The sequence below is a fragment of the Strix uralensis genome, chromosome 27 (genome assembly GCF_047716275.1).
Source record: "Strix uralensis isolate ZFMK-TIS-50842 chromosome 27, bStrUra1, whole genome shotgun sequence".
NCBI lineage: Eukaryota > Metazoa > Chordata > Aves > Strigiformes > Strigidae > Strix > Strix uralensis.
In genome coordinates, this window is record NC_133998.1 from 5,846,066 (window position 1) to 5,963,648 (window position 117,583).

At 65.6% G+C, this 117,583-nt stretch overlaps 13 protein-coding genes across 25 annotated transcripts; 5 read left to right on the forward strand and 8 right to left on the reverse strand.

The window, feature by feature from the left end:
- Positions 1-13,513: 13,513 nt before the first annotated feature.
- On the forward strand, positions 13,514-16,176 carry PLVAP (plasmalemma vesicle associated protein). The gene is made up of 6 exons (XM_074851807.1): positions 13,514-13,891; positions 14,307-14,391; positions 14,625-15,214; positions 15,457-15,574; positions 15,694-15,772; positions 15,880-16,176. The coding sequence occupies exons 1-6, from the start codon at positions 13,514-13,516 to the stop codon at positions 15,884-15,886; spliced, it is 1,257 nt and encodes a 418-aa protein (XP_074707908.1). The 3' UTR covers positions 15,887-16,176.
- Positions 16,177-17,294: 1,118 nt separating this feature from the next.
- GTPBP3 (GTP binding protein 3, mitochondrial) lies at positions 17,295-20,673 on the reverse strand. Its single transcript, XM_074851800.1, has 9 exons — positions 20,605-20,673; positions 19,788-20,023; positions 19,140-19,226; positions 18,821-19,023; positions 18,663-18,735; positions 18,431-18,574; positions 18,115-18,280; positions 17,723-18,001; positions 17,295-17,623 (listed from the first exon to the last, which is right to left on the reverse strand). Exons 1-9 carry the CDS (start codon positions 20,640-20,642, stop codon positions 17,392-17,394), a joined length of 1,458 nt encoding a protein of 485 aa, XP_074707901.1. The 5' UTR covers positions 20,643-20,673; the 3' UTR covers positions 17,295-17,391.
- A 2,678-nt stretch (positions 20,674-23,351) lies between these two features.
- On the forward strand, positions 23,352-33,622 carry ANO8 (anoctamin 8). Of its 4 annotated transcripts, XM_074851749.1 has the most exons (19): positions 23,352-23,638; positions 26,372-26,482; positions 26,734-26,866; positions 26,942-27,080; positions 27,794-27,890; positions 28,168-28,284; positions 28,368-28,495; positions 28,726-28,887; positions 29,068-29,220; positions 29,294-29,420; positions 29,517-29,572; positions 29,658-29,732; positions 29,994-30,137; positions 30,521-30,829; positions 30,956-31,192; positions 31,280-31,471; positions 31,565-31,696; positions 31,951-32,061; positions 32,147-33,622. In XM_074851749.1, exons 1-19 carry the CDS (start codon positions 23,539-23,541, stop codon positions 32,822-32,824), a joined length of 3,201 nt encoding a protein of 1,066 aa, XP_074707850.1. In that variant the 5' UTR covers positions 23,352-23,538; the 3' UTR covers positions 32,825-33,622. The 4 variants fall into 4 exon arrangements, with proteins under 4 accessions (XP_074707850.1, XP_074707849.1, XP_074707848.1 ...); XM_074851748.1 differs by having other exon boundaries at positions 30,099-30,137; positions 30,521-31,192; XM_074851747.1 differs by having other exon boundaries at positions 23,353-23,638; positions 30,521-31,192.
- A 2,014-nt stretch (positions 33,623-35,636) lies between these two features.
- Positions 35,637-48,712, reverse strand: DDA1 (DET1 and DDB1 associated 1). The gene is made up of 5 exons (XM_074851863.1): positions 48,655-48,712; positions 44,216-44,296; positions 43,707-43,758; positions 43,328-43,389; positions 35,637-42,375 (listed from the first exon to the last, which is right to left on the reverse strand). Exons 1-5 carry the CDS (start codon positions 48,655-48,657, stop codon positions 42,265-42,267), a joined length of 309 nt encoding a protein of 102 aa, XP_074707964.1. The 5' UTR covers positions 48,658-48,712; the 3' UTR covers positions 35,637-42,264.
- Positions 48,713-49,913: 1,201 nt separating this feature from the next.
- On the reverse strand, positions 49,914-50,819 carry MRPL34 (mitochondrial ribosomal protein L34). The gene is made up of 2 exons (XM_074851862.1): positions 50,731-50,819; positions 49,914-50,503 (listed from the first exon to the last, which is right to left on the reverse strand). Exons 1-2 carry the CDS (start codon positions 50,772-50,774, stop codon positions 50,200-50,202), a joined length of 348 nt encoding a protein of 115 aa, XP_074707963.1. The 5' UTR covers positions 50,775-50,819; the 3' UTR covers positions 49,914-50,199.
- A 1,332-nt stretch (positions 50,820-52,151) lies between these two features.
- ABHD8 (abhydrolase domain containing 8) lies at positions 52,152-62,711 on the forward strand. Its single transcript, XM_074851805.1, has 5 exons — positions 52,152-52,464; positions 58,200-58,977; positions 59,580-59,750; positions 60,206-60,422; positions 60,520-62,711. Exons 2-5 carry the CDS (start codon positions 58,208-58,210, stop codon positions 60,667-60,669), a joined length of 1,308 nt encoding a protein of 435 aa, XP_074707906.1. The 5' UTR covers positions 52,152-52,464; positions 58,200-58,207; the 3' UTR covers positions 60,670-62,711.
- On the reverse strand, positions 62,586-67,537 carry ANKLE1 (ankyrin repeat and LEM domain containing 1). Its single transcript, XM_074851514.1, has 9 exons — positions 67,527-67,537; positions 67,065-67,190; positions 66,807-66,905; positions 66,512-66,594; positions 64,386-66,407; positions 64,130-64,292; positions 63,867-64,026; positions 63,652-63,781; positions 62,586-63,198 (listed from the first exon to the last, which is right to left on the reverse strand). Exons 1-9 carry the CDS (start codon positions 67,535-67,537, stop codon positions 63,038-63,040), a joined length of 2,955 nt encoding a protein of 984 aa, XP_074707615.1. The 3' UTR covers positions 62,586-63,037.
- Positions 67,538-68,622: 1,085 nt separating this feature from the next.
- On the reverse strand, positions 68,623-71,627 carry BABAM1 (BRISC and BRCA1 A complex member 1). 2 transcript variants are annotated; one of them, XM_074851844.1, is made up of 9 exons: positions 71,592-71,627; positions 70,624-70,952; positions 70,461-70,519; positions 70,220-70,340; positions 70,056-70,134; positions 69,622-69,646; positions 69,213-69,342; positions 69,034-69,117; positions 68,623-68,940 (listed from the first exon to the last, which is right to left on the reverse strand). In XM_074851844.1, exons 2-9 carry the CDS (start codon positions 70,897-70,899, stop codon positions 68,740-68,742), a joined length of 975 nt encoding a protein of 324 aa, XP_074707945.1. In that variant the 5' UTR covers positions 70,900-70,952; positions 71,592-71,627; the 3' UTR covers positions 68,623-68,739. The 2 variants fall into 2 exon arrangements, with proteins under 2 accessions (XP_074707945.1, XP_074707944.1); XM_074851843.1 differs by having other exon boundaries at positions 69,034-69,120.
- An 801-nt stretch (positions 71,628-72,428) lies between these two features.
- On the forward strand, positions 72,429-77,368 carry USHBP1 (USH1 protein network component harmonin binding protein 1). Of its 4 annotated transcripts, XM_074851772.1 has the most exons (14): positions 72,429-72,891; positions 72,973-73,073; positions 73,414-73,541; positions 73,616-73,834; positions 73,899-74,015; positions 74,636-74,742; positions 74,845-74,985; positions 75,059-75,138; positions 75,531-75,666; positions 75,755-75,992; positions 76,157-76,348; positions 76,437-76,522; positions 76,626-76,748; positions 77,107-77,368. In XM_074851772.1, exons 1-14 carry the CDS (start codon positions 72,572-72,574, stop codon positions 77,276-77,278), a joined length of 2,160 nt encoding a protein of 719 aa, XP_074707873.1. In that variant the 5' UTR covers positions 72,429-72,571; the 3' UTR covers positions 77,279-77,368. The 4 variants fall into 4 exon arrangements, 3 of the variants coding, with proteins under 3 accessions (XP_074707873.1, XP_074707871.1, XP_074707872.1); XR_012626567.1 differs by lacking the exon at positions 77,107-77,368 and having other exon boundaries at positions 75,482-75,666; positions 76,626-76,677; XM_074851770.1 differs by lacking the exon at positions 77,107-77,368 and having other exon boundaries at positions 76,626-77,092.
- A 5,346-nt stretch (positions 77,369-82,714) lies between these two features.
- NR2F6 (nuclear receptor subfamily 2 group F member 6) lies at positions 82,715-91,199 on the forward strand. The gene is made up of 4 exons (XM_074851818.1): positions 82,715-83,523; positions 87,140-87,234; positions 88,515-89,039; positions 89,545-91,199. The coding sequence occupies exons 1-4, from the start codon at positions 83,276-83,278 to the stop codon at positions 89,817-89,819; spliced, it is 1,143 nt and encodes a 380-aa protein (XP_074707919.1). The 5' UTR covers positions 82,715-83,275; the 3' UTR covers positions 89,820-91,199.
- A 728-nt stretch (positions 91,200-91,927) lies between these two features.
- On the reverse strand, positions 91,928-100,181 carry OCLN (occludin). The gene is made up of 9 exons (XM_074851833.1): positions 100,102-100,181; positions 98,805-98,850; positions 97,750-98,461; positions 96,462-96,620; positions 94,112-94,275; positions 93,806-93,994; positions 93,543-93,714; positions 92,718-92,759; positions 91,928-92,571 (listed from the first exon to the last, which is right to left on the reverse strand). Exons 3-9 carry the CDS (start codon positions 98,437-98,439, stop codon positions 92,470-92,472), a joined length of 1,518 nt encoding a protein of 505 aa, XP_074707934.1. The 5' UTR covers positions 98,440-98,461; positions 98,805-98,850; positions 100,102-100,181; the 3' UTR covers positions 91,928-92,469.
- Positions 100,182-100,602: 421 nt separating this feature from the next.
- OCEL1 (occludin/ELL domain containing 1) lies at positions 100,603-103,280 on the reverse strand. 2 transcript variants are annotated; one of them, XM_074851851.1, is made up of 6 exons: positions 103,043-103,280; positions 102,511-102,629; positions 102,014-102,177; positions 101,691-101,862; positions 101,254-101,304; positions 100,603-101,118 (listed from the first exon to the last, which is right to left on the reverse strand). In XM_074851851.1, the coding sequence occupies exons 1-6, from the start codon at positions 103,053-103,055 to the stop codon at positions 100,999-101,001; spliced, it is 639 nt and encodes a 212-aa protein (XP_074707952.1). In that variant the 5' UTR covers positions 103,056-103,280; the 3' UTR covers positions 100,603-100,998. The 2 variants fall into 2 exon arrangements, with proteins under 2 accessions (XP_074707952.1, XP_074707951.1); XM_074851850.1 differs by having other exon boundaries at positions 101,655-101,862.
- A 1,158-nt stretch (positions 103,281-104,438) lies between these two features.
- Positions 104,439-117,248, reverse strand: KCNN1 (potassium calcium-activated channel subfamily N member 1). 5 transcript variants are annotated; one of them, XM_074851794.1, is made up of 10 exons: positions 117,068-117,248; positions 111,596-111,711; positions 110,007-110,444; positions 109,788-109,883; positions 109,260-109,678; positions 107,005-107,146; positions 106,778-106,888; positions 105,627-105,754; positions 104,923-104,992; positions 104,439-104,813 (listed from the first exon to the last, which is right to left on the reverse strand). In XM_074851794.1, the coding sequence occupies exons 3-10, from the start codon at positions 110,385-110,387 to the stop codon at positions 104,559-104,561; spliced, it is 1,602 nt and encodes a 533-aa protein (XP_074707895.1). In that variant the 5' UTR covers positions 110,388-110,444; positions 111,596-111,711; positions 117,068-117,248; the 3' UTR covers positions 104,439-104,558. The 5 variants fall into 5 exon arrangements, with proteins under 5 accessions (XP_074707895.1, XP_074707892.1, XP_074707894.1 ...); XM_074851791.1 differs by lacking the exon at positions 117,068-117,248 and adding an exon at positions 116,327-116,483; XM_074851793.1 differs by lacking the exon at positions 117,068-117,248 and adding an exon at positions 115,631-115,711.
- Positions 117,249-117,583: the final 335 nt, after the last annotated feature.

The window sequence follows — 117,583 nt, forward strand, 5'->3', positions numbered from 1 at the left end:
CTGGGTGGGTTTTGCAGGCGTGTCCCCCCCCCCGCGCCCCCTCCCGCCCGCGGCTCCTGGCGGATGCTGTAATGGAACAGGCTGCGTTTATGGGGCCACCCCCCCGCCCCGCTCCCGGCACAACGTTTCCCTTTTACAACATGGTTTGGCCACGCCGCGGCATTTTTTCACCCTTATACTGGATGCAGCCGCTCGCGAGATCAAAGGGGACACGAGGCACGCGGGGGGGGGGGGGGGGGGGGGGGCAGGGGGGGCTGTTTGCCAAACCAGTGGCCAAATCCCAGCCCCTCTTCCCATCCCGCCTGGACGGGAACCCACCACGGCCGGACACCGGCCCGTCGGGTGGGCGACGCCACGACACAGCGCGGGATGAGGCACCTGAAACGCCAGGACCCCATCGCAAGGCTCCCACCCCCCCAAAAATGGGGTGCTGCCTGCCCGCGGGTGCTGCTTGTCCATGGATGATGTCTGTCCCTGCGTGCTGCCTGACCTTGGGGTGCTGCTTGCTCATGGGTGCTGCCTGTCCTTGGGGTGCTGCCGGTCCCTGGGTCCTGCCTGTCGCTGGGTGCTGCCTGCCCCTGGCTGCTGCCTGTCCTTGGGGTGCTGCCTGTCCCTGGGTGCTGCCTGTCCCTGGGTGCCCCCGCCATGGGGGAAGGCCGGCGGATGGTCCCCCGTGGGCACCGCTGGCAGCACCGGGGGTCGGGGGGGGTCGGGGGGGGAGCGCCAGCAGGCAGGATTGTTTTCCACCATCTGGTTGCAGGCAGCTGCGCAGGCAGGGCAGATGGAAGCAGCTCCTGCAGTTCTGCTGCTATTTATGGCGTCGGGAAGAAAAACGGGGTGAAAAAAGACAAAAAGCAGCCACGCAAAGGGGCTAGTTGGACGCCCCTGTTTGTAGCCCCTTGCGCTCCCAGCTGCGCCCCGCTCCAGCGGGACATCATGCCATAGGGTGCTCCGGGCGCTGGGGAGAGCCAAGGGGGGGGGGGGGGGGCAGGAGCTCCCCCCAATCCCAGGACACCCAGAAGGAGCCAGGGGCAGGGACGGGGTTGCGGGAGGTCCGTGCTGGGTGTCCGGCCCAGCCCCGCATTCCCGAGGGCTGGAAACCCGCCCGGGGTCAGGGGCTGGGCTGGGGGGGCTGCAGCCAAAATCCTCCTGTTGCTCGCCCCCACCCCGGCTGTGGGACTCTCGGCTCAGGAGCTGAAGCCACAGTCCCTGTCCCGAGGGTCCCGCATCCTCCAGCCCTGGGGACAAGGAGCCCCTTTGTCCCCACCCCAGCCCCAAAATACCCTCCCACGTTGGCCGGGGCCGTCCAGCCCCCACACCCCACCCGTGTGCTGCGGAGCATCTTTGGGTACCAAAACAGCCCCCTTGGCCCCTCCCGGCTGCCCGGCGGTGCTGGGCCTCACAGCCCAGCGCTGGTGACACCGCGGAGTGGCCCAGGCTGCCAGCTGCGACGCTTTTGTCTCTAATTCTCATTAATAATCGTTAGCAGAAACCACCAGCACGCGGCTCCGCGTGACCCACGGCAGCTCCAGGAGGGAGGTACTGGGGGAGGGGTGGAAGAGCCTCACAGGGACCCCACATCAGACCCACAGGCTGCGGGATGGACAACCCAGAGGGGTTTTCTGCAACATAACAGCTTTGGGGTGAAAAAACGCTCTTTTTTTTGTCTTCTTAGCCCCTTGGCATGGGCAACGCTCCCGACTCAGCTCCCTGCTAGTGGGAGGCTGGAGCGAGGGTCCCCAAGGGTCCCCCCCTGGGCGTTGGGCAGGTGATGGGGTGCGGTGGGGGCCCGGCTGTGGGTTTTGGGGTGGGTAACACTGGTGGGTCCATCCAGCTCCGGTGATGCCTGGCGGGGGGGGGCAGAGACAGGGATGGAAACATCCCGGGAGAGCTCCTGGATGGCCGGGTGGTGGGATGCGGGCGAGGGGTGAGAAAGGCAGGTGGGGGCGGCCGGCAGGGCCGGGCTCAGCTGCTTCTTGTTACCCCCAGACCTCGGCCAAAAAGGGGGGGGGGACAAGAAAAGGAGCCCAGGAGCCGGCAGCTCCCGTCCTGCCCCGCCAGCAATTAGGGATGGCTGGAACCCAACGTAAATGAGAGGACGGTGTGCCGCTGCATCGGTGCTGCCAGGGCCCCGCAGCGGGGAGGGGGCTGCTGTTTGCTCAGCGCCCCCCCCCTCCGACAGCATCGCAGCATTGGGGTGCATCCCCCAAACCCCCCTCTGGCCCCTCAGGGAGGGGGAAGCCACGGGCAGCGGGGAGGGGGTGCTGCACCCCACGAGCACGTCCCGGTGCTGGCCGGGAACAAAAGCTGCTCTGAGAGGCAGCCGGGAGCTGGAAAGAGCCTTGGGAAGCTGCTCGTTTTCTTTCTTTTTTTTTTTTTAAATAATGGAAAATATAATGACAGTGCCTAAATTAAAATAATAAAAGAAAGCAGCGGAAAAGCCAACCCAAAATAGGAGAGAAACCCACGTTTCAGGCTGAAAGGGAACAGGCAAGGGATGAAAGGGAAAAGCAGAGGCGCTGCGCCTGCCCAGGACCCTCCTCTCAGCCCCCCAGAAGGGCACGGGGGGGACTGCGCTGCCCCACCACCTCCCCGGGGCCAAGCCGTGGGGTGAGGGCTGAGCAGGGTGCGGAGCATCGCCCCGGTGTGCTGCCCCCGGCAGCCCAAAATGTGCCCCCGCGTGCCCCCTCCCCGCTGGCTTCGCTCCTTTGCACCACACCCAGCACTGCTGCTTCAGGGGCCGCATCCTGCCCAGGGTTCCAGCCCCGGGGGGAGCGGAGGTGTCTCCTCTGTCCCCTGCCCTGAACTGGATCATCCATGGGGACCCCAAATTGGAGCATCCCTGGGGACCCCAAACTGGAGCATCCCTGGGCATCCAGAGCACCCCCAGGGACCCCAAATCAGGGCATTCCTGGGGACCCCAAACTAGAGGATCCTCAAGGACCCCAAACCGGAGCACCCCTGGGCATCCAGAATATCTCTGGGAACCCCAAACTGGAGGATCCTCAGGGACCCCAAACCGGAGCACCCCTGGGCATCCAGAACATCCCTGGGAACCCCAAACTGGAGCATCCCCGGGCATCCAGAACATCCCCAGTGACCCCAAACTGCAGCATCGCTGGGGACCCCAAACCAGAGCATCCCTGGGCATCCAGAGTATCCCAGGGACCCTAATCCAGAACATCCCTGGGGACCCAAACCGGAGCATCCCTGGGAACCCCAAACCGGAGCCTCTCTGAGCATCCGGATCATCCCTGGGGACTCCAGACTGGAGCATCCCTGGGGACCCCAAACCGGAGCATCCCAGGGCATCCAGAGCATCCCCAGGGACCCCAAACCGGAGCATCCCCTGGCACCCAGCCGCAAGGGGACACGGGAGGTGCCAGCTCCCCGTCTGTGCCGCGATGGCGGGGCCAGGCAGGATCCAGCTGCCGAATTCCAGGCCGTCTGGCCAAGAGACGCCGCTCGGCTCCCGGCGCTCCCTCCGGACAACCTGCCGGAGGAGGAAAACAAACGCTCCTCAAACACGGGCAAGCCGGAGAGCAGAGACCCCAATCCCTCCCCAGGCAGGGGCACTGGGCGGGGGGTCACTGCGTGTCCCCCAGGAAAGGGGCTGTTGGAAGCCAAGATTTGGGGGAAAACAGTGGGAAAAGGGAGAGGGGCTGCTGGGAGCACTAACACTTGTTTTCCGAAGCGAGCGCAAGCCGGGACACCACGGGGACGGCCGAGCTCCGTTGCGCCGGGGCGGCTTCGGAGCAGCCCTCAGTGATGCACATTCCTCTCCCAGTTGCTTTTTAGATACATTTTTTTTTTTTTTTTTTAAGCGTTGCATCTCAATATCTCGCAGTTCAAAGCGAGCTGGTTCTGGAAAAAACATCCATTCCCGTTTTTTCAAGCTATTTTTGAAACCTTTGGCCTTCGTTCCTCTTCAGGCTCCAGACCATAAATAATAATAACAACATATTTAAAGCCTTTACGCTGACAGCTCACCGAATCTGCCAGAGCCTTTTAATTCTCCAGATGTTGAAAATCTGCCACAAAAACTTGAAGTTTGGTAAATATTTTGTGTGTTTTTAATTTCACAGCCATTGCTTTTTCTATCACATGAAGCAGCGAGAATAAAAATACTAAAAGTGGAACAGCTATTTCTGGAGCTGGGGGGAGGAAAGGTGAGGCGGTAGCCACCGTCTCTGCGTGCCAGGACGCGGCCGGAGCATCCCTGGGGCGGGGTTGCCGGTGCCACGGCTCTGTGCCGGGGGGCTCGGCTCCCTGGCACACACAGGGACAGTGACACCAGCAGCTGGCTGCGGCACCACGGTGACTGCAGGACCCCCACCCCCAGCCCCCTCAGCCCCCCAGCTCCAGCCCGGCCTGGGCTGCTCCTGGTAGGCGTCACCTTGGCCAGACTGGGATTTCTTTGGGTGACCAGCTCTGGTGTGAGGCACAGTGACATCCCCAGCTGCAGCGTGTCACCCCCATCCTGCACCCCACACTCTGCAGCCCACATCTCATAGCCCACAGTCCATATCCTGCATCCCATGTTCCCTATCCCATATCCCATATCCTGCATCCCATACCCTATATTCCGTATCCCATATCCCGCATCCTGCATCCCACATCTCATAGCCTGCAGTCCATATCCTGCATCCCATGTTCCATACCCCATATCCTACATCCCACACCCTGCATCCCGTATTCCATATCCCGTATCCTGCATCCCACACCCTGCATCCCATATTCCCACCCTGCATCCCATGTTCCATATCCCATATCCTACATCCCACACCCTGCATCCCGTATTCCATATCCCGTATCCTGCATCCCACATCCCATAGCCCATATTCCATATCCTGCATCCCACTCTCCATCCCATATTCCGTGTCCCACATCCCATATCCTGCATCCCGTATCCCATATCTGGCATCCCCTATCCCACATCCCTCATCCCTCATCCCACATCCCACATCCCACATCCCGCATCCCGCATCCCGTGCCCCCCATCTCCTCCCAGCCTCACACCTGGGAAGGTGCCTCCCCCCGCCCCCCCAAGTGCTTCGGGGTCCTTCGGGGCCCTCATGAACCGGCCAGTGCTGCTTTTGCTTGGGGGATGTTTCCCTGCTGAGAAACACCTGCAGGAAAAGCATTAAAAACCCCAAGATTTTAGCACAACTCTGGGAAAAGAACATTTCGAATTTCTCCCCAGGCAGGAGCTGACTTGGCCTCACTCCTGGCCTCCTGAAAACCAGGGGGGGCCACCCCAGGGCCAAGCACTTGCCAGATGCCAGGGCCCGATCCTGGCCCCAACAGAGCCCCTGTGCCCAGCCAGAGCCAGGGCAGCTGCACTGGGCAGCACTGGGCTGGTGGAAGGTTTACAAACTGGTACCACTGACCCCAGTAACCCCACACCCAGTAACCCCACACCCCGAGTACCCCTGTACCCCAGGTACCCCCTAACCTGGTTACCCCACACTCCAGTTACGCTGTACCCAAGGTAGCCCCGAGCCCAGACACCCCAAACCCCAGTTACTTTATACCTGGGGTACCCCACACCCAGGTACCCCACACCCTGGGCACCCCACATCGCAGATACCCCATACCCACTGTTCTCCATACCCCAGGTACCCCATACCCCAGGCACCCCATACCCCCTGTACCCCTAATCCCCCATGCTCCGAGTACCCCATTTCCACCCCCCCACACCCCCATTACCCCTTGCCCTGGGGGATGTTTTCCCCTGTGTCCCCCCCACTGTGGGCACTGGCCCCACTGGCAGCTCCATGGGGCTGCACGTGCACCTGCAGCCCCCCCCAAATCTGCCTCCCCACTCCCTGGGACATGGGGCTGGGATCCCCCCCTGCATTGCGGGGGGGTCCCCTGCAGCATCTGCCCGAGTCCTGCCTGTACCAGCCCCGGTGCAGGCAGGGACACAGCACCGGCCCGGCGAGTGACCCTGGTAGCCCAGCAGCCATTGAACCCCGCCGAGGGCTGCGCGCTCACAAACCACATGATTTCCTGGAAAGTCCCACTCGTGCAGAAACACAACTGCTTGATTTTGGAGCAAATCTCGAGCTCCCTCTGAGCCCCGGGGGGTTTTGGGGTTTTTTTTTTGCCCAGAAAGGGCAGGATGGAGGGCTGCAAGCCACATCAGCCGCCCCTGGGCAAGCGACCTTGGAAGACGTACGTGGCCATGGCCGTGGCCTTCGGGGTGGTCATGGTGGTGCTGGCAGCAGCCCTCCCCGCCGTGCTCTGCCGGGGGGCTGTGGGCTCTGCGATGGCGGGGAATGGCTCGGCGGAGCTGGCACAGCTGGAGGAGGTGCTGGCCATCACCAACCAGTCCCTCGCCGAAGCCCACGGGCAGTGGGAAGGCTGCAGGAAGCAGCTGGTAGGTGCTGGGGGGGGGCGGGGGCGGGAAGCGGGACCTCACGGGGAAATCTGCGGCCTCGAACTGGGGGTATTTGGCTGGTGGGAGGGAGCGCCCGAGCCGGAGCCTCCAGCCCCTTCCCTCTGCTCCTGCTCAGGGAGCGCTGGAGGAGAAAGTCTCGGAGCTGGAGCCAGCGCTCGCCAGGGTCACGCAGCTGCAAGGTGAGTCCCGGGCAGGGTCAGGGGTGGGGGGGGGTGTGGGCAGGGGCAAAGGTCCCCAGGTCACCCTGATCCCCAACCCTGGGTCACCCTCACCCCTGTCCCCTGGGTCACCCTGATCCCCAACCCTGGGTCACCCTCACCCCTGTCCCCTGGGTCACCCTGATCCCCAACCCTGGGTCACCCTCACCCCTGTCCCCCGGGTCACCCTGATCCCCATCCCCTCCGGTCACCCTCATTCTGCTCCCCTGAGACACCCTGACCCCCGCCTGCCATCCCCCCCTCCCCGCAGAGGAGAACATGGCGCTCCGGGCAGAGGTGGCCCAGCAGCAGCAGGAGCTGGAGGACCTGCAGAGCAGCAGGTGAGCCCCACACCCCCCCTCGCTGCCCCCAGCCCCACGCTTTGTCACTGACTCTCCTTGTGTGTATGTCCCCCCCTCCAGGGACAAGCTCCAGCAGGAGAACCAGATCCTGGAGAAGCAGCTCCAGGACATGAGGAGCCAGCACTCAGGTGGGAACAGGCTCCTGGTCACGTCCTTCAGCCTCCTGGCTCTCCTCCTCGCCGGGGTGCTCCTCCTGTGAGACCGAAGCAGCAGAAGGGTCCCTCTCCCCCCGTGTCAGCTGAGGAGGGCCTGTCCCCATCCAGCCTGGCGGGGACTGGGGGTGGCAGTGGGCAGCCCGGGGCTGCCTGCGCTGTCCTATACCTCCCTGCACGCTCTGCTCGCCAAATTCACCGTGGGAACATGCCGGGGAGATGATTTCCCTCCAGCCACCAAGGGCTGTGCCCAGGCCAAGGGAGGGGACAGGGGCACAGGCTGGAGGGGACAGGGACACGGCAGTGCTGCCCTGAGTTGAGGGACCCACGGGCACTCCATGGTGAGGTGTTTTTTATCCAATTTCCAATAAAACCTTATGAAAATCCAGCGCTTTGTTGCTCCAAGGTCTCCTGAGGATCCTGACCCTGCTGCAGGACGGGGGCAAGGGGCTGCTGCAGAAACTCCTCCCTCAGGCATCCCTGACACCCCCCAGACCCCAACCGTGTCCCTGTTCGTCCCTGCGGCTGTGACCCACGGCCGGGCACAGGGGCAGAGCATCCTCCCACCTCCAGCACAAACAAAATCTATTCTGGGTTGTGACCGGCCAGAAACCGCAGCCCAAAGCGGCGTTTGGTGAGAAAAACCCACAGGCAGCAATTACAGCAACCCAGGGAGCGACCTGCCCCGGGAACGCTGCCACATCCCGGGCGGCCGCCGGCGGAGCGGGCGAGCGGGTCCCGTGTCCCCCCTCCGGCATGGACCCCGCGGTGCCCAAAGCCACCCTGAAGGTGCTGGGTCTGTGCGCGGCGCTGCTGGTGCTGGTGGCGGCGGTGACGGTCTCGGTGGCGGTGATGGTTTGGCGCTCGGAGGCGGTGGGGAAGCTGCGAAGCTGCCAGGAACGGGCGGCCAACGAGAGCCGGGAGCTGGGGAATCGCTTGGCCGAGCTGGAGCGGGAGCGGACCCGGCTGCAGCGGGCGGCGGCGGCGGGCGCGCGGGAGGAGGGTGCTCTGCGGCGGGAGCTCGCCCAGGCCCGCGGTGATGGCAAGAAGTTCAATGTCAGCCTGGTGGCCTGCCGGGAGCGGGCGGTAGGTGCTGGCGGGGATGGGGACACGGCGGGTCCTCGGCCACGGGGCGAGTGACGCTGGGGCCGAGAAAGGGGGTTTCAGGGAGGGGAGCTCAGTAGCTAAAAACCAGGGTGATGCTTCAGCCCTGGCGGGATTTCAGCCGGGCTTGTGGAAAACCCCAGATCTGCTGGGAGGATGCTGCAGACACGCAACGCCCGGAGAGGAACGGCTGGATGGGAAGATGGGACTGGAAAAGGGAGAGGCAGTGCTGGGATGGGGGGACCGGCAGCACCCCAGGGGGGGCCCGGCCACCTTCCTGCATGGGTCACCCCAAAAGGGGAGCCCTGGCTGCTCCCGGTCCCTCAGCACAGCCCCAGTCCTGCCGTCCCCCTGCCCGGCCGGGGTCAGCTATTCTTAGCCGTGCCCAAGATGCTCCACACATGTATAATTACCCCATCCCAAAGCAGCAGCGGAGGCCGGAGCCGGTGCGGAGCTGCCGTTTCTCAGCTGCTGTTTCTCTCCTCCCAGGTATTTTTAGCTGCAGCCCCGGCTGGGAAAGGGCCTGGCCCCAGCGCTGCGGCCACAGCCCGGAGGAAGAGCTGGGTCCTGCCGCTCCTTTGGGTTCATCCGGTGGAACAATGGCCCGGAGAGGCTGGAAGAGTGCTCTGGCTTCCCAGGGCTGGCGCCGGGAGCGGGGCTGGGCTGTGCAGCCTCTCGGGGACCCGCCTGTGGGGAGCTCTGTCCCTTCCCAGGCCCCAAGGGTGCCACCCGTGGGGTGCTTGGGTGGCCTGGGGCTCCCATGACATCCCTGGGGCACCAGCATCGTCACCAAGCTCAGGCTGAGCCATCCCTCCAGGAAAGAGGGATTTTTCCCCAAAATCCACGTCCCTATCCCTTCGAGAATATGCCAGGGGGGACCTAAGGCCACCAGGAGCATGGGGACAGCTTGGGGACATGGGGTGGTGGTGGAGGGGCGGGGGTCTGGCAGCAGATGGACAGATGGGAGGGCACTGTCAACCCCTGTCCCCACGCCGCCTGTCCCCTCTCCCCAGGCCAGGCTGGAAGTCAAGGTGACAGCGCTGGGGGACGAGGCGCTGGCCCTGCGGCGTGAGCGGGCTGAGCTGGCCCGCGACAAGGCGGCTCTGCAAGGTGAGCTCCGTCCCCCCGGGGAGCCACAGCCTGGCCGGGGGGGGACGGTGTCCCCAAAGCCACAACGCCCTTTGTGGGCAATGCCCGGCAGGGTTTGGGGTGCCGGGGTGCATGGGTGACCCCGCTGTCCCCTTGGTCCCGCAGAGGAGCTGGCGCGGGGCGAGGAGCAGGCGCTGGGGCTGCGGCAGCGGCTGGAGGAGGCAGCGGAGCAGCGGCGAGTGCTGCGGGCGCGCGGGGAGCAGTGCGAGGCCCGGCAGAGAGAGCTCGAGGCCACCCTGTAAGGCCCTTGGCCCCCCTCTGTGGGCACCCCAGAGCACCCCCAGCCCCTCCACCACCCTGCCCTCCCCATGGGGACCCTCCATCCCCCCACCCCGGGGCAGGGATCCCCCTCACGCGGCTCCGCTCTCCCGACAGGCGGGATTACGCGGCCGAGGTGGACGCGCTGCGGCGGCGGGCGAGGGACCGACCGACCAGGCGCAGGTGCCCCCCATCCCGGTACTTTCTGGGGGTGCTGCCCTGCCTGCACGGCTTGGGCGGGGGGGGACACCCCTGGCATTGGTCTGGGGAGGGGGTTTCGCCGGTGCAGCCAGTCGGGGGCTCACGGACACGTGGCCCGGCATGTGCCATCGTCACCGGTGTCCCCAGGGGAGCAGGACCCGGGGGCCGCGCGGGGACTCACTCCCTGCCCTCCCCTCTTTTGCAGGAAGGGCTGAAGCCCCGCAGCGCCCCCCCCCCCCGACCCCCTCCTTGCCGGGGGCTGGGGGCCGGGCCGCCCCCCCTCCCCTTGCCTCGCTGAGCCCATCATTCCCAGTCCCACAGCGCCCCTTAGCACTGGGACCCAGCAGCGGCTCAGCCCCCGCCTGAGCCAGCGCGGCCGGATGAACCCTGATGGTGGGCACCGCGTGTCTCCATCCCAGCGCGTGTCCTCGTCCCACCGCGTGTCTCCATCCCAGCGCGTGTCCTCGTCCCACCGCGTGTCTCCATCCCACCGCGTGTCCTCGTCCCACCGCGTGTCTCCATCCCACCGTGTGTCCTTGTCCCACCGCGTGTCTCCATCCCACCGCGTGTCCTGATCCCACCACGTCCTGATCCTATCCCGTGTCCTGATCCCACCGTGTCTCCATCCCACTGCGTGTCCTCGTCCCACCACGTGTCCTGATCCCACTGAATGTCCTTGTCCCACCCCATGACCTCATCCCACTGTGGATCTTCATCCCACTGCATGTCCTGGTCCTACCACGTGTCCTCATCCCACATGTCCTGATCCCACCACACGTCTCCATCCCACCGCGTGTCCTTGTCCCACCACGTGTCTCCATCCCACCATGTGTCCTCATCCCACCATGTGTCGTGACGCTGCCGTGTCCCCCGATGCCACCGCCACAGCAGGACGGCAGGACCGGAGGGGTCGGTCATTCAGCTTTTGGACGGAGTTTTAGCTCAACCAAGGGACGTTTTCTCCCCCCAGCTGCTTGGAGCTGCTCTTCCCTCAGCTCCAGGATTTAATGCCACGTTCCCAACGCTCTGGAAACTGGGAAGACTGGGCAGGGGTTTGGGCAATAAAGGCTGCTCAGCTCACCGGGACGTCTCCCAGTGCCACCAGCCCGGCTGTCCCCCTGTTCCCTCTGAGCCCAGCTGTCCCCCCACCAAGCCCAGCTCTGTCCCCCCCCGCCAAGCCCAGCTCTGTGCCCGCCCCAAGCCCTGCTCAGGCACCACACACCCACCCAGCATCTGCCAGGACAGGACCCAGCTCTGCCAGGGACACCAAAAACACCCCAGGGGGGCCCAACCGGGGATGCGGGACTGAGGCGGGGAGGGAGCATTCAGGGATCAACAGCTGCTGCTGTTTTGCAGTCGCTTCCCAGCATCTTTGATCCACTTTGAAGAAGGTTTCCAGGAAAGTTGCAGATTTTCCTGCCGTGGCTGCCGCAGTATCCTGTGCAGAGGGCAGGCAGGCCGCACGCAGGCATCCGGCCTCCTCCTGCCTGCCCTGCCCATGGGAGATCACCCCCCCATGCCCCCCCGCTGCCCCCTGCCTCCGTGGGGGCTGAGGAAGGTGCTGGCAGGGGGTTTTCCAGGTGAAAATGCCTCTGTGAGGTGGCCCCTGGTTGTGTCGGGGCTCCCCAGGCTGCAGAGCCTGGGTGGGGGGACACAAGCAGCCCCGCACCCCAAACCTGGTGGTCCCAAAGTGGAGACCCCCAGCCCCAACATCAGCCTGGGACAGGGAGGGGAACTGGGCAGAGCCGCTCCCACGGCCCGACCTCAACCCAGCGCCAGCCCTCGGCCCAGGAAGGATTAATTATAACCGGGAGGTTAATTGGAAAATGGGGCAGAGGCAGGGTCTGCAGCACCGGGGGGGGGGGGGGGGGGGGGGGGGCAAGATGCCCCATTGGGATCCCCCAGGAGGCTGTGGGGGGCCCTTGGGGTGGGGGTGCCAGAGGGAGCATCCAACCAGCAAAGCCACCAGTGGGGTCCGGGGGTCAGGGGTCCGGCAGAGCCCCGGCAGCAGGACGGGGGGGGGCCCAGGGGGTGACTCACTGGTATTTGCAGCTCAGGAAGGAAACGGCGGTAGCTGAGAATGGATTCGGGACCGACACCATCGCCACCACCGCAGACACTTCCCGCTCCCCAGGGACCGCGGCGCAGCCAGAAGGCAGGAAACAGCGAGCGGCTCGGGGTCAGCACCCGGAGGGGCCCCACACCTCGGCCAGCCCCCCCGCCAGCCCAGGCTGGGCATCCTGCAGAGCTGGAGGGGGGGTCCCAGGCGCTGCAGACCCCCCCACCGCAGCCCAGGGCTCCTGTGGGATGGGGACGGGGTGGCGATGGCCATGACCGGGATCTGACCGTGGTCCGGCTCAGCCAGCCCTCACCCCCAGGCTCCCCGCCTCACCCCCAGGAGACCCCAGACCCAGAGCGGGATGGGGGATATGGCTGAAAACTCGTGGCTCTTTCCATCCATGTCTGGCGGGGCTGAGCCACCGTGGCAGCGATGCTGGCACTGGTGACAGTCCTTGCACAGGCCCAGGGCCACCCATGCTCCACGTGCTCCGCTGGGGGCTTCCTCCACAGCCTGGGGACACACGGAGAGCTCTGCATTTGCCCCTTGCTCCCTCCACCAGCTGCTCTCTGCCCAGCAGAGGTGTCCCCAGCGAGGGACAGAGACCAGGAGCGGCTCCCTGGGCCCCGTCCCAGGATGGTGGCTCCACAGGGGTGACAGCACCCACGGGCGCTGCAGCCGCAGGTTCCCACCGGTGGCTTCATCCCGTGTCACCCGTCCCAGCCCGCTGCCACCCTACCTGCAAGCCAGAGCCCGGCCACATCCTTCCCCTGACCGTGAGCTGCCTGCAAGGTGCAGGAGAGCCGTCGCAGAGCATCAGTCCCCACGTGCCACCGCCCTGGCACGCAGCGGGCTCCGGCGGTGCCACCAGCCCACCACGAGGACACAGCGCCAGGACCAACCCGGGGTGCCCGGTGCAGGTGCTGGGATCCTCCTCCGTCACCCCACCAGCAGCCGTGGCGCCCACCCTGCCTGTCCCTGGGGCACCCCCGGTGCCCACCGTGCCGGGAGCTATTTTGGGGTGACAGCCAGGCCCTGGGGAGGGGAGGAGCAGGGTCACAGGCTTCACCCCCATCCATTAGCAACCGGGAACAATAGTCCTCCCGCAAACAGAAGCTGCGTCGTGATAACCTGGCGGGTCTGAGGCATCCGGAGAGGCAGGAAGGAGCCCAGCAGAAGGAAATATTAGACAGAGCAATATAAACATGTCGCTGTAGGGACGGACAAAGCAACACACACACACACTCACACGGGTGCACAAGCGGCTATCTTTTTTTATTACTAAAAGCAGGCATTTTTATATATTTCAGGTGCCAGAGCGCTACAATATAATTGATCAAAAAGTTGTTTTTAACATCCTCACTGGATAAACATGATCAGCTTCCTCCCCGCTCGCTTCATCCTGCTATGGAGTCAGCAGCTCCTTGAAAGTTATTTGCTTTAAGCAAAGCTTCCTTATCTCAAGGGTACACCAGAACCTTGTCAAAGTCAAACTCTTCTTCAGTCAGGTTATCGGCAGAGCAGCTGCCTTCCCCAACACAAACACGGCAGCGAGAGCGAGCTCCACCCCGGCGCGACCTCGTTGAAAGGGGCTGCGGCGGGGCGGGGACACGCAGAGCATCGGCGGGATGGAGAAGAGCAGCTACACCATGGCCAAGTTCGGTCTGGAAGCCAAGGAGGCCATCCCCAAGCGGGACTGCGGGTTTTACATGAAGTACATCTTCCTCTTCACCTCCCTCATCCAATTCCTCATCATCCTGGGGCTGGTGCTGTTCATGGTGTACGGCAACGCGCAGGCGGGCACCGACACGCACCTCCGGCTGCTGGAGGAGCAGCTCCAGGATCGCTACAACAAGATCATCACCCTCAGCGGGAGGAACCTCAACCTGACGCGCACCCTCAACGCCACCCTCAAGGAGAAGCAGGGCCTGCAGGTCCTCGCCCAGAAGGTCCAACGGGACCTGGATAAGTGCAACAGCACCCAGGGTGCCAACCTCATCTACAAGGTGAGCCCCCACCCCTCCCCTGGGAGGGAAAGCAAAGCCCCCCCCCTTCCTGAGTGCTGGGTGACCCACCCATGGGTGCTGGTGGCTGCAAGGAGCCAGGACCTCACTTCAGCCCTGCAAGGGATGGACGAGATGGTGCGGGGGGAGTGGGGGGGGGTGCAGAGCCCGCTGGTGATGCGACATCACCCCCCCAAATCTCCCAGCCCCGGGGCAGGGGGGGGGTCTCAGCCCTGGCATCCCAGAGGCAGCCGCTGGCTGAGGGGGTTCCAATCTCACAGTCCCCCCTTCTCATCCACTGGCCCCACCAGTCCCCCATGCTCTCACCAGTGCCCGGGGGGCGAGCGAGGCGATGCCGGGGGGGTCCTTGTGGGATGTTCTGACCCCCCTCCTCTTCCTCCCCCCACTTCATCTGCAGGAGATGATGAACATCATCTTATACCAGTGGATAAAGCTGGAAGAGTGCCACATGACCACCAGCCACGTGAACACCAGCTGCAGCGGTAAGGGACACCCCCCCCCCGCCACAGCTGCCCCTACCCTGGGCACCCCCCTCCCAGCCTTCTGGGGACCCCCAGCACCCCTCAGGGACCCACCACAGACTTTGCAGGGGGCCTGCGCCCTCCCCGGGCCAGGCAGGGGCATCACCCCAAAATGCAGGGTGAAAGTTGGGAGTGGGGGGGGGGACACACACACATCACGCACCCCAACCCTGTGCCCCCCCACCCCTTCGCAGGTGAGAAGGCGACGCTGCAGAGCCAGCTGGACCAGGCAGCCCTGGCCAAGAAAGAGCTGGAGGAAAAAGGCCACAAAGTGGATGCCATGCTCGCCAAAGCCACCCAGGAGCAGGAGAGCTGCCAGCGGGACCTGCTGACCACCCGCACCGTCTGCGAGTCGAGCAAAACCAACCTGGACCTGCTGAAACACGAGTGCGGGGCCTTGAGGTCGGACATCAGTTACCCCCTGCAGCACATCAAGGAGACGCTGGGGCCGTACAGCTGCAGCGCCGTCCACGAGCAGCTCAGCCGCCTGATGCAGCGGACGGAGGGGCTTTTCCTCTGGCAGCAGGAACGGGAGAGCATGTACCGGGGCAAGAGCGTCTACGAGATGAACCTGCTCCACTGTCACCTCAACTGCAGCCGGGGAAAGCAGGAGTTGGAGAAACGGCTGCAGGAGGTCGAGAAGCAAGTCAAGGGCAGCCAGGAGGAGAAGAAGAAGCTGCTGGTGGAGAAGGAGCAGCTCGGGAAGGAGTTGGAGGACAAGAGCAAAGCCGCTGCGCAGGCTGGGTACTTCAAGGAGCAGCTCAACATCTGCATGGGCTCCAAGGTGAGGGAGCTGCCGCGGCACCGGGACGGCACTGGGCACCCTCCACGGCCACGCCGGGGGCACCCACGAGGCCGGGCGCGTCCGTCTTCATTTTGCAAAGGCGGTTTTGCACGCGCGGCTTTCTTTTGCAAACACGGTTCTGCACGGCCGCGGGTGCTCCCCGGGGCAGGGACAAGCGGCGGCAGCACCCTCGGGCCCCTCTTTGGCCAGAGGTGACCGCCACCGCCCGCTCTCCTCCACAGACAGACGCCTTCTTCGATATCGTGGGCTCGCGGGTGCCAGGGAGCGGCAGGCGGCTGGGACCCTCCACCAGCACCTACACGGATGCTCTGAGGAACCAGGGCATCTTCAGGAACATGGGTGAGTCCTTGAAGGGGAGGGGGCTTGCTGTGGGACCCGTCCCCTTGTCACGCTGGGGGCCACCGTGTCCCCCCGCTGGTGCCCAGCCCGGCTCAGGCCCCACGGCTCCATCCCACCAGGTAAAATCAACTCGGAGGAGATGCAGTGGATGGTGCAGAAGATCATGGATCAGTACAGGTCCACCCTGCAGAACCCCAGGTGAGGGGGGGCCGGTATGGGAGCCCACCCTTTGGATGGGGTGAGGGTGTGCAGAGGTGGCTGGGGGCATGAGCAGTGCAGGGGGCCTGATCCTGCCCTCTCCGCAGCGGCTAACGGCTGAGCAGCGCATGGAAAACGGCGGCGAGGGGCTCAAGGACAAGCCCAGGAGGTGCTTCCCGCGGCACGGACGGCAAACCCTGACCAGGAGCGAGCGGCCGGCACCAGCGCCGTCCTCCCCCCAGCCCCAGAGGGGCCACCAGCGCGGCGGGAGCCGGGCCCACCCCTCCCTGAGCCGCCGTCCTCATCCCCTCCCGCACGCTTGCCCCCCTCCCCGCGCATGTACCCGTACGCTTGGACACGGGGCGGTTGGCAGCTGGAAATACAGCCGGCCCTGAGCACCGACACAGCTCACCGCACGTCTGCCTGGATGCCTACGGCGGGACGGGGAGCGGGAACATCCCGTCCCGGCTTCACGTGCCCCTTTGGGGAAGGAAGCGCGCAAGGCCAAGCCCCAGCAGACCCATCCGGCCACCGAGCCCCCTCGGCACGCCGGGGCGGGGGGCCGGGGCACTGGGGCGGGGGGCCGGGGCGCCGCGGCGGGCGCAGGACGCGCCGAGCGCGGTGATTTATCGCCGGCTGCCACTCGCTGATGTACGGCCGCGCTCCCCGCGCCTTCCTGTTGAAAGAACCTTTCCTGCCTGCTGGGCTGCCAGCACGCCATCCCCTGCCAGAGCCTCAGCAGTGGCGGGTGGCGCTCCCAGCGCACCCCCAGGTCCCCCAAGTTCCATTTGGGTCCCCCCAAGCCGCATCCCTCCCAGGACACAGGCAGCCACATGCTCCCGCCACCCTCTGCTGCCCGAGGATGGGGATGCCGCCGGGTCCCCCTGACCCTGTGCAGCCCCTGGAAGAGCACGATGCCAGCGTGGGATGGGGGTGATGGAGGGGGTCCCCCACTGTCCCAGCTGCCCCCGCACAGCCTGGCTGGGGGACCGAGGGGACCCGCTCGCTGCCAGAGGATTTCCTGGAGCTCCACTATAAATAATCACAGAGCACCAGGCGCTTCCGGAGCCTGGGAGCTGCAGCTGGGGGGGAGTGAGAGAGCTGGGAAACCCTGGGGAGCCCCAATACTGGGGCTTCCAGAGCCCAAAGCTGCGAGGTGGGTGCAAAAGCTGTGGGGACCCCAGGGCTCCCCAGGCTGGGGCTGTGCCAAGACCCCCCTACGCTGCATCCCCAGGGCTGGGGCTGCACTTGGGGCGCAAGTATGGACCCCACTGGGATGCTGAGCCCCACGTCCCCCATGGCACGGGGGATCCCCCAAAGGGGAAGCCCGGGGTGGCTTTTCCCTCTCAGCCACTCCAGCTTCTTGTTTGTCTTCCTGGCCAGGAAACGGGGCCTCTCCCAGTGGGTTTTTCCATGCTTGGGGCTTGGGACATGCTCCCCCCAGCCAGGAAAACACCGTGGCCTGGCACGGGGACACGGAGCCCCACGGCACCGGGGACCAGGGAGGGGGAAGGACGCCAGAGCCACCGAAGGCACCACGGTTTAATACCAGCACGGAACCAAAAGCTCCCCTGCTCACAGTCCTCAACGCTGGGGGGACCCCCCCTCGCCGCGCCCCTTCACTTGCCGATGCAGAAGTCCCTGAAGATGATGTCGAGGACGTCCTCGGCGCCCACATGGCCGGTGATCCGGCCCAAATGCCGCCGGGCCAAGCGCAGCCGCTCGGCCGCCAGCCCCAGGTCCCGCCGGCACTCCCGGCCGTACTGTGCCAACGCAGCCGCGCAGTCGCCCAGGTGGAGGCTGTGCCGGCTCTGCGTCAGGCTGGGCGAGCCTGCCAGAGGGTCTCCACATCTGGGGGGGGGGCAGAAAAAACAGCCTGGAGCCCCTCCCCAGGCCGGGATGGCTGGGGTGTCCCCCGCCCTGTCCCGCCGCGGTGTCGCCCACACTCACAGTCGCGCCAGCTGCCGCGCCAGCAGCTCCAGGAGGTGGTCGAGGCCGTCGCCCGTCTTGCAGGAGAGGAGGGTGGTGGGGGGCAAGGGGTCTCCCCGGGCGCAGGCGTCACGCAGGGGCCCCCCTTCCTCTTGCAGCAGATCGGCCTTGTTGAGCACCAGGATGCAGGGGGGCGCGGGGGGGGGCAGCAGGGACCCCAGGGCAGCCCCCAGCCCGGCCGGCTCGGGGGGCACCGCCGCGGCGTCCAGCACGGCCAGCACCAGGTCTGCGTGCTGCAGCCTGGAGGGACGCGGGGGGCAGCATAAGGCAAGGGGCCGCATCCTGCCACCTCCCAGCCATCCCAGCCCCTGCAGTGGGGGGGTACCCCCCCCCCCGCCCCGCCCCAGCCTCACCGGTCCCGCGCGCGGCTGACCCCCTCCCGCTCGACGGGGTCGGTGGCATCGCGGAGCCCGGCCGTGTCGCTCAGCACCAGGGGGTAACCGCCGACATTCAAGGCCACCTCCACCACGTCCCGCGTCGTCCCCGCCACCGGTGACACGATGGCTGCCGGACGCTGGCCTGGGGACACACACACACACACACCACAGGGCTCAGGGGACGACCCCAGGGACCCCCCCAATTCTCTTGGCATTCGGGATGGTGGCTGCCGTTGCCAGGGAGGGGAAACCTGGTCCAGCGCCGCCCCCCCCCCCCACACCCCCCACTCACACAGCAGGTTGAGCAGGCTGCTCTTGCCCACGTTGGGGGGGCCGGCGATGACGGCGTGGACCCCCCCGCGAAGCAGCTCCCCACGGCGCCCGTCCCGCAGGTGGGCACCGATCTCCTGCTCCAGCGCCCGCACGATGGCATCCACTGTGGGGACAGAGAGGCGGGGTGGGGGGGTGTGGGGGGACAGCAGGAATGGGGTGTCCCACCCCCCCACCACCCTGCCAGCCCTCACCTTGGGACAAGACCTCTTCCTCCACGTTGTCATCCTCGCTGAAGTCGATGTAGGCTTCAAGGTGGGCGAGAGCCTGGGGGGGCCGGGGAGGGGATGGGGGGGGTCAGCAGGGTCCCCAAGATGCCAGGCACCCTGGATCCGCGCCCCGACACCCGTACCCGGGTGAGGGTCTCGCTCCAGCGCTGGTAGAGCCGGCCCAGCTCGCCGTCCATCTGCCGCAGCGCCTGCCGCCGCTGCGCCTCCGTCTCCGCCCGGATCAGGTCCCCCAGCCCCTCGGCCGCCGTCAGGTCCAGCTTCCCGCGGCGGAACGCTCGGCGCGTGAACTCCCCGGGCTCGGCGGGACGTAGCCCGGGCAAGCGGCCTGCAAGCCACGGGGTGAGCTCCCCATTCCCTGAGCTGGGAGTACCCTCCGGCAGCACCCCAAGGGGAAGGACCCGAGGGGAAAAAAAAGGGAGGAAGGATGGGGGGGAGCCTCACCCAGCGCCCGCAGCACCCCACTCAGCACCGCCGGCCCGCCGTGCACGTGCAGCTCGGCACAGTCCTCCCCGGTGAAGCTCCGGGGACCTGCAAAGCCGGGACACGGCTGTGAGCTCCCCCCCGGCCAGAGCCGGCACATCCCACCCCCATACACACGCCTGCTTCAACCCCATAGGGGCTTTTGGGGGGCTTAGGAGAGACCCCCCCCACCGCCATGAGCAGCTATTTAGGATCAGTGCAAAGGGGTCGGTGTTGACCCAGCACCATCCGCACCCGCATCCGCGCTCAGCCGGCTTCACGGTGCTGGGGAAGCTGAGAGGGGCTGTGCCAGGCACTGAGACCCCCTCAGTGGGCACTGAGACCCCCCCACCGGGCACCGAAACACCCTCAGTGGGCACTGAGACCCCCCACCGGGCACCAAGACCCCCTCAGCGGGCACCAAGACCCTCTCACCAGGCACTGAGACCCCCCACCGGGCACCAAGACCCCCTCAGCGGGCACTGAGACCCCCTGAGCGGGCACCAAGACCCCCCACCGGGCACCGAGACCCCCTCAGCGGGCACCGACACCCCCCACCGGGCACCAAGACCCCCTGAGCGGGCACCGAGACCCCCTGAGCGGGCACCGAGACCCGCTGCCAAACCCCACCTGGGAACCAGACGACGAGGCCGCGGTCCAGGGGCTCGGCGGTGTCGGGGTCCCGGATGCGGCGCAGGGCCAGGACGCGGGGTGGGGGCAGTTCGGGGCGCCCGGTGAGGCTCAGCAGGGCCCCGCGGCTGCCCGGGCCGCTGGTGCGGATAACGGCCACCCCGCAGCGCCCGTGGCCCGACGAGACGGCGAAGATGGTGTCCCCCCACGCCGCGGAGCACAGGCGCTGCGCCCACCTGGGAGAAGGGGTGCAGTGGGGGGGGGGGGCCCTATCCACACCCCCCAACTGGGGCAGAGAGGGTGTAGGGATGCACAACCCCCCATTCACCCCCCAGCACCCCTCTCTGTGCACCCCACAGACCCAAGGGGGCTCCCACTGAGCCTTGGGGTGCAGACCCCCCCCAAAAGCCTTGGGGTGCACTACCCCACCCCTGGTTGCACCCCTCCCCGCGCACCCTGCCAGGCCCTGGGGTGCACCCCTCTCCCCCCGCAAACCCCCCCCCCCCGAAGGTGCAGCCCCCCCCTCCGCGCACACCCCCGCGCTTCGGGGTGCATCCCCACCTCAGCCCCCAAAAACGCACCAAGGTGCGCCCCCACCATGCACCCCCCTCCCCGAGGGGCAGCCCCCCCCCCTCCTGTGCACCCCCCGCACGAGGGTGCACCCCCCTTCCCCGTGCAAACTCACCTCCACGTGCTCCCCCCCTTCCCATGCACCTCCCTGCCCAGCTGCACCCCAGACACCACTCCAGCCCCGGGGGAACCCCCCTCCTGTGCACCCCCTCCCCACAGTCCCCCCACCCCAGGGTGCCCCCCCCACCTCCGTCCCGCCGCGCTCAGCGGCCTCCGCAGCGCCATGAACCCCCCCCGGCGCCCGCCCGCACCCCGCGGCGGCCTCAACGCTGCTGCCTCGCCCCACCCACCCGCGCGCGATGATTGGTCAGCGCGCCGCGAGGGGCGGGCTTCATGACGACGAACCCGTTTCTGATTGGTCAGCGGGACGGCCATCACGCCGCGCCGCCTGAGGCCGTGCAGGAGTCGATCGCTTCCGCCCGGCCCTGCTCGGGGCGGCCCCCGGGGGTCCCTGCCCGCCCCCCCCGGGCTCCCTGCCCGCCCCCCCCGGTCCCTGGCTGTCCCCGCCGAGGCGGGCCGGGCTGCAGGGCCCCCCCCGGTCCCTCCGAGGCACTGCACGCCCGTTCGAGCCCCGGGTGCTGCCCCCGCGGGGTGTGGGGGTGCAGCGGGACCCCCCCGGGGGTCCCCCCAGGGGTATTGAGGTGCCGCCCTGTAGGTGCGAAGCCGGGTGGGAGCCGGAGACCCGCGACCCCCGGCTGCACCCAAAAAAACCCCCAAAAAACCAGCGCCTCAGGACCCTGAGTGGGGGGGTCCCCATGTCCGGAGCGGGGGGGGCAGCCCCCGTGTCCCCTCATGGCAGAGCCCACCCGTGCCCCGTCCCTTTCCTACCGTCCCCTCTGTGCCCACCAGTGTCCCCGTCCCTTGCGGGTGGGGGTCCCCTTGTCCCCACTCTGACACAGCCTGTCCAGAGACACTTGTGCTTTTTGGGGACCCCCTGCTCACCTTGGGGGGGGGGTCCCTGCACTGGGCACCCCCCACCCCGGGGCGGCTGAACCCCGGCTCCGCACCCACTCAAGCCAGAGCTGCTCTTCCCCCAGGGAACCCCCACCACGGCCCGGGAGGGTCTCGCCCCCCGCAGTGGGGGGGTCGGGGCTGATCCCTGGGCTGCGGGGTGGGGGGGTCCCACAAACCGCCCCCACCGTGTGCGGCCCGCAGCTGCCCGCAGCCCCGCTGCTCTGTGAACCATAGAAATTTTCCCCAAGCGACATCACGGCGTGGTACCCGCTCCCCATCCCACACCCCCCATCCCACACCCCCCCCCCCATCCCACCCCCCATCCCACCCCCCATCACATCCCCTCCTGCCCAGGGCCCAAGGTTGGGGGGGGGGGGGGGGGCAATCCAGCCCAGTGCACAGGAGTTGGGGTACAAGCAGCCAGGACAATGGGGTCCCCCCTGTTTTGGGGGGGGGTCTCCCCCCCTCACGGTGCCCACAATGTCGGCCCAGTTTGCAGCGGTTTTGGGTCGGCTGGGGCCTGGGGAGGGCTGCGGGCGGCTGCGGTGGCGGCGGGGGGGGGACAGGGGGGACGGCCATGGAGACAAAGGCGCTGGAGCAGGGAGGAGCGAGCAGCAGCATGGCCGGGATGCAGGCAGGGATGCAGGCAGGGATGCGGGCAGGGATGCAGGCAGCAGTGCAGGCAGCAGTGCAGGCAGCAGTGCAGGCAGGGATGCTGGAATCCCTGGGGTGCAGGCAGGGGTGCAGGCAGGGGTGCAGGCAGCGGTGCTGCAATCCCCGGGATGCTGGAGACCCCTCAATGTCACCTCCTGTGCTAAATCCCTGCAGACACCCACACACCCCCCCCCGAACCACCCCCCCGATGCTCTGTGGACCAGGAGCAAGGGAGGGGAACCCAGAGGAGCGTGGGCAGGGAGCTCTGGGGCTGCGGGGGGGGGGCAGAGGGGTCTCCCAGGGGGTTTTGGGGTCCCCGGGTACACGCACCCCACACGCACCCACCTGCAAGGCCCCGGGGCAGACCCCAGGTAACCCCGCCAGCCCGCCCCCCCCCCCCCCCCCCGAGCTGCAGACGCTTTTCCTTGTGCCCCCCCCTTTTGCCACCCCCCCAGCTCCGAGCAGCTCAGCCTCCTCCCTGCTCCCCCCTCCTCAGGCAGCTGGACCCGGCCCATGGGGGTCCCCAGGAGGGTCTGGGGGAGGGGGGGGTGTTCAGGCTCTGCCGCACCCCCTGGGCAAGGGGGGGGGCACCTAGTGCCCAACCAAGACCGGGCCAGTGGCCAGGCTTGGCCTGGGAAACGCGCCAGCCTGTGCCCCCCCCCTCCAGCTGCCAGAGGAGGGGACAGCTCCTGGTGGCACCGGTCACCAGCGCTGGCACCCAGCCCCTGCCCCAAAATAGCCACGGGCGTGTGCGCGGAGCTGGGGGGGGGCGAGCGGGACCTGGCACAGGGGTGCCCCCCCCCACCCCCCATAATGCCCACGCTGCAAGGGTGCCCTGGCCAGGCTGCGCTGGGACCCTCCGGCCCTGGGGGGGGGCTGGGGAGGGGGGGGTGTCCCCCCGAGTGAGCAGGGCCGGGCTGGGGGGGGCACAGCGGAGGGTTCCCAAAAGGTCAGGGAGGCAACGTGCAACCCCGCTCAGGTTACCGGCCTGTCCCCCCCCCTCCCCGCTCCCCCCGCCACGGGAACAGCCTGACCCGTGGGGCTGGGCACCGGGCCGGGGCGGGGCGGGGGGGGACACGGGGAGGGGGGGACACACGGGGGGACAGCCAGGGTAGAGCGGGGGGGAGGGGGTGGGGTGGGTGGGGATGCCCCGGGGGGAGGATGCTGAGGACACGGGCGAATCCCGGAGGTTTTGGGGTTGCGGGGGGGTGTGTGGGGGGGTGTGCTCCGGGGGGGGTGGTCCGCCGCCCCGCTCCCCTCAGGACCACCCCACGGGGCGCGGCCGGACACGCGTGGCCGGTACAACCGGCGCTGGGGAGACGGCGACCAACCAGACAATTAAAGGGGCCGGGAGCGCCGCGCTCCGCTCCGCCGCCTTTGTCCCTCCTCCCGCCCGGTGGCGGCGGCGGCGGCGGCGGCGGCGGCTCGGCCGGTACCGGCCCCGGCCCCGGCCCCGAGCCCGGAGGCCCCATGCACCGGCCCCCGCCGCCGAGCCGCCGCCGAGCCCCGCACCATGCCCGAGCCACCGGCGGCAGCGCAGGACGGCGACCGGTCCCGGAGGGTCCCGCCCGGCGAGGAGCGAACGGAACCGGTGGCCCCAACCGGTGTCCTGGGTAAGGTGGCACCGGGCGGGAGCGGCCCCCGCCGCCGGGGTCGGGTCGGGGCTGCGGAGCGGCGGCGGGGCGGGGTAGGGGGGGACGGGAGGGGGGGCAGCTCCCTGCGGCTCGATGCGGATGTCGGCGGGGCTCGGCCGGGATGCGGCTCCCCGGGGACGGCGCGGGGGGGGTGTCTGTGTCCCCGGTGGGGCTCTGAGCAACCCCCCCGGAGGGCTCCGTGCACCCCCCAGCACAGCTCCGTGTGTGTGTGTGTCCCCTCCGCCTCCCCAGGGTCCCCTCCCTGCGTCCCCAGGGGGGGTCTGTGGTTCTCCAGGGGATCGGGGCTCAGTGTGTCCCCCCCTGGGACCGCTCCGTGGCCCTCCCGGGGACGGGGTCCCCGAGGACGTACCAGTGACCTCCCAGCACCGGGCCCACGCTCCCCCCCATGTCACCTCCGGGCCACACAGCCCCCCAGGAAGGTCCATTTGCCCCCCCCAGGCCAGGCCCATTCTGCCCCCCCCGCCCCCGAAGACGGGCTCTGTGCCCCCCAGGACAGAGCTGAGCAGTCCTGGACAGGGGCTGTGGGTCAGGGTGCCCACGCTGGGATTGGGGGGTGTGTGTCCCCCTCCCCGTGTGGCCCTGGGGGGGCAGGTGACATCCCCATGGTTGGGGTCCCCAGGCGAGGCGGTGCAGGCAGGGCCTGCTGCCCGCTGTGCGGCCGAGCCGGACTCCTGCCTGCGGGTGCGTGACCCACTTTGTGTGTGTATGTGTGTGTGTCCCCCTCCCGCTGCCACCGCTGCCACCGGGACGCGGCCACCCGTGGCAGGCGGCATCGCTGCCCCCCCCCCCCCCCCCCCCAAATGCTTCCTTGCCCAGCGGTGGGGCAGTGGCGTCCCCGTCCCCCCCCCCACGCCGCAGCTCCCGTGACCTTATCCCAGAGAGCCAAGGTGAGCGGCACAGCCCCGGCATGTTGGGGGGAGTGGGGGGACGCGGGGGGACACAGGGAGGTGGGGGGGGGGACAAGGCGGGGGTGGGGGCTCCATCCCCACACCCCACTGGCAAGACCCCTCGCACCGGTTTGGTGATGGCACCGGGTGCCGGGGGGGGCTGGGGGCTGCTCTCACTGGCAGAGAAAGACCCCGTGGCTGGAGCAGGGTGAAGGCAGGATCTGGCCCCCCCATGCCCAGCTTGGGGGGGGGCAGGAGGGGCGCTGGGGACCCCTCTGCAGCTCAGCCACGTCTTTTCCCATGACCTTGGGCAGGGAAAACCCTCCTGCACTCAGAGCTGAGGCCTCGGGGTGGGCACCCACCTCATGCAACCCCCCCCCTCCACATCACCCCACTTCGCACGCTGGCAGCTGGGCCCCCCCCAGGCCCCCCCCCCCGCTGCCCGCGCTGCCGGCTGGGTTACACGGCGTAAATAATTCAGGGTGGGTGAGCTCAGGCTGCCGGCACCGGCGAGCTGCCCGGCGAGCGCGGCCGAGCCAGCGGCACCGCGCACCCCCCCAGCACCCCCCCCGACAACGCTGGGCCCCGAGACGCGGGGTGCAGGATCGGGCCCGCGCCGGGGGCGGTTGGCTGGTAGCCCGGCGCCGGTCACGGCTCTCGCCCACGGTGCCAGGACAGGGGCGGCCTTTCAGAGCCCGGAGCCGTGGCCCCTTTCCCGACGGCAGCTCAGGGAATGAGTTTGTCAGGTCTCAGCCCAGCTCGCAGCATGGCGGGAGGGGGGGTTCTGCTCTGCTGCCCCCAGCCCAGAGGGTTTCGGGGTGCGCAGAGCCAGGGTGCGTCCCCTGGGATGAGCTGCCGGAGCAGGTTTGGCGTTTCCTGTTTTTCGGGGCTGGGTGTGGACGGGGTGTCCGGAGCCCCGGGACCTTCCCAGCCCTGGGGCAAGCAGAGAGGCCGTGACGTGCCCCGGGCATCGGCCCACTCGCCCCGTCCTGGCTTTGCCACCCCGGCTTGGGAGGGGAAACTGAGGCAGGGAGGTGCTGGGCACGCTGGGCAGGGAGAGAGGGGGTCCCGCGGGGCGACCCCACCCCAGCACCCTCAGGGACCCTCGTCCTGCCCTCTCTGCCAGCTCCAGGCAGCATTTTGGGATGCGCCCGGTCCCCGTCCGCCCCGAGAGGCGCGATGGGGACACGGGGCACAGGGAATGTGTGTCCCCGCGGCGTGGGCACCCCCCAGCGGGACAGGGGCCGTGTCCCTGCGCGGGACCCAGGATGGGGGGTGACGAGGGGACCCTGGGGACTGTCCCCATCCCGCCTCGCCGCGGCGACGCGGGGCCTCCCCGGGTTTCCATGGAGACCGGCTGCTTTTTCGCTCTCCCCATTTTTCCTGCGGTTTCCCATCTCCCGGAGCCGCAGCCCTGACAGATCCCGGCCCCGCCGAGGGGCTGCGGGCAGAGGTGAGCGCCTGGGGGTCTGCAGGGGGGCACCCCACGGCATCCCGCGGCCGCTGGCACCCCAGGGGTATCAGGACGTGCCATCAGCTCCTCCCCGGCAGCTGTCGGGGCCTTTTTGGGCACCCTGAGCTGCTGGAGGAGAAACCTGAGCCAGGGCCAGCGTCACCACGAGCGGGGCTGTGACCTGCTGCCACGGCCGCTGCTGGGGACAGGGGGGGGGGCACGCCGGGGGTCCCCGCACCCACCCTGTGCGCCGACAGCTGAGTCGTTTGGTGCTTCAGGGTCCGGATCCCAGAGTGGGGGGATGCCCCCCCGGCGTCCCACGGCTGCTCACCCCCTCCCTCCCCCCGGCAGATAAGCTCTTCGGGAAGCGGCTGCTCCAGGCCGGGCGCTACATCATGTCCCACAAGGCCTGGATGAAGACGGTGCCCACGGAGAACTGCGACGTGCTCATGACCTTCCCAGGTAGGGACATGCCTGGGGGACCCGGGGCGGGGGCTGGGGGTGACGGTGCCAGTTTGGAGTGCTGGGATGGCAGCATGGAGCTGCGGCGGGGATGGGGGATGTGGGGAGGGATGGGGGACGTGGGAAGGGACGTGGGGAGGGACGGGGGACGGGAGGGATGGGAGATGGGAGGGACGGGGGACATGGGGAGGGACAGGGACCAGGCTGGGCTGTGCTGGGGGACACGGACCACGCTGACCGAGGCTGTCCAGACACCACCGACGACCACACGCTGCTCTGGCTCCTGAACCACATCCGCCTCGGCATCCCTGAGCTCATTGTCCAGGTCCGGCACCACAAGCACACCCGTGTCTACGCCTTCTTCGTCACCGCCACCTACGAGAGGTAGAGTCCCGGCTGCGTCCCCCGTTGCCGCTGTGTCCCCTGCCGTGTCCCCAGCCGTGTCCCCTCTCCCTGCAGTTTGCTGCGCGGGGCTGATGAGATCGGGCTGCGGAAGCCGGTGAAAGCTGAATTTGGCGGAGGCATGCGGAGCTTCTCCTGCGAGGAGGATTACATCTACGAGAACATCGAGAACGAGCTTTACTTCTTCACCTCTCAGGTGGGATGTGGAGGGATGAGGGATGTGGGGTGCAGGGATGTGGGGATGCACAGAATCCCAGAATCATCTGGGTTGGAAAAGCCCTTGAAGCTCCTCCAGTCCCACCATGAACCTCACCCTGACCGTTCCCAACTCCACCAGATCCCTCAGCGCTGGGTCAACCCGACTCTTCAACCCCTCCAGGGATGGGGACTCCCCCCCTGCCCTGGGCAGCCCATTCCAACGCCCAACAGCCCCTTCTGCAAAGAAATCCTTCCTAAGAGCCAGTCTGACCCTGCCCTGGCGCAGCTTGAGGCCATTCCCTCTTGTCCTGCCGCTGGGTCCTTGGCTCAAGAGACTCATCCCCCCTCTCTGCACCCTCCTTTCAGGGAGTTGCAGAGGGCCATGAGGTCTCCCCTCAGCCTCCTCTTCTCCAGACTAAACAACAAATGGGTGCGGGGCTGCGCGGATTCGGGGATGTGGAGATGTGGGGATGCAGAGCAAGGATGGAGGGATATGGGGCAGGGAAGGCAGAGCCTTTCTCCCTCCCCAGGTGAAGAAGGGGATCAGGGAGCCTCAGCCCAGCTGGGGACCAATCCAGCCACCCCCCAAGCTGGGGACATGGCGGGTCCGGGGAGGGGGACAGGCCAGGGGACGCGGGTGTGGCAGGAGAGGGGCCGGGGGCCGGGCAGTGGGACCATCCCCCGGGGCTCAACCCCGCTGCGGTGCCGCAGGAACGGCAAAACATCATCAGGTACTGGCTGGAGAACCTGCGCGCCAAGCAGGGCGAGTCGCTGCACAACATCCACTTCCTCGAGGGGCAGCCCATCAGTGAGTACGGCGCGGCACGGCAAGTGTCCCCTGTCACCGCCTGTCCCCATCCCCGGCGCCGTGTGCCGGCCAGTGCGGTGGCTGCACCACGCTGGGGTTGGGCACAGAGCCCCGCGATGTGCCATGGTGACCCCAAACCCACCCTTCGCATTGTCCCTGCCCCACACCCCACCGTGCCAGGGCCATCTGGGGACACACGCTGGGGGCGGGGGGGGTGTCAGGGCGGGCTGGCCGTGTCCCCGCAGCCCCTCCCTCACCCCCGTGTCCCGCGGCGCAGTCCCGGAGCTGGCGGCCCGCGGCGTCATCCAGCAGGTCTTCCCGCTGCACGAGCAGAGGATCCTCAAGCGGCTCATGAAGTCCTGGGTGCAGGCGGTCTGCGAGGCCCAGCCGCTCGGTAAGGTGACGAGGGGGTGGCGGGGGGGGGGGGTGCAGCTGGGGGTCCCAGCCCCGCTCACAGCCCCCCCCCGGCCCCCACAGATGAGATCTGTGACTACTTTGGGGTGAAAATCGCCATGTACTTCGCCTGGCTGGGCTTCTACACCTCGGCCATGGTGTACCCCGCCATCTTCGGCTCCATCCTCTACACCTTCACCGAGAGCGACCAGGTGAGAGAGGTCAAGAAATGGGGTAAATCCCTGCATTTTTGGGGTTCCATCCCTCCTTGCTCAGGGCTTTCCCTACGATGCTTTAATACTTTAATTTCCATGAGCTGGGAGGCTCCCAGGGTCATGGTGGTGGGGCCAGGGCAGCGCCGTGAGGTTCCCTGGGGTTGGAGGGGGGTGTCGGGGACAAGAGGGGACCGACCCCAGTGCAGTCGGTGCCATCCATCCCCCAGACCAGCCAGGACATCTGCTGTGTGGTCTTCGCCATCTTCAACGTCATCTGGGCCACCCTCTTCCTCGAGGAGTGGAAGCGCCGGGGGGCCGAGTTCGCCTACAAGTGGGGGACACTGGACACCCCGGCTGAGTCCATCGAGGAGCCCCGGCCCCAGTTCAGGGTGAGCCCTTGGCCGGGGGGGACACGGATTCCCAGGGCTGGGGTCTGGCTGAGCCCCCCCTGACCCCAACGAGCCACCCACGGGGGGTCTGCACTGCATCCCACGGGTCACGGAGGAATCCCGTGGGGCTCCCGGTTGTTGTGGGGAGGGTCACACGCTGCCGCCCCCCCTCCCCATTAGGGCGTTAAGAGAATCAGCCCCGTGACCAGCGCCGAGGAGTTTTACTACCCGCCGTGGAAGCGCTTGCTCTTCCAGTGCCTGGTCAGCCTTCCCGTCTGCCTCGCCTGCCTCTCCTTCGTCTTCCTCCTCATGCTGGGCTGCTTCCAGCTCCAGGTGCGTCCTCGTGCCCCCCCACGCTGGGCTGGCAGCCCCCCCCTCGTGCTGACCCTGGTCCTCATCTCCGCAGGAGTTTGTGCTGAGCATCCAGGAGCTGCCCCGGATCATCCGTTTCCTCCCCAAAATCGTCCTGGCCGTCATCGTCACCACCTGCGACGAGGTTTACAAGAAGATCGCGTACTGGCTGAACGACATGGGTGCGTGGGGGGCAGCACCCCGGGGTGCTCCTGGCAGGGCTGGGTGCTGGGACCCCCCCCAAACCCTCCCCTGACCCCCCCTCCTCTGCTTTGCAGAGAACTACCGCCTGCAGAGTGCCTATGAGAAACATCTCATCATCAAAATCGTCCTGGTGAGGGGGGCTGGGGGGACACAGAGGGGACGGGGTGGGGTCCCAGGGGCTGCCCTGTGCTCACCCCCCCCCCCTCCTCCCGCAGTTTCAGTTTGTAAATTCATACCTGAGTCTTTTCTACATCGGTTTCTACCTCAAAGACATGGAGCGGCTGAAGGAGGTAAGGGGCCGTGCCCGGGGGCGGCGGGGCCGGCCTGAGCCCCCCCCGGCATCACCCGGATGGACAGACGGATGTCCTCGACCCACCCCTGCCACCGTCCCCTCCACGCCCTCCCGGGGGGCCCGGTGTCCCCGCATGCCCCCGCCACGGTCCCTGGCTGCTGCGCTCCCGGCCGGAGGCTGCGCCGGGTCCCCAGCTCCTGCTCCTGCTCACGGTCTCTCTCTGTCTGTCTGTCTGTCTGTTCTTCTGTCCCCTCCACAGCTCCTGCTCATCTTCTCTCTCTTCCAAAGCCTCGTGCGTCAGCTCAAAGAGGCTCTCCTTCCCTTCATCCTCCTCCACCTCCACCTCTCTCTCATCTTCTTTAAGGGCCTCCTGGGCTTTTGCTGGAGACTGGGAGTATCCAAAGTAGGAGCAGGGAGGGGGGGGCTGGGCATCCTCCATCCCTTACACCTCACCCCAGGACCCCCCCGTTGCCCCCAGGAGGGACACGGGTGTCCCCAGCCCCGGCTCTGCTCCGGTCAGTGGTCTCCAGCACCGCTGCGGTCCCATCCCATTGGTCGTCACCCCTGCGGGGGGGTCACAGGAGGGGGTACCCCAGCCTTGGGGTGCCCCTCTCTGCCAGCACGGCCACGGGGAGGAGCAGGGACCCCGCAGGGGCAGGCGATGGGGGTGCAGGGACACGCACAGAGACCCCCCCACACACACCACCGCCACCACCAGGTGCTGTCCCCCTTTTTCACCCCCCCCCGCTCCCCGGGTGACAGCATGCGCCCCGTGTCCCCGCGCAGATGCTGGCGACGCTGCTCATCACCCGCCAGTTCCTGCAGAACGTCAGGGAGGTGTCACAGCCCCACCTGTACCGACGGCTGCGCCGCGGGGACCTCAACCTCCGCAGCCTCCGCCAGCTCGCCCAAGCCGTCCTCTGCCTGCTCACCCCTCGCCGCCACCCCCCGGCCCCCCCCGAGGGTTCCCGGGGGGAGAAGAAGTGTCTGAACGGAGGTTGTGGGGTGCCAGAGGAAGAAGAGGAGGAGGAAGAGCGGCGTGAGTCAGATTCAGAGGAGGAGAGCGCGTTGGATTGCGGGTTGAAGCTGAAGAAGGTGAGCTTCATCGAGAAGGCGGAGCGGCGCGGCGGGGAGCCCGGCGGCCCCGAGGACGAGAGTTTCCTCGAGGAGGGCAGCCCCACCATGGTGGAGAAGGGCATGGACCCCGCGTCCGTCTTCGAGCTGTGCGAGGATGAGGAGGAGGCCGAAGGTGCCCCTGGTAGCCCGGTCAAGGCGGTAGAGCCGGCGGTGGTCCCGCGGGCTGGCCGGAGGAGGCGGGCGGCTGAGAGCCGGGAGGAAGAGGAGGATGAGGAGGAAGGGCGGAGGCGTAATCGGGCGTCGTGGATCGACCCGCCGGAGGAGGACTACTCCACGCAGCTGACGCAGGCGGAGGTGGAGAGCTGCATGAAGAAATACGAGGTGAGCGGCCTTGGCGTGGGGCACGGGGCCGGTGGGGTGTGATGTACCCCACTGCAAGGCGCTCTTCCTCCTCCTCTTCCTCCCCAGGACACCTTCCAGGACTACCAGGAGATGTTCATCCAGTTCGGTTACGTGGTGCTCTTCTCCTCCGCCTTCCCCCTGGCCGCCATGTGCGCCCTGGTGAACAACGTCATCGAGATCCGGAGCGACGCCTTCAAGCTGTGCACGGGGCTCCAGCGGCCCTTCGGCCAGCGCGTCGAGAGCATCGGGCAGTGGCAGGTGGGCTGGGGAGGGGGAGCCGGTGGGCTGGGGGGGTCCAGCAGGGAGCCCAGGCTGGCTGGGGGCTCATCCCCGACACCGTTGCTCTTGCAGAAAGTGATGGAGGCCATGGGCGTCTTGGCCATCGTGGTCAACTGCTACTTGATCGCCCAGTGCGGGCAGCTCCAGCGCCTCTTCCCCTGGCTCAGCCCCGAGGGAGCCATCATCTCTGTGGTGGTGCTGGAGGTACGGTGCTGGCACCCAGGGCTCGCCCCCGCCGCTGTTATTGTAGGGTGTCCCCCGTGCGTGACTGGGGTCCCAGCCCTAAACCCTCTGTGGCAACCCCGGGGCAACTCCCTGCAGGCAGAATCCCCCTGGTTGTTATTGTAGGGTCTCCCTGGCCCCCCCGCTATCCCTTGTGGGGTGTATTTTGGGAGGGGACGGCAGCGCCCGCGGGGCCGGGGTGGGGACGCTCAGCCGGACCCGCGTGTCCCCCGCAGCATTTCGCCCTGTTCCTGAAGTACATCATCCAAGTGGCCATCCCCGACATCCCCGCCTGGGTGGCCGAGGAGATGGCCAAGCTGGAGTACCAGCGCCGCGAGGCCTTCAAGGTAGGCGATGCCGGGCTGGGCCCATCCCTGGGGTTGGGGGGGCTCCCCGGGGTGTCCCCGGAGCTGACGGGTTCCCCGTCGACAGAAGCACGAGCGGCAGGCGCAGCACCACTTCCAGCAGCAGCAGCGGCGCAAGCGGGAGGAGGAGGAGCGGCAGCGACACGCCGAGTACCAGGCCCGCAAGGAGCGGGAGTCCAGCCGCGACGAGGCCAAGCCCGAGGCCGCCGGGCAGGACCCGGCCCACGAGAAGAGCCAGAGCAAAGGGAAGGGCTCCGGGGGCTCCTCGCACGGCTCCGACAAGCCCAAGCGCCCCAGCTCCCTCCTGGCCACCAACAACGTGATGAAGCTGAAGCAGATCATCCCTTTGCAGGGCAAGTTCCTCTCCGGGGGGGCCGGGGCCAGCAGCACGGCCACCGCCAGGTCCCCCCAGTCCCCCACCGGCAGCGAGAACAAACTCCCCGGCTTCCTCAGCTTCAAGTTCCTGAAATCCCCCGAGACTAAGCGGGACGCGGGGACCGAGAAGGTCCAGTCGCCCACCAAGCCATTCAATCCCGGCAAGCTCTTCAATTTTGGCAAGTCCGAAGGGGCCGGGGGCAACGGCGCCGCGGCCACCGCCTCCCCCCAGCCCCGACCCGGCCCCTCGGTGGACACGGGCGAGCGGCCGGTCCCCAGCAAGTCCCATCTCAATGGGGTGCCGGAGGAGGGGGGCCGAGAGGAGCCGGAGAGCCGGGCGGAGGAGGAGAGCGGGGGCTATAAACTCTAACCGGACATTTTGGGGGAGCGGGAGCGAGCGGGGCTGCCCCCTCCCCTCCTCGGGCAGCCGTGGTCATCGTCACCCTCCCGCCGTCCCTCGCCGTCCCCTGCCGCAGGGAGCGCAGGGCCGGGCTGAGCCCATCAGCCGCCAGCGCTGGCCCCTCGCTCCGCACCGTCCCCCTCTGCCACGTCCCCTCGTGTCCCTCCTCCAGCCCCTCCGCTGGGACCCAGCGCCGCTCCGGTTCCAGCTCCGGCCGCATCCTGCCCCAAGGAGACGTGGGCAAAGCGCCGCCGGCACGAGCAGCGGCAGGATTTGGCCGCAGCTTCGGATGGAGCATCCCGACAGGTTTCCCTCCCGCTCCCCTCGGCACGCTCACGGCTGGGCGATGCCCCGGGCCGGGTCTGTGCCCTGAGCCCGGCGTCCCGGCCCACCGCCCCGAGGATCCGGCACAGGGAGACACCGCGGGCCGGCCCGAGGAGACGCAGGGGAGCTCGGTGCTGCCAGATCCACCGGGACCAGCCGGCCGGGCTCGGTGCCGCGTGTCTGATCATGGAGGGACGAGACCCTGGCGCTTGTGGGAGCGGCGGCAAGAGGAGCCCGATTCACCCGTGCCTACAGCCATCGCGGGGCCGTGCCCGGCTCCGTCCCGCTCCCGGCAGCCTCGCGGGGATTCCTTCCCAGCACCGGGATGTTTTCCTGCCCAAAGCCCGGACAGCCGGGAGGGAGGGGGGTGAGCGGCGAGCGCCAGCCACCTGGATTCCCATGCATGGGCAGCATTTCTTGCACTAAAACCGAAACAAAACCCAACGCAAGCGACTCTCTCCCCTTCTTCGTCCGACGGCGGCGAGAGCTGGCACCGGCGCTGCGGGTCGGCAGAGCCCGGCCGGGTGCGGGCAGCGGCCTCAGCAACTGCAACACGAGCCGGGATGGTCCCTTCCCCTCTCTGCTTTCTTATTTCGTGGAATTATTTCGCAATAAGGCACGTGGAGGTCGTGCCGGAGCCCGGGAGAAGGAGCGGGGCTGGGGTGGGGGGAAACACGAGCTCTCCGCAGGGCAGGGTTTGGGGGGGTGGGAGCTGGGGCGAAGGTTTTGCCGTCGCTGGGTCTAGTCTTAGTGCTTTTAACAGCCGCCGTCCTCGCTCGGGCTCTGCGGGGAGGGGGCTGCCAGGTGGCTGCTCCTCGCTTTGCAGCGGCTCTGCTGGGTGCTGCTTCGCTTTAGGGGACAGGACGGGGTGGGGGCACCCCAAGGCCGTGCCCAGGGGTGACCTGGCTGGGGACACCCAGCCCTGCCAGCTCCCTCCTGCCCCTCGCCGCCAGCTCTGCTCTCTGCCCACCAACCATTTCCAAAGCAAGCGGGGGAGAGGTGGGGGGCTGCTGGGAGCTGGGGGGGCGCTGCCGGGAGCCGGGGGGACACCCAGGCAGCCGCCCCATCACTGTGCCTGGTCCAGGCCCGGGCGGTGACACGGGGGCTGTGCACCCCACTCTCCCCAAGGCCTGGGCTGTAGAAAACGTCAGGTTGTTTCCCCCCCACCACCACCGTCTCTTTCTACACATCGCGTCAATTTTTTTTTTTTTTTGGTCCCAATCAAGCCATTTTATACAGCAATAAGGGCAGGAGAGGGTGAAGGGTTTATCTGCTGCTCCGCTCACGCGTGCTGCCAGCGCAGGAGCTGAGATGCTGCCCATGGCCCAGCGCAGGCAGGGAGATGCTCTGCGGGGTCAAGGACATCGTCCCCCCACCCCCCCGCTGCGGGGCCAAAATCTGGGGCCAACCCCAAGCTCCGCTGCCCCCAGGAGCGCAGGGCCAGGGCTGGCTCCCCACAGCACCTCCCCGGGCACACGGGTCTCCCCCTCACCCTCCTGGGTGCGCAAGGAGCGGAGGATGCGGGAGAGATTTCTGGGGCGCAGCCAGGGAAATAAAAGGGAGCGCTGGGCTGGGTGGCGCTGGGAAACTGGGGCAACACGAACCCCCGGCAACCCAGCACGACCGGCACTGCGGTTAAACGATGGCGGGAGAAAAGACCCCGGCCCGACTGGGGGGACTGGGGGACCCAAAACACCCACCCCTGCCCGGGCTTGGCACCCCACCAGAGCCCCCAGCTCCCCCCAGGCCTCCCTGCCCGCAGCCCGAGATGAGGCAGAGGCGCAGAGCGCTCTCCCTTCCCACGTTTCATTTTCTTTCTCTGCTCCGGAGGAACACGGAGTTTCTTTTATCCCATTTCCCTCCCGAGAGTGACAGTGCTGGGACCATCCACCCCTGCACCGCTCGGCAGAGGGGAGGGCAGGGTCCCGCTGCCGCCAGGACCCCGCAGTCCAGGGCATTTTTAAACATTTCTCTATACAAATTATTTCTACAAGCGGCCGCCTGTCTGGTATCTCACTCTTCGGGGCAGTTACTGTACAAAGGAGGGAAGAGTTAGGTTGGTTTAGTTGTTTTTTTGTCTTGGTTTGTTTTTTTTTCCTCTCTGTGTTTTATTTCTTTGGAAATTAAAAGAAATGAAGGGGGTTATTTATTTCTTTTTAATTTATTTTGTCATATTTTTGTAAAACCAGCAGAAATGCAATAAAAATATATTTCAACAAGCCTGAAGCGTGGGCTAAATTATTACCCGCGGAGCGCATCTGCTGAGGGGACAAGTCGTGGGTCTCCTGTCGCTGCGGAAGGTGGAAGGGGACGTTGGGGACGTTGGGGACATTGGGGACGCTGTCACCCTTCCACCCAGGGACACAGGACAAGCCCCAGCGGCGCAAAGCGCCCTCAGCAGCCACACGGCGGCTCGCGCGCGTATCGTCAGGTGGAGGAAAAATGAAGAAAGGTGTAATCCTCTAAATTCTGCAAATTTATTATACACAGTATCAAACATGGAATAGTTTAAAAATAAATGCAAAAAAAAAAATCCAATGGCCGTGACATTCGACTAACAGTGTATTTACAGTCACTCCACGAGGGCAGCCCCTCTGCTGACACGCAGCTCGCAGGAAAAACCACCTTCTCCCCGCCCCACAAGACAATTAATTTTTGCAAATTCAAAGGAAAATTCAAGTTGCAGAGACAGGTTGGAAGTAACACAGACTCACAAGCTCGACGTTGAGTTGCAAAAACCAGCCTGGGATGGCCGGAGGGGTTCAAAGCAGCCGCCGCCGACAGAAAGCTCCGAGCTGCGCTCAGAGGCTCAGCCCCGAGGCGCGACCGGCCGAGGACGCGGTGGGTTAACTAAAAATACCCGACAGAGCTCGTTAATGGCACACTCTGCGCTGATTAATAAGAAATGAACGCGGTTGGAAATCGGCACGACTGTAGCAGGACAAGGCGGTGACTCAGCTCTGACCGTCCGTTCCCATTTGGGGCTGGTTTACAGTCAGTGATTAGTCATCCCGCGGCCCCGGGAGCCGGCGGTCAGCGACAAAGCAGACAACTCGTCCTGCTCCCCACCACCTCACGCCGCTGCTCCCCAGCCCCTCGCGCTGCTCAGAAAAGCAGGGGAGAGGATCTGACCCGTTCGACTGTTCACTATCGTGTCTCTCAAAACAAAAAAATAAAAGGCCTGTGGGTGTTTAACAGCAACATCCCAGGGGTTGCAGCGCCGCGAGTCACTGGGACCTGGGGATGTTTAAGGAGCTGGTAGCAATGAGGCAAAGAGAAACGTCGCTGCTAGTCACTAGCCAAAGAAAGTCTGGTTCGGTCACGAAGGCGAGGAAATGAAAAGCAGAGTCGGAGCACAAAGAGCAGGAGTCACCGTCCTCACGGCGCGTGAGGCGGCGGCGAGGCAGCTCCGCTTTCCCACGGGGCTGCGGAGGGGAAGGGGCACGAGAGTGGCCGACGATCAGAGGAAAAACCTCTGCAACCGCAGCGGCAAACGCTGGCCCACACGCGTGCCCGCTCCCCCCCACGCCACCCGGCCATCTGAAAAACATCCTGATTTGAAATCGAGTCAAGTTTTACCAGTGCTGCCCTTCGATCGCGCCAGCTGGATACTCACTTTTGGGTTTTACATCAGCAGAACTTGGAACTCTACCACAAAGGTTAAAACCACACAGACTCCTCGAAAAAGCATTAAGACCGTCAATAAGACTTTTCTTTAATTCCTAGGACAACCCAATTCTAAAATCACACACGTAGGGAGCCTTAGTTCTTCCTATTTGGGGACACACTAGAAAAGTTTTGCCTTTAAAAACAGAATCTCAGTGTTAAGGAGAATGCGAAAGGTGGGATTTCATTCCCTTGTTTCAGTTACAAAGATGTTCTTCCCTGCAGGCCAGGTTTAGCCTTTTCGATATCCATAAGATGTTTTTTTTTCCCAGTAGTTAAAAAAAGATGGGGTTCTAGGAGTCCCATCTCCTCCCTGACACTGACCTCTCAAGATGACACACGTCTTTTACGTAAAACGTAACTCAGCTGCCAGCGCACGCGTTTCAGGACGAGCTCCGCAACCCGATGCTGCGACAGCAAGTCAGTTGGCGTAGGCTGGACGCAACCACTACACCCAGAAGTAGCCCGTCCACCTGGAGAGCCTGCTGACTCAGCCTTTTTAGGGTGCTCACTAGCAGCAAACATCCCAGATCTGCTGTCAGACGAGAGCCCAGGGCCGCACTCTCCGCTCTCAGGGCACGGACGTCGCGAACCAGCGGCAGAGAAACGCGAAAGCGCCGTCAGCGCGGCACGAAGGTCAGTCCCTGCCTCCCCAGAGCCGTGATGCAATAACCCCTTCTGGGCACAGCTGCCAGCACATCCTCTGCACTGCTCCCAAAAATACCCTGAGCTGCTCCCAGGTAAGTGCAACCCTCTCTTCTTTAAAGAAAAGGATTTCCCACTCTCTGTTACACATCAAAAAAAAAAAAAAAAATCTAAGACAAAACCTGACACGGAGAGATCAGCTGGAACCCCTCTGGTCACGGTCAGTGTGTCGCACAATTCCTCTGCTGCTAGGCTGATGTCATTAATCCAGGAAAACAAATCAATTTTCCTACTATAGATACGCAGGTCTTTTAAAAAAAAAATAATAAAACCAAAAAATGAAGCAAGTGGTATACAGACAAGCCAGGAAACGGTAAGTGGTAACAGAGCTGATAGCTGCAGTGTTAGAAAAAATCCAAGACTCCTGCTTAGTCTTTGACCTTAAGGCCAGTGTCAAGGAGCTCACCAAAAACTAAAGCTTTGAAGTTACACCTGCTGTAACTACGGAGTGAAAATGCGAGGATTGATGTCCGGCATGTTCAGAATTTGCCTCACAGGAAAGAGTCCGAACATCGACAACTGAACTGCTGCATAAGGCACACACCAGGGAGGGAAGGAAACCCATTTCCCAGCTGATCCCACTCCAGCCTTCCCCTCACAGGGCTGTCGGTAAAACCCCAACCACCCGCGCGGACGTGGAGTCCACGAACCACTTGGCACGTTTACCAGGAACACAGAAACCAGCGGTCGGGTTAAACGTGTCCTTGGGATTCATCCCAACCCGGCTCAGCAACCAACAGTCGCTGGGACACGCATCCCACACACCCAAACCAGAACACTGCTGGTGCTTCATGTCTTGCCAAGGCTAAGAAAACAAGTTGGTTTTTTTTTTTAAATCAGATCTAACGTATCTAAATGATTCTAAAAGCCTGTCCTCCTACAGTGAAATGCATCTAAACGCACCCTGTTAGCAAAATACATCTAAAAACTTCTGCCCACCTTAAATACGTCTGCGGTGGAGTTTAGACCCACGACTGGGTCCAGGCTGAGCCGCAGCGTGCGGCCGACAGGGAGCTGAGCAGCTCCCGTCCCCCCCTCCCGGTCTGGTTCCCCGTCCTGCCGCTCGCCCTCCTTCGTAGCACAACGTGGTTTCAGGGCTTGTCAAAAAAACCTTTCGCACATGCTTGCAAACTCCCTCAGCTTTGCTACATCTTCCACTGCTTGCCAGCTTTGTACAAAGCCAAACCTTCCAGCCTCGGGTTCTGCTGCATTTTGCCACTTCTCGGTGTTTTCTGCTCGGAAAGGACCCCGGGAAGTCACCTCCGGCCTCCTGCTCAAAGCACGGGTGATGCCGAACGCAGAGCAGGTTGCTCAGGGCATCGTTAGGGTCCTGAAAAACTCCCAAGGCCAGAAGCAGGAAACACCCCGAAAGCTGAACGTGCCACCGTGACCCGCCTGGAGACACTCTGACACACAAACTGACCCAGCGACCTCCAGGAGCGAACCACCAGCACAAACACGCACAGACGCTGCTGCCCGGACAGTGCCCTGTCCCCTCAGCTGGGAAGTCACACACTGTGGGCAAGTCTGGCCTTTCTCTCAACATTTTCCCACCTCTAACTCTTACATCTTTTCTTTTGAACTATTTGTCCCCTAAAAAAGTGATCGTATCAAGAATTAACCTAAACAAAACTGTAGTTTCCCTGCCCATCAGTCACTAGTGTATTTTTACGTTAGAAAAAGGCAGCGCCGAAGTTTTTCATATTCTAAACTCACCCAGCACACACCTGACTGCTCACGCTGGGGACAAGCTCCGGCGCCGTTCAGGGCAGGACAGACGCCTGCCAACAGGACGCTGCGAGGGAAGGGGCTGCTCCTAGACGGACTCATCGTCCCTCGGTGTCAAGAAACACGTTTCTGCTGCTTTGACTTTTGAGAAAAGATGCACTATTCAACTAAAAAAAAACCAACCCAAAATTCTGATCTCTGACAAGTATCGCAAAGTTTTCATTAAAAAACCCAAACCTTTAGTATACATTGGTAACAGAAACGATAAAAATACCACTATGCAGACATATACAAAAACCCCCTGAGGGTCACTAAATCTCAGTCACTTTGTAACAAGAGTTGGAAGTCAGAGGAGCTCAGTATTATACAAACAGTGTGGTCAGCAAAAACCCAGGGTTTGTTTTTTCAAACATTTTGTTGTTGTTGTTTTCAATGCACTAAGGCACCAGGAAGTCACAGTTAGGCAAGTTAAGATCTTCCATGCAACATTCAAACCCGAGACACTTACCACGCGTTAAACAGACGTGACTATAGGGTCGAAGTGCGTAGCCTGAGGAGAGCACTCGAGCCGGGAGCAGCACGGAAAGGGAGCCGGAGGAGGAGGGAGGGAGCGAGCGCTCGCTTCAGATCGACGGGGTGTACAAAGACTCCCTGTGGGTATCAGAAATCCACACTGCTGCTGCACAGCCACCAAGGCGAAAACCACCAGAGACACTTCAAGTCACGTCCCTCTGAGGGGTTGTTTCTCCATCACTTCAGAACTACCTTAAAAAGGCAACTTTCTTTTACCTCCTAAAAATACCTGAAATAGTCCAAAGGCTCCCATAAGCAACAAGATCGTTTTTAAAGACACGGAGGGAACAAAGACGGGGGTTTACAACAGGAAGGAACTGCCAACTCTCTTTAATAGTACATCACTCTGTCTAGCAGAGAAGTCAGCAAAGCTCAAACCTTGCCATATCAATCAAGAATTATACAGCATTTTACAACTTTAAAGCACTGTACAAACATTACTGCAAGGCTGCAGCTCTCAAGCTTTGCTAAACACACAAATTGGTCACACTTTACCACCAGCTGCACGTCCGTTTCCTCTTTTGGTGTCTCACAGCTCTTGAAAGGATTCTTCAGTTTCAGCTTCAGATAATCCTTGCGAGGCCGGATGCTAACGCAGCGTCTTCAGGCAACGTCTTGCACTTTGCACAAAAGCACTTTTTTGACAGCGTAACTCGGGGAGGAGTCCTCTTGCAATCGCCAGTAAATCACACGGAAACCGACGTCTATTTTATCTTCACCAACACAGTTGGCATTTTCATCGACATTCCAGTGATTTGGAGGTTACTGCCATAGCCAAAAGGTAACGTTTTTTGAGGCAGATACAAAGTTCTAAACTACTCAGTGTTAAGTTAAATTCACTCACTGCATCAGAAACTTGGTGCCTAATGTACATTTAAAATTGCAACGTGAGCTGTGCCCTGTTCTTCCTAAGGTTCTGCCTTGCAACACACGGTCGTCAGCGACACTTTACCTCCCTTCACCCCCAAACCTGAACGCGTGGCAGCCCCCGGCTGGACGGGGGGGACACAGAAGCCCTCAAAGTTGGTGAAGGGGGCAGCAGAAACCCTCAAAGCTCATGGCCACTGCAGCCACTCCGAACGAGGCTTATCCAGAATCTCTAGAAAAAAAAACGTTCGTGCAATTTCTTGGTGTTTAGGATTTGTCCACGAGGAGAAAACACAGCTATAAATGCAACAATTTAAACTAACACAGTGTGAAGTCAGCTTCTTACGTTAAAGCAGACAAGACATCATAACTAAACTACACCTTTCCTGACCCCTTCAGGTGACGACGCTCGTTTCCTTTTAGTCTCTGAACCTCTGAATCCACCCGGACGACTTGCAGGTCTCCATTTTGGCTCTTATCAAAGAGTCAGTGAAGGGTTACAGGCAACAGGCACTGAACTGTCACAGTCCAAAAGAGATTGGTCTTCATCAGAGACCATGGAAGCTCACATTTTGATCAACTCCGAGTCCTGGACTCCATTCCAGACGTGCCGAGATCACAGGAAAAGACAACGTACCATTATTCAGAGGCGGCAGTTGGGACAGAGATGCCGAGGCGCTCCCAGCCTCGTCCAGCCAAGCGCTGCCTGCGGGTGCCTCCCCACCTCCACTCCACCAGCTGCTGCTTAAACACGCTGTTGACCAAATACTCAGAACAGGCTAAGAGTATCCTTTTATTCCAGCGGAGAAGTTGCACACATCAGTCCGTTCAAGACCAAGAGACGGTTTAGAATTTAAGAGCAACAAAAGCAACACACCTTTCACTTGAATTCTCCATGACCACTGATGCATGAGATAATGTACGCTGCCCAACGGCCGCGGCCCTCGCAGAGCAGGCCACAAGAACACAACTGATAGATCAGGTTGACAACACGTTTGCTAAGACCAACATAACCCTAAATGACACCCATGAACTTTTTTTTTTTTTTTTTTTTTTTTTTTTAGTGCAGGGCCAGTTTCAGAATACTTGTGAAAAATAGTGAGGTCCCACACTTCTGGCTGGACTGGGCACATCCGAAGAGTTAACCACTTGTAATATGTCAGCAGGTACGCGAATCGGAAAGCCTCTACCACTGGAGGGTTCGGTAATAACCCACGTCTCCTACCCAGGCTCCCACAGCTAGACCTGGTGGATTAGGTAACAGATTCAACAAAACCTGTGAAAGTGACAGTGTATATTTTTAGAAAGGAGGAACTAAGGTTATACTACGTCATTTACTGAATTGTTCCACCACTGCTCCGTAAGTTTTACGGCATAAATAAAAAATGGAGAGAAAAAAAAAAAATAAATACATTGGCTCCTATGAAGTCAGAAGTGGTTTGGGCTGTGTAGTGGAGGGGTGAGAGATGGGGGCAAGGGGCAAAATTTACACACTTTGAGACAAAACAGGAAGCGCCTGCAAAGTAGTAGAGGAGGAAGCCAAGAGTTTAAGTGTCCTCGTTCATATCCTGGCTGTCTGTCCGAGCGATTTTCCGTGGCGGCGCCGAATTCTCACCTTCTATTTCCACTTGCTCTTGATCTCTCTTCTTTGCTGCATTCTGTTGGGACAGAGAAACCCACAGTGAAACTCTCCAAAGCCTTAGTGGAAGAGAGTATCAGTAGAACAAGTTTTTATTTGTACAAGTTTTTGGATGCAAAGACGTAACTAACACACTGGAACAAACACTGCAAAGGATTTTGCCCAAAGCCGAAAGCTGCTCCTTCTAGATTGTTCTTCAAATTTGAGGGTGGGACTAAACCACCACTGATCTCAGCACCTTTTATTTATAGATCTCAAATATTGCATAAACATGAGTAAGAGCCTCTTTCCCACTGCTCTGAGTCAGTCCCTGAACTTATCAAAATCTCCCAAAGCCTTCTGTCACATACAAATACTTTTTTTTCGGCTTCAAGGTTCCTTACAGTTTTACCCCTCTCCACGTTCTTGCGCAACCTCTGCTCTGCCCATGACTCACTCACAGCTTCGACATCTCCCCTCCCGAGTCACCGCCTTGCTCCCAGTACTCCCAACCCAGCTATCCCAGTCTCAAACGCCAGCCAGAGCACGCTCATTTTTGTTATACTCCTCATCTGAGAGCTCAGATTTTGTACCCAAGGTACTTACACAGCCTCCTTAGGGCACTCACACTCTGCACAAGCTCATCTGTCTTCTCCTAACAGTCCTGGGAGGCGAGAGCAGCTTTACCCCAGCTGTAAAGTAGATGCTGAGGCACAGAGGGACCAATTTGCCACGGTCACAAAGGAAAACGGCAGTAACTGGGAGATGTAACTGCAGACTCCCAAGCTCTAGACTAAACATTGAGTTAATGTCCCTCACATTGAAAGCGAAGAAAAATTTGGGGTTTTTTTAAAGTATTGTGCAGAGACAGAGCCTCCTTGCACTGTCTTTTTATTAATCATCAGTATTTTGACTGTGATAAATATTCAGCTCATTTAGCCCAAGTCAGCAAATCAAGACAAAATGTTAATATTAAGAAAACACAACCATACCTTTTTGTCCCACTGCTGATGTAGATAACGCAAAAGTATATTTGTCTTTTCTGTTACTATAACTGCCAAAAAAAAAAAAAAAGAAACATACTGAGGTCATTTTAAAGATGACTCTTAAACTGGTGCAGTAATCGCCACGTTCCTTCACATACCAAGCACGGTCCCTTTTAATGAAAGGACAGTATGCAGGAACAATAAAGATAGAGGAAAAGCACAAAAAAACCCAACTAGACACACACTGCTAATCACTGCGGCGACAGTTCAATAACATCACCATATCTGAAGTTTAAAATGAGGGAGATCACGCGTACACCGGATTTTTAATATTAGAACAGGATAAAGTTTTTAAAAAACTCAAACTTTAGGAGGACAGACTCACTTTGTTCAGATGGATATTCTCTCGTGGGAAGATATACCGATGGTCTTCTATTCTGTAGGAGAATTAGAACACTTACAGAACAAAGACAGCAAAAAGGTGATTTTTAACCCAAGCACAGCCAAACTAACCAAAAGGCCCCTCTAACACAGGCTACAAATGCCTGGTGGTGTTCTGCCCTGTTACATGACACTGTGCAGCTATCATTTTTTAAAACAGACATATAAATAAGGAGGTCCATTTTTTGCATGTTTTTCAGGACATGAGACTACTATTAAAGAATGTATATAGAAAGGAAGCACCACAGATGTGGTTTGGCTGATGCGAGGACACATTCCTCACCAAAGCAGGCAGGAAGTTTTCCTTGCCAATCTCAACTCATGAACTATCAGCTGTGATCACACACGTTTTTTAAGAAACAAAATACTCATTTCAAGTTTATTTCGCTCCAGCATCCTTTGAGCCGTGCAAGAAAACCTTCCCCCAAAGCACCAGGATGTGGCAATACTTACTGATGCTTTACATACAGAATCCGCATGGAATCTGCTGAAGTTGCTTTTGTTGTAGACGGGTAATCCTTTCAAAAAATCTGCCTAAAAAGACACAGAATACAAACAAAGAAGTAGGTGAGGAAAGTGAGTGATATTCGGGCTGTTCGCTTTGTGCTGATTCTCGAAGGAGTCGCTCGGGTCGTTAAGATAAATAACTGCAGGGACTGAAGGATGCTGCCAGGCCCCGGATACCGACACATGCCCCGAACTGGTTTTGTGAAGTAAGCCAGCCCCCAGCTTCTGCATTAGGCTCATTATACCCTCAAAGTTCACTAATTCAGTTAGGAAGCTGCTAATGAAATATCTTTTGGCATATAGATGATTAAAAAGAGGTACGTGTGCGAGTGGGTGAGCTCTGACAGGAGGAAGATCCGCACCAGACACCAGCCCCGCTGAGGAGCGGGCCGGAATCACAGCAACTCCCCAGCGCAAACCACGACATCACGCCCGGAGCTCTGCCACGGCTATGCTGACGTCTGAAGTCCTTGAATACAACACCGTATCAAACCAGTTGCTCTTTAGCTTTCCCAGTTAACATTCTTTGTCATAGATCAAGGCTGGTTCCGCAGAGCAAGCCTGCGTGGCCTCAAAAGCCCAGTCCTTATCACTCGCTTATCAGCCTGGCCCAACTTTTTTTTTTTTTTTTCCCCCCCTTCTTTTGAAGGCTCACATCCCTACACACATCAAGGCTACTGGTACATCAAAAAAAATAATCCCAAGGCTTGCTGGAAGCAGTTAGATCACCACTCACAACAAAACTGTTTGTTGGTATCACAGGCCAGCAAAGCTATTTGCTAAACAGCCGTGGGAACCCTGCAGAGCCCTCTCAGTTTAATTAAGCCGCAGCAGCATGAAACAGGAATTTCCTTCTCCAAAGTGAAAAAAGGAGGGTGGGAAGAGAATATGACAGGGTCAGGAGAAAACAGAGCTTAAAAGCATGTTGGAGCCCCTCTACTCACAGCAGAGACAAAGGAAGATGCCCAGCAATGTCTTTAAAGTATAGAGAAGATGGGTAACAAATGTAAGACGTACGTGTGCGATGAGCAGCGGAGAGAGAGTCCCCGGGTTGTCCCTTCTAAATCATCAGACCAGCTACCTGTATCGTAACGCTACTCGCTTAACGATTCAAAGCCTCTTAAACTGAACACTAAAGGGTTCTACTCCAGGCCATACATCACCTCCTTTATAAGCAATTTTAAAAGGACAGTAAAGCAGGAGACGAGAAGTTATTTAATTTCAGTGTTAGAAGCAACAAATAAATGGCCACTACTGCTACAAAAGTTGGAAGACGTTGTTTTCATTTAAATAGAAGCCATTATTTTTATTTACACTGCTTCTTTAATTCAAAACAAAGAGCTACAATTAGCCAAACCAGAAAATATTATTCATACTTTTGTTCTTAAGAACTCTACTGACATTCTAGTTTCCACATTCAACCCTTCCCATCAGCCTGCTTTTAGAAATGATCTTGTTAAAATACCGGCCTTGGGTTCAAACAGCGAACTGCAAGGTTCTCTTGCCTGTCTTAACCCCCACGGGCCCAACGCCATTTCCCTGCGCCCTCCCTGCCTTCGGCCGCCAGTTCTCCAGGACAGAGTCCACCGCCCGCCCCACGGCTGAGCTCAGGCCTCACGGCAGGATCTCACGGCTCTGCTGTACCAGAAGCGCCGGGCCCGCCTTCACCACTTCCCGTGGCTGCCCCGATGGATTTCTCTGTTGATCCGTTCTCACCAACTTCCGCCGTCGGCACCGATTAGCAAACTAATTATATTACTCTGTTTCGAAGGATTGAGGATCTTTAAAAAGATCCTGTTACATTTCAAAGCATCTCACCTTCCTGTTGCATTAAATTTGCAGGCTTTTTATGACAAAGCAACCTGCTCCGCTACACCAGCCCAATCCAGAAAGACACAGACATGTCCTTGATTTCTTTTATTGCAGCAAAAGCCTGACAACTACTTGGTTTTATTACCACTTACAAGAATGGAAAATAACTGCTCTCATTTAGGAGCACACAACTTCAAGTACCTCTTCAATAAGCTACAGCTCACCCCAAGCTCCTCACGCTAGACTATTCCCTACCTTCCAGCCAGGGATGTGGCCTAGCAAAGCCCATGTTTCCCTGGAAAGAGGCTGGACAAGAGGGATCACAGCTCTCACCAGGGATTCCGCGGTCTTTTAACGCACTTTTACAGCTGAGTTACATCCAGTAAATTGCAAAAATACTGTTAAAACTACCCGTCAAAACGCAATTTAAACAGTGAACATGGTTTTTTCCCCGCCCTCTACAACATAAACAACTGAAGCAGGATGTGTACCAGCTAAGTGCAGACTCACAAGCAGGAAGGTTACTACGCTCAGACAACACCTGGAGAGCTCAGCTCTAACAGCCACCAGCGTCCCTGGCTCTTGGCCACCACCCTTCCTTTTCTCAGGCCAGCAGTCGCTTGGGCCGACCAGCTCCAGCCCCGCCAGCAGCGCCCACTGCTCAGCCCTAACTTAGCTAGAGCAGAAAAACAGGGACACTAAAACAAGCCGAGCACGTGAGACGGGACATTTCTCCAACCTCCAGCCAGCGGGTTAAACGCTCATCACCAGTTCAACTGAAAAGTCTGGTTGTCCGTGACACGGACCATCCCTCCGATAACGATAACCCTGCTGCGTACAGGCACATTTCAGCGGACATCTGCTGATATCAAAAAGGCCCCCTGGGAGGAACTGCCTGGAGTCACATTCCTGGATATTCAGAATTAGACAATACTCCAAGTGCAATGATCCTTATCTGCCCCAAGGGCAGCAGGTAAATAAGCCCCAGTAGGTCGGTGCCGTGTTTACACACCTATCGCACAAGGCGCACGGAGTCATACCTCCGGTATAATGTCACATAAGGAAACGTTCCCCCTGCGTGCCTTCTGCCACTCTTTAACCAAAGAAAGCACACCCCGGCCAAGCTACCGAAGCTGATGGAACGTCCTGCGTGGAAGGGAAAAACCAGCACCCAAACCGAGCAGATGCCTCATTTCCTCTGGGGAAAGGCAAACCCAAAAAACCAACCAAACAAGCACGATTATGCAACCTCAGAAGACAACACTGGTTCCTTCTACGCTTTGGGAAGTGAGGTAGAGATAAGATGTATCTACTGTGTCTATCAACAAGGGTGCTCAGCTCCCTAGGAAGACAAGCGTCCTCATCTAAAAGCACAAAGGTGAAAAAAAAACAAACATATATACGTGCCCCATTCCCAGCTTTTGAAAGGAACTGCAGTAACAACGCTCAGAAAGATGAGGCCCAGCACACAGATGCTGAAAGCAGGGCTCTGTCCCAGCGTGATGCACACACACGTGGACGTGGGTTACAGGAAAACCACTAACACAGCCTTGGGAACGGCCTCGGTACGCCTGTACATGGAAACCACTGGGACACCACTGGTTTTCCCCTAGTTACTCAGCTTGTGGAGGGGCAGAAGGAAAACCCTCTTTCTTCAAAAATTGTTACGCTGGTACAAAGGGAGGGAAGGAGGCTGGAAGCCTCTTGGCTCTGACAGCCGCTGCTGAAGGCTCAGGCACCACACCAAGTGTCTGGTGCTGCTCAGATGGCACAAAAAGGATTGAACGACCCCCACACACCCCCGGCCCCCTTAGTGCACATCAGCCCTGGGGTTGGGGGAGCACCCCACACCTCGGAGGTGCTCCGATTTCCCCCTTCTGCCCCCCCCACTGGTGGAGCCCTGCACCCTGGGAACGCCCCCACTGCTCTCAGCCCCCCCATCCCTGAGGGTGAGGAAAACCCCACACCCCGGGGGAGCCCTCACCCTGCAGCCGTGGTGGGGAATACCCTGTACCCAGAAGTATCACAGCCCCCCCTAAATACTGTAACGGGGGAACCCCCCAGCCTGGCGTCCCCCACCCCAAGAGAAGGGGTGCAACTCCAGCTCAGCGTGTCCCTACTTTCCTTACCCTCCCGCCCCTGGGGTGGGGAGCCCCGCCATCTTGGGGTGCTACAGCCCTCCACCCCTTGGGGTGCGGGACAACCCCGGCGCGGGGCGTAGGGGCCCCCCCGCAACTGCCGTCGCTAGGGACGCGCAACACCCCCGGGCCCCCGCACCCCCCCGACTCAGAGGGCGGGGCAGCACCCACCTCGGGGTGCCCAGCCCTCGGCCAGGGCCCCCGCTACCCCACCGCCCTCCCGCCTCCGCCGAGGCCTCGGGCAGGGACGCCGGAGGGTGCGGGCCCTGCAGGGCCGGAGGCGGCCGCGGGCCCCCCCACACACTCCGTGGGCTGGGTGGGGCAGCGGAGCGCGGCCGGCGGAGCAGCGGCGGCGGGGGGCCCACGGGCCGCGCTCCCCTCGCGGCCCCGGGCCGGGGGCGCCGCCATTTCGGGCGGGGGGCGCGAGGTACCTACCATCTTCGCCGCCACCAGCCGTGAGGAACCACCCCTCCCCCGCCAGCGCCGCGCCTCAACCCACCCACTACCTCCACCGCCCGCCCCGCGCCTTTCCATTGGCCCTCGGCACGCCGCTCTCGTCTTCTATTGGGCGCCGCGCCCATCACTCAGCGCGGCGCTGGGGAGCATGGGGTTAGGTTGAGGCAGGAAATGCCCGCTCGGAAGGCCCCAGGGGGGCCGGGGGTTGGGGGGGGCGAAGACCCGGATGTAGCGCCGGCCGCGGGGCATGCTGGGAGCTGTAGTCCGTGCCTCGATGACCCTTGGCCCTCATTAGTGAATGCGCCGCTCATTACGGCAGGAGCGAGGCAGTTAATTAGCAGCGCTGGGACAACAGGGGCCGGGAGATAGAAATTCCTCCCCTGCACCCCCAGCCCAGAGCTGCAGCCAAGACCCAGGTCCCCGACATCCTCAGGGGGATGGAATCACAGAATCCCAGAATCATCTGGGTTGGAAAAGCCCTTGAAGCTCCTCCAGTCCAACCATGAACCTCACCCTGACCGTTCCCAACTCCACCAGATCCCTCAGCGCTGGGTCAACCCGACTCTTCACCCCCTCCAGGGATGGGGACTCCCCCCCTGCCCTGGGCAGCCCATTCCAACGCCCAACAGCCCCTTCTGCAAAGAAATCCTTCCTAAGAGCCAGTCTGACCCTGCCCTGGCGCAGCTTGAGCCCATTCCCTCTTGTCCTGGCGCTGGGTCCTTGGCTCAAGAGACTCCTCCCCCCTCTCTGCACCCTCCTTTCAGGGAGTTGCAGAGGGCCATGAGGTCTCCCCTCAGCCTCCTCTTCTCCAGACTAAACCCCCCCAGTTCCCTCAGCCGCTCCCCATCAGACCTGTGCTCCAGACCCTGCACCAGCTCCGTTGCCCTTCTCTGGACACGCTCGAGTCATTCAATGGCCTTTTTGGAGTGAGGGGCCCAAAACTGAACTCACTCATCGAGGGGCGGCCTCAGCAGTGCCGAGTCCAGGTGTAAGATCCCTTCCCTGTCCCTGCTGGCCACGCTAGTGCTGATACAAGCCAGGATGCCATTGGCCTTCTTGGATGGAGGAGCGGAGCAGGCAGAGGCGCCACTGACGGGGCCGGTGGAAACTAAACCCACAGTTCCCTCCACCCTCAGCCCTAATTCCAGTCTCGTGCCACCCTTCCGCGGGCTCCCCAGCAGCTGCAGCCCCGTGAACGAGCCAGCTCTCCTCCCCCTGTTAAGTTTCACACAGGAAGCTCAAGGCGAGGTGCCGGGCTTTAATTACAGCTCATGTTTTCACAAGTTTATCTTTGAATCACACACGCAAAGTGGCAATAATTTTACAATTTAAAGAGCAGCCATTAAACAAAGCCTTCAGGAGGCCGCCCTCAAGCCACTGCAATTCCTCACATGCTCCTAACACTGTGCTCAGCACAGTCTCCCTCAGCACGGATGCTCAGGCTGGGTCGCTCCAAAGCCGCAGCAGCTCTAAGGGCTCAATTTGGGCTCGCCCGACAGAAAACCGACCTCGCAGGCAGAGCCCTCAGTGGCTCAGAGACTTCCTGCCCTTCAACATCCGCCGGAGGATGACCTCGATGCCGGCCGGCGTGCTGATGCGCTTGATCCAGCCATGGGTCCGTTTGCGCTTGCGATTGTTCGGCTGATACTCGTTTCCACGCGCTTTTGTGCGGATCTGCTGGTGGTTCCAGCAGGACACCGGGCCGGGGCAGGCACCCGCAGGCTTGAAGGCAAAATGGCTTCTGAGACGCAGCTCCAGGGAACTTGAGAGGACAGAAGCTGTTCGGAGCTGGAAAGGCCAGGCTGTAGCTTGCTGCATTAGAAAAAATCTTTACGAAAAAAGAAAAAAAAAAACAAGAGAGGTGAGAAAAAAGAGGCTGGCGCTGCCACTGACAGGAAAATAAAGGGCTTTTCTGCAGCCATGAGGGACGAGGCCGACCCTGCCGCGTCTCTCCCCCAGCCCGGGGCCCGCTCGCCCCCCCGCTGCCCCGCCCGGGGGTAACACCACACCCCGCCCGCCCTCAGCCCTCCCCGAGCAGGCGGTGTCCGCCGTTACCTGCCGCCAACAGCCCGCGGCCAGAGGCGGCCCAGCGCCGCCATCGCCCTCGGCCCGCCCTGACAACACCGTCCTCCCAACAACGCCGCTCCCTATTGGCTCTCTCCGCCCGGCCAATCACGGCCGGCGGAGAATGCGCATGCGCGTTTGGCGGGAGCGGGCCGCAAGGGCCGATGGGTCTTGTAGTCCTGTGGAATGGCCGGGGCCTGTTACCATGGCGACGGCCGCGGGGCACGGCCTGGGCCCCCCGGGCTTGCAAAGCGCCGAGGCCTCCTGCAACGGCGGGGGGTCTCGTCCCTGTCACAAACCGCTAACGGAGCAAAAGCCGCCTCTAAAGGCTGATTTATTCCACACCAGGGTGGTTCTGCCGGCAGCAGCTCCGGCGTTTGGGCCCCTCTGGGACAGGAGGGTCAGGCCAGGCCCAGGGCCCTGCCACCACCGGGGACCTGCGCCGCGGCCCTCCCTGCCTGGCCTCCTTGCCCGTGAGGGGTGCGCTCCGGCTGCCCCCAAAATTGTCACAACAAGCAGTGTGGAGCACAGGCATCCATTTCTGGAAGCCCCAGTGGGCACCACAACTGGGCAGAGGGTAAACTGGTGAGACCAGACTCTCTGATCACCTTCATCCTCTAACGTGTGTATATATATGTAGATAGAGCAGCATCGCGTAGGATGTGCCAAGGCACCTACAGAAAGGTTCAGCCTCCACCCATTCGTGAGAAGGTGAATGTGATTATGTGTGTTTTACAAGGCAGAAAAATGAGGTGCAGGAGGAGGAAGAAGAGGCAGAAGAAGATGAGGAGGGACAGCTGGGTGGTCAGAGGGTGAGCGACCAGTAACCCGCAGGATCTCAGTCATCCTCTCTGTCTGCTCTGAACATCGAAGGGATCCTTTCCGATTGCTTTGCTGGAGTCAAGCCCAGCTGTACCGCCAAGAGCAGGCACCAGCTCCGGGGTTTTTCTGTACTGGTTTGGTGTGTTCCCGCCAGAAGTCAGCCCGTTGGGGTGAGGGGATGCGATTCCAGCTCTCCCCAACCCACAGCTGTGAAAATAAACCCAAGAGACATTCGTGATTTTATGCTCGTCCTCCTGTCCTGGCCCCTGGGATCTGCTCTCAGTGCGTGGTCACCCGTGTTGAGCTCCGACACGCTCGTGGCACTGACACACTCGTGGCCTCTGGGAAGCTGCAAATATCAGAATGGCGACAAAACGGTAAAAGGTAAGAAAAGGAACTCGGTAACTCGTCTCACTGGAAGAGGCAAAAAACCAGGGCGAGTCCTCCAGCTCCCCTGGCTCCTGGCAGACTCCCATGGGCGGGCGGTGGGGCTGTGCTGGGTCTTGCTTTGACTGGCAAGTCTCCTTGTCTGTCACACCGAGAGCCCTCCTCTTTAGGAGGGATTTAAGGGGCTTTCTATGGCTATAGACTACAAGGACAAATAGCACCCCCAAACCCCAGAGCTCAGTTATGAAGCTGCTCGTGGGGAGAAGATGGAAGGAGAGATTTCGGTCTAAAGCAGATGAGCTGAGCTGAAGGCATCGCTCCATCCTTCCCACCAGACAGGCAAAAAAATGTAATCGGAGGAGCTGAAAAGCTGAGCAGCCTGCCAGCGCTGGCACCCTGCATCCTGCACAGGCTCCCGCCGCCTCAGGCATCTTTTCCTCTCCCCCTTTGCCTCCTGCAAGATTTAAGCCTTTCATTTGCAACCTCGACTCCTGACAATCCTTGTCAATAAATGAGGTGAGCATCCTCTTCTGTCTCTCTCTCTCTTTGTGCGGAGGACTCGGAGCACAGGCTGTGATGTAGGGCATGCGCTGAAGCGGAGGGGAGGAAGGTGCTCTGCACGGGGAGCAAAATGGCCAAAAAGATGGGGTTTTTTTTCGAAGCTGACAACGGGAAGGGATTTGAGAGGCGTTAGATGGGATTGCGGGGAGAGAAGGGGAGACGGTAGCCTCGCAGCGGCACGGCATTGCTTGCGCTTAAATAACCCTGTTCTATTCGGCATGCTTTGAGCGCGGGGTAATAAAAAGCTGCCCAGCGATAAAACTTAAGGGACGGCTTCTGTTGTGATGCAATTGCAGTAAACGATTGCTGGCTCTGCCCGAAGACTTGCTGTTGCTATGTGCGTGTCAAATCTGCTTGGATTTTCGGTTGGAGACCGAGGGGGCACCTGCACGCATCGCTGCCCGGCGGAGGGGGCAGGGTTTTTTTCTTCTTCTCCTGCCTCCTTGCAATGGTTTCTTCCAGCTTGCTGCTGGAGGACGTTTGCTGCCGGATGAATCCAACCGGCTTTTTTTTTTTTTTGCGGCTGTGCGGTGGGACCGGGGACACGATTCCCCCTTGGAAATCCAGGAGGTTTGGGAAACGGAGGGGGGTTAAGCGGGATTTTGGTCACAGAGGTCAGGCACAGGTTACTCCGCTGTGCATTGCATAATCTTTTGTTTCTCAAGGTCTTCTTCCTTCCTAAAGAGAGACGTGTGGCAGGCAGCCAGCCGCGGCTCCAGGCTGCCGTATGTCTTGCAGACGCTCTGCTTTCCCTGCCCTGCCGTTTCTTGACTGAATGCGATTTGTCTGCGTCCTGCGGGCCCTCGGCGAAGTCCTGGGGACCGGTCCTCCCCCTCCTGGGAGGCTGCATCCCTGCCTGTGCTGAGGATTTCAGGGCTGCCTCCTTGGTTTTCTATTTGTACGACTGATAAAGCCTTCCTGACTGCTTACTCCTGACTGTCCTGATAAAGCTGCTATAATTGTATCAGGAGGGGGAGGCCAGGCGTAACAGAGTAAATCCAGGTGCTTGCCACCAGCTGAAGTGGCTTTTTCACATTCCCCCAGAGGGAAGTTTACTTTGCAGGACTGAGACTAAGCGGCATAAACATTTTCTTGCGTGTTATCTGAGATTGGTGCTTAAACAGACGTTCTCTTTATGTGTTTCTCGATGCTGCAGTTTCTCCACTTTGCAGAGAGTGAATGACTGGGGGAGGCTGGGAAGAGCATAATAATATTTGCCCATTCCTCAGGAGTGTCGTGTGTCATCATTAATACTCGTGAGCCCTGGAGGGAAGGGATTAGAGCTGAACAAATTATTATGGCAGGTCGGATTCTGGCTGCAGCACATCTCACGCTCCTCTCTGGCATCTCTCCTCTGAGGATTTGCAAGGAATTAGCAGATATCAAGTCCCTGCTACTCCCCGCGAGGGCCCAGGGCTCTGTGCAGGGAGGGGGATGGAGGTGCTGGGTGGTGATGGGGAGCTTTGCGGCCGTCGGCTCCGGCGCTGACTCCTGCTCGTGCTGCCCCTGCGGTAAACGATGCTCTCAGCTTGTTTATTGGGGCCAAACGGTTCCCAGGATTTCTCTCAGCAGGGCTCATGGCTGCCCTGGGGGCTGTCATGGAGAAACGCTCCTGCCCACGATTCAAGGTCTCCCCAGCAGGGATGGGACAGAAGGAGGAGATTTTTGTCATTCCCAGCACCCTGGACGTTGGGGACACGGGCTGTCCCCAGCACTGTGTGCAGGGGCCCAGCAGGACCAGAACCACTGTGGGATGAGGCTGTTTGGGCCAGGGGAGACCAGGGATGGCAAGGGAAGAGCCAGCTGGGCTGGCCCATCCCGGCATGGCTGTAAGCGTGCCCGCGCCGTGCTGTCACATCCCTGGGGTGGACGTGGAGTGAGCACTGCCCTGATACACCACCCCACGGGCTCTGCATCAGCCCCACAGGCTGTGTGTCAGCCCCACTGGCTCTGTGTCAGCCCCATGGCCTCTGTGTCAGCCCCACGGCCTCTGTGTCAGCCCCACAGGCTGTATGTCAGCCCCACATGGCTGCCTGTCACGTTACCCCATCAGACTTTCCACCCTCCACCCTGCCACGTCGCATCTCGTCCCATTTTTCTCCAGCTGTGCACGGTGCCATCAAGTTGTATAAAAGGTGAGGTGCTGCAGCCCGAAGTAGGTCAGTAAGTTGTTTTTCCCCAGCCGGGTTATTCACTGCAGTGGTGGGGAGGGTGAAGCCGGAGAACCCCACACGGGAGCTCCGGGACGAGGTCTGGACCTGGACAATAAATCATCCTCCCAGGATTAATCCCTCGAGCGTCCCCTCTCTGCTGGCAGCAGTTTCCTGGGGACAGCTGTGATTTTGGGGGGGACCAGGACATGGGTATCAGCTCGGGGCGATGCCGTCCGCCTTCCCAAGCCTGCGCCATGTCCTCGGCCTCGCGGGACACGGGGCCGATGGCAGGTTCACGCCGTGCCTGACTCATTGTTGTGCCTGGCCTTATGTAACCGGTGCCGAAATCTCGCTCTCTGCTGGGGCGACGATGGAAGGTAGCTGGGATGACGGGGGGGGGGGGGAGAAACAGCTCATTGCCATGGTTACCAGCATCTTTGCGAAGTTCTTCGCATCCATCTGGTTTCATTCTCAGCCCTTTTCATCTCACGGAGGGAACATCCCTTGATGTTTCTGGCTGCATCAGCCGCGGCAGACGGCGCGGTGGGTTCGAGGAGGTGTGTGGGAGGTGGGAGACGGGCGTGCGTTGCCTCCCAGCCCCTCAGCCGAAGCCTGACATCAAGGCGAGTCGCTTAACCCCCTGTCCCACCATTTCCCACTGAATGGCTCAACCGGGCTGTGCTCGCTGGTGGGATTTGGGTGGTGTTTTATCAGTCAGGAACTGCCACGAGCTCCGGCCTGGGTGTATCCAAGCGGAGGTGTCTCAGCTCGGGGATCCAGGCCCTGCCCTGCTGAATAGCCCCTCTCTTGCAGTGGGATCTGGGCTCGTACCCAGAGCTGATGAGGCTGGAAAGCGGCTGGAAGCCCAAGCCTGGGCTCCTGGATCTGCCTGCAGAGCTCCTGCCTGCCAGAGCCTTCCAGCAAATCAATTCTGGAAATGAACAGGATGGACTAATTGAGTTAATCCTGAGAAGTTAATCAATGTCGAGGCGGTTTGGCCAGAAGTCCTGTTTATAATCCATACAGAGATCATTAGTACCTTGTGAAATGGAGGCGCAGCACAAAGCCGGGCTTTATAGAAATCAGAGGCAGAATCATGTCCAGGTCTCACAGGTTGAGCCTGGGGGACCCGTACCCAGGGCAGGTGCAGGATGTGGCCTGCCAGCCGCGGGCAGAGCTTGCGGAGAGCTCGCAGTCGTGCTCACGGGGACTGCGAGGCTCAGGGTCTGCCTGGTTTCCCCACTCCCCACTGGGTTTTCCACCTGCCCCATCCCTCTGATCAGCATTACCAGCTCAGAGCTGCTCAGGGATCAAGAGCAGCTGAGGCCTGGCACCAAGCTGGTGTTCAAAAACACAGCAAGAGGCAGCTGGGCACCTTCCAGGCTGGTACCCAGCTCCTCGGGCTCGTCACCCATCTGGAAGTGCGGCTCAGCAGAGCAGACCAGCTGCTTGCCAACGAGATCTGGGTTTGGCTTCTCCTTCCCAGGGCTCTGAGACCTCCTGCTCTTGCCCATCAACTTAGATGGGGCCATCCCGGGAGGAGCGAAGGGAGCCCAGCGGGTGACACAGCTGCTCAGCACGGTGCTCAGAGGGCTGCTGGAAAGCTCTCGGTGCAGCCGCATCCTCCGTGGATGTGCTTGTGTCCAGGAGAGAAATCGCCGATGCGAGCACCAAACCGCAGGGAGCTGGGACCACCGTGCCCCACGTTGGGGGGAGCCCCCGGGCTGCTCCCCAGCCAGCGGCGAGGAGAAGGAGAACCCGGGATGGGCTTTGCTGCATCTTCAGTCCCTCCAATTCAACACCCGGAGCCTTACACGGTGTTTGCATGGGAGTCGGGCCACCGTCCGCAGCAGAACCGGGCAAGAATCAAAGGCTGGCTGCTGTCCCGAGAGCTGGCAGCGCTCCCCGGATAAGCCGCTCTGGCTTTGCCAAGGAAACCGTTACCCAGATCACCCGCCTGGAACAAACAGGCTGGTTTTTCCTCGGGGAAACCCACGAGCCGTGTGTTGGTCTGGGACCGGAGCGCCAGGGCTCCTCACCGGCCGGCAGCTCTCGGCAGAGCCCCTGGGAGCACACGGGGGCCAGGCTGGGCGTGTTGGGGTCCATGGGCTCTCTGAGGAGGATGCAGCATTGACTTCTCCACACACAGGGAACAATAAAAGCCGCAGAGGAGAAGGAGGAGACCTGTACTCCCAGCCTGCCTCCATCCCCTATTCTGTTTAATTCTCTCTCATGTGGTTTGCCAGCAAAGCGCCCGTAATCCCGCCGGGTGCACTTGAAGGGGTTGTTTGGGGAGCTAAGGGGGCTGCTCCTGACGGCATCACTGGGATTTAGATGTTAAATTCCCCCTTGGGAACACACTTTTCCTTCTCCTCCCCTCCGTGGGGGTCGATACCCACAGCCACCGCTCAGGGGGCAGTCGGTGTCCTCTCCTGCAGGGACAGCCCTTCTGTGCAGCGCCCGCTCCGGCTCTCTTTACCTGTCAGCATCAATAATTCACCGTGTTTGGCTTCATCAATAATAAATGCGCATCAGGCTGCCAGCCAGGGGAGGCAGGGACCTCCCCAGCCCCTCTGCAGCCAGGACGGCATCAGGACACCGACACCCCCAGTGCCACCGGCCTTTCCCACCTTGCATCCGCCTTTGCTCAGGTCTGGCTTCACTCTCAGCTGGGCTCCGTGGTCCCGGTGGCTGAAGACCCTCCCCCAAAGCCACCCAAGTGCATCTGGAAGAGCAAATGTCAAGGAATAAGCTTTGGGGACAGCAATGACAGTGCCATGTCCCCCCCCCAGCCCACATGGCGCTGGGTGGGGATGTGGGGAGGGGGTTTCCCACCCCCCAAGCTGACACTGGGTCACTACCCCCACCCCGGTTCTCTTGCTGTATTATTTTCAGCCTTGGTTTGCGGAGTGACTTTAATTAAAACCTTCATCTCCCATCCCTGTAATTTCCATCTCTCGCTATTTGTATTGAGGGTTCAGATTAGAGATACATATAATATTTAATTGGTATAAATAATGCATTTTCATAGCTGAGTCTTTCCTTAGCTGCATATTTGGTGCCAGAAATAGCATTTTCCTTTCAAACAGGCTTTTCTTTGCGTGTTCCTTCCCTCGGCCGGAGCAGATCCCCTCTCGGAGGCCGGCGGCTGCGCGGGTTTGCGGCCGCTTGAGTTCAGCTCTGCTGGGCCAGCGCATGTCACAGCGGCTCGGTGACAGGGAGATGGCCCAGACAAAGCTGGACGGGGAGTGCTGGAGCCCTCTTTGATCTGAAACAGGAGCCGTTTGCCGGCGGCTGAGGAGGGCTGTGCATTTGGGGAGCACCACGTTCACCCCCCCAGCACAACCCCAGAGGCACGTTTTGCCCTCGCTTGTCCCACTGTGGCTTTGCCGGGGCTGGCAGCAAAGTGGGGGGGGATGGGGCTGTCCCTGGTCCCCTGTGCCGCAACCAGGACCCCCAGCAGGTCCCCATGGGGTGCTGGAGCTGGTGACTAACCCCCCTTCTCCTGTTGCCCCCCCTCTTTTGCCTTCATTGCAGGGAGCATAATGCTGAACAGCATCACCGATGGGCTCCTGTGCTGCCTGATGGGCAAGACGACAAACGCCGTGGGGCCGCTGGACAACGTTGAGTCCAGCAACGGCTACAGCTTCATGGAGGTGAAACCGGGGAGAATCCTGAGGGTCCGGCACAGCACACCCAACCGCTCGGCCCCGGAGGGACCCGAGGAGACCCAGCCCGGGGGGCCGGAGCGGGGCACAGTGCACTGCAAGCGCAAAATCACCGTCTACCGCAACGGGCAGCTGGTGATCGAGAACCTGGGGGAGGCCGTCCGCTCCGAGATCCTGCACTGCCAGAACGGCTCGGGGGAACCCAACGGCACCGTGGAGCTGGAGCTCTCCGACCTGGCCGGCCAAACTCCTGCCCAGGGTCCCGCCGGCACGCTGGGCTGCGGCACGCCGGGCTGCGGCACACGGGAAGCAACCGCTGCCCCCGGCAAGCGTCGGAAGCGTAAACCCAAGAAAGTCGTCAACATCGACTGCAAGAAGCAGATCACGAGCTGCAAAGGGACGCACAGCGACGTGGTCCTCTTCTTCATCCACGGTGTGGGCGGCTCTCTCGACATCTGGAAGGAGCAGCTGGACTTCTTTACCAAGCTGGGCTACGAAGTGGTGGCTCCCGACCTGGCTGGCCACGGCTGCAGCTCAGCTCCCCAAATTGCCGCCGCATACACCTTCTACGCGCTGGCGGAGGACATGAGGGCCGTCTTCAAACGCTACGCGAAGAAGAGGAATATCCTGATAGGTCACTCATACGGGTAAGGGACCAGGGGGTCCCAGGAGGGAAGGGGTGAATTCATCCCCCCCTCGTCCTCTCCTTGGCACTAAATGCCCAACAGATCCTGCACTTTGAGGGCTGAGAAGCAGAGGAGGGGTGTGGGATTTCCCATTCTGGGTTTATCCCTCAGCTCTGATCTCCTCCATCCTCTCAGGGTTTGTCCCTGGGCCCAGCTAATCCCAGAGCCCGTCCTGCAGCCGGGAGCCTGCCAGAGCACGGCCTATAAATAGAGTAAACCCAAGCAAGTCAATTAGATGGCGACTAAGCGGTGCAGAGAGCAGCCCTGGGAGCAGAGGGAGGCAGAGCCGGGCTCCCAGCTGGGCAGGATTGGACCAGAACAAGGCTGGTCCAGGCTGGCAGGCACCCAAGCGGGTCTCAGCACCCTGCGTTGCTCTGCGCGGGAGTGGAACCCCGAGCTCAGCCCCTCTGCTCAGGTTCTGCAGGGCTGTGGGGTTTAATGGGGTTACCCTGCCCCAAAAGGGGGGAGCACAGGTCAAACAAAGGGGCTTTGGCAACGGATCTTTGGAATCTGCCTTAGGATGCAGCACCCTCTGGTGCTCCCATGTCCATCTTTCCCCGCAGGGTGTCCTTCTGCACCTTCCTCGCCCACGAGTACCCAGACCTGGTCCATAAGGTGATTATGATCAACGGGGGGGGCCCGACGGCGCTGGAGCCCAGCCTCTGCTCCATCTTCAACATGCCCACCTGCGTCCTGCACTGCCTGTCCCCGTGCCTGGCCTGGAGCTTCCTCAAGTGAGTGGCCGTCCTGGCACCGCGGTGTTGGGGAGGGTCATCCCCCACCCAACGTGGCTGCCAGCCACCACGGGCAGGGACACCACGTCCTGCCAGCAGCGTCCCCCACACTCCCATCCCCCCGCTGCCGAGGCACCGCGCCAGGCTAACGCTGTTAACAAGCGATAGGACGAGAGGGAATGGCCTCAAGCTGCGCCAGGGCAGGGTCAGACTGGCTCTTAGGAAGGATTTCTTTGCAGAAGGGGCTGTTGGGCGTTGGAATGGGCTGCCCAGGGCAGGGGGGGAGTCCCCATCCCTGGAGGGGTTGAAGAGTCGGCTTGACCCAGCGCTGAGGGATCTGGTGGAGTTGGGAACGGTCAGGGTGAGGTTCATGGTTGGACTGGAGGAGCTTCAAGGGCTTTTCCAACCTGGATCATTCTGTGATTCTGTGTGCCCGTGCTGACTCCATTCTGCAGGGCTGGCTTCGCTCGCCAGGGTGCCAAAGAGAAGCAGTTGCTGAAGGAAGGCAACGCCTTCAACGTCTCCTCCTTCGTGCTGCGTGCCATGATGAGCGGGCAGTACTGGCCCGAGGGCGACGAGGTTTACCACGCGGAGCTGGCCGTGCCCGTGCTCCTGGTCCACGGCATGCACGACAAGTTCGTCCCGGTGGAGGAGGACCAGAGAATGGCCGAGGTATGGGACCGAGTGGGGCTGGGGAAGGGGGTGGGCGAGGGCTGGGGTCAGGCAGGGGACTGTCCTGATGCCTGTGGCTGCCACCGTCTCCCTCCAGATCCTGCTGATCGCCTTCCTGAAGGTGATCGACGAGGGCAGCCACATGGTGATGATGGAGTGTCCTGAGACAGTCAACACGCTGCTCCACGAGTTCGTCCTGTGGGAGCCCGAGACGCCAGCTGGGGACGGGCAAGGGGAGAAGAAATAAGACGGCAGAACGCGGTGACCGGGCTGCTCCGATGGGAGAGATGTTTCGGAGTGGAGAGGGGTTTGTGAGAGCGGAGGGGCGTGGCGGAGGCTGCCCTCGCCAGGAGCTCAGCCGATTTTCTTTCCGGGCCGCGTCGGAGGCTGGTGGCGGAGCACGGAGGCTCCCCCAGGCAGGGCTGTTCGAGGCCGGCAGCGGGAACACGGCAGACCAGGTCCCTGTCCCCTCAGGGACAGCGTGGCAGCTGCTGGAGCATCTTCATCCTCTTTCTTTGTAGTATTATTTTCCTCACGCAGCAAAACCCCCCCCAGGGACAGAGACGAGGTGGCTGCAGGGAGACTGGTCCCACCTGCAGCAAACCAGGAAGAACTTGGAGGGGTTCCTCCCTGGAGAGCGCATCAGCTCCGGCACCGTCCTGGCCAGGGCCAGAGGAGCTGAGCTGGGACTGTTTTACGGCAAAGCTAAAGGCTCCTCGGCCTCAGGAGTGGGATTTGCCTCTCTGAGCCCCGTAGCACCTCGCTCGAGCCGTCGATGGGGCTGGGAGGACAGGACCACCATGACTGCTCCTGCCTGCGCAGCTCATCTCTGCCTGGCCAGGAGATGAGGATGAGGAGGTGACCTGCTCCTGTGGGCACGGCCAGAAGGCCCGTCAGCTCCCCTGCCGCAGTGGGACCGGCGTGGCTGTGGCGGGGAGGACATCACCAAACCTGAGCTCTCCTGTGGTCCCCCAGTGCTACCATCTGTGCAATCACATCCCCAACCACCATCGCTCTCGGTCGGCTTCTGCAGAGCCCTCGGCTTCCCTCCCGCTGCCGCATCCTCGAGGTGCTCGCAGCCATCGCAGCGACTCCCACCGTGTCTGAGCCACTCGCCCTTCCCAGCTCCCGCCTCCCTCCGGGACCCACCACCCGCCGGGATCGCGCCCGTCCCTCGTGCCCCGGGGGACCAGAATACACCGTCCCGTTGCCGCCGTGTCCGTCCTTGCCGATGACTCCTGGATGGATCCACGGGGTCTTGGAGCAACACAGGAGTGATGAAGCAAACCACGACTGTTGGATCACAAGGGACAACAGCTCGTTACCTGCTGATGCCGTTCTGTACGTACCCCACCCGTCCTGTCACCTCCTCCCCTCTGCGCTTCACATCCCACTGCCAGGAGCCAGGCAGGACCGAGGAGGTACATGACAAGTCTTGAGTGGGGACCTGGGCACCGTCGTGGGGTCTGGGGGCTCCCAGCCACACTGGGATGGGTGGGATGGTGTTCTCGGGGGGTGCCCCCATCCTCCCCGCTACCCCAAAGAGTGGAGCCGCTCCCTGCTTTGATTCCCTCTTATTTCCCCTCATCTAAACCAAAGAAAGCACCAGTCCCACAAAAACCTCACCCTTGGCCCACGTCCCACCCAGCCCCCCCTCGCCCCGAACGGAGCTGGCACCACCCCAAAGCACCCCAGGTTGGCTTGAGGGGGTCCCAGCTGGGTCCCCACCTACAACACGCCTCCCCCGAGGCTGAGCCCATCTCCCCCCCCACCCCAAAACTGAGTGATGGAGGAGAGGAAGGGTCCTGCGGAGCCAGCCCCGGTGTGACGGGGACCCTGTGTGACGAGTGTCCCCCCCAGGCAGCCCCCCGCCCCATCCCAGCGCCGGGGCAGAACCGCCGCTCTGCCAGCGCCTGCCCCCGCCCGCTGCTGCCACAACCTGTCTCATAATGAGAATTTTAACGACCCCGGGGTTTCCACGAGCCTTCCCCTGCAACACCCCTTCCACCCCATCCCCGCAGCACAGCCGGGGTCTGCAAAGAGGGTACCCAGAAATACCACCAAAGTACCCCAAAACACGGCTCTGCCCCCGCCGTGACCCCACCAGTCGGTTCCGGGTGACTGTCAGTGCCCGGCTGTGGGCCACAACAGCTCTTCAACCTCTTGTTTGCCACCGAGTCTGTGCCGCTTGTAGCCACATCGCTTGTGCTAAGGCCAAGGCAAAGCGCCCACCAGAGCCAGGCGCCGCGTTAGTGCCATTTCATACAGTAAAGCCGCGTTATATTCTCAGCCGCCTCCGACTCGATGGTGGGGAGAGATGCGCCGGGCACGGGGTCTGTCCTAGGAGCACGGCAGAGCGGGGGAGCGAAGCCCGAAAGCACAGGCAGCTTGGGTTTCTTAGCAAAAAAAAAAAAAAAGGCCTGCAGTGATTTATTTATCACCCTTTAAGGAAATAGAAAAATAGAAAAATTCTCGCCAGTGTTCACGACATAAAACCCGCACCCAGAGCACAGCCACCTCCTCGGCCAGGCGTAGAGGGGAGGTGCGGGCAGGGGGTGTCCCCCAGCACCCCAACACAGCGTCCCCCCAGCACCCCGGGGTGCTCAGCACCCGCTCTAGACGTCCCCTGGCCGGAGCTGCCGCTCGCCCTCGGCCAGGAAGATGCGCATGGCCCTGTGCAGCATGTGGACGCCCAGGCGCTGGCGCCGCTCCGCCGGCCAGCTGGCTGCCAGGCCGTAGCACTGCCCCTTCCTCTGGTTGGTGAGGGTCTGCAGCCCTGTGGGGAGGGGTCAGCACCCACCAACCCAGCCCCCCGCTCCCCATCAGCGCCCACAGCCCTGCAGGGAGGGGGTCAGCACCCACAAACCCGGCCCCCTGCTCCCCACCAGCACCCACAGCCCTGCAGGGACGGGGTCAGCACCCACAAACCCTGGCACCCCACTGCCCATCAGCACCCACAGAGCTGGAGGCAGCCCCATGCTCCCCCCCCAGCACCCACTCCCAGACACCTTTTCCCGTAGGAGATGGGGATTTGGGGGATTGTGTCCAGACCCTGCACCAGCAACTGAGAACCCCCCCAAAATCCCCGTGTGCCCCAGGATGGGCTGCACCCCCCCTCTCTGTGTCCCCATGGGGTGGAAGGGAAGGACGCAGGGAGTCGGAGCAGTGGCAGGGCCGATGCTGGGGGCTGGGGCAGCACCATCTCCCCCCACCCCGCATCCCCGCTCACCCAGAGCCTCGACGAGGCAGCCCTCCCGCGTGTAGGCCTCGGCCGGGACGCTGTTCTGGAAGCAGTGCACCGAGACGACACCCTGCCCGCTCGCCCAGATCTCCAGGATGCGCCGCACCTTGGGGCAGCCCTGTGGGACAGCAGGACGCCGTTACTACGGCCTCAAGCCCCCTCCCCGGTGCAGTTCCCCCCCCCTTCTCCCTTGCCAATCGCACCTTCTGCGTGCCGGCGCGGTGCTGGCTCAGCGCCTCGGTGAGGTGGCAGTAGGGCCGGGCACGTGTCCCCTTGCCCACGTAGAAGATGGCTTTGACGAAGGTCCTGAAGCACTCGGCCGGACTCAGGTGGTGGGAGCGGAGCGGCAGGTTCTGGGTGGTCCTGAGGGTGCAAACTCCCAGTTTTGGGGCTCGATGCCTTTCAGGGGGTCCCCGTTTGGACCCCCCTGGCAGAGGGGACACGCGGGGCAGCAGCGTGGCCCTACCTGGGGTCGAGGAGAAGGTAGTTGAAGCTGGACTTGACCAGCCCTTCCCGCCAGTGCCGGCTCCGGTCGGGGCGGTCGAACTGCTGGGCCAGCGCCAGCTCGTCCTGGGCGCAGTCGGGGACGCGGCCGGTCCGCAGCGCGGCCACCAGCTCGGGGCTGTGCCCTGGGGTGGCCGTGCCGGCATCGGGGAGCACCGTCAGCCCCACGCCGGCACGGCGGGGACCAGCCAGCCAGGTTGGGGATCCCCAGAACTCACCTGCTGGCCTCCCCCGGGGTCCCCTCGCCAGCTCCTCCAGCCGCCGCAGGTACAACCGCCTGGTGAGCTCCGTGACAGGCCCCGGGTTGTCCCCCAGCGCCCGCAGCCGCCGGCGCAGAGCTTCGTCCGAGAGGCGCCGTGGTGGCACTGTGACCGCTCGCCTGTCCTGGACCGCGGTGTCCTCGGGGCTGGCGGTGGCCTCTGTGCCGGGGCTGTGCCGCTTGGTGGGTGCCTGTCCCCGCTCCACGTCCTCAAGGGGCTCCTCGGTGCAGTGGGTGCTGCAGCTGGGGGGTGAGAGCAGCACAGCCGGGCTCCCCGGCTCCACCGCGGTGCTACCCAGTGGCCGTAGGGCCAGGAGGCAGCTGAAGCTCCCGTGGGGCCATGGGGGCTGGTGTGTCCCCAAGGGCGAGGGGTCCTGACACCCAGAGCCATCCTTCAGCACCCTGGGGTTGGGGCTGCTGGCAGCACCGGGGGAGCCCCGAGCACCTGACAGGGAGTCCTGGGGGTGCCCGTGGTCCCCAGGGACCAGCAGGACTGTGGGGCTGGAGCTAAGGGAGCCCTGAGCATCTAATGGGGAGTCCTGGGGGTGCGCGTGGTCCCCAGGAACCAGCAGAACTGTGGGGCTGGAGCCAGGGGAGCTGCTGGCCCCCAGGGGTGAGCGGGGCTGGCTGGGGGCTCTGGGGAGGATCTCTGTGTCATCCAAAGAGCCTGTCCCCTCTCGGTCCCTGCTGGACACATCCTCGCCCCGTGGGATGACACAGTGCCCTGAGGTGGTGGTGGCAGGGTCCCTGGGGACACCCCGGGGTGCTCTGAGCCTTGGGGGCCTCCGGGGCATCTCCAGAGTCTCGTCGAAGAGGGAGGAGGAAGAGGAGGCGCCGAGCCGCGCTGCAGAGGCCTGGAGGCGGCTCTTGGTCCTGGGGGTGACGTGGCGGTGCCTGGGGGGCTCCTGGCCCCGTGGGGTGACATCCCCAGCAGCGAGACTGGCCGGGCTGAAAAGGGGTTCTGGGGTGCAGGGGGGGGACCCCCGGAGGCTGCACCCCTGGAGCTGAGCAAGCAGCTCCCCTACATCACCTGAGCCATCCTCACAGCAAGGGGCTGCCCTCGAGCCCCCCCCAAAATCCTCACCCTGCACCTGCTCTGCGTTTGGGGGGCTGGCGGGGGGCAGCTCCTGGGGGGCAGCTCTGGTCAGGGAGGGGCCTTCACCCAGCTCCCACCCCCCAGCTGCCCTGGGCTGGGGAGAGCAGCGGCGCTGAGCCCCTGGGCACCCCCCAGCCTCACTGGGCTCCAGAGCGGTGACAAAGCACTCGCTGGCACCGCTGCTGTCCCCAAAGCTGCTGCGGTCCCCGGCCCCCACCTCGGGCACCATCGTCCCCAGGTTGGGGACAGCCAGGGCCGTGGTGCCCAGCCCTGCCCAGCCCACCACTGGTCCCCGGGGGACACCGGGACGGTGCTGAGCTGCAGCACCCAGGATGTCACAGTCCCCGGGGGTCCAGCGTGTCACCAAGCAGCTGCTCAGGCCACCGTGGGGAGCTCTGGGCGATGCCCCGTGTCCCCCCAGGACTCTGCTGTGGGGCTGGGGGGAGCTCAGGGACCCACCGGGACCAAACTCCCGCTGGCGAGAGGGGCCAGGGCTGTCCCCAGCACTGGGCTCAGGGTGAGCCCGGGGGGGACCCCCTGTCCTTCCCCCCACAGTCTGGCTCTGGGGTCCCTCCCCGAGCTCGTCCCAGGCCGAGAGCAGCGTGCTGGAGGCGAGGGGCTGCGGGGGGAGAGCTGAGCCCCCAGGGGCCGCGTGGGGCCATGGGGCGAGGGAGGGGATGGAGAGGGACGGGGGTGTTGGGGGACAACCCAGCCAGAGCAGGGGGTCCCCCAAACCGCAGCCATCCCCCAGGGGTGGCTCCTCCAGCAGGGACCTGCGGGTGCTGCTCAGGGGCCCGGCGCCGTCCTCGGGGAGCCCGGAGGAGACGCTGCCTCCGGTGCCGTCCTCGCTCAGGAAGGACAGGGAGCGCCTGGGCCCCCCCGGGTCTGGGGGCAGAGACGGGACTCAGCGTCCAGCCCGAATTGAGGGGGGGTTGAATCAGCCCCCCAAAACCCCACCCTGGCCGAGGGAGCACCCTGGGGAACCTCACCCTCCGCAGGGGGCCATCCCCAGGCACGTGGCCGCTTGCCCCACTCCAACGCCAGCTCCGTGGCTCGTGGCTTGTTTCCTATCCTGCAGGGAGGGGACACTGCTGTCACCACTGCCAGGGCCACCATGGGGTGACACAGGGCCACTATAGGGTGACAGAGGGCCACCATGGGATGACACAGTCTTGCCAACACCAGGCGGGCACCCATTTCTCCCCCACAACCCCCACAACGAGGGTCCCAGCGCAGGCAGCACCTCCGAGGTGCTGTCCCTGTCCCCAGAGGGTCCCCACTGACCCGGTCTCGGAGCTCCAGGGCCCCCCCTGTCCCCGGCAGCAGCCCGAGGCACCCACAGCACCCCAGGACGCGGTGACATGCGGCGGCTCCGCGACGGACCTGGAGGGGGGAGCAGGGCTTCACCCCGAGCCCGCTGCACACCCCCAGCTCGGCCAGAGGTCAAGGTCAAGGCCGGCAGGTCAGGGTCACGGCTGTCCCCTTGGGGTTACACGTGCCCTCGCGGGGGGACACACACACACGCGTGGCCCCGGCTGTTACCTGGTGTTGGGGTCCCCTCCGCGGCGCAGCAGCACCCCCAGGCAGCGCCCGCCGCCCTCCCGCTCTCTGCCGGAGGTCAGAGGGATGGGGGTGCCCCCCCCCCCCGCGAGCAGGGCCCGGACCACCCTGCGGCACAGACGGGCAGGGTCAGCGCGGGGGGGGCAGCCCCCAGCCCCCCCGGGATCACTCCTGTGCCCCCCCCCACTCCCCGTGCAATGCACCCAACACCCCCCCGGTCCCTGCAGGGCCCCCCAGCGCACCCCCCCGCCCAGTGCATGCACCGGACCCCCCCATAACCCCCCGTGCAGTGCCAGGGGGTGTGTGTCCCCCCCCGGGGGCAGTGCGGACAGGGGTACCCCTAAGCAAACCTCCCCCACCCCCCCCCCCGAGTTGCAACACATGCAACGCGCCCCCCCGCCCGGTGCAGCGCCGGTATTGCAGAGCCCCCCCCAGCCCCGGTACAATGTCCCCATTCCCCCCCCCCGGACCGATGGACGCTCCCGCTCCCGCCCCCCCCGTCCCCCCCCAATGGCCCCTCACGCCTCGCGCCGCCCCGCTCCGCTCCCGGCGCCCCGCGCACGCGCACTGCGCCCCGTTCGAAACACCCGCGCACCGCCGCTCATTGGCTGGCGAGGCGGCCAATAGGAGCCGGCCGATGGAAGCCACGCCCACCCCGCCCGGTGAGGTCGCGGCTGGAGGGGCGGGGCTTCAGCGCCCATGGTCACGCCCCCAGCACCGCCCAGTGACTGCACCAGTGCCCCCAGTAACCTGCACCAGCGCTCCCAGTGACTGCACCAGTGCTCCCTGAGCCCTGCGCCAGCTCCCTCCAGTGCCTCCCAGTAACTGCAGCAGCTCCACCAGTGCTTCCAGGGTCCTGCACCAGTGCCTCCCAGTAACTGCACCAGCATTGCCCAGTGCCTCCGAGCCCGTCCATCAGGGCTCCCAGTGCCCTGCACCAGCATCACCCATCGCCTCCCAGTAACTGCACCAGCACCGCCCAGTAACCTGCACCAGTGCTCCCAGCACCCTGCGTCAGCTCCACCCAGCGCCTCCCAGTAACTGCAGCAGCTCCCCCCAGTGCCCGGCACCGGCATCACCCAGTGCCTCCCAGTAACTGCACCAGCGCCACCCAGTGCCCTGCACCAGCATCGCCCAGTGCCACCCAGTAACTGCAACAGCATCACCCAGCACCTCCCAGTAAACTGCACCAGTGCTCCCAGTAAACCGCACCAGTGCTCCCAGTAACTGTACCAGTGCTTCCAGTAACTGCACCAGAGCTCCCAGTAACTGCACCAGTGCTCCCACCACCCAGCGCCATCTCCCCCCAGCGTCTCCCAGTAACTGCACCAGCACCACCCAGTGCCTCCCACCACCCTACCCCACCGTTAACAGCAGCACCCCCAGCGTGCAGCCACCCCTCAGGGTCCCCACGCCGGCACCCCCCTGTCCCCGCAGCGGCTGGGGGGGGGGTCACACCACGGTGCCAGAGGGGTGACCGCGCCCCCCCCCACCCCCCCCTCCCCGATTTCCCATCCCGCAGCATCACCACGACACCCGCTCAGGAAAACGCATCTTTTTCCCCCAGCCCAGGTAACACCGGCCGCTTGCCCGCGGCAGCCCTTTGCCGGCCACCAGGCACCGGCGATCTCCCCCCCGGCCCCTCCCCAGCCCCGGCTCAGACAGTGGCTTCGATCTCGGGGGGCTCGTCGTCCCCCAGCAGCCCGTAGGCCGCGTGGGTCTGGAAGGGGCGCTGCAGCGGGTGCGCCAGCAGCTTGGCCATGCAGTTGTGCAGCTCCACCGCCGGCCCCGTCAGCGCCACCTCGTACTTGTAGTTGGTGCCTTTGGTGTCCAGGCTGCTGAAGAAGGCGTACATCTCCTGGGGGGGGGACACAGGGGGGACACGGGCAGTGTGGGCGGGGGGTGACACAGCCCCCAGTGGCAGTGGGGACACACCCCGCCCCGCGTTTACCTTCCAGCTCGTCTCGTCGTCCTTCTCCTCCACCCCGTTGTGGATGTAAACGACGTCGAAGAAGAAGTAGGGACACTGCAGCATCTTCTGCGGGATGAGACGCCGGGATGGACCCGGAGCCGCCGAGCTCACCCATGGGTGGGACACACCCCACCCCCCCCACCCCCCCACCCCCGTACCTTCATCTGCTCCGACATGGAGAACTGGGGCTGGCAGCCCGGGCGGCCGAACACCAGGATGGTGCGAACCACGTAGGGCGGGGGGATGGTCTGGACGTTCTCCGTCACTGGCAGCTCGATCTTCTGCTGGCTGCGCCGGGGGGGGACACGCAGGCGGCTCAGGGTGCTGCGGGCAGGGCTGCCTGCAGGCTGCCCACGGCTCGGGGCCGCCCGCGGGGGCCGTGTCCCCCCCTCGTTACAACTTAATGAGCGTCTGCTGACAGGGGGGACTGGGGACGCAGCACCCACCCCCAGCAGCTCTTCGGGTTAAAAGCTCGCTGTGTTTTTACAGCAAATGGGAAAATTTACAGGTGGGTGGGAGACCCGACCCCCCCCAGCAGCCCCCGTGCCCCCCCCAAGCCGTACTCACATCAGGTTGAAGAGTCCCTCGAGATCTGTGACCCCAGGTAAGGACCGATCCCGGCACACAGACCCCTGCCCGCACCCAGAGCCGGCGGCCAGGGAGGGGATCACACCGGGGATGGACCAGAGTGGGGAAAAAACCCCAATAAATGGGTGTTTGGTGGGTCCAGAGGCTCCCCCAGCCTGGGGGGATTTGGGGGCCCGGTTTGACCCTCAAGCGCTGCTCTGTGCCGCAGCCGGCTCGGCTGTGCCGGGGACGCCAGCGAGGCCACGGACCTGCCGCCATCCGCGGGCAACGGGCCTGGAGGGTCCCCACTTATGCTCGAGGGACCCCGTTTGCACCCAAGGGACCCCATTTGCACCCAAGGGACCCCATTTGCACCCAAGGCACCCTGCGGGGTCCCGGCTCCCCCCATCCCACCCCCACAGGAGGTGGGATACTGAACGACTTGCAGACGACGGTCTCCAGGTCGTAGAGGCAGCTACAGACCTCGCGGGGGTCCGAGGTGAACCCTGAGAGCTGAGAGGAGCCAGGGTGAGGCGGGGGGGGGGAGCCATCCCCCATCTTCCCTGTCCCCCCCTGTCCCCCCCCCGTCCCCGCTCACCCACGTGGCGTCGTTGTTCACCACCACCAGCGCGAACTCGTGGCACTTGTCGATCTTGTGCTTCGTCCTGACGAACATCTCGATCATCTTCTGGGAGATGTTCAGCGCGTTGGTCTTGGACCTGCCGTGATGGGGAGGGGGGGGCCGGGACGGAGCTCAGCGGGGACCAGCGTGTCCCCCCCCCTGCTCCCCGTGGGGAACGGCAGAATGGGGGTCCCGCGAGCAGCCCCCCAACACTCACCCGTTGAAGGACTCCAGCTTGGGCAGCGCCATCTCCTCCGCCAGGTCCAGGCAGATGATCTGCGGGCGGGAGCCGCGGCTGAGCCCCCCCCCCCGTCCCCGCCGCCGCAGCCCCTCACCCCGGCATCGGGGCCGCGCCGGCCGCCCCCCCCCAAACCACTCACCACCTTCTCGGGGCAGTTCACCCGCGGCGTCTTGACCTGGACCTCGGTGGGGGGCGCGGGGCCGGGCCAGGCCGTGCCGTCGGGCGCAGCCGTGGCCTGCGGGCTGTCGTCGGCGCTGGCCGCCTCGCCCTCGCCCTCGCTGCGGTTGCCCACGCTGGCCTGGGTGCTGAGCGCCCGGTCCTCAGCACCCTCGGGGTTCGAGCGGGTCCTGGGCCGCGGTTCCGGAACCTTCTCCTCCTCCTCCTCGGCGGCGCTGCCCGGCTCCGACGTGTCCATCTCGCAGCTCCAGGCGGCTCCGGCGGCCGCGGGGTGTCGGCGCTGCTGCTGCCCTGCGCCCCCCGGCCCCCCCTTGTTCTTTGCACCCCCTGCTCCATCCACCCCCGATCACGTACCCCCACCCCACGCCCCCCCACTTTGTGCACCCCTTGATCACGTACCCCCCGCCCCACACCCCCCTGCCCCACTTCCCCCCGACTTCGTGCACCCCCTGCTCCCCACGCCCCCCCCACTTTGTGCACCCCTTGATCACGTACCCCCCGCCCCACACCCTCCTGCCCCACTTCCCCCCCCCTTTGTGCACCCCCTGCTCGCGTACCCCCACCCCCTGCCCCACGCTCCCCCTCACTTCACACACCCCCTGCTCACGTACCCCCGGCCCCCCCGGCTCTGCGCACCCCCTTTTCCTTGCACCCCTTGATCACGTACCCCCCCCACTCTGTGCACCCCCTGCTCACGTACCCCGTTATTCCCCCCCCGCCCCACTTCCCCCCACTTCACATACCCCCGCCCCGTGCACCCCCCTGCCCACGTACCCCACTTCCCCTCCATTTCGCGCACCCCCCGCTCACGCCCCCCACGCCCCCCCCCACACTCCGTGCACCCCCTTGCTCACATCCTCCCCCCGCGCACCCCCCGTTCACGCCCCCCCCGACCCCCGCACCCCCCCGCACCCCTCGGCGCGCGCTCACCCGCTTCCAGCCGCGTTCGCCCCGCCCTGTCCTGCCCCCCCCTCCGGAAGAGGCGTCGCGCCGGGGCTGCTGGGACTTGTAGTTCCCCGGGGTCCCACCGGGCACGTGGGGGCACCCCAAAGCACCCACATACACCCCCCTGCACCCATGCACCGCCCCTGCACCCCAAATATCCACGTGCACCCCCCTGCACCCATGCACACCCCCTGCACCCCAAATATCCACGTGCACCCCCCTGCACTCACGTACAACCCCTCTGCACCCCAAATATCCACATGCACCCCCCTGCACCCATGCACGCCCCCTGCACCCCAAATACCCCTGCTCTGTCCCAGCACCCCGAACACCCCCGCAGCACCCTCCAGCACCCACACACTGTCCCCCCCACACACCCCAAATAGCCCTGCAGCCCCCCTTTGCACCCCAAACACCCCTCCCTGACCCCTAAACTACCCACAGCACCCCTGGGCCGGCTCCCCCCTGGCCCCGCGCACCCCCCCGCAACGCCTCCTTGCACTGCAAACGCTCACACACACCCCTGCACCCCCAAAATATTCTGGGTGCCCCCCCCACCCCCCTAAACTCCAGGGGGTGCTCAGGGGTGCGGAGGTGGGTGCCCCCTCCTGCCTGGGTGCGAGGGCACACGGCGAGGGTCCAGCGTGGGGCTGAGGTGCCGCAGGGTCAGGAGGGTTTTGGGGGGACAGAGCCCCCCAAAATGGCTCCGCCAGGCGCCTGCACACAGGGCAGCGCAACAGTTAAGTGCAGGAGGCGGCTGAGGAAGAGGAAATCTGGGCAGGAACAAGGAGCGGGGAAAGCCCAGGGCAGCGGCCGGCGGCACAACCGTGACGTGCCGGACCGTGCCGGGACCCCCCCTTGGCTGCGGAACTGGGACGAGCCGCGGGGCCGAGCGCGGCCTGGCAGGAGGTGGCCACCATGGAGGAGGCAAGTGGGGTGTCCCGTGGGGTGGGTGCTGCCAGGGGATGGTCCCACGGGGCTGGGGGGGCTCCCGGTGCCCCCCACGGGCGTCCCTGGGCCCCCACGCGACGCTGCGGCAGCTTGGGAGGAGGCGTCGTGGCCAAAACTCATCGTCATCCCGGCAAACCCAAAACGGGCAGCCCCCCCCCTGCTCCCCGCAGCCCCCGCGGCGCCCGCCGGGCGAGGAGGAAGATGAGGAGGAGGAGGAGGACGTGGGGGGTGACGCCGAGGGCATCCTGCACTACGAGGAGCGCATCGCCGGGCTGCTGGCCACGGTGGCCCGGCTGCACCGAAGGGCCGAGCGGCTGCAGCGCCGCACGGGCAGGTACCGGCACACGGCGGCTGGGGGGTACCGGGGGCCGGCACCGCTCGGCTGCCGCCATCTCTGCTCTTCATCGCCCTGCAGGGAGGATGAGGAGGGCTGGGGGGGCACCGCCAGCCTCCCCGCTGCCAGCACGCAGCCCCGGCGCCTCGACGGCACGCTGCACGCTGACACCGGTCTGGAAGGTGGGTGAGCCAGGCCATGCTGTGCCAAACCGTGCCGTGCCGTGCCGAGCTGCGCTGTGCCGAGCCATGCCGAGCCATGCCGTGCTGAGCTGTGCCAAGCTGTGCCATGCCGTGCCGTGCCGTGCCAAACTGTGCTGTGCCGAGCCGTGCCGAGCCATGCTGTGCCATGCCAAGCCATGCCATGTTGTGCCAAACCGTGCCGAGCCGTGCCAAGCCATGCTGTGCTGTGCCGTGCCATGCCAAGCCGTGCCGTGCCAAGCCGTGCCGTGCCGTGCCGTGCCATGCCGTGCCGAGCCATGCTGTGCCGTGCCCTGACTCCGGCCACACTCCCTCTCCCCAGCCCGCAGCCCCGACCTCTTTGCGGACCTGCAGCACGCCGTCAGCTCGCTGGAACGCGCCGTCTTCTCCCGGCACCGGCAAACCCCGGCGCAACCTGGGCCCGGCGAGGAGTGGGCGCGGGCGGCCAAGGTGAGCCCACACCGGCCTGGTCAGCCCAGACGCCAAGGGGATGGGCGCCAGCTGATGGGCCTCCGTATCCCCAGAGCCTGGAAGAGCTGGACCGGACACCGGGCTGGGCCGGGGGGGTGACGCAGCGGGGCCCGGAGGAGGGAGCGGGCGAGGGGCTGCCGGCGGAGGAGGCGGCGATGGTGGCGAGGAACGTGGCACTGCGGGCGGCCCTGGGGCGCCGGGACGAGGAGCTGAGCCAGGCCACCGCCTCGCTGCGGGCGCTGCGGGGGGAGCGCGACCGGCTGCAGCAGAAGGTGGGTGCGGGGGGCACCGCCCTGGTTCAGCCCTTGCGGTGCCACTGAAACGGGCCCCCCCCAGTTCCGGCGCTCAGCCCGGTGCTGCTCAGCGCAGGTCCGGGAGCTGCGGGAGGCTCTGTCCAGGCTGGAGGAACCGGGGGGCTCCGGCAGCGACACCCCCGGGCAGGGGGAGCCCCAGGTGAGTGTGGGGTCAGGGTGTGACTGCGGCAGGGCCACACCTGGAGGGTTGGGTTCAGGTTTGGGCACCTCAACACGAGAGAGATCTTGAGGGGCTGGAGCGAGGGCAGAGGAGGGCAACGAGCTGGGGAAGGGCCTGGAGAATAAATCCTGTGAGGAGCGATGGAAGGAGCTGGGACTGTTCAGTGTGAGGAGGAGAAGGTGAGGGGAGACTCATCACTCTCTACAGCTCCCTGAAAGGACGTTGTGGAGAGGTTGGTGCTGGTCTCTTCTCCCAGGGAATTAGTGACAGAACAAGAGGGAACGGCCTTAAACTGCAACAGGGGAGGTTCAGACTGGACATGAGGAAAAAACTTTTCAGAGAAAGAGTGGTCAGAGAGTGGAATAGGCTGCCCAGGGAGGGGGTGGAGTCCCCACCCCTGGGTGTGTTTAAGGGTCGTTTGGATGAGCTGTGGGGGGATGTGGGGTAGGGGAGAACTTTGTAGAGTCGGGCTGAGGGTTGGACTCGATGATCCCGAGGGGCTTTTCCAACCTGAATGACTCTGGGATTCTGGGGGGGGGGGGGGGGCTCAGCGGGTGGGATCCTGCCGCGGTGCCGGGCTCTGCCTGTCCCCTCTGCAGGATTTGGCTCGGGGCGGTGACGGCGCTCAGCCCCACAGCCCCCTCTCCCCCCAACCCTCGGCGGGTGCCAGCCAGGAGCAGGAGGAGCGGGTGCAGCAGCTGCAGGGGTGAGTCCTTCGCCCCATCCCATCCCAGCCCTGGGCGCTGCCGAGGCCTCTGCGCTGGGGAAACTGAGGCACGGGCTAACGGCGGGCGCCGGCGCTGCGCAGGTGCCTGGCGAGGCTGGAGGAGGTGAACCGGCAGCTGGCGGCCGCGCTGCAGGGCTGCAAGAGCGATGCGGAGCGGCTCAGCATGGTGCTGGGCCAGCACGAGTCCCGCAGCACCGCCCTGCGCCTGGCTCTGCGCTGCAGGTGGGGACGGGGATGGGGGGGAACGGGGGGGGACACTGCCTCGGGGTGCCGTACTGAGCCCCTCACCCTGCAGCGAGCGCTGCGGAGGGGCTTACGCCGCCCTCCTCGACCTGATGTGGGCGAAGCTGGGCCGGGAGGATGGTGCCCGTGGGGGTGAGTGAGAGGCTGGGGGGCTGCGGGGTGTGGAGGGGTGCGGGGGGGATGATGGGGAGGGTGCTGGGGGGTGCTGAGAAGTGCTGGGGGATGCTTGGGGGTGATGGGGGGTGATGGGGGGTGATGGGGAGTTATCAGGGAGGGTGCTGGGGGGTGATGGGGAATGCTGGGGGGTGATGGGGGATGCTGGGGGATGCTGGGAGGTGTTGGGGGTGCTGGGGGGATGCAGGGAAGGTGCTGGGAGGATGCTGGGCAGATGCTTACGGGTATCAGGGGGGTGCGGGAAGGGTGCTGGGGAGCCCCAGTCCCCAGCACAGCCCCAGTGGGCTCATACTGGGACAAGGACACCCGCCTGAGTGCTGCCCACCCCCCCCGCCCCCCGCCGTGCCCAGGAGCTTCGGGGGAGCCGGGCCCAGGCCACGGGTGGGGGTGCAGCCCCCCACTGCTGGAGGGGCCGCAGGTGCCGGGCCGAGAGGAGCCGGACGGCCGGGAGGAGAGCGGGGACGGCGGCTCCCCGGGGCTGCAGAGGTACTGGGGAGCCGGGGAGAGGGGCTGAGCTGTCCCCGGCGGGTGGCACCGTGCCCAACCCCCAGCCGTGTCCCTGTGTCCCCCGCAGCCACCCAGCACCCCACAGGATGGAGGAGGGGGCCCTTCGCGAGCACATCCGCCGGCTGCGCGCCGAGCAGGCGGCTCTGGAGCCGTCCCTGCACGACGCCCCGGCACCCACCAGCACCCACCGCAGCGAGGACGCCCGAGCACGGGCCGAGCGGGCGCTGCGGGACGCCAGGGCCCTCCTGCCCAGCTGGAGGCGGCCGGAGAAAGCGGAGCTGCTGCAGGACTTGGCGATGCTCAAGGTGAGATACTGGGGGGGGAGATGGCGGGGGGCTGCACCCCCAGGTGTCTGCGGGGGTCCAAGCTTTGAGGGGGAGAAGGGCAGGAGGGAGCAGGGCTGGGGGGGGGGGGGTTAGGGCTGTGCCTCAGTTTCCCCCCCCCAGCGGTGACGTCGTTGCCCTGCCAGGAGGCCATGGCCGACCTGAAGATGCGGCTGCAGCTGGTGGAGAGGGAGAAGCGGGGCCTGGAGGTGCTGGCGGCCGGGCAGGGGCCGCAGGAGGCTGCGCTGCGCCTGGTGCTCCAGCACCACGAGTGGGAGCGGGATGGGGGGGCCGGCCACCCCCCCAGCCCCCCTAGCAGCTCCAGCAGCAGTGAGGAGGTAAGGAGCGCTCTGACCTCCCCACGGGGACCCTCCGTGGGGGCTGGGGGTGTCCCCAAGGGATGGGACCCACACCCAATCTCTGCAGGATGGCCAAAGCGGCCGGGTGGGAGCAGCGGCTCCCCAGACCCCCCCGGAGAGGAGGGCGGAAGAGCTGCTCCGTACCCTGACCCGGTAAGAAACGTCACCGACGGCCGCGGCTTCGTCACGGAGGGGGGGGGGTGTGCGGGCGCGGGGGCAGCGGGTGCGGGGCCGGCTGCCATGTGGGTGTCCCCAGGGAGAAGGAGCTGCGCGCCCGGGCGCAGGGGCTGGTGCTGGCCCTGGAGCAGAGCAGCGCCGTCAGCCGCGCGCAGCAGGCACGGTGCCGCGCCGTCACCGCTGACCTCTTCCATGCGCACAGGTGGGCAGGAGGCACCCGCTTCCCCGCTGGGGGCAACGTGTGTGTCCCCCCCGCCGCGCGCGCCCCCAGAATGCGGTGCCTTCCTGCGTGTTCTGGATGTGTGCTCCCTTCCTGCGCACCCCAAAACTACGGTCCCTTCGTGCACCCCCCAAAAACCGCTGCCCCATATTGCGCATCCCCACTGTGTGGTCCCTACCTGTGCGCCCCAAAACCACGATCCCTTCCTGCGCACCCCAAACCCAGGCTCCCTCCCCGCCCTGGTGCATGGTCCCTCCTTGCCCCCTCTCTGTCCCCTCTGTCCCCTCGGTCCCCGGGGTGCTGAGCATGCCCCCCGGGGTGCTGACCGTGCCCCCCGCAGCGCGCTGGCCCTGGGCTACCGGGGGGCCCGGCGGAAGCAGGCAGCCCAGCTGCGGCGCCTGGAGGTGCAGGCGGGGGCCCTGCGCAGGCAGCAGGCCCGGCGGACGCAGGCGCTGGCCCGACAGCTGCAAGCCCTGGAGCAGGGGATGGCCGGCAGCGAGACCTGCATCTAGGGACACCCCCGACACCCCCAAGACCCTCCTCGCCCCGTGCCGGGAGGCGCCTGGTGTACCCCCAGGGAGAATAAACCACTGATGCTCGTGGCTCTGCCCAGCCCCGCCGTGGTTCGGGTTTGGGGGGCGGTTTATGGTTGGGGGGTGCTCAGGCAGTCGGACCCCTGGCTCAGCTCATCCCAGCGGGGCCAGGAACAAAGGCTGCCCCCCCCCCGCCGCCCCCCGCTATCTCCCGGCGCAGATGAAGCCATTTCGTTATCCCTGACGTGGGATCAAAGGTGACGGCGGTGGCCGTGGCGGCCAGGGCCCATGAATATTCAGGAGGGAAGAGGAGCAGTGACCCCGCGCCGGGGGTGTCCTCGCTGCGCAGGGAGGGGGGGGCCCCGGCAGAGGGGTTGGGCCGGGGGGCTGCCGTGGGGAGCAGGGTGGGGGGGTCTAAATCCAGCAGCCTGAACCCTGACACGATGATGGGAGCCGGGCTGAGCGTGGGTCTGTGGCGGGAGGATGCGCAGGGCCATGGGGCTGCCCAGGGCTCAGGGACGCGGCAGCTGGAGGGGAAACTGAGGCACGGAGCCACGTACGGGCTCAAACGAGGCCTGTGGCTCCCCGGGGGGAAACAGCAGCAGAGGGCAAGGCTTGGGGGATCAATATCCAGAGTTGTGGGGATGGAGAAGGCAGAGAGAGGCCTGCGGGGCTGTGGGGCAGGGGTGCAGGGCTGTGGGGATGCGGGAATGCAGGGCTGCAGGGGTGCGGGGATGCAGGGCAGGGCTGCAGGGATGCAAGGACACAGGGATGAATCTCACCCCTCCACCCCGAGCTGCCCGTGCCCTCTGCCCCCACCACCTCACCGCCAACCAGGAGCCTTCCAAAACAGGGACAGCCCCGTGGCCCCGGAGATGTCGGGGCTGGGACGATGGAGAAGTTCCCCAGGGCCCCGGGGGAGCAGCCCCAGCACGAACCGGGGCGCAGCGGTGCCACGGGCCCGGCCGTGACCGCTGCGACAGGCGCTGCTGCGTGCCCGGTGCGGAGGGACGAGTCTGGCACCCAGATACCAGAGTGGGGGGGCTACTGGTGCTGCCGGTGCTGCCGGTGCTGCCGGTGCTGCCTGCTCCCAGCCCCTGGCCCTGCCTGCAGCCCCTGTGCCAGGCGCCGGTGGGGACCGTGGCTCAGCTCGCTCTGTCCTGGTGCAGGGGGGGGGTCCCGGGGGCTGCCGGGGGTCGGTGGCGGTGGCGTGGAGGGGCTGACCCGCAGGTTGAAGGTCAGGGCTCTGCCCTCAGACCCCTTTTCAGATTCAAATGGGCTCCTGGGGGCTTTGTGCGGGGTCAGGCTCCACCGAGAGCCGCATGAAAGGGCCACGGCGGCCGCAACCGCCCGGGTGCCAGGAGGAGGGGGAGGACAGGCGGGACCCGCCGCGGCCCCCACCCCAGCTGGAGGGGTGTCCCCCTCCCTGTCACATCCCGCTGACCCCAGGGCCACCGGCGGGGACGGGGTGCCCAAGGCGGGGTGTCCCTGGTCCTGTGGGCTCAGGGTGGGGGGAGCTGGGGGCTCCTGGTACGATGCTGCTGGTGCGGCACGTCACAGCACGGTGGATGAGGGTGGTAGGACCCCCCCTCTTTGCCCACCGCTTACCCACACCCCCCTCCCCGTGCACCCAGAAACCTGCAGCTCCCCAGGGAGGGCTCCACGTTGCAAGATGCCGCCGTTCTGGCCCAGTCCCTGCCTCAGTTTCCCCTCTGTGGAGCAGCGTGCGAGGGGCAGCAACACCCCCCCACCCCCCCCCAGCACCTTTGGGTGGGACTGCACCCCGCTTCCTGGGAGAATGGGTCCTGGGGGGCTGCGAAACACCATCCGGGGGGGGCACACAGAGGTGAAGGTGGGGAGATGATGGGAGCAGCAGGGACAGGCGGGGGTGGGGGGCAGACAGGAGGGCGAGTGATTCATGCCCCCCCGGGGAGGGAGCGTCTGGCCCTGCCTGGGTGGGGGCCAGGGGCGCGGGATCTGATATCCCGGGAATGCAGGACAGGGAGTGGCCCCCTCCGGCAGGGAGGGGGGGCCCGGGGGCAAGGGGGGGGCTGGGGGCGATGAGGGTCAGGTCTCCCTCAGCCCCTCTGCAGGGCTGGGGGCAAAACCGTGGTGCTTTGCGGGGGGAACCGCCTCTCCCGGGGGGGGGTCGTGGGGAGCACATGGCGGAGAGAGAGCCCGGTGACCCCCCGCCACTGTTTGCACGTGCGTGTGCCCCCCCGTGCGTGGGGCTGCGTGTCCCGTGCACATGCGTGTGCACTTGGCGGAGGCGTGTTGGCTGCACCAGCACGTGACGGGCGCTGCCTGCGGCGTGTGTGCTGTGGGGCAGCTGTGGGGCAGCCGTGGGGCGCGGGGACATGCCGTGGGGCAGCCGTGGGACAGTTGTGGGGCACGGGGACATGCTGTGGGACAGCCGTGGGGCACAGGGACATGCCATAGGGCAGCCGTGGGGCACAGGGACATGCCGTGGGGTACAGGGACATGCCGTGGGGCAGCTGTGGGGCGCAGAGGTGTGGGGCAGCCCTGCCCGGGGAGCTGAGGAGCCGCAGCACAGCCAGCCCCGGCCTCCCTTTGTCCTTCGCCTGCGGCGGCGCGGCCACGGTTCAGCCCGGCAAGGTCACGAGCTCCCGCGGCCGCTGTGGGAGAGTCAGGACCCCCCTGGCCATGAGGGTCCTTTTCCCCGCCCCCCCCTGCTCCCCCCCAGCTCCGGAGCAGCTCACACCAGCCCTCGTCACCCCCCAGCACGATCCGGCCCCAGCAGCACAGCACCCTTGGCCCCCCGGCAAACCGGGGCTGGGGGCGGCTCCAGGGCAGAGCGGGGCCGGATCCTGCCTGACAGGGACCCACCTATATCACATCGGGGTGCGGGTCCCCGTGGGGGTGCACTGAGGCCTGGGAGGGACAGACAGACAGACAGACGGGGTGGTGTCTATCTAAGCCCCCGGGAAGTTCCCACGGGGGTTTGGGAGAGGGCACTGGGTGGTGCTAACCGGGATGCCGGTAACCGGGTCAGCGCTGGTGGCACCAGCACCCCGCTCTCCAGTGCTGCTGGCACCCAGCTCGCCGGCAGTGATGGCACCCAGCCCTTTGGCAGTGCTGGCACCCAGCTCACCACCGGTGATGGCACCCAGATCGCCATCAGTGATGGCACCCAGCTCTCCGGTGCTGCTGGCACCCAGTTCTCCACCAGCGATGGCACCCAGCTCGCCACCGGTGCCGGCACCCAGTTCTCCAGCGGCACAGCCCTGAGCCTGGCCCTGCCCCTGCCCGTTTTGGCAAGGGTTGCTCAACCCTGCTCCCGGCTGTGGCAGAGCGGGGGGACGCCGCTGTCACCCCGCACTGGATCCGGATCCGACACCGAGCCCAGAAACCTCCCCCAGCCCCAGCGGGCGCCTCTGCCGTGCCGGACCCTTCCCGGGGGCGTCGGGGCGGCACGAAACGCGCCGGCAACTCCCGGGGGCCCTTTTGTGCAGCGGAGTCAGCGGAGCAGCGCGAGGAAGGAGGAATTCCTCCGGAGATCAAACGCCTTCGCCAACTGGACACCGACGTCAAAACAAACCCGGCTCCCACCGCGGGGCTGCGAGCCGCGCGGGGGAGAAGATCCAATTTCCTCCTTTGTTCCTGGATTATTATTTTTTGCAGGGGGCGAGGAGGCGAGGGAGCGGCAGGGAAAGGGCCATAAATCACGGCCTGACAGAAGAGAAAGGAGAAATGGGGCCGGCTGCAGGTGGGGGTGACCCCCCCCCCCGCCCAAACCAGGACCCCCCCCCGAGCCTGGCCCCTTCCCAGCCGGCTCTGCCGGGTGTTGCTCCCCAACCGCGGCAGCCCCGTGGCATCGGCCCCGCGCGCAGCCCTTGCCGGGGACCTCGGCGCGGCGGCGTTAGCAGGTACCTGGTGAGCAGAGATCCCTCCAGACAGGAGGAAATGGAGGTTTTATTTATGGCCGGAGCCGTAATCCATCCGCCTCTGCTGCACCCCGGCTCCGGGCTCGGTGCTTTGCCGGGGATTTTTATATCCCTCCCGCTTCGCCTTTCCCTTAACCCTGACGGAGACGCCGGCCCCGGCACGTGGGTTGGGAATGCCAAGGCCGGCGGCACAGGGCGCCACAAAGGTGCCGGCAGCGCTCGGCCCGAGCCCGTCCCTGCGGCGTGGGGTCCCCCCGCGAGGGCACACCGGGGTGCGTGGGGGGCACCCAGCCCTCCTGCACCCCAGCTCCACACCCTGCCCGCCGGACTTTGCCCCTGAAGTCAAGGTGAAAGCCGCGCTGCCGGGAGACACCGGGGCCGCCGCGGCATGGCCGGGAGGCGAGTTTGGCCCGCGGGTGAAAGGCGAAGGCAGGGCGATAGCGCGGGGCGCTCCTGGGTCAAGCACCTTTCCGCACAGTTTATTTTCTTCGTTAATAATTAACCGGGCAGCAGCAGGCGGGTGCTGCGCACCCCCAGCCGGCACCCCCAGCCCACCCTTCCTGCGGGGCCGGGCGACGAGCTCGTACGGGTCCGACTTGACGAACCACATTACACACGGATTTTACGGGGCCCGGCCGCATCCAGCCCTTCGCCCCCGTCCCAGGGGCTGAGCAGGGCGACGCGTCCCGAGCTGCGGCCAGAGCCCCCCCCCGGCACGGCCCCGGCCCTTGTGCCCCACACGAGACGGGGAGCGGCGGCCTCGTGCCGCGGGCGGTTAATTAAAGATCCCGCTGGGGCTAGCGGAGGGGATCGGCCGATGCCGGCGGCTTGGCCACGGGCCAGGCGTGGGGAATTGCCACCCGTCCTCCCGCCGCAGCCCGCGGCCCTGAACCGCGTCACCGCGTACCACGGCGCGGCAACTCGGCCGGTGTCACCCCCCCGTACCACCACGGGGGCAGCTCAGGTGGCTCCAGCGTGCCCATGGGCAGCGTTCAGTGGCCACTCTGCCCCGGGGGCCCTGTTGCCGCTCTCGGCAGCTTAGAGGTCACTTGCTGGGGGGGGACAAGGACCACAGCCATGACCGCTGCCGGTGGCACGCCGTGGCCTTGCCCGCTGGGCTCTCGGTGCCACCCCGGGCAGCACGAGGTGCCACCCGCTCCCGAGGCCAGCGAAGGGTCCCCAAAGGCCATCGGCCGGGGCCACCTCCAGCCGCCTCCACTAGCCAAACCGCCTGCTCTAGCGCGGCTGCCAGGCCACGGCATCGCCCTGCCCGTACCCTGCCCGCCACAACCGGTACCACCGGCCCACGGAGCCGCCCACCCCCGCCGTGCCCAGCCCCGCTGCGGCGGAGCTCCCTGCCCGGTTCCCCCCCCCCCGCCCGGGCTCGGCGGGGCCGGGGCCGGGGCAGGACCCGGCGGGCGGCGAGCGGAAGGGGAGGAGGACGGGGAGGAGCATCCAGGGCGGCCACCGCGGCAGCGGCTGAACTTTGCTCTTTCGCGGGAGGCGGGGAGAGCCCCGGGGCTCGGCGGAGCGGGTCCCGCCGGACCCGGACCGGGCTGCCTGCAGCGGCGGCGGCGGCGGGGCCCGGGGGGGCGAGGGCGGGCCGGGGCAGCGCCGCCTCCTCCTTCTTCTCCTCCTCCTCCTCCTCCTCCTCCTCCTCCTTCCCTGCCGGTGCCGCGGAGCGGAGGAGCCACCGGGGGCGGGCAGCGGCGGCCCCCGCATGCGGCCGAGCCCCGGGGCAGCCGCCGTGCCCCGCGGGGGGATGCGCCGCGCCGCGCCCCGCTCCCGCCGCCGTAAAGTTTCCGTGAGGCCCCCCCGTTAACGGGGGGAGGGGGGGGGAGGGAGCCCTGAGATTTTTTTTTTTTTTTTGGGGGGGGGGGAGTAAACCAAAAAAAAAACCAAACCAAACCTTAAAAATCCCAAACCGGCCGCCCCCCCCCCCCCAAAAAAAAAAAAAAAAACCCAACAAAAAAACAAAAAAACTTGCTCAACTCGTTCCGGGAGGCGCCGGGCGCTGCGCTCCGCTCCATGCGGCGGCGGGGCCGGTGCTGAGCCCCGGGGCCGCGGAGCCATGGCCATGGTGGCCGGTGGCTGGGGCGAGCCCAACGGCGGCGGCGGCGGCGGGGAGGAGGCGGGGGCGTCCCCGGCGGGCGGCGGCAGCGACGCGGAGCACGGCGAGGAGGAGCGGGCCGGGGCGGCCGTGGACTGCGTGGTGTGCGGGGACAAATCCAGCGGGAAACACTACGGGGTCTTCACCTGCGAGGGCTGCAAGAGCTTCTTCAAGCGCAGCATCCGCAGGAACCTCAGCTACACCTGCAGGTAAGGGGCTGCGGGACCGGCGAGGAGGGGGGGATGGAGGGATGGCGGGGGGGGTTGGGGGCAGAGTCCTGGCCCGGTTGTAGCTCTAAGGGTGACCCCCCAGCCGGTGCTGGTGGCCGCCGGTTGTGGCTTCCCGGCGTGGCTCTGCAGTGGCCCCCGTGTAGCTCGGCGCTGGCCCTGCCGTGGCTGCACGCTGGCCCCGCTGCAGCGCTGGTGGGGGCCCTGATGGGGCCGTAGAGTGGCCCCCCGGTGCGGCACGCTGGCCTCTGGTGTGGCACAGGGATGCCAGTGCTGGCACAGTGGTCCCCAGTGTTAGCAGAGTGGCCACCGGTATGGCACAGTGGCTCCTGATGCAGCACAGTGGCCCCTGATGCAGCACAGTGGCTCCTGATACAGCACAGTGGCCCCCAGTGCCAGCACAGTGGCCCTTGGTGCGGCACAGTGGCCCCCAGTGCCAGCACAGTGGCCCCTGATGCAGCACAGTGGCCCCCAGTGCCAGCAGAGTGGCCCCTGATACAGCACAGTGGCCCCCAGTGCCGGCACAGTGGCCCCTGATTCAGCACAGTGGCCCCTGATGCGGCACAGTGGCCCCCAGTGCCAGCAGAGTGGCCCCTGGTGCAGCACACTGGTCCCAGTGCCAGCGCAGCGGCCCCCAGTGCAGCACAGGGGTCCCCCCCGTGCCCCGCACCCCGCACAAGCAGCCCCTCTGCCCGGCACATCCCCAGCCCTCGGAGGGACGGATGCCCCGACCCCTGGGCCACGGGCCACAGCCGGTGTCCGGCTCCTCGTCATCGCCCGGCTCCGCTCCGGCATTAATTGCTGTTCCAGGCTAATGCCTGAAAACCCGCCGCGGCTGTGAGTCACTTCGGTCACGGCCGCTCTCCCCGGAGAAGGCACCAGCGCGGCAGCGGGTATAATTTTAACCGGAGGTGTCAACAAGCCCGGCGTGCTGCGGGCGCCGAGCCGGCGAGATGGCGGGAAGAAGCCGCGGCCCCCGCGCCAGGGCCGGCAGATCGGGGCCCACCGGCAGCACCGCGATACGACCCCCGCGAAGTTTGGAGCTGCAAATAACTCCGGAGTTTCTGTCGGGCTCAAAAGGAGCATCGGGCTGGCTGATGCGCACAACAAACCCCCTCCCACCGCCACCCCCCCCGCCCCGAGCCCTGGGCTCTTCCCAGCGGGGGAAATGTGGCTATAGGGGCTCGCTCGCACGTCTGGATCCACGTGCAAGCGCTTCCAGCGGCGTTTGAGGGTGCTGGGAGGATGGTGCCCGCGTCCTGGCCGTGAGCACCCCGCCGCCGGGCTGGGAACGGGGCACCCCGCCTCGGCACCCCGCTTTTTGAGCTTCATCTCGTGGCGGCGCTGAGACGCGGTGGGAAGGGAAGGGGCAAGCGCCGCTGCTGCGGTGGGAACCGTCTCCGAGCCGCCTCCTTGCTCTGGTTTGGGCGGCCTAGATTCGTCCTCCCCCGTGCGCAGCATCTCCTCTCCCGGCAGCTCCCGGCACCGGCGTTGCCGGGTCCCGGCTGACGTCAGCCGAGCCGCTGGTGGCCGTGGAGTGGGGCCGTGGAGCTGCCGGCGTGGGGCCGGGTTCAGCCCCCCTCGGTCCTGGCCCCGCAGCGTCCTCCCGGGCGCGGGGGGCAGCGGCTGCGTCGCCCCTGGGCCCTGCCTCAGTTTCCCCATCGGATCAGCGGGAGCCCAGCAGCAGAGTCAGCCGAGCGCCTGCTCGGGATTTAATGATTCGAAGATGGGGAATACAGATGGCTTTTGAGAAATTCCAGTTTCCTGGAACAAAGGAAAGGCCAAATCAGGGCTCCCCGGGAGAGGGACGGACTCTGCGTCCCAGATGCCGCTTCCGTGCGGGGGTGATGGAGGGGCCTCTCCTGGGCTGTGAGCATCCAGGATTTTATCCTGTGCCTGTCACTGGTGTCTGGGCACCTACTTCAGGTGTTTTGGGTTTTTTTTTCCCCCCCTCTTTGTGCTGGGAAGTTGCTTTTCCAAGTAGGGAATAAAGTGTCAGAGGGGCCGGAACAATGCTCCCCCAGCAGCCCTGGCATCTGCTTTGTTCAAGGAGTCAAAAGCAGCATCAAGCCAAGATTGCTCTAATTTGAATATTAAAAGTGAGTTGGATTCAGTTTAGTTCTTGCACTAAATAATTACATGTTCTAATTACATAATTAGCACAGTATACGCCTTTTGTATTCTCACAGTTTCCCAGGTCGCTGCAGCCTATCAGTTGGGAAACAGCGACGAGAGCCGCTGGCGGGAGCTGAGATGATTTTGGGGTTTTCCTGGTGCTGGGGACGGTGCCCCGAGGCCACGGTGAGGGTCAGCCAGGCCCCGGCCGGGAGGTTCGGCCGCGGGGCCGGGAGCTTTACCCCCGCCGCGGCGCAGGCGACTGATGAAGATGTAATCTGACGTTTTGATTAGCTATCACTTCTCCGCTGGAATAACTTTTTATCAGCAACACGTTTTAAAATGTGCTAAGCGCAGTGGTGATGTTCGGGGTGAATTAATGCCGGTTTGAGCGCGGTGGGAATCCCTGCCTGTCTCGCCTCTGGAGTCGTGTAGGGATGAGGAGATTCGTGTCAGGATTCCCAGGCAGAGCCGAGCTGCTGCCGGACGCCGGCGCGACCCGGCCCTGCCTGCTGCTTGAAATGCTTTAATTTCTCGCTGGTTTGCTGATAACCCTCTTTCCGCCCCGTTTGCTGCGCCGGCCTTTGGGTGGGCTGCGAGCGCCCGGTGTCACCTGCGCCCCGCTCTGTCCCTCGGCCCTGCGGGGTCCGTGAGCGCGACGTGGCCTCTGGGAATTGTGGGGGGTTTGGATTCTGATGGTGCCGTTCGGGAACGTCTTCCACGGCTTGTCCCGGCGTCCCGCTCCCCGCGGTGGAGCTGGCTTTGGTGGTGGCCAGTGGCCCGCCGTATGGTGCAGGGCTACCTAGTGCCCGTGGCTCCTTGCCCAGGGTAGGACCCGTGTGCCGGGGGCTGGGCATGACCCCCTTGCAGGCTCCGGGGTTGTTCAGGGGGGGGAAAGTGTCCCCCCGTCCGGTGCAGACCCCCCGGGCACCACTCCGGAGCCGCCGGGTTTCGCTTTGCTGCGCTCGCAGGGTCCGAGCGCAGAGGATGCGGCCACCGCCATGGCAAGCGCTCGGTGCCCGAGGGGTCACGGGCTCAGCACCGCGAGGAAATAGTTGAAATTCCTCAAAATTCCTCACACGTCTGGCAGGGAGGCTGGAGGGGGGGGCTGCTCTCTTGCTCCCCCCCCCCCGCCTCGCCCCACATGCTGGGACATGGGGCATCATCGCTCGCCAGCACCGTGTCCCCCAGGATGGGGGCCCTGTGCCCCGAGGGGGGGTCTCTCTGCTTGGGTACAGCCCTGGGCATCACTGGCAACCAGGGCCATCGCTGGCAACGCCAACGCAGGAAATGGCTGTTTCCATAGCGGCCGCGTGTGGCCTGGGAGCGCCGGGATCTGCCCGGCCGCGGCCGCGCTCCGAGGCCTTTGCCCGAGGGTGGTGGGGAGGTGGGTGATGGAGCAGCTGGGGTGGGGTACAGGGACCCCCCCACCAGCGTCACATCGCTCCTCCCCGACACCTCATCGGCCCGATCCTGCCTGCAGGTCCAACCGCGACTGCCAGATCGACCAGCACCACCGCAACCAATGCCAGTACTGCCGCCTGAAGAAGTGTTTCCGCGTGGGGATGAGGAAGGAAGGTAACGGCAGCGCCGCGGGCACGGGGACGGTTCCCGAGGGCTCCCGGTGAGCCCCGTCACCGCGATGTGGGGCTGCTGCAGCGCCGGCCAAAGGCTCCCGGTGCCCGCTCTGCTCCCCCCACAGCCGGGCTCGCTCCCACCTCTCCAGGAAGCCTGTTTGCATCAAAACCCCCCCTTTTGCCCCTTTTTTTTTTTTTTCTCCTTGAATCGCCCTCGGTGCCAGCAGCGCAGGTGGTGTTTGTTTGGAAAAGCCTTGAGCTGATAAGGTGACACACCTGGAGCCGGCCCCGCTGCCCCACGCGCGGTGGAGGTCGGCTGGGACGGGCTCCCGGCGTTTCTCCTTGCTCCCCATCACCCAAGGGTGCGAACCCCAAAAATACTTCCCAGGCTGCTGAAAAACAGCACGAAGGGTTTAGCCCAAAAATCTCCAATCCCCGCGGCGGGACGGGGCTGCGCCAAAGGCACGTGCGGGGCTGGAGGTGCCGGGGCTCGGCGCGGGCTCTGCCGGGGTGGCTCGGTGGCAGGTGGCATTAACGTGAGGAGCAAGGTGGGGGGAGGCTACTGGAAGCAGGACAGTAATTCCCTGCTTTCCAGAGGAGTCGAGATGGCATTATTGCCACTTAGCATGATTTAGAGCTCTCATTTAAGTGGCTCATGAACAGCCCATAAATTAATTACTAGGGACTGAGCAAATAGTGGGCACTAATGGGAGGGGGGGGGGAGCTGAAAAATGGCTCTCCCTGAATGCAATTAGGAGGGGGAGTGCCCCCGGGTTAACGATGCTTCCAAGATGGACGTTTTATTTGCAAATAAATGATTGCTGCCATGCGATGACCTTGGGTAGCGATCGCCCCGCTCTGCTGCAGCCGGCGTGGGGACGGGGTGGGGTGGGGTGGGGGGGCCGTGGTGCCAGCAGGGCACAACCGGGGCTGCTCCTGCGCCGGGTCCTGGCAGAGCAGGGGGTGGCACGGACGCTGCCCCAGCCCCGGCTGCTGGCCAAGCCACGGCACTGGGAGCTGCTGGTGAATCACCGGGGTGTTAAATAGCTCGAGCGTAGCTCTCGCAGCGCAGCGGAGGGGGCACACGCCACCTCCCTCTCCCCAAAAGCCGCCCGTTGTTCCCTTAGGGTGGCAGGATCCGGCCATGCCGGGATGCTGGGTGGGTGGTGGGAGCATCCCCGTCCTCCCTCACCTCGCATGGGGCTGCGGAGCCCCCGGGAGCGGGCAGGGGGATGTAGCAGGATGCAGCAGCAAAGCAGACACCTCTCCTCTCGCCTCCAGCCGTGCAGCGGGGCCGGATCCCCCCCACCCACTCCAGCACCAGCCCCAACACGATGCCCAGCGGCGAATACTTCAACGGGCAGCCGGTGTCGGAGCTCATCTCGCAACTGCTGCGGGCTGAGCCCTACCCGGCCGCCCGCTACGGCTCGCAGTACGCGCAGCAGGGCAGCGTCATGGGCATCGACAACATCTGCGAGCTGGCCGCCCGCCTCCTCTTCAGCACGGTGGAATGGGCCCGCAATATCCCTTTCTTCCCCGAGTTGCCCGTCTCCGACCAAGTGGCCCTGCTACGGCTCAGCTGGAGCGAGCTCTTCGTCCTCAACGCGGCGCAGTCGGCGCTGCCGCTGCACATGGCCCCGCTGCTGGCCGCCGCGGGCTTCCACGCCTCCCCCATGTCAGCCGACCGCGTCGTCTCCTTCATGGACCAGATCCGCATCTTTCAGGATCAGGTGGAGAAGCTCAACCGGCTCCAGGTGGACTCGGCTGAGTACAGCTGCCTCAAAGCCATCGCGCTCTTCACGCCGGGTAGGTCGGGCTCTGTCCCCCATCTCCGTCCCATGGAGCTCCCCGTCTCGGGGAGCATCCAGCCACCCCCCCCCCCCTCATTCCCCCAGGGGTTTGGGAGCCAGAGAGCACCGCGAGGCTCTTGGGGGAGATGGCAGAGAGTCCTCGTGCCTTGGAACTTCTCACCGTGGTTCGCAGCATCCCGGCTTGTCCGTCTGGGTGCAGGGATGAGCTTCCCCGGGGCGATGGGAATGAGACCTGCAGGAACACAAATAACCCCCCGTGCACTGCGGGGGGGTGTCTTGGGGAGCCCCGTCCCTCGTTCAGCTCGTGCCACGGAGGTGCCTGGTCCTTCCTGGCAGGGACGAGCGACCTTCTTGCACCACGCTGCGGCCGGCTGCGTCCCCTGACGCGGCAGGAGCGCGGCCACGGCAGCTGGCTGCGGAGAGAGGTCGGGGGGGGGCTCACTGGGGATATCGGGGGGAGCTCCAAAGCCTGACCCCTCTCCATCCCATCCCTCTCGCAGACGCCTGCGGCCTCTCGGACCCGGCGCACGTGGAGAGCTTGCAGGAGAAGGCGCAGGTGGCCCTCACGGAGTACGTGCGGTCGCAGTACCCCTCGCAGCCCCAGCGCTTCGGCCGGCTCCTGCTGCGGCTGCCGGCGCTCCGGGCCGTGCCGGCCGCCCTCATCTCCCAACTCTTCTTCATGAGGCTGGTGGGGAAAACGCCCATCGAAACACTAATCAGGGACATGCTGCTGTCCGGGAGCACCTTCAACTGGCCCTACGGGACGGGGCAGTAGGGGACAGAGCCTCGACACCCCAGGGACAACCCCGGGGAACCCCCAGCAGCCGGACCCGGATTCCCTCCAGCGCCCCGAGATGGTGCCGTCCCCAGGGGAGCCCCAAACTGCGCCGGCCCCCCCGCCCCGCAGCCGTCTCGTCGCTCGTCCGTCCGCCGCAGTGGCGGGGGGCTGCTCCCCCCCCCCCCCAAAAGCAGAGGGGTTGCAGCGTTGGCCTCCCAACCCCGAAGGTACTGGCCGTGCCGCCACTGTTGGACACCGAACTCTTCTGTACCCCCCTGAAGCGGAGCTCCCCAGAACCCCCCCCCAGTCTCTCCCGGGGACGTTGGAGCATCCCCGGGGCTGGTCCCTTGCTCTGTCCCTGTGTCAGAGCCAGGCTGGAGCCCAGGGAGGGGGTCACCGTCCTCTGGCTGCCCCTCCGAATTTCAGGTGGCAGGAGGCTCAGACAGGAGGGATGGGAGGTGGGACCAGCCGGGCTGGCGTGGGGGGGGGGCCCCTGGATGAGCAGAGCCATCTTTTGGGGGGTCCTGCTGCGGGACCCCTTGCCTCTGCTACCCCCAGTCCTGAAAATGGTGGAAAAAGGGGCAATCAAAGCCCCTTTGTGCCCTGCCCAGGGGCTGCCCCTGCCCGCCCGGGCCGTATCCAGCCTTGAGGACTGAAGCACTGAGCTTGGAGCGGCTCCTTTTTGGGGACCCAGGTTGTCTGAGCCTCATCCCAGCCCCCCCCTGCACTTTCCACTGAAGCATCTCCACTGTCGGGGCACGGGGAGGGGTTCACGGGAGGGGATGGGGGTGCAGGGGAGGGGACGGGGGTACACAGGTGGCTGACCGGGGCTGTGCACCATGCGGGGTGCAAACCAGGGGGTCCTTTTGCGTTTGCCCTGCCCTGCTCCCCCCCCACCTCGCTCGGTGCTTTTTCCCCCCACCCCAGGCCGGATCCAGCACCCACCACCGTCCCCACACTGGGGGCGATGGGCGCCAGCACCCCCCTCCCCACGCTCGCTATGTTCCTGTGCCTTTTTTTTTTTTTTTTTTTTTTTAAAGCCAGGTTCGGGGCAGAGAGGAGATGTTGTGGGGGACCAAAATCAGGCTGGAAAGGGGTGATGCTGCTGCGGGGGGGGGGGTCTTTGTCCCCAGGGCTGAGCCGTGCCGGAGGAAAGGGCACATGGTGGGGATGGGGGGGGCAGAGCCACCTCGGAGGGACGGGGGGACGCCCTGTGGCCTCCCCCCGGGCTCTGCTTCTCAGGGGTATCCACCATGCAAACAGACGGAGGCAGGATTAGCCGAGGATTTGTCATTTAGATTGATTCACTGAAAATATAATCCTTGTTCAATGATACTAAACAAATTAACTGAAGTCAATAAAAGATGTTTCTTACAACGCCGGGGATCTGCTGTGAGCGGGGAAAGGGGCTCATCCTGCAGCGACGCCGAAGCCCACCCTGGGGCGGTGGGGGGAGATGAAGCAGTCCCAGAAATTTAAGACCTTTAAGGCACATGAAATTGGATGGTTTTTGGAAATCCTGGGGATTGTGGGGTGGGGTGGGGGGGGTCTCCGGAATAAATCCCGTTGCCCGCAGCCTGCTGGGGAAGAACTGGATCAGCAGCACCAAGGGGAGCAGGAGCCAGCACAGAGGTTTGTACCTGCTCTTTGGGGGGGCAAGGTGGGGGATTTGGGGGGGCGGGGGTGTCCCCTCTGAGGTGATGGGTTTGGGGGTCCCCCTCAAGGTGGCATTTTGGGGTTTCTCCCATCTTGAAGAGGCTGAGAGTTGGGTGCTCTTTGCCCTGCGAGGGTGGGATGATGTGTCTGAGCAGCATCGGTGGCTGCAACAGCCTTGGGGGGGGGGGGGCAGGGGGGATATGGGGGGTCCTGGGCAGCCCTGGGGCTGCTGCAGCCTCTGGGGGGGCTGCCCTGGGCCCGCAGCCGCTCCCCACAGCACACACAGGGGTTGGGGTGCAGGAGCCCTGCAGCACCCCCAGGACATCGGCTGACATGGGTGATTGTGGGTGGGGACACCCCCCCCCAGTCCAGCCCCGGCCCCCCCTGCCCGCCCCAGGTACCTGCTCCCACACGCGGCCCTGCTGTGGCCCCTTTCGCACCGGCGGGGGTTTAAAATCAATAGATACAATTTATTTATTTAAAAAAAAAAAATACACAGTTTCAGCCAGTTCCTTATAAAATACCACCCCTGCCCAGGGCTGCTCCCCAAAGGGCAGCCCTGGGGGCTCAGGGGATGTGGGGCTTTGCCCCCCCCCAGCTGCCCAGCCGAGGGATGCTCTGCCCCATCCCTGCCCACACTAGGCTGATGCCCCAGTCCCGGTGCTGGTGGGGGGCAGCAGGGGGGGTGGCAGACCCTCCCCAAAATATTTACAGCAGCGGGAGGGGACCCACAGCCCCCAACAGGCAGAATAAGGCACAGGGTGGGGGGCACGGACGGAGAGGGCGGGGGGGTGGGTCTCGCTCCAGCAGCCGCCTCCGCCCCCGTGCCCTTGGCACCGACATGGTGGGGTGGCTTTGAATCTTGGATTTGGGGTTTTTTTTATACAAAGAAAGGTACAAAACGCACCAAAGTCTTTGGAGGGGGTGGGCAGGGAGGGGGGAGCCCCTCGGGCCCGTCCTGCTGTGGCTGGGGGCGGGGGGGGCGCACAGGCTACCCCCTCACCTTGTCGTAGTCGTTCACCATCCTCTTGATGTGGAAGAGTTTGTTGCGCAGGGTTTTGGTCTCCAGCTTCTTCGTCTGGTAGTCGGGGCTCTGAAAGGCAGTGCAGGACCGGCCTCAGCTGCGCGGGCCGTGGGGAGGGGGCTGGGGGCCTGTTTTCACACACCCCCCCCCTCACAGCTGTATCGCCCCAACCCCACTTCAGGTGGAAGCTGAGCCTGGCCGCGCTCCGCACTCACCCGCTTCAGGTCCTTCAGCCGGTTGTACTCCTCTGCCACACCCTGCGAAGGGAACGGGGGGGGGGGGCGGGGGGGGTCACAGGCAGCCGGGCAGCACGGCCAGGGGCCATGAGGCGGGGGGTGCCCCATGGGGACAAGGAGTGACCTGCATCCCACAGCATCCCCGATGCCTGGTAGTGTCCCCGGTACCCCAGAGCATCCCTGATGCCCTGCAGCGTCCCCGACACCTCACAGCATCCCCGATGTCCCCCAGCATCCACCCCCTGATGCCACCAACACCCTGCAAGCCTCTGTGATGTCCCCCAGTATCCACCCCTGATGTCCCCAACACCTCACAGCATCTCTGATGTCCCACAGCATCCGCCCTCGTGTCCCCACCACCCTGCAGTCTCTATGATGTCCCCCAGCATCCACCTCTGATGTCCCCAACACCTCACAGCATCCCCAATGGCCCCCAGCATCCACCTCTGATGTCCCCAACACCTCACAGCATCCCCAATGCCCCCCAGCATCCACCTCTGATGTCCCCAACACCTCACAGCATCCCCAGTGTCCCCCAGCATCCACCTCTGATGTCCCCAACACCTCACAGCATCCCCAATGCCCCCCAGCATCCACCTCTGATGTCCCCAACACCTCACAGCATCCCCAGTGTCCCCCAGCATCCACCTCTGATGTCCCCAACACCTCACAGCATCCCCGATGTCCCCCACCACCCATTCCCAACACCCTGCAGCATCCCAAGGCCCCACCCCATCCATCCCTGACACCCCACCGCATCCCAGTGCCCCCACGATGTCCCCGTGGCCCCCGGCAAGCCCTGACCTGGTACTGGGGACTGTCCTCGGAGATGCTGTCGAGCTGTTTGCTGAGCTGGTTGAGGCGGTCGCTGACGCCGTCCATCTCGGCGCAGAGCTGCTTGTAGCGCTTCAGGTCGGTGTCGAACTCCTGCTTGTACTTCTGGCGGGCACCGTCCGAGGTGATGGGGGGGTAGAGGCTGGGGGAGAGGGGCAGGGTCAGGCCCCGGAGGAGCAGCTCCAGGTTTGGGGGGTGTGTGTGGGGGGCAGTTCTCAGGGGTCCCCCCTCACCTGGCCCAGTGGTCCTGGTCCCGCTCGTCACCAGACTCCACGGCCGTGGTGTAATCGGTCTCGTACTGCGACTCGTCCAGCTCGGGGTTGCGGCGGCGGCGGCGGCCACGGCGGGTGGGGGGTTTGGGGGGCTGCTCCCGCGCCTTCTCCTCCGCCGGGCTGGGACTGACCGCCCGGTCCGGCTGGTCACTGCGAGGGACACGGGGCCATCAGCCAGCTCGGCATGGCGGGGGGGGACACACACAGACACCCCCAGGGTCCCCCCCTGCTCCCTGAGCACTGTCACCCCCCTGCCTGGCCACTCACCCCCGGCTGCTGTAGGTCCCGGAGGGGTAGTACCCGTTCTGGGGGGGGTAGCTGTAGGAGGGGGGGCTGTAGGGTGGCGCAGTGATGGGGCTCGTCGGCTTCTCCGAGTAGGCGAGCGTGGCCGTCTCGTCCTGCACGCTGGCCCCGTCCGCCACGTTCTTCACCTGGAGGGGGGAGCGGTGCTCAGCTGCAGGACGGGACAGGGGGGACACACACACGCACCCGCGAGCGGGACCCGGACGGGGGCTCCTGGCACATGGGGGACGCTGGTCCCCACCCCACGGGGCCAGAAAAACCCCAAAGCAGCCACGAAAATCCTGCCTGGGGTCCTGGCGGGACGAGCCCCGGGGCATCCCGCAGGGCTGTGGGGAGCAGGGAGCGGGGGGGCAAGGGTTGGGGGAGCCCCCACGGGTGGGCATTTGGGGAGGGGGGAGGCTGCAGGATGTGCCCCAGAGAAGGACCCACACACCCCAACGCCGCCCTGCGCAGAGCCACTGCAGCGGGTGCCACGGGGAGCCCAGCACAGACGGACACAGGGCGCGGGGGGGTCCTGGCACCCCGCTCTGCACCCCCAGAGGGTGACACCGCCCAGGCTCTGTCCCGGCACCCCGGCCAGCATCACCCCCCACCCTTGGGGCCCTCGCTGCTGCCCCGGCACCACCAGGGCTCCTCAAGGAGGACGTGGGGCGTCTGTCTGTCCCTCCCTCCCCCTTCCTTCCTGGCCTTTGTGGGTTGTTTGTGACGGAAGCTGGTCCCGGTAGCCCTGGGGACGTCGACCGGCAAAGCCGCTTCCTCCGGCACCTTCCCCCCGCCCCGACTAACGAAGACACGGTTAACGAGGGCCACTCCTGGCCCCGCAGGGCCACCAGGTGAGTCGGCCACTAGAGTGGGGACAAGCCACGTCCCTGTGTCAGGACGGAGGTGCCCGGCAGCTCACGCCCGCTCGAAGGTCACCCCTTTATCTCAGTCCTGGCCATAAACCGGGAACGGGACGTCCCAGGAGGGTTTCACACCCCGGTACCTCCCCACCGGGCAGGGACGTGCCACCAGTGGGTGACCCCAGGGCAGAGCGGGGACCCTACCCCGCCAAGGAGCAGGTGAGGGGGACCCTGGATGTGCGGGGTCCTTCCCCCCCCACCCCGCAGGCAGCCCGGCCCCCAGCGAGCCAGGAAATGCTTTTCAAGGGAGGGACTTTTAACAAAAATAAATAAACCAGAACAAAGGTACTGCTGCAAAATGAAAAATAAATATTAGACCCACACACGGAGCGAGGCGAGGGGCCGTGGAGGAGCCGCGCGCGCTGGGCCTCGACTCTCAGGTTGCATCAAAGGTTTGGGATAAACGTGATAAATGTCCCCAGTGCCTGAGCCCCCCCCCCTGCACTGCCCCGGTCTCACAGGGATGGGGACAAGGACGGGACGAGGCCGGTGACAGGGTCAGGGACGCAGCCCCTGCGCCCACAGCACCCCGAGAGCTGTGCGCAGGGGCGGGGGCAGATTCCAAAGGCCCCTTTCCCATGGGATGCTGCGGATTTCCCACACCCTCCCCCAGCACCGGCTCCTGCGGAGACACCGGCTCAGGGACCTGCTCTGGGGACAGGACGGGGCACGTCCCCGCACGCAGCGGGGCCACGCTGGGACCGGCATCAACCTGGGGCCGAGCAGCAGCGCTGGGGGGGGTCCCCAGCATCCCCCACCCAAGGGACTCAGGTGCTTTCGATGCCCAAACAGCGTCTGTTTGGTGGCTGCAAACCAGTCCTGCGGAGCCGAGTTAATCATTGCCCAGACCGAAACCCAGCGGCGTCACCGGGCAGCGACTCGCGGCCGGTGTCACCGAGCGCGGGGCGAGCGAAGGGGCGAGGACCCGGAGCCTCGGCGTTGTGCTCCTGGCGCCCGGCCCATCAGATCCCACCCTGTTTGTCTTTCAGGGAGGTTTGAGACCAGCTCGCCCAGCCCAGCACCCAGCACCGGGGGGGGAAAAAAAAAAACCACCACAGCGCCTAAACGGGGTGATGGGGAGGGACCCGGCGAGCACCGGGCACAGCGTCGCGCCGGCGGTGATAACGCTGCACCCCCCGGGTGCAAACACACCGGGGCCAGGCACCGGCCCGGCACAAGCCGGGAAGAAAACAGCTCCTGGCACAAAGTTCTGGCACAGCCCCGGCACCAGGAGGAGCCCCCCTGGCATCCCCCCCACCCCAGCACATCCTGGTGACCCGGCGCTGCCACGTTTAGCCCCACTGATAAAGGGCAGGCGGGGAGGATGCTCAGGGGGGAGGTGGTGGGAGACCCCCCCTCCCCTGCCAGCCCTCGGTACCCACCAGCCCCCCCCAGCCCACGCTCGGACTCACCCACTCCTCCACGTTGGGACCCTCCTGGACCACCGGCACCTTGTCCCAGTAAATGTTTGGTTTCCCGTATTTCCAGATCTTGCTCCGCGTCTTGTGAGCGAAGAAGCAGATGAGGCAGAGCAGGATGACGATGAGGAACCCGCAGACGATGGCCACGGCCTGGAGGGGCAGAGGAGGGGGGGGTATCTCAGGGTGGGGGTCCCACAGGGCTGTGAAGACCCCGTCCTGGGGGGTTGGTATCCCACACCTCCGTGGGCTGAGCGGGAATTGCTCCCCTCACCCCCAAATCCTCCCCATGTTGGACCCCTCACCACGGCGGGGGGAAAGGCGCAGGGCCCCCCCCCAGCCGGGATTGAGCCCATCAGCGGTTCCAAAGCTTCTGGGCCTGGCTCAAGCAGCGGGGAGGGGTTTGATTTCCCCATGGGGTCAAGTTTGGGGCTCGGGGAGCAGCAGGGAGCTGGTATTTCCCCGCAGCACCCCGACCCCACCACCGCCTCGGCCACGGGCCAGTCCTGCACCGCACCGGCGCGTCCCAGCCCGGATGGTTCCCCATGAGCCAGATCGCTGCGGCTGCACCAAAATCGGGGCTGGGTGAGGACGGATCAGGCCCTGCTTGGCCTTTGCGTGGAGCAGGAGCAGCGCGGGTGCTGCGGCTCCCCCCCGCTCAGGGTGCAGGAATGCGGCACGGCCAGCCCGGCCGGCTGGGAACCGGCAGTGCCAGTCCCAGCCCATGCGCCACGCAGGATCCCCGCCGGCCCCAGCCGAAACTGGGGCTGATGAACTTTGTTTTGAGGCCTCTCGCTGCCCCCAAACTGACCCCTCGGGCTCCCAAGCTGGGCCGGCAGCATCGTGGGTGCTTGGGGAGAGCTGGCACCCTGACCCCGCACCCATCCTGCCAGGCGCAGCCTGCCCCTGCCCCAACCTTGTTCAAATACTTTTACAACTGGGGAGACCAAAGTATCAGAAACCAGGTTCTGCGCCGGGACAGGAGCCCATCCCCTCCCCGAAACCCCAGCGCGGGCAGCCGGCTCGCCCCAGTTCCTCCTGCAGCCCCAGCTCACCCCAGAAAACAGCCAGGCTGGGACCCAGCACCAGCAGCCCCCCCCCCTCGCCCCTCCCCAGCCCCAAAACGGCGACCAGGACCACCAAAAAAAACAGAAGGGAAAACCCCAGCTGGCCGGGGACGCGGCGCTGAGCACCCATCGCGTTTGAAGCGGAGCGAGGGGTTTGCGCCGCCGGTTTGGCTCGAAGAGGGGGGGGTCTGGCCAGAGCTGGGGGCCCCCCTCACCTCCTGGGGGTCCACGGTGCAGTAGTGGTAGAGGTACTGGTTCATGTAGGTGTTGCTGTATATCTGGTTGCACATGGTCAGCACGGGGTTGTAGTAGTAGCTGCCGGTCATCTGGGCCTGGGGGTTGACGCCGACGATGTAGACGATGGAGGCGATGAGCATGACGAAGGCCAGCACGGCGCAGACCACGATGACCACCAGGTAGAAGCGACGGGAGCGGGAGCTGCTCGATTTGCTGACGCTGGCAACGAAGAGCCCCAGCTGGGCCAGGAAGCAGAGCACGGCCATGGCGATCATGAAGCCGTTGGCCGCCCGCGGGTTGGTGACCCCGCCGTAGTAACCCCCGTAACCGTAGTTCAACCCGCTGCCGTAGTAGCCGGAGCCGTAGAAGCCCCCGAGCCCGTTGCCGTAAGCCCCCCCGAAGCCGTAGCCGTACTCCCAGGCCAGGGTGGAGGCCACGCAGGCGAAGATGGCGATGCAGAGCAGGATGACCATGGCCTCCAGGATCCTCACCACGCCGGGCGGCGACGTCCACTTGTAGAAGTGCTGCGGCACGTCCTCGATGTAGTAAGAGCCCGGCGGCGGCGAGCGGGCGCCGTAGTCGTAGCCGTAATCCCCCGTGGGGGGGCCGTAGCCCGTAGGGGGGCCGTAGCCCGTGGGGGGGCCGTCGTAGGATTTCTTGCTGAACATGGTGGCGGCGGCGGGGGGGAACCTGGCGGGGAGATGGTCGGATGGAGGCGCCGGCACCGGCGCTGCCGGGTTTCTCCGGCCCCGCGCGCCCAGCGGGGACTTTGCCCCCCCCCGTCAGCACCAAGAGCCGCCCGCCCGCGTGTCCCAACGCCACCAGAGTCACCGTCGCTCCTGGGGAAACTGAGGCACGGGGAGGAGAAGTGACTCACCCAGCATCTCCCAGTCGCAGCCCAGCCCTGCCCCACGCGTGAGACCCTGTCACCCAGCGCCCCCCCCCCGCCCCTCACCTCCCCGACCACGGCCCCCAGACACTGCCTGAATGAACTGGATTGTTTAAATTCTAATTAAAACAGAAAACCTCTTACCCGAGGCTAGCGCTAACCCCGAGGGTTCCTCCGTAAGCAGATCTGCCTGGATTAAAAAAAATAATAATAATAATGCGGGACACGGTAGCAACAGGCAGCGAAAAGTGGCAAATTGGTTTTCAAAAGTTTGGGTTTTTTTTTTTTAAATCGATGCCCTAATGCACAGACCCCCCCACCCCGGCCTGCAGACCCCCATCGCAGAGCTGGGAGCAGCGCGGGGGAAACCTGAACCCTCGTGGGAAACTCAACCCGGCCGCCCGCTCCCGGCAGTGCCAGAGCCCAGCGGGCAGGATCAGGCCCCTGAGGGGCGACGTGGGGGGGACGGGGGGGCACCCCTTGACCTGCAGCAAGGGTGGGCAATGGGGGTCTGGGGGGCAGCTGCGGTCCCAGAGGTCCCCCCGGGGGTCTGGGGTAGCACCTCCCCGGGGTGCCCAAGCCAAACCCCCCCCCCGCGCTTCAAGGGGTCCCAGCGCCCCCCCGTAAATGCCCAAACCCGCCGATCCCAGCTGGATTAATCCCCGGGGCTGCGGTCTGACCCCCCCGCCCCACCGGGGACCCCCCCAGCCTGAGCGGCCGCCGGCGCACAGCAGCGGCGGGGACACCCCCCCCCCCCCCGCCGCGAGCGGGTCTGGGGGGGTCTCGGGCTCCCGGAGCTGTAACCGGGGTGCGGCGACCCGGGACAACCCGGTGCTGGTGGGGAGGACACGGGACCGGGGGCTCCGGGGGGTCCCTCCCCCGCGGCGGGGGCACCGGGAGGGCAGAGCGACCCCCGGCCCCGCTCCCCCCCCGGGAAAAGCCGCCGCCTCTCGCCTTTCCCCCCGCGGGGGCTGCGGCACCGGGAGCCCCGGTGACGGTGGGGACCCCGGTGGGGATCCCGGTGCCGGTGGAGACCTCGGTGGGGATCCCGGTGCGGACCCCGGTGCCAGTGGGGACCACGGTGACGGTGGGGAGCCCCGGTGGGGACCCCCGTGGGGATCCCGGTGGCAGTGGGGAGCCCAGTACCGGTGGGGACCCCGGTGGGGACCCCGGTGTTAGTGGGGGACGCGGTGGGGACCCCGGTGACGGTACCGCTGGGGCTCCCGGTGCCGGTGGGGAGCCCGGTGAGACCCCGGTGGGGACCCCGGTGCCGGTGGGGAGCCCGATGCGCGCAGGGGCGGCGGGGAAGGACGGACCCCCCGTGCGCGGCGGGGAGCGGGGACCCCCGGTGCGCCGTCCGGTACCGGGAACTCGTTCGCCCCCCGGTGCCGGTACCGGTGGCGGTGGCGGGGGGGGTCCCGTCCGCCGCGGAGCCACTCACCTGCCCGCGCCTCCGCCTCTTTGTTCACCTTAAAATGGCAGCCGGGATCGGCGGCCGGGCGCTGCTGGAGACCGGCCCCGGTTTCCGCCTCCGGGGAGGGGTGGGATGGATGGCGGCGGGGGGGGGCTGGCGGAGGGGGGGGGGGAAGACCCGGGGGCCGCCCCCGCTCCCGGTTTTCAGCGCCGCAGCCCGGGCGGTTCCGTCCCGGCGCCTCCGAGGGGACGTTGGTTAAATGACACGGGGGCAAATAAGGGGGAGACCAGCCGGGGGGGCGCGGGGGGGGGTGAGGGTGGGGGGCGGGCACCCCCTCGGGCTGGGGGCCCTCAGGGCTTTGGGGTCGGGGGTCTGTTCTGCCCCCTCCCCGACACCCACCGCCCCCCCCCGGCCTGTTGTTTTCCTGGGGACAGGAGGGTCCCAGGGGTGCTGGCGTAAGACAAACCGCTGCGGGGGCTCCAGGGTTAAGCTGAGCCCCCCCCCCAAATAAAAGACACCCCCCCAAAAAAACATCACCGTGTTTTATTAAAACCAGTTCTGCAGCTGCACCTGCTGCCCCCAGGGGAGGAAAGGGGGTGCTCCCCAATTCCCATGGGGCGAAGCGGGGGACACAGCCAGGGCCTGGCTCCCACGTGGGGATGGGCAGCACCCACCCAGGACACGGGGCCACGGGGGGGGGGGGGGGGGGCTCCCCCCAGGGCACGGAGCACCCAGAGAACCCCAAAACCAGCAGCACGAGGAGCCAGTGGGTTTGTTCTCGGTGGGTGCAACGGCCGGGTGGGCAGCGGGTGCATCCCCGCAGCATCGCCACCCCCTCCCCAGCACCCAGCTCCTGGGGTGTCCCCCCCCCCACAAACCCCGGGGTCCTCGTCCCCCACCGCGGGTGCCGGCCGACGCGCAGGCTCAGAAGCGGCCGGTGCTGTCGCGGGCGTCGCGGTCGTAGTCCTGGATCCGCGCCTTGATGTGCGTCAGCTTCTTCTTCAGGTATTCGCAGCGCTGCTGCTTCTCCAGGAAGGCCCAATCCTGCCGGCCGGAGGGTGCTCAGCCCTGGGGACACCCCCCACCCCCCAACTGGGGAGCAGGGAGAGGCACTGTGGGGAGGCTGTGGGCTCGTAGCCCCCCGGGCTCGCCAGCACAGGGGACAGATCCTGAGCTCACCCTCTTCTTCGTCGCGCACTCGTGCCAGCCGTGGGCCGCCCCGCTCCCATCCTGCGGGGCAGAAAGACCCGTCCCGGAGCCCCAGGGTGCTCAGCCCGGCCAAGCACAGCCCTAATGAGGCAGCCGGGACTAACGAACCTGGGCGGGGGGGGCATGGGGGCACCCAGCCTTCCCCCAGCGCCGTGCGGTGAAAACCTCACCCAGGGTGTAGCCGTGAAACGCCACCGCTCCTTAATTTTCCAGCAGCTGCCGGGTGACTTCGAGCATCGCGGCTCGCAGCCGCAGGAGCCGAGGTGGCCACGCGTCCCCTCCAGTGTCCCCCCCCCACACCCGCTGCGGCCCCCCCAATCCCCGCAGAGACCGGCCAACTCATCGCACCCAACACCGCTCACAAAACGTACCCGCTGCCCGCAGCCGGTGCCCACCGAGGGACCCACCGTCCTGCTCGTGACGTGCCGGGGCCACTGGCCCCCCGGCCCCTCCGGCCCCCCGCGCCCCCGCCGCGCGGCTCGGACCTCCCCGAGCAGCTCCGTGTACTCCGCCAGCTGGTCCTGGAAGACGCCCTTGTAGCCCTCCCGCTGCCCGGGGCTCCGGATCGCCGGGTACTTTCTGCACCGCCACGAAATTCAGGGTGCGGGTTGGGGGGGGTGTGGGGAGAGCCCCCACCCCCCACCCCCAGGCAGGCAGGACCCCCTCGGTTGGGTGTTGGGGGTCCCCGGGGGCTTCTGTGACTGTCCCCATCCCCGTGGGAGTCACTTACACCACGTAGTCGGGGACAGCGCGCGGCCGCGGTGCCAGTCCGGGGGGGACGGGTCTGGCCCCCGGCTTCTCCCCCTCCTCGGCACGGGGGACCCTCCCCGAGGGTCTCCCCACGGGTGTCACCTCGTCCTCGAAGACGACGTGCCTGGCTCGGGCTGGCGGAGGCTTTGGGGCACGAAGTGGGGGGGGGGGGGGGGGGGTGAGGCTGCACGACTCCCCCCACACTGTAGCGGGGGGGGGGGGCACGGAAAGGGGGGGGACACCGGGGCTGTCCCCACTCCCGGGGACCTCGTGCCTCCAGCTCCGGAGGGCCGGGCAGAGCGGCGCCATGAGGAAGAGGAAGATGAGAGCGGCTGCCCGCGGGTGAGCAGCCAGGCCAGGCCGGCAGCCCCCAGCCCCCCCCAGCCCCCCCAGAAAGGACTTTGTGGAGGCAAAGCAGGGGCTGAGCACCCTCCAGCCCAGCCTGGGGGCTCAGCACCCCAGCGCCCGGCTCCGTACCCGGCTCTCCAGGGGTGCGGGGGGGCTCGGCCCTCGGCTCCCAGCAGCTTTGGGGTGATGGGGGGGCCCCGAGTGCATCCGGCGGCTGCTTCGCTTCCCCGCGTCCGGGCTGAGCCCCGCTGGAGGAGAAGCCCCGAGACGAGCAGGGATGGGACGAGCCGACCCGGGGGGGACGGTGCCACCGGCCCTTCTCGCGTGCCTCAGTTTCCCCCCACGGGGCAAACCCGCAGCCTGGCCCCGAGCCCCCTTCCCCCCCCAGCGCCCACCGGGGATTGACAAGTGGCCACTGACACGGTGACCTGGCCAGCCATGCCCCGGGGGGGGGGGGGGGGGGGTGTCACCCCCCCAGCTATGGGAGCTGCCACCCCACCCCGGGCCCCCGCGTGGGAAAGCACCCACTGGTGCTCCCAGCACCCAGACCCCGCGGGCGCTGCCGGACTCGTGTCCCACCCCCCCGGGGTGTCCCCTTGTCCCCACGCCAGCCCCCTCAGGATGGCGTCTGGCCCCCCCGAGCCCCCACCACCGGCGTTACCTGCCCGTCTCATGGCAGGACACGGCCCTGGGGCTCACCACGACGCCCCTCGGCTGCTGCCCGCACCGCTGCCCGCCAGGCACCACCGGTTAAACATTAACGGCCATGTGCCGCCCCGAAGCGTGGCCCAGGGCCCTGCGTGGGCAGGATTTGGCCCCTGCCCACACCGGGCTCCTGCCCAACCTCCGCCGAGGGCCACATCCTGCCCCCCCCACCTTCGGGCCCCAGTTTTGGGCTGGTGCTGAGCAGCACCGACACCCCGGGGCTGCGTACGGTGCACCCCGGCACGGCCAGGGGTGCTCTGAGCCCGGCCCCCATCACTCCCCCCCAAAATCCGCTGCTCTGAGCCCCCCCCAAACCTGCCCCAGTGCCAGCAAGTGGCGGGGGGAGGGCGGGGGGGGCGCTGCAAGCTCCCAGCCCTCTCCGTGCACCCCCCGGGGGGTTTGGAGCCCCCACATCAGCCTCATCCTCCCCCTGAAAGGTTCTCAAGATGGGGGGAGCCTCCGCAGCGAGGGGGGCTACAAAGATCCCCCCCCGAGCATTCCCCCCCCCCCAGGACCCCGTGTGCCCCCCCTCGCCAGGCCGGGGCCCCGCTGCCGCGAGCAGAGAGCGACGCGTCCAGTTCAGCCTCCTTTAATGTGCGCCTCAGCCCCCCCCAGCGCCCCCCCATGCCGAGGGTCCCGGCTGGGGAGCAGGACCGGCCCCCGGGGGGGGGGTCCGGGGCCACAGGGGGGGTCCCGGCAGAGGGTCCTTGCTCACCCCGCTGGGAGGGGGCTGGGTTGAATATTGCATCCAGGAATCTCACAGCACTTTACAATGGTCGGTACCGTTGTCCCCCCCCCTCCCTCCCCACTCCCACCCCCCATTTTACAGATGGGGGAAACTGAGGCACAGAGAGGTGACGTGACTTCGCCAAGGTCACTTCGTGGCAGAGCCAGGAACAGAGCCCCCCCCCCCTCAAAAAAATCCTCAACCCCCGGGGCTCAGCCCTGCTCTCACCACGGGGGGGCTGCCCCCCCCCCCCCCCCTCCGCGCCCTTCAGGCAAGACCCCAGGCATCCCCCCACCCTGTCCCCAACCTCCACCCCCCCCACCCGGGGGAGGGGGGGGGCAGCCAGCCCCCAGCCCCCCCGCCAAACACTCAGGGCTCCTAGCTTCTCCCCCACTCCCCTTCCCACCCACCCCCCCACCCCCCCAGCTCCTGCCCCCCCCAGGGCCGCTCCATCCCCCCCCCCCAGGGGCTGCTCCATCCCCTCAGGCGCAGCGGCTGCTGCATCCCCCCCCCCCCCAAAAAAAAAAAAGCCCTCCTGGAGGCTGGGGCTCACTTCCCACCCAGCCAGTGGTGGGGGGGGCAGGGGATGGCCCCGGGGGGGGGGCTCCAGCCTCACGCCAGCACAGTGAACGCAGGAAATTTATACAGGGCTTTACAGAACAAAGCTACTGAAATCAGCCACACGATGGCCAGACATAAGACAGGGGGGCCCCAGCCCCCCCCTCCCTTTCCTCGCTCCACCCCATCACCCGCTGTCCGAGGAGGTGGGGGGGGCGGTGGAAGGGGACCTGGGGGGTGGCGTGGGGGTGCAGAGGCGGGGGGTCCAGCTCCCCAGGAGCTCGCGCTGCTGCTGCCCCAGGGCCTGGCTGACCAGCCCCGGCAGCGCCAGCAGGCTCAGCCCCAGCGCCTCCATCTTGCTCTCCAGGGCACCCAGGCGCTTCTCCAGGTCCTCGTGACGCTCCTGCAGCTCCGAGACCATGTCGTACATGATGTTCTGGGTCTGATTGGGGCGGGGTGAGGGGGGGGAAGGAGCTCAGCGCCGGGAGCCCCCCTGCAAAGCGGGGTCCCCCCTCCCCGATCTCCCACCCTCCCTCCCCGGCGCCACTCACCTTCGCCAGGTCCACCAGCGTGTTGGCCTGGTCGTTCAGCTTCCGCTGCTCCATCTTGACGCTCCTCAACCTGCCGAGACACGGGGGGGGGAGCAAGGTCAAGGGCAGCAAACCCCCCCTCCACCCCCCAGCACCCTGACATGCAGCACCCCCCCCACTGCAAGCGCAGCCTCTGCCCCTCCATTCTCATCCCAGACAGCCCCGGGGGGGGGCTGCGCCGCCGTGTTCCCCCCCCCCCCGCCCAGTTTTGCAGTGACGAGCCCATGCACACGGGAGCAGATGGAGGAGAGGAGCAGCCCCGGGGGGGCGACTTACTTCTGAGCTCTGCAGGGACGGGGCAGAACAGAGACAAAACACAACAGCAGGTTTAATACCACCACGAAGAGCACAGGGAGACGACAGCAGCCGCAGCACGGCCCCCCCCTCGATGTGTGTGTTGTGTCCCCTCAAGCCAAGCACCCCTCGGTTCCCCCCCCACCTCAAAGCAGGAGGCACCCAGGGGCTCGCAGCCCCCAGCTCTGCCCCGGGTGAAGCCGGATGGCGGACGGGGACGCAGATACCCCCAGCATCACCCCGATATCACCGGGGTCCCCACCCACCGGGAGAGCGTCCCTGCAGCAGGGACAGGGGACCAACCCGGGGTGGGGGGTGGGGGGGGTGAAAAAAACCTCCTTGTAGGAAGCAGGTAAAGGTTTGGCACTTACTGATGGATGGCTTGGAGGAACTTACGCTGGTGTTTCCGAACTTTGGCATGGTCGATCTTCTTCACCAGCTTGGTGTGTTTGTAGATGAGCCACGTTTCCCTGAGTACGTTGGCAGCAGCATTTTTCACCTGGAAGCAGCAGAGCAGCGGGGTCAGGGATGGATCTTGATAAGGACATGGAGTGTAACATCAGCAGGGTCGCAGATGACCCCAAGTGAAGCGGGAGTGTCGGTCTGCGTGAGGACAGGGAGGCTCTACAGAGACACCTGGACAGGTTGGATCGGTGGCCAACATCAGCGGGATGAGCTTCAACAAGGCCAAGTGCCAGGTCCTGCACTTGGGCCACCACAACCCCCTGCATGGCTACAGGCTTGGGGAGGGGTGGCTGGAGCTGTCTGGGAGAGAAGGGTCTGGGGGTTCTCATGGACAAACAGCTGAACGTGAGCCAGCAGTGTGCCCGGGTGGCCAAGAAAGCCAACGGCATCCTGGCTTGTGTTAGAAATAGTGTGACCAGCAGAAGCAGGGAGGTGATAGTCCCCCTGTGCTCTGCACTGGTGAGGCCACACCTGGAGTGTTGGGTCCAGTTTTGGGCACCTCAATCCCAGAGAGATCTCGAGGGGCTGGAGCGAGGGCAGAGGAGGGCAATGAGGCTGGGGAAGGGCCTGGAGAATAAATCCTGTGAGGAGAGATTGAAGGAGCTGGGACTGTTCAGTGTGAGGAGGAGAAGGTGAGGGGAGACCTCATCACTCTCTACAGCTCCCTGAAAGGACGTTGTAGAGAGGTTGGTGCTGGTCTCTTCTCCCAGGGAATTAGTGACAGAACAAGAGGGAACGGCTTTAAACTGCAACAGGGGAGGGTCAGGCTGGACATGAGGAAAAAATGTTTCCCAGCAAGAGTGGTCAGAGAGTGGAATAGGCTGCCCAGGGAGGGGGTGGAGTCCCCACCCCTGGGTGTGTTTAAGGGTCGTTTGGATGAGCTGTGGGGGGATGTGGGGTAGGGGAGAACTTTGTAGAGTCGAGCTGAGGGTTGGACTCGCTGATCCCGAGGGGCTTTTCCAACCTGAATGATTCTGGGATTCTGTAAGAGGGCTGGTCTGATGGGGCCAGGGAGGGTGGCAATGGGTCTGGGGAGGGCGGCAGGGGGGGTCCTTACCCGCTTCGTTAGCTGCGTATCCATCATGAAGTTGTGCACGTGTTTCTCCGCTTTGGTGAGCTCTAGCTTTCTGGCAACGACGGCGACGACCAGAGCGGTGCAGCCGGCACCCTGCGGGCAGAGAGTCCCGGCAGTGAGGGCAGCGACTGGCACTGGGCGGGGGGCTCGGGAGTGTCCCCACACCCCTCACACCCCACCTGCCCTCCTCCCCCTCCCCGGCCGCTCACCATGATGCCGGTGAGCAGACACACGCCCTTCCCGCAGTAGGTGTGCGGCACCATGTCCCCGTAGCCGATGGAGAGGAAGGTGATGGAGATCAGCCACATCGCCCCCAAGAAGTTGCTGGTCACCTCCTGCTTGTCGTGGTACCTGCCCGACACCGCAGCCGCCGTCACCGCACGGGCCCGGTCCCCCCATGTGTGTGTCCCCCCCCGCCACGGCACCACCAGCTTCGCCACACGGTTTTTAGCTGCTTTTGCATCCGGCAGCTGCGGCCAGGAGAGTCCCCAAACTGCACGTGGGGCCCCAAAGAAACCGGGGACACCCTGGGGACACTTTGAGGACACCAGGTGTGGCCACTCCAGACACGGGCACTGGGAGGAGGAAAGGCCCGGGGGTGGCTGTGACCCCCAGGAGCGGGGCTGGCTCGGGGCGGGGAGGGGGGGGGCGCTGCTGGATGAGGACAACGAGGTGACGGGTGCGGAGCAGCAGCCCCCGCGCCTGGAGGGCAGCGACTGCCGCCCGCCTGAAGCTCCCCCAGAGATCTCAAAGCACAGGACACGGGTGTCACCGCTGGACCCCCCCCGAGGAGGGGACACCCCGACTCTGCAAAGACCCAGGCGGAGCGGAGCACCCCTCGCTCTGAGAGCCCCAGGGGGGGCCACCCCAGCAAGTCGTGCCCCCTTGAGCAAGCCCAGGGCTAAAAGAGCCCTGAGGCCACCACGGGTGTCACTGGCAGGGGAGCGGGGGCCACCGTGCTTGGAGATTTCGTGGCCAGCGCCGACGCCACGAATGCAGACAGCTGTGCCCCCCCCCGCCCTCCCCAAGGGACCCCCCGGGACAAGCCCGGCCGGGGGACGCGGAGCAGCGGGGGCCGAGTGCTGGGTGCGGCCAAGCCGGGCAGCGGGAGGGGGGGGCATGCGGGGAGCAGCGGGGAGCCGGGAAAACGGGGTGCTGGGGGGGTGAGAAAAGGGAAGGGAGGAGACGGGAGCGAGCCGGGGTGGACTCAAGCGTGCGGCGAGGAATTTAGGATTGCTGTGTCCCTCCACCCGGCCCCCCCCTCCTCCGGCACAGCCGCGCGCAGTTTGGGCTTGGAACCTCAGCTGGCACCGAGGGACGAGGCAGAGCGATGCTGGGGGGGGGACCCACCCCCCCGGGGCTCCTTCGTCCGAACTGCGCACGTGAAGGAGGGGAAACGCGGAGCGACAGCAGCAGCCAGAGCCGAGCAAAAGCCCTTCGGAGCCTCGGCCGGAGCCTCCGGTTCGAAACAAGAAGGATCCAGCGGCTCCTTCCCGGCTGCTCCAGCTCGGCTCCGCTCCTCGCCGGGGGTTTCCCCCCTCTCTGGGACCCGCAGCGATTCCTGAAGCATCCTCCCCCCCCCCCCCCCAACTCCGAGAGCACCCCAAGAGCCGGGGCAGAAGGACCCGTGCTCCAGCTGCGCCCCCCCACTCCCCGCACGCTGCGACGGGACCCCCGGCTCGTGCCCACAGCCAGGCTGGGCACCGCGGCCGCCCCAGCTGGGGGGCACAGGGGGGCCAGAAAGCAGCCGCTGAGGTTCCAAGTGGAAAAGGGCTCCGGCCTCTTTCCGTGTCCGCGGCCTTTTTGCCCCCTCCCGGCCCCCCAGCTTTGACAACCCCCCCCCACCCGCCGGCTGCAGCTAATCCTAAATTCTGGGTAGCACAAGCCTGGGGCGGGGGGGACGTCCCGTGCAGGACGCGCTGTCGGTCCCTGGGGTGACTCACAGTTTGTCCCTGCGAGCAGCAGAGCGGTCAGGGAGGGAAAACAAGAGCAGTTAATGCACGTCCCGGGGGGGAGCGGCTGAGGAGGGGCGAGCACGGGCAGGGCACGGCACGGGCACCCCGGCACGGGCACCCCCACACCGGCATCCCGGCCCCGGCATCCCGGCGGGCGCAGCTGAGGAGCACGGGCCACATCCTGCACCAGGGCTCGGTTCTCTCTGCGAGACCCCCCTTCCCAGCTCCTCCTGGAAGAGAGGGGGGGTCCTGCCGCGTCCCACGGGGGGGCACGGAGAGGTCTGGGGACAACCTGCGGGTCCACCTGCCCCCACTTGGGTTGGTAAAACCATCTTGGCCACCACCCAGCGTCCCACCGGCGAGGCTTTGCCCGGAGAGCGAGGGGCCTCTTCTCCAAGGGGCCTCTCTTCTCCCCCCACCCGGGGTCTGCACCGTGTGTCCTCAGCTGCACCCCAGCCCCGCGCGCGCCCCCCCGCCCCCCGCCAAGAGCCGGGGAGCCCCCCACGCACCTCTCGCAGACGCGGACTGTCCAGGCAGCGATGATCCAGGAGGAGATGCTGAAGACCAGGAGGACGGTGCCGGGGCAGATGGTCATGAGGGTCTTCATGACGAAGCGGGTGTTGAAGTTGATCTTGTTGAGGGCGCCGATGCTGCGGGAGGAGGCGTCGGTGAAGAGTTTGCTGTGCAGCAGCATGACGCGCCCGATCAGGTACAGCCGCAGGAACATGGGGATGGAGAGGATGATGTCCACGTCGGCGTCGGCCACTGAAGCGGCGTAGGTGAAAGCCAACCGCGCCGTCCAGGTGAAGAGGTACTGGCCGGGGATGGGGTGGATGGCACAGACCAGCAGCTCCAGGGCGATGAAGAAGATGCGCTCGTAGGTCATGGCGATGCGCCAGTCGTCGGCACCGTTATCCACCATGAAGAGCTGCGGAGGGGGGGTGGAGAAAGGTGGGGTGGTGGGGGGAAGGTTGGGGTGGGCAGGGGGACCCCCCCAGGGCGGCCCCAGCGAGCACCCAGCGGTGGGTGCCCCTCACCTGGATCTCTCTGGCGTGGTACATGACGATGAGCCCCAGGAGGATGACGGTCGAGAGGCTGATAAGGCATTTCAGTGCAAACGAATACGATGACTCCTGCGAGGGGAGCGGGCGGCGGTGAGCCCGGCCAGACCCCCCCCCTCCCCTCCCCTCCCCTCCCCTCCCCTCCCCTCCCCTCCCCTCCCCTCCCCTCCCCTCCCCACCCAGCGTGACCCCTACCTTGGTGTAGACCCCCCAGGACAGCTCCGTCTCCGTGACCATGACCACGATGCCGAACATCCCAAAAATAAGGGCGTAATCGCTGAGGCGCTTCCGCTTCTCGAAGAGGGCTCGTCGGTGCCCCAGCTTGTACCCGATGTTCTGGTTCCTCCGGGGTCCTCGTCCCCCCCGGTCCTGGGCCACATCCTGCCCCGGGGCCGCCGCCGGGCCGGGATCCGGACCCCCGGGCTGCTCCGGCTGTGAAACCACCACCTCGAGGCCGGGGGGCCGGTGGGGCCGCAGCGGTTGGGTCTCCCCCTCCAGCGGGTGCAGGGTGCGGGTGGAGGCGCTCAGGGGGCCCCGGGGCCGTGCCACCCCCCCATTGTACCGGCAGCCGCTCATGGCTCTGGCGGGGAGGGGGCCGGGCGATCCCGCATGGCTCAGCGGCGCGGGGGCGACCTGCGGGAGAGGGGACGGTGTCAGGGTGGGGTGGGGGGGACACGCGTGGGTTTTGGGGGGTGGTGGTGGTGCGGGGGGGGGGGTTGTCCCCAGGGGCAGCACCCTCACCCCACCCCGGCACCGGGTGACGCCTCCCGGGGCACATGGTGCCGGCCTCGACGGCGGCGGGGACGGGCCCTGCCCACGGGGGACCTGCCCACCCCCGCCACGCCGCAGCCCGGCCGCCCCCTCTGCAGCCCCCGGTGTGGGGCGGGAGCAAGGGCAGGACGGGTCCCCCGGCCCCCCGGTGCCCCCCCGGTGCTGGCCCGCGGCCCCGGGACGGCTCCGGGAACGAGCTGCAGCTGCGCGTCCCCGCCGCCCCCCGACGTCCCCGGGGGCTCCCAGGACCGGGGCGGGCTGGGCTCAGGCTCAGGCTCAGGCTCAGGCTCAGGCTCAGGCTCAGCCCCACCCCTGCCCGCTGCCCGCCGCCCGCCCGCTGCCCGCTACCTGCCGCCGGGCCGGTCCCGGTCCCGCCGCCGCCGCCGCCGCAGCCCCGCTAGGTCCCGGGGGCGCGGGGGGGGCGGGACCGGAGCGCTCGGGGGCGGGGCGGGGGCGTGTCCGGACGCCTCATTGGCGGAGACCATCCCCGCCCCCCCGTGACGAGCCCCCTCGCCACGCCCCCGAGCGCTGACCACACCCCCCGTCCCCCCCCCCCGCCCCGTCCCCCTCCATGCGCTCCCTCACACCCCCCCCCGCGCCCCCAAACCCCTCCGCTGCCCCCGCACCCCCCCCGCCAACCCGTGTCCCCCCCCCACCCCGGCACCCCCTCGCCAAGCCCCCCCCCATGCACCCCCTCCCCGCCCAGCCCCCCCGCCACCCCCTTCAGCCCCCCCAATGACACCCCCAGTGCCCCCCCGACACCCCCCCGCCTCACTGCGCTGGTCCCCTGCGCCCCAAACCCCATCATCCCCCAGGCGCCCCCTCAGCACCCCCTCTCCACCCCCCCCCACGCCCCCCCGAGCACGCTGCCTCCAGCACCCCCAGCACGCCCCAGTACACCCCCTCTGTCACCCCCCAGCACCCCCGTGACCCCCCCTCCGACACCGCAGCGGCTCCCTGCACCCACAGCCTTGTCGCCCCCCCCCCCCCCAGGCCCCCCTGCACCCCCCTACCTGCTGGGGCTCCCCGGGGCCGGCCGGGGGGGCCCTCGAGGCGTTAGGGGCTGCGGGGCCGGGGCTTGGCGCGGGGGGGGTCCGGGGGTCCGGGTGCCATGGGCTTCCCTCCACGCCTGGCCGGAGAGGAGACGCGGCGTTACAGGGGGTCCCTGAACCCCCTCGGCCGCGGTGCTGGGGACCCCCAGAACCACCGCACCCAGCCGGGGGTCCTGCCTGGGGTGAGGGGGGGGGTCACCCCAAGGGGGCTTGCCCCCCCCCCCTCCCAGCAGCCAGGGTGGGCAAGCAGGGACTGGGCAAGCAGAGCCGCGGTTTTGGCCTGTGGGTTTGTCACCAGGCCGTGGGGTGAGGGGCAGGGCCCCCCCCCTTGGGGGTCCGCAGGAAGAGCCCCCCAGCCCTGCACCCTCCCCTTGTGGGGCTGCAACGGGGCAGGCGACAGCCCCCGCGGTGCCCCCCCCGGCCCCGCTGCACGGGTGGCCCCGCAGAGCTAGCGCAGCCCCCCCCCCCGGCATGACCACCCCCCCTTCCCGCCCGCGGGGGGGGTCCCACAGCCGCCAGCACAGACCCTGCACGGCAGGAACAGCCCCGATGCCTCGGCACGGCCCCCCCAGCGCCAACGGCCCCGTCGCACGAGCGGCCGTGTCGCACGACGGGCTGCGTCGCACGAGCAGCCCCGTTACAGCCAGCATCGACCCCCCCAGCACCAACCACCCCAGCGCACGAACAGCCCCAGCGCACAAACAGCCCCGTTGCACGAGTGGCCCCGTTACAGCCAGCTCAGACCCCCCCAGCACCAACAGCCCCATCGCACGACAGGCTGCAGGGCACGAACGGCCCCAGCGCACGAACGGCCCCGTTGCACAAGCGGCCCTGTTGCACGACGGGCTGCGTCGCACGAGCGGCCCCGTTACAGCCAGCACGGACCCCCCAGCACCAACAGCCCCGTTGCACGACGGGCCCCAAAAACCCGGCCGGGTCGGAGGGGCCGGGCCAGGGCAGGTCGCTGCGGGGCCCCTTGCACGGGGGAGCTGGGGGGTCCCCGTAACCTCTCCCCCAGCCCTGCAGCGGGGCTGTACCCTGGAGGGGGGGGCAGCAGCGCCCCCCCCCAAAGATTTCAGGCCTCCGAGCCCTGCGTCCTGCTGAGGCCCAGCCCGGCCGACACCCCCAACAACCGGCAGCGGTTCCCCCGTTCCAAACGGCACCAGCTCCCCGGTGCAGGGACACCCGGGAAGGGGCCGCCACCACCAGCATCCCCCCCCCCCCCCACCTCAACCCCACCATGGGGGGGGGCCACAGGGCTTTGGGGCCCCGTCCCCCGAGGGACGCACCGGAGCTGGGGAGCAAAGGCCGAGCTGCAGCGCCCGGCTGCTCCCCGCTGTGGAGCCGGGGCCGCTGGCGCCCCTCCAGAGCCAGATCATTTTCGCTCCATTCTGCCAAATTTATTGCGGGAAAACGGGCTCCGATTTCTTTTTAATACTCGGTTGGGGAGAAAAAATACGCAGCGGGCAGGGCGGAGGGGAAGCGCTTTCCCGGGGTTGCTGGCCCCAGGCCCCTTCGCCGCGGAGGTGCCGGCGATGCCGGAGCCGTGCCGGGGCAGAGCGCTCGCCCCACGGCCCCGAAAACTTTTTGGCACCTGGGATGGGGTCGGTGAAGCCGCCCCCAAAGCCCTCCCAGACGGATGACGGTAAATATTTTATTAACCATCTCTCCGTGGTCATTTCACTAATAGCTTCTATCGATGGCGGCATAAATGGGCCTTATTAAATCTTCTCCCCCCCCCGCCCCCGTCAGAACATCAATAACGACGTTGCCGACAGGATTCGGCGCCCGGAGGGTCGGTTAAAACCGTGAAGCCGTGAGGGGTCCCCGTGCCCCCCATCCCCTGTCCCCGCGGGGTCACGGTGGCTGGCGCTGGGAAGCGCAGGGGCACCGAGCGTGGTCCTCCACGGCCTCAGCGTGGGGGACGGGGACGTGGCAGGTTCCCCCCCCTCCTCCTGGCCGTGGCCACCAGCCGTGGCCACCGTCTGTCCTTGAGCAACGGCCCCGAGCGCTCCCGGCAGCTCCCGCACCGGGAGGTTGGCGGCGATGCGGCAGCAGGACGCCCACCGCCGCAGCCCGGGTGTCGGCAGGGCCGCGGGGTGCTCCTGCCACCCCCCCCTTACCCCCCCACCCCACCCTGGCAACGCTCGGGGCTGGGACACGGGGCACCCACACATGGGGGGGTCTCGTTTCCCCTCACTGGGGTGCGGGGGTCCCCGGGAAGAGGCGGGGGGGGCCGTGGGCTGGGTGGGGAGGGAGGGGGACGGTGGGTGAAGGGGTCCTAAGGGGGATCCCAGGGGACACAGGCTGGGAAGGGGGGGACACATGGTTTAACCCCCACATCGCCAGGCTGCAGCAGCCCCCAGTGCTCTGGGGGTGGCTGTGGGACCCCCCCCCCCAGCTCCCCCCCGTGCCTGGAAGCAACTGCAGAGGAGGGAGGGTGCAGCTAAAAATAGAGGCGGGCGGCCGAAAGGCTCCCGCGGGTGATTTATTTATTACCCGCTCGCTAATTCCAGCCTGGGAATCGTGGTCCCGGGGAGGGCAGGGCAGGAATTTTGGGGGAGCAGCGGTTGCTGCCGGCGCCGTGCCCGCGGGCCCCGCAGCTGGGTGGCACGGCCACGGCCCCGCTGCCGTACGGGGGGTGGGGGGGGTGTGAAGGAGCCAGGGGACTGGGGAACCCCCCCGCCGGGGTGCTCAGGGCGGTGGGACCCACACTGTGCCCCCCACCCCGGGGCTGCAGGGGCTCCCCGCCAGCCGGCACCGGGTGGGGAGAGGGGTCGGGGTTTGCCGGGTGCACAAAGTGCGTCAGACCCCTTGCAGGTCCCCCCCTTGCCCCCCCCAAATTCTCCGCGGTGGCCCCGGTTCCTCTGGTGGCCGCAGCTCCCGCGGCCGCCAAGCCCCGGCCATATGTCCCAGGCTGGGGAAGCATCTGCCGGTACCGGCAGGAGCCCCCGGCCCCCGCGAACGCCGCTGCCCACCCGCCGGCACGGGGCTGGGGGGGGGTGTGTGCCACCGCCGCTGCCCCCCCGAAGGCAGAGCAGGGGGGCTGAGCGTGGTTTAGCGGGGGGACGGGACCATCTGAGCCCTCCGGGGCTGGCGGAGGCACCGGCACGAGGTCACCGGGCTCCCAGAGAGCACCGGGAGGGCTCAGCCAAGCCCGGCCACCGTGGGACCCCCAGTGACGCCAGCGGCCGGGTCCCCCCGTCAACCCCCCCGGGCCCCCCGTGTCCGCCCTGGCACCTTGGGGCCGGCGCAAAGGGGCCAAGCCCAGCTCTGGAGTGATTTACCCCACGCAGGATTTGGCCCATTCACACTCGTGGGGCTGTGGGGTGTCTGCGGGTGCGGGTGGGGGGAGGGCAGGTGGGCTGGCACCCGCGTGGGGACACGTGGGGACACGTGGGGACACCCGAACCTCCCCGGCCCCGCCGCCACGCAGGGGAATCCCCGGCTTGTCCCGGGGTCTCCCCGAGAAAAACCCTCCCCTGAGCCCCACCGAGACGCTCCAGGGCCGGGGCTGGATGAGGCCCCCGGGGAGGGGGGCGGTGGGGCAGCACCGGTGTCCCCAGGGCTGGCGGAGGCAGCCAGGGCCCCCCCAAGCCCCCCTCCCCCCATAACCCAAGGGGGACCCCAACCCCATCCCTCCCACCTCTGGAGGGGACACGCGGGTGGGGGACACCCTACCTGAGTGGGAGCCTGGGGTTGGGGGGTGCTGCGGGGTGTGGGGAGGGGGGGGTTCAGGCTCCCCACGCCCCCCCCTTCGCCGCCACCGCGCCGCCGTCCCCAGACAAAGCCGCTGCGCCGGGTTCGCCCGTCGCCTCCCCCCACGCGCCTCGGCTCAGCCGAAGGACAAAGCCGCTCCGCCTGGCTGCCCCCGCCGGGCCACGCCGGACCCCCCACGCGGGGGGGGGACACGGGTGTCCCCGCTGTCCCTGACACAGCCACAAAGCCCCTCGGGCAAGGAGGGGTGGAGGGTCCCCCCCCAAACCTCAGACGCACCTTTGGAGAGCCCCGTCCTCGCATGACAGGGCGGGGGTCCCCGCCACCGTGGCGGTGTCCCCACAGCCACCGCGGTCCCCAGCCCTGAGCAGCGTCCCCAGGGGTGGCCCAAGGTCACGGGGAAGGTCGGGAGGGGCAGGGAGGGCCCCACGCCCACAGCCTCGACGGCTGCGCTGCGGCCCGCTGGGCGCGACGAGGATCCCAGCGCCCGCACGGTGCCGGAAAGTGCCGGGGGGCCCCGAGCACCAACCCCGGCAAACGGCACGCGCGGCCCGAGGCCCCGCCAGCCCCTCGCCGGCCGCGGCCCCCCGGCATGGCTGGCTCCCACCGTTGTAGCCGGATCCACCGGGGCTTGTTTGTGGCGCGGGGGCTCCGCGGTGTCGGTGGGTGCTGAGCTGGGCGCACAGCGGGGCCGTGTCCCGCCGCGGCTGTGCTGGCAACTGGACCACAGTGCCGGGGAGCACCGAGGGCCCCCGACCCGCTCGGCCGCGCTCCCCTCGGTAGCCTCGTGGCTTCGGTCCCCACAGCCACACGATCCCCTGCGCCATCCCCTGACTCCGGCAGCTGGGGCTTGCCCAGAGCAGCCCAGCGTATCCGTGGTGTGCCCCGCGTCCCCCCCACCCAAGCACCCAACCACAACCGGGGGGAAGCCGGTCCCCGGGGTCCCCACCGCTGCCACCCCCCGCGCCCGCTCACTTGCCACGGCCCTTTGCTACCGGGGGGGAGCGTCGGGACGAGTCGGGGTGCCCCGGGGACGGCGCGGGGGCACGTGTCGGGGTGGGGGGGCCGCGGTTCTCTGCGCACCGGAGCAGTGGTGGCGACGGCGGCCGTGCCCGGGCGCGTGTGGGAGCCGTGGCGTGGTGGAGGGTGTGTGTGTGTGTGTGTGTGTGTGTGTGCATGGGGTGGGGGGGGGGGGGAGCCGGGGGGTTCCCCGCCCCACACCCCCGCGTCCCCCCCGACGGCCCCGCCAAGGCTGGCAGTGACCTTGAGGCCGCGGCGCTGGCGGAGGGAAGGGGGGCAGGAGGATATTTTTAGCCGGGCACAGTCACTCCCATCGCGTCCTCATTGTCACCGCCGGGGGCTGGCGCCCGCGCCCCCCTACCCCAAACCAGCCCCCCCCCCGACCCCCCACAAGATGGGGAGCCCGGGGAGGGGGGGGGAATATGGGGGGGCAGCTAAATGGCCCCTTCCTGCCACAGACCCCCGGGGTGCCCCCCCCGCCACGGCATCCCCTTCCCAAAGAGCGTTGCCCCCCCCCGGGTACCCCCCTGCTCCATCGGGGGGGTCCCCACGAGCCAGGGGATCCCCAGGAGCCCGGAGGGGGGGGGTTTCCCCAGGAATCAGGGGGTTTCCCCAGGAATCAGGGGGTTCCCCAGGCGCTGAGGGGGGGGTCCCCAGCCCACACCCCCCCCCCCCACCCCCCCCAGGTTCACCCACCTGCAGACAGACCCCGGCCTCCGCTCCCCTCGAGCGCTGCCGCCGGTGACCATGGCCCGGTGTCGGCACGTGCCGGCCCGGCGCTGAGCCCGGCTTTACCGGGAGGCTCCGCCGGCCCAGCGGGATGAGCTGGGGGCCGGGGGCCAAGCTGGGTGCCTCGTCGCCAGCCCCAGGGGTCCCTTTCTGGGTCTCCCCCCCCCTTCCCCCCCCCACCGCTTCTTCGTGCCTCGGTTTCCCCGGCGCGCCGAGGCTGCCGGGGCGGCGATGCGGCGGCGGTTGCGATTCCGCTCACACGCGCAGCCGCGCGCACCCGCGGCCCCCCGTTCCCCCCCGGCCACCGCGGCTATTGTCTGCCGCTAAATTTAGCCGCTTGCCGGCTCCCCCACTTTAATTGCCACATCTGCGGGGGCGAGGGGGTGGGGAACGACGTGGGCGATCGCCCGCCCTGCGTCTCCCCGAGCACCCACAGCACCCACGCCACCGCCGCCGCGCTGCTCCCGCTCCGCTGCCCCGGCA

Coding starts and splice junctions, on each gene's coding strand:
- PLVAP (XM_074851807.1), top strand. CDS start 13,514: ATGGAGAAGAGCAGCTACACCATGGCCAAGTTCGGTCTGGAAGCCAAG. Junction 13,892..14,306: donor GTGCCAACCTCATCTACAAG/GTGAGCCCCCAC, acceptor CTTCATCTGCAG/GAGATGATGAACATCATCTT. Junction 15,215..15,456: donor ACATCTGCATGGGCTCCAAG/GTGAGGGAGCTG, acceptor TCTCCTCCACAG/ACAGACGCCTTCTTCGATAT.
- GTPBP3 (XM_074851800.1), bottom strand. CDS start 20,642: ATGGCGCTGCGGAGGCCGCTGAGCGCGGCGGGACGGAG. Junction 20,024..20,604: donor CTGAGCGCGGCGGGACGGAG/GTGGGGGGGGCA, acceptor CCCTTCTCCCAG/GTGGGCGCAGCGCCTGTGCT. Junction 18,736..18,820: donor GGAGCGAGACCCTCACCCGG/GTACGGGTGTCG, acceptor CGGCCCCCCCAG/GCTCTCGCCCACCTTGAAGC.
- ANO8 (XM_074851747.1), top strand. CDS start 23,539: ATGCCCGAGCCACCGGCGGCAGCGCAGGACGGCGACCGGTCCCGGAGG. Junction 27,891..28,167: donor CCTCGAGGGGCAGCCCATCA/GTGAGTACGGCG, acceptor CCCGCGGCGCAG/TCCCGGAGCTGGCGGCCCGC. Junction 28,496..28,725: donor CCTTCACCGAGAGCGACCAG/GTGAGAGAGGTC, acceptor TCCATCCCCCAG/ACCAGCCAGGACATCTGCTG.
- DDA1 (XM_074851863.1), bottom strand. Junction 43,759..44,215: donor ATTCTGTATGTAAAGCATCA/GTAAGTATTGCC, acceptor ATTCTCCTACAG/AATAGAAGACCATCGGTATA. Junction 42,376..43,327: donor ATCAGCAGTGGGACAAAAAG/GTATGGTTGTGT, acceptor CTGTCCCAACAG/AATGCAGCAAAGAAGAGAGA.
- MRPL34 (XM_074851862.1), bottom strand. CDS start 50,774: ATGGCGGCGCTGGGCCGCCTCTGGCCGCGGGCTGTTGGCGGCAG. Junction 50,504..50,730: donor CCGCGGGCTGTTGGCGGCAG/GTAACGGCGGAC, acceptor TTTTTCGTAAAG/ATTTTTTCTAATGCAGCAAG.
- ABHD8 (XM_074851805.1), top strand. CDS start 58,208: ATGCTGAACAGCATCACCGATGGGCTCCTGTGCTGCCTGATGGGCAAG. Junction 58,978..59,579: donor CTGATAGGTCACTCATACGG/GTAAGGGACCAG, acceptor CTTTCCCCGCAG/GGTGTCCTTCTGCACCTTCC. Junction 60,423..60,519: donor AGGACCAGAGAATGGCCGAG/GTATGGGACCGA, acceptor GTCTCCCTCCAG/ATCCTGCTGATCGCCTTCCT.
- ANKLE1 (XM_074851514.1), bottom strand. Junction 64,293..64,385: donor ACCCCGGGGGAGGCCAGCAG/GTGAGTTCTGGG, acceptor CGGCCACCCCAG/GGCACAGCCCCGAGCTGGTG. Junction 64,027..64,129: donor TACCTTCTCCTCGACCCCAG/GTAGGGCCACGC, acceptor TTGCACCCTCAG/GACCACCCAGAACCTGCCGC.
- BABAM1 (XM_074851843.1), bottom strand. CDS start 70,899: ATGGACACGTCGGAGCCGGGCAGCGCCGCCGAGGAGGAGGAGGAGAAG. Junction 69,121..69,212: donor CCATGTCGGAGCAGATGAAG/GTACGGGGGTGG, acceptor CTCATCCCGCAG/AAGATGCTGCAGTGTCCCTA. Junction 68,941..69,033: donor ACGACGAGACGAGCTGGAAG/GTAAACGCGGGG, acceptor TCCCCCCCCCAG/GAGATGTACGCCTTCTTCAG.
- USHBP1 (XM_074851770.1), top strand. CDS start 72,572: ATGGTCCCACGGGGCTGGGGGGGCTCCCGGTGCCCCCCACGGGCGTCC. Junction 74,986..75,058: donor CGCCTGGCTCTGCGCTGCAG/GTGGGGACGGGG, acceptor CTCACCCTGCAG/CGAGCGCTGCGGAGGGGCTT. Junction 76,349..76,436: donor GCTCCAGCAGCAGTGAGGAG/GTAAGGAGCGCT, acceptor CAATCTCTGCAG/GATGGCCAAAGCGGCCGGGT.
- NR2F6 (XM_074851818.1), top strand. CDS start 83,276: ATGGCCATGGTGGCCGGTGGCTGGGGCGAGCCCAACGGCGGCGGCGGC. Junction 83,524..87,139: donor AACCTCAGCTACACCTGCAG/GTAAGGGGCTGC, acceptor TCCTGCCTGCAG/GTCCAACCGCGACTGCCAGA. Junction 89,040..89,544: donor CATCGCGCTCTTCACGCCGG/GTAGGTCGGGCT, acceptor TCCCTCTCGCAG/ACGCCTGCGGCCTCTCGGAC.
- OCLN (XM_074851833.1), bottom strand. CDS start 98,439: ATGTTCAGCAAGAAATCCTACGACGGCCCCCCCACGGGCTACGGCCCC. Junction 96,621..97,749: donor GCACCGTGGACCCCCAGGAG/GTGAGGGGGGCC, acceptor CTGCCCCTCCAG/GCCGTGGCCATCGTCTGCGG. Junction 93,995..94,111: donor GGGACCTACAGCAGCCGGGG/GTGAGTGGCCAG, acceptor TGTCCCTCGCAG/TGACCAGCCGGACCGGGCGG.
- OCEL1 (XM_074851850.1), bottom strand. Junction 101,305..101,654: donor GCACCGGCTGCGGGCAGCGG/GTACGTTTTGTG, acceptor TCTGCCCCGCAG/GATGGGAGCGGGGCGGCCCA. Junction 101,119..101,253: donor AGTGCGCGACGAAGAAGAGG/GTGAGCTCAGGA, acceptor TCCGGCCGGCAG/GATTGGGCCTTCCTGGAGAA.
- KCNN1 (XM_074851794.1), bottom strand. CDS start 110,387: ATGAGCGGCTGCCGGTACAATGGGGGGGTGGCACGGCCCCGGGGCCCC. Junction 106,889..107,004: donor GTCTGCTCACCGGCATCATG/GTGAGCGGCCGG, acceptor CTCTGCCCGCAG/GGTGCCGGCTGCACCGCTCT. Junction 104,814..104,922: donor CGCTGGTGGACCTGGCGAAG/GTGAGTGGCGCC, acceptor CGCCCCAATCAG/ACCCAGAACATCATGTACGA.